Consider the following 144,179-nt stretch of genomic DNA (forward strand, 5'->3'; position numbering starts at 1 on the left):
GGAGCTGAGGAGCTCCATAGCTGCAGACACTCCAGGTAAACAAAACGACAATGTATTAGCTATTCAAGTCAATGATTTCATAGAATTTTGGTGTAGACCCATTTATAAGCCGACCTCCGCTCTTTGATGCGTCACTTTTTCACCAAAAACATTCGGCTTATGAATGAGTATATATGGTAACTTCTCACTGTACTGAACCTATGTGCTGACTTGGAGCCAGAGAACTGCATAAAGGGGCTGTGTGGTTTATTTTTTGCTTCTTGCTAACCAGTGTGAGGGATCTGAAGCAGAGTTTGTGACTGATTGGGGAGTTTAACTTCAGTGTTACCCACCAGCCTTGGCATTTCCAGTGTGGGCTGCCCTAGGCACCATGGGTCACAGTGAAGACTTTGAGATAGGTCTGAGTCAAGGATGGCTCCCACAGTACAGGCTTGAGTGACAGTAAGGATAGTGCTGTTATCAACAGTGATTGAGAAAGAGGGTAGTGGGAATGATGTGTGCAAGGTGGAGGAATTTGTTCTGTTTTACCCACATTGAGCTTGTGCTGATGGCTGGACATCCACAAATATATTCAGATACCATGGATTCTTAGACCAGTTGAGTTGCTCCTAAAACATCATTATTTCTACTGTATGATCAAAGATCTGTATCCCTGTCTCAGAATGTTCTTATTCACATTCTCTTCTAAGATTCATAAAGCCCTAGGTTCTAATTTATGAGAGACTGCCTTTCTGCACATTTCCTCCCATGACAGCTGAGGTTTCTCATGTGCTTACAGTCCTAAGATCTGAATGACTAGTTTGGCAGGATGCTTCGCACGAAGGGCTCTCGACTTTGGAATTCGTCTCCTTTATTCATCTAACCCAACGTTTCTCAAACTGGGTCCATGGGCCCAGTTGATCAACTCCTCCCACTCCCTCTCGGTGCCTCCTACATGCCGGGGAACAGCTGTTCAGCAGTGTGCAGGAGGCAGTGGGAGGGAGGGGAAGGAGCAGGGAAAAGGAGGGGCTGGGGTGGGAAGAGGTGGGGCAGGAGTGGGGTCTTGGCAGGGCCTGGCTCTGAGTGAGGAGCTTGGGGGTCCATGAAAAAATGTAAATCAAAATGTGGGTCCTCATGTTGCTACAGTTTGAGAACCGCTGATCTAACTGAACCTATTGACCTTCAGGGCACGGTGCAAAGCTTCTTTTCTCAGGCCTTTGAATGAGGAGTTGGGAAGAAAGAGTAGCTTATTCTGTGTATTTGATTCTGGGCTGAGTTTGTATGTACGTCATAACTGGCACTTGGAGTTTGTCCATTTTAAGAAATTTGCTTTGTTTTAACCAGTTCCACTACTATTTAATTAAAATATATTTATTGTAATAGGCCCTGACCCTGCAAGCACTTACCAACATGCTTAACTTTACTACCATGAGTAATTCCACTGGAATCAACATTAAGCATATATATACATGTCTGCTGGATTTGGACCTTACATTGCAGTGTGATGCATAAATTATCCTTTTAAAGTGATTTTCCTGTAGAGGTTTTTATTTAAATCATGACTGTATGGGGCACTTTACAATAGTAAAAATATACATAACATAAAGTATCTGCTCTGAAGTGTTTACATTCTAAGCATTCTTGCTCATTCCTATATGTTGCAATTAGTTGCTTACCTACTATGGAGATGGGCAGTATGGAAAATATCGCAAGAGAAATAAGTCCGTTTTTGTGTGCGAAACATTCGATCAAGGCCGTCCTTAGGCATACGCAGCATACGCGGCTGCATAGGGCACGAGAAAATTTGGGGCATCACCAGGACCAGACACAGCCCTTTTGGGGTGGGCGTCCGGGGTGGGTGCCCAGGGGAGCCTGCCAAAGAGGGCACTGTGCGCTGGCCAGGCCTGATGCTCCATACGCTTCACAGCCAAGCAGGTGAGGTGCTGGTTCCTCTCCGGCCCAGCCCCATCCCCCAGCTGCTCTTGGCCGGTGGGCCGAGGGCTGCCTTCTCCCTTATACACCTCTCCCCTCTCGGCCAGCTGGTTGCCAGCGGAGGGCTCCTGCCAATGACGGGGGCAGAGAGAAACTCTCAGCCTCTGTAACTCTGTTCCTCAGGCCCCACCTCCTCACCCGAGGCTTGTACAACTTGGTGGTGCAAGGAGGAGGCTCGACAGCAGGCCCAGGGGTTTCTGGTTGCTGAACAACTGTGGACAGCTGGGCTCCCCCGTGGCACAGCCCCCACACCTCCTCCCTGCGCACTTGGGCCCCTGCCAGGCATGGGGCAGCGCTGTGCAGGCAACTCTCCCCCTGCCCCGTGCACCCGCCTCAGCTATTATTTGAATGCAGAGGCCAGGGAGCATGGGGTTCCTCAACCATGCTGGGCAGGAGGCAGCACCAGCACCCTGGGGATGGACATCCTGACCAGTGGGTGCTCCTTGTTCCAGGTAAGCCCTCTCAGCCCAGGTCCCATGGAGCAACTGGAGACCCAGTTCCCCCTACCCCATTTCCCCCCGCCAACCAGCAGGGCAGCTCTATATCCTTTGCTGCCTCGTCCCTCCCCCTCCAGGCTGCAAGCCCAGGCTGCCGCATCTGCTCTCTACGAAGCTGTGTGTGTGTCTGCAATGATGGTGGTGGTGGGGGAAACGGACAAATAGTCCATCAGCATTATAGAATGCTTAACTTGTTTAAACTGGTTTTAATAAAGTGCATGTGGCAAGTTTTTCAATATTGTAAGCTTACATTTGTGTTGCTAAGAGCAAGTCGGGCACAGGGGCACTAGTTTAATAACACTGCATAGGGCCCCATAAATCCTAATTTACCATAGTATTCTCTACTCATATTACACCTGTACTGGATGTAAACTGGTTTCCATACACAAAACTGATTTCTATTTCTTGAGCATATACACCTCTACCCCGATATAACGCGACCTGATATAACACAACACAGCAAAGCAACGCTCCGGGGGGAGCGGGGCTGCATGCTCTGGCGGATCAAAGCTAGTTTGATATAACACGGTTTCACCTATAACGTGGTAAGGTTTTTTGGCTCCCGAGGGCAGCCTTATATCAGGGTAGAGGTGTACAAGATTTTTGGGGTGTTTTGCATTTAAAAATATTTAAGCTGGATACAAATATATACACAGGTATACAGTATCTGAATTTTCTGTGCCGAGATACAGACTTTGGTTAACAACTTGCACAAACTGCTTTTAGTCACACTGTAAAGTTACAGTGTTTGCAAGTATTTTTCCACAATTATGTTAAAAAGGTCGAGTCCAAAACTTCAGTGTAATTTTGATCACCAAAATTCAACAATTATTTCTGACTTCAAACTTTCTCCCAAAATTTTATACTAAAACCCACATAAAAAAGGCAAACCAACCCCTTCCTCCTCGACAATCCTTTACCCCCCCCAAAAAAGCTAAGTTTTAAAGTTAATATAGTACCCTAGCAGAAGCTATGTTGAACATTTTCTGAAATGCATATGTGATAAAGTTATCAAAATGAGTATGCTACTTGAGGCCCTGATCCAGCAAAGCACTTAAGTCTATGCATAGCTTTATGCATGTGAGTAGTCACATCAATTACTCATGTTTTAAAATGATGCATGTTCTTAATGGTCAAGCCCATTGAAATCAATGTGAGTTAGGTGCCTAACTTGCTTAAACACTTTTGAAAATCCCATTAGGCACCAATCTGCATCTTCAGGCATCTGAATACCTTTCAAAATCTAGCCCTAAGTGATTGCTGTTTTGGGGTCTATGTCAGTACTAGTAGATGTCCTCATTCTTAACAGATTTAGTTTAGCTTTAAAATAAAAAGGGGGCAAAATAATCTTTTTGTCTTATTGAACTTGAAGAAACACATTACTTTCAGTAAACCTGTTCTAAGCCAGACTGTGTGTCCTCTTATATAGAATGAAATTGTTAAAAACTGACAACTCCTTGTTTTTTGTTTTCTTCTCCTCGTCCTCTTTTCAAGTTTCCAGACAGAGCCGCATCAAGTGTCTGTGGGGAAATTCACCTCACCTCAGTTCATTAACCAGTTTTGCATTTGGAATGATGTTAACTTCAAATTCTACTGCATTTAAGGTTCTTTAGCAAATTTAGTGCACAGTCCTAATTGCTGCCCTTTCAGAGGCACATAACGCACCAAAAGTGCCATGATTCAAATACAGAGAAAGCTGGGCTACAGGAAGGATGACAGGTGGACGTCATACTCCTCATGCACCTTTTAGCATTATTCCACGGTGACTCTCCCCATAGCACTGAGAAGAGATCTGGGCATGCTGGAGGTATAGTTTGTCTCTGCCACTTACATGAATCAAATGACTAAATTCCCCTTTGTAGCCCAAAGTCTGCAGTAGTTAGTAGAGCAGCTATCCCTTGGCTGTCTTTGCAGCTCCAGGTTCACTGAGAAGGAGTCTTTTCCTCACAAAACCTCCATTGAAATCTTCCAGGCAAGCATGTGGACTCAGGCTTTCCACCACAAATAAAAATGTAGCCCCAAGTTACTTATATATATAGAAAGCTGAAGCCAGCAAAAACTGTCTGAATTCAGGATGTAATTATTTTAGGTTTGTCAGCAAGTAGGCTTTTAGGTTACATTTATTGTTCTATCACTTCATAAATCCATTCCTATTATAACCAACACAATCGTCACTTTCCATTTAATTCTCTGAGGGATGCTCTTATGTTAAAAACACTTATTTCATTTTTTTTATAATTTGAAAAACATTTTTTATTGTTCTTGTATGTATTTCCCTCACTCTAAAACTTAAAATTTCCTTCATAATGGTACACGAAAAGGTTATCTAAAGGAAAAGTAATCAACATAAGTAAGGCTTGATAATCCCATGGGGGGAAAAAAAATGCAGGAATACTTTTGTTATTTACATTTTACTTCATTTGGAAATCACATTTGGCTCAGGTAGTAGTCATTAATTTATACAACTATATTATTTTTCTTAAATTTATTGCTATTTATCTTTAAGTGACCTTTTAACAGAGAAGGCTTAAAACCATGTGCTGCTTCAATTATACTTAGCATTCTAAAGTGTATTTTGAGAGTTTCCCGGAGCTGAACAAAGCTAATACTCCAATTTTTAAAAAATACCTACTTTATTGATTTGGCACCTATTCTCTTTGAATGTGCACATATCCACACTTTGGGGAAAAAGAAGCCACTGTGCTTTTGTATTAACTGATTTTTAACAAAGAAAACATCCAGCTTCTATCCACTTAAGAGTATGCAAACTATTGTAGCATTATGGTGATATCCAACTTCCTCAATTCTAAAACTGTCATTTTTACTTATTGAAGATTGTGTATTGGCATGTGCGTTATTCTGTTAAGTATTGCAGTCTGTTATTTATTATGCTCCAACATTGTTGTCTTGGACATGTCCCTGATGCTGAAGGGCCCAGCCCTTATAAGGCAATCTGTGTGGGTGGACTCTTGGGCCTGCACGAGCTTCACTGATTTTGGTTCAGCTCCACAAAGGTGCAGAGAACTGTCCCCACTGATCAGCTTGCAAGATCAGCACCTAAAAAGAGAAATAGAGTACAGGATGCTTGGAAACAGGAAGGGATCCTTATTTTTTCCCCATTACATTTATTTATAACTTAGAGAACTGCTCTATGAATTCTCTTGTATGTCTAAGTTCAGACATAGCAGTTTTGTTTGTAACAGCCGATCCCATGAGAATTTTATACACTTCTAGAAAAACTATTTTTCATTTTCCTTATCTCACATTAAAAGAACAGATTGTGAAAATTTATTAATTTGATTAAGGGTGAATTATAGCCATTTACAACACTAAACACATTTTGTTGCAAATGGCAGATTTCTTACTTATGAAGTCATAGTATGGCAAACAACCAGTACCTCTTTTCACAAAATCCTATTTTTTCCACTGGTGGGGCAAGAGATCAAGCATTTTTACACAGCTATACTTGATCTCTCAATAGTCAGTCTTATTGTATAGCGGATCAAGGAAATTATCTACAGCTAAATCACTGTACATGTTTACCACAACCTAAATACACTTGTGATACAAACTTGGGCCCACATCCCTCAAAAGCTTATGCACATGCTTAATTTTACTCATATGAGTAGTCTCATTGGCATTAAGGGGACTACTCAAGTGATTAAAGTTAAGCTTATATATGTGTGTAAACTCGGGATCTTAGTATTAGTCTTCTTATGCAGATTAATATTCAGACTTTAATGTTAATATGTTCTTTGGAAGTCTGTATCAGGTCATCTTTTCAGTCATACTGCATTCGTCTCTGGCCCAATGACTAGGTTTTTAGCCATAGTGGAACAGTCATTGGGTGACAGAATATGACAGCAGCACTGTGATTAGAGCACCCACCTAGGAAGTGGAAAATCCTGCACCCAGTCACCCTGCTCCAATCAATCATCATGGATCCACAGTGGAACATTTTATGAGACTGAGAGAGACCCACATCACAATATCCCATAGCTAATGGATTATAGCACCTTCTTGAGGTGTGGGAAACCACCTGTTCAAATCTTTTCCCCCTCTGGCAGAGAGGGGAATTGAATCTGGCTCTCCCCTATCCCAGGTGAATGCTTTCTCCACTGTGCTAAAAATTATCTAGTGGGCAGCGCCACATTTTGTATGGAGCAAGAGAGGCCTCTAACTCATTTTTGCAAGCAGTGCCTTAGGCTCCTAAGCCACAATTCCAGAGGGGTTTCCAGTCACAGCTTGCTAAGCAAAGATAGGCACTATCTCCGACAGACAGATGGGTCTTGGGACATACCACTCTGGTCAGCATTTGCCATTGCTAGCTTAGGCGACCCCCTGCCTAGTGTGTTGGCTTTGAAGATCACATTCTCAAGTGCCTAGCTCTTCCCATGCATCATATAGGAAGCTTAAGTGCCTATCTCAGGCACTTTTTGTGGGTCCCGTTGCTCCTGTTGTGTAGCAGTTAGGCATTGTGATGCTGTGTTGCAAATGTCTAAGTCCCTTTTGGGTATCCCACCTAAAGAGCTCAGTCATTATAAAGCATGTTTTCTAATCCTTTAAATCATTGTTGTGGCTCTCCTGTGAACCCTTTCCAATATATCAATAGTCTTCTTGAACTGTGGACACCGGAACTGGACACAGTATGCCAGCAGTGGTTGCACCAGTGCCAGATACAGAGGTAAAGCAGCCTTCCTACTCTTACTTGAGAGTCTCCAGGATTGCAAAAGTCCTTTTGGCCAGTGTTGCAGTGGGCACTCATGTTCGGCTGATTATCCACCATGACTGCCAAATATTTTTCAGAACCCATCTTGACCATCATGTCTCAGCTGAAATTTACAGGACTAGGAGTTAGAAAAAAAAATCTTTTTATTTGCAAACTGATTCTGTAAGAGTTGCTTATTAACATACACCTGGTGGGATGCACGAGATCCACAATACTTTTTTTTTTTTATACAGTTTTTTTTTTTAATGTATCAACACTTAAATTTCATAATAAAACACTATAAGCAAAGATGGGGTATAATCCACCACCCACTGAAATCCATACCAAAGTTTCAATTAACTTTACGTGGATTTCAAATCAGTCCCTTAATGAGCACCCTCTGAAATAAATATGTAATTTATGGACAACTGATTACTGAGCAGAAGATATGAAAGTTTAATCTAGCTGAGGCTACAACATTGGTGCAGCACAAAACAAACTGTATGGTAAAGACTGTATGGTAAAGAGCATGAAGTTTTTTTAAAATCAGCTTTTTTCTGTTTGCATGGCCATATTCATATCACATGTAAACAAGGACCATTTGTAGCTGAAGAAGGTACCAGAAAAAAAAAAAAAGATAAGATGGAAGGAATGCTTACATAAAGTGTTATTAAAAATAAATCAATTAATATTCACTTTTTCTTTTCTTTTTCTGCTCTTCTTTTTTGCTGTAGTGTCTTCAATTCAGTCATTACATTCAATGTTTTATAAACCCAAGTAATCTGAAAAGTAAGTATATTTATATATGATGTGGACACATTATATTTATAATAAAGCAGATTATAAATTTAAACTTAAATTAAACACATACCACTATTATTATAGCGTTCAACAGCAATGGAGCTGAAAATACTAGGGAAATAAACATCCCTCTTGAATCGAAATATTGGTATTTAGAAAATAACCTGAAATAAAAAAACAAGTGTTACTCAGCATACTTCAGACATTACATTTCAATAAGAAATAATCCCTGTGCATGTATGTTCTGCTGTGTATGCATACTGTAACCAATTCTACCCTTTCATTTCTGCACAATATTTTTGTTAATGTGGTAAAATTGTACACTGCAATTAAAAACCTGCAGCTGGCCTGTGCCAGCTGACTCAGGCTCAGGGGCTGTTTCATTGCTGTGTAGATGTTTGGGCTCGGCTGCAGCCTGGGCTCAAGGACCCTCCTGCCTTGGATCCTAATGACTAGGCTGCAGCCTAAGTCCCAACATCTACACTGCAACTGAAGGTATGTCTCTGCAATTAAAAACCTGTGACAGCTGACTTGGGCTACCACATTAACTCCTTAGCCCAAGCCTTGCAAGCCCAAATCAGCTTGCATGGGCCAGCTCCGGGTATGCAACTGCAGTGTAGACATACCCAAAGTAACTGACAGATACAACATCCTCTTTGAAAATTGTGCGTGCACATTCACATTAGGAAGCTATGCTTATGCATCAGAAAGAAAACATACTCTTACATTTATGAAATAGCTCTTCTTTTGTAGACACCGATTTCAATTATTCCTGATATTTGAATACACAAAGTATTTATGCATTAGGGCCAGAATTTTCAAGCATTCATGTCTCAAGTTTGGCGCACACATAAATAGTTAGATGTCTAAATAAAAACACCACTTTTCAGGGTGATGCACACCTATAGCTCTCATTTAAGTCATGGGAAGATATGGATGCTCAGTACCTCTGAAAAATCAGGCCAATTTTTTTTTAGGTGTCTAAATACAGATTAAGTGCCAGATTTTTAAAGGCATTTAGGCACCTAAAGATGCAGATAAGCATCTAATGGGATTTTAAAAAGCAATTAGGTGTCTAACTCCATTGATTTCAGTGACAATTAGGTACTTAGGCAGCTAATGGGATTTTCAAAAGTGCACATGTGCAACTTTGTGCCCAAATGCCCTTAAAAATTTGGCCCTAAGTTCATAGCTTTAGGTACCCAAGTTTGACCTCAGTAAGTCATATCTCCCACTTCATACAATTAGCAGCCCAGGCTTGACCCAGACATATAAACAGACAAGTATTATCACACCTTGCTGTTTTAGCATTATGTCTCTTGAGCAGAGACCAATCATGCAAAAATGTCAATGCTCTTGTACAAATAAAAATATGGATGAATTTCATGACCAAAAGCAAAAATACCTTCCACCTCTTCTTAAAAAAAAAGAACAAAACACGTAGCCCTGTTTTCACTTGTGACTTAAAAGGGTTTTCAAAAGTTTTCTGGGTTTCACTTGAACTAAAACAAAAACAAATAACCTGAAACTGTAATGTTTCTAAAAATGGTCAAACAAGAAAAGCATAAACACAATCCATATGAAAAACAATGTAAATGATTTTCCCCTTTAAGGATAAGAGTTAGGTATACAGTACTAAACAATATGCAATACTTAGCACATATTGTATTATAATTTTAACGTTCATTTTTTTTGTTAACTAATGAAACCATCCATTATACTACTTTCCACTGCTGAGGGATGTGATACTTCATTTAGAAATTGCTTTTGAGGATTATACAGAAAAAGCCAGCATTACCAATAAAAGCAAAATTTAAATATGAAAACAGAAGTTAATGTAATTACCTCCAATTCATAGCAGCTAGTTCATTGATATATTCAGCACAATACACCAAGGCCACTGGATCACAGAAGGAAACTAATATTAGGTTGAGTATTTCTTAACAAAATGGACAGCTGGTGATCAGTTCTGAGCCTGTACACATTATATACATCAGGGGTCGGCAACCTTTCAGAAGTGGTGTGCCGAGTCTTCATTTATTCACTCTAATTTAAGGTTTCGTGTGCCAGTAATACATTTTAACGTTTTTAGAAGGTCTCTTTCTATAAGTCTATAATATATAACTAAACTATTGTTATATGTAAAGTAAATAAGGTTTTTTAAATTTCAAGAAGCCTCATTTAAAATTAAATTAAAATGCAGAGCCCCCTGGACTGATGGCCAGGACCCTGGCAGTGTTAGTGCCACTGAAAATCAGCTCACGTGCCGCCTTTGGCGCTCGTGCCATAGGTTGCCTACCCGATATAACTTTAGATAATGTTTTCACCCCTCAGTCATATTACTCCCCACCCAAAAAGGGGAGTTATTACACATTTGAGACTTTAATTGCACAAACATAAGTCTGAATGTTTGTGTCCCACATGAGATCTTATGTGAGCACACAAAACAAATGTAGTATTACAAAATGATAAATGCACAGGTATAAGTTCGTAGAAAAAGGTCAATATAATCAAATCTACAGTATAAAATACAACTTTTTAGTCAATCTTACTGATGGCTCAATTGTAAAATTAAATGTAAAAGCAAAAACCTCACCAAAAAATAAGTAATTATCTTAGAATTAAGGTTGTAAATATCTAACAAATGACTTAGAAGCTAAAAACATGAAGAGAACCTTTTAGCTCTCAGAAAACACAATTGCCTGAAAGCCTGGATAGGTTAAAATAAAAACAAATATACCAGACATTAGGAAATATCTAATTAGGAGTCATCAAAATAATCATCTCTCTCCTGTCCTCTACCAACCCTCCTCCCTGTGTACGTGCCACATGAGACATCCTGATGAATGTTTGATAGTGTTGTCGTTTTCTTAATTGAGGAATTTAAAGCAACATCTTAAATCCATTTTACTTGCAAAATTTGTCAAACTTTTATACCTGGCTTTAGTTTTATACATAAGTGTCCTGCACCCCTGGCTGTTCCTGATTGAGATACTGCCCCTATGAAGTTCGCAGCCTCCCACATTATTATAGTTGCACGTCTATACAAAGAAATTAGAAACTTTGTATGCTTTCAGATAATTGTCCTGAACTCACTTCTTGTGAAGAGATATAATTTCTGTTGACCATTTATGGCTCTGAAAAAAGCAACAGTGACTTGCAGTGAGGTGAAGCCTGGCACACTTTGGACTAATACATACCCAGACTATCAACAGTTCTGTGGTCCAGTTAAATCACTTATTTTCAGAGACACTGGTGCAATGAGGAAGCGTATTGTCTACATACATGCTCACCTCGTGGTTCACTGTTTTGTGGAAAATGCAGGCACAAAGTTAAGGCAGCTTGAGTGACCTTAAAGGTGACCTACAGAAGGTTCCAGATGTACGCTATTTTTGGTTGTACATGGAATATAAAGAAGGCCTAAAAATTCTTCTCACCTCCCCTCTTTTCCCTCAAACACTTCTTTTTTTCCTGCTTGCCTTTTACCTGAGAAATACCAGGAATGCCAAAGGACTGGTCTTCCCTGATTTTGCAGGAAGGCTTTGTGATGGTCTCAGATGGGTATTGTCAGATCTCACCTTAATTGAAGGTTGCTGTATTAAAACTTGATCAAACACATCTACTCTAACAACTACTATTAATAACAGAAACCATACAACAAAGTTTAAGAATCTCTTCCTACTGAGTCACCAATATAGACACAAAGTACACCTCTACCCCGATATAACGTGACCCGATATAACACAAATTCGGATATAATGCGGTAAAGTAGCGCTCCGGGGAGGGGGGGGGGGCTGCACGCTCCGGCAGATCAAAGCAAGTTCAATATAACGCGGTTTCACCTATAACACAGTAAGATTTTTTGGCTTCCGAGGGCAGCATTATATCGGGGTACATGGAAACCACTTAACTGCTAAATAATTCTCAACCACAAAACCACCCTAAATTAAGTCTTCAACAAGACCAAAAAATGTAAAATATTTTTGAGTTGCTGGTTCAAACTGTTTGGGAGACAGAACACAAAAAAATAAATAAATCAGGCTTATTATAATAAAAAGGGGGATGTTATTGTATATATATTCTGTTGAACGGTATATTACAATACTAAGTGGTGTGTATATGATATAACTAAGTGGACTGTATATAATAACAACTGAGCACAAACAGAATTATAATCACTAGTGTGCCATAGAGGAGATGTATAATAATATGCATAACTTTAAAGATATGGATACCTATTTCAAACTCAGGCAAGCTATTAATTCTCTACTCACCCATGCAGAGAAAATGCCCTATCTGCAGGTGGTAGCGCTGGAATGAAAAGCAAGTGATCAGGAAGCAGAGGATGTGGAAAACTGCAAGTCCCAATAGCCATGGTTCAGACCAGTCTGTTTGCTGCAGATGAAACATGAAATCAATTAGGAAACTTTTAGGAAACAACATAAACTTTCATCTTACCTGTACCAAAGCTAACCCCTTGTTACTCTAGGCTTACATATTAACAGTTATCAATTGCAAAACTGGAATTTTACTTTACTCTTCTAAATTACTGACATCAGAAAAGCACAGACTTGGAATGCAGATTAAGAAAAGGATTTAACATTAAAGCAGACAGCCCCAAGGTAAAGCTTCATTTAAACAAGGAAACAAAACAAAATGAAGTAAAACAGATTGGCCTGGACTTTACAGACACTTGCACATGTGAGTAACTTCACTTACACTCAGTGGGACTCCTCACACCACCAGTGTTTGCAAAGTAGGGGCTCTGACACGTTCGGGGGCCAGTGACACACATGACTGGGCCTGTCCAAGGAGGGGATTGACAGCTTCACTCTCTCATGCCCACAGAGCCCTTCCTGCCGCCAGAATAACGGAGAAAGCCCAGTAACTCCCGGTACGTCACGTACCAAAGCCGCCTCATTACTTCCCCAAAGGCCGCCGAATTCTCACCTACTCCACACACTGCGGTACCAGAGACCAACATCCCCCCGGCCCCGACCCTCTCCTCTCCCCGGGGCCCGCACCCATCGCCCCGCCATGGGGCCCCCGCGCGCGGCTCGCCAGGGTGGGCGGAGGAAGTTACCGCCAGGATCGCCGGGAGACCGGTAGGCACGCGCTGCGGCGGCTCCATCTCCGAGGTGGCCGCCTCCCTTCATTCTCGCGAGAAGCCAGTGGGGAAATCCCGCGAGATAGGACGAGGAAGTGACGTTAGCGCTCGCGGCATTTCACAATGTATATAGGAGGGCGGGATGTGGGGGTGTCGGGTGGTTTTTGCGCGGTCGGCAGGTGTTTGTCGGGGTCACCCTTCTGCTGGACGTACACGGCGCAGCCGAGCTTCCCTGGGCGGGGTTCCGGCGATCGTTGGTCGCTGCCTGCCCGCCTGGAGCGGGGCGGTGTGCGCCATTATCATTGGCTCCTATGCGGCTGGGGCGCTCAGTTCCCTTCCCCAGCCCAGGGTAGCACGCCTATGGGTGGGGAAGGGTGTCTGTTGTGGGAAGCAGCTGTGTGTGATAGTCTGGGCTTGGGAAGAGGGTGATGCAGGAGAAGCAACATCGTCCTATCAACACTACAGTCATTCAGTGCCTCTGGCTGTGTCTACAGTGCAGTGTAAAAGCCCACGGTTAGTAGGACTCCAGTTAGCTGACCCATGTCAGGGAACCCTGGGCTTGAACATCTATATTGCACTTTAATCCTAGGTTACAAATTTTCCGTTCTGTGGTGGCACCTAGGGTTCTAGCCAGCTACGCTGCCGTGCACATGGACCTGAGTCGAAGTGCACTGCAAATTCTTGAACTGCATTGCAGACAACTTTTTATTTCAGAAGGTTGAAAAAGCTACTGGGGGGAAGCTGTTCTAGATTTGATTTTAACAAATAGGAACTCATTGAGAATTTGAAAGTGGAAGGTAGCTTGGATGAAAGTGATCATGAAATCCTAGAGTTTGCAATTCTAAAGAAGGGAGTACAGCAAAATAGAGGCAATGGATTTTAGGAAGGCAGATTTTAGTAAACTCAGAGAGCTGATAGGTAAGGTCCTATGGGAATCAAGACTGAGGGGAAAAACAACTGAGGAGAGTTGGCAGTTTTTCAAAGGGACACTGCTAAGGGACCAAAAGCAAGCTGTTCCACTGGGTAGGAAAGATAGAAAATGTGGCAAAAGACCACCTTGGCTTAACCATGAGATCTTGCATGATCTAAAAAATAAGAGTCATATAAAAAATGGAAACTAGGACAAATTACAAAGGAAGAATATAGACAAACAGCACAAGAATGCCAGGGCAAGATTAGAAAGGCAAAGGCACAAAATGAGCTCAAACTAGCTATGGGAATAAAGGGAAACAAGAACTTTTTATCCATACATTAGAAGCAAGAGGAAGATCAAAGACAGGGTAGGCCCACTGCTCAGTGAGGAGGGAGAAACAGTAACAGGAAACTTGGAAATGGCAGAGATGCTTAATGACTTCTTTGTTTTGGTCTTCACCGAGAAGTCTGAAGGAATGCCTAACATAGTGAATGCTAATGGAAAGGGGGTAGGTTTAGAAGAGAGGAAAAAAAAAAAAACAAGTTAAAAATTTCTTAGAAAAGTTAGATGCCTGCAAGTCACCAGGGCCTGATGAAATGCATCCTAGAATACTCAAAGAGCTAACAGAGGAGGTATCTGAGCCTCTAGCTATTATCTTTGGAAAATCATGGGAGATAGGAGAGATTCCAGAAGACTGGAAGAGGGCAAATATAGTTCCCATCTACAAAAAGGGAAATAAAAAAACCCAGGAAACTACAGAGCAGTTAGTTTAAATTCCGTGCCAGGGAAGATAATGGAGCAAGTAATTAAGGAAATAATCTGCAAACTCTTGGAAGGTGGTAAAGTGATAGGGAATAGCCAGCATGGATTTGTAAAGAACAAATCATGTCAAACTAATCTGATAGCTTTCTTTGATAGGATAACGAGTCTTGTGCATAAGGGAGAAGCGCTGGATGTGGTATACCTAGATTTTAGTAAGGCATTTGATACAGTCTTGCATGATATTCTTATCGATAAACTAGGCAAATACAATTTAGATGGGGATACTATAAGGTGGGTGCATAACTGGCTGGATAACCGTACTCAGTAGTTATTAATGGTTCCCAATCCTGCTGGAAAGGTATAACAAGTGGGGCTCCGCAGGGGTCTGTTTTGGGACCGGCTCTGTTCAGTATCTTCATCAATGACTTAGATATTGGCATAGAAAGTATGCTTATTAAGTTTGCAGATGATACCAAACTGGGAGGGATTGCAACTACTTTGGAGGATAGGGTCAAAATGATCTGGACAAATTGGAGAAATGGTCTGAGGTAAACAGGATGAAGTTTAATAAAGACAAATGCAAAGTGCCTCACTTAGGAAGGAACAATCAGTTTCACATACAGAATGGGAAGAGACTGTCTAGGAAGGAGTATGGCAGAAAGGGATCTAGGGGTTATAGTGGACCACAAGCTAAATATAGTCAACAGTGTGATGCTGTTGCAAAAAAATGTTGCAAACATGATTCTGGGATGCATTAACAGGTGTGTTGTGAGCAAGACACGAGAAGTCATTCTTCCGCTCTACTCTGCGCTGGTCAGGCCTCAGCTGGAGTATTGTGTCCAGTTCTGGGCACCTTATTTCAAGAAAGATGTGGAGAAATTGGAGAGGGTCCAGAGAAGAGCAATAAGAACATAAGAATGGCCGTACCGGGTCAGACCAAAGGTCCATCTAGCCCAGTATCTGTCTACCGACAGTGGCCAATGCCAGGTGCCCCAGAGGGAGTGAACCTAACAGGCAATGATCAAGTGATCTCTCTCCTGCCATCCATCTCCATCCTCTGACGAACAGAGGCTAGGGACACCATTCTTACCCATCCTGGCTAATAGCCATTTATGGACTTAGCCACCATGAATTTATCCAGTTCCCTTTTAAACATTGTTATAGTCCTAGCCTTCATAACCTCCTCCGGTAAGGAGTTCCACAAGTTGACTGTGCGCTGCGTGAAGAACTTCCTTTTATTTGTTTTAAACCTGCTGCCTATTAATTTCATTTGGTGACCCCTAGTTCTTGTATTATGGGAATAAGTAAATAACTTTTCCTTATCCACTTTCTCAACATCACTCATGATTTTATATACCTCTATCATATCCCCCCTTAGACTCCTCTTTTCCAAGTTGAAGAGTCCTAGCCTCTTTAATCTTTCCTCATATGGGACCCTCTCCAACCCCTAATCATTTTAGTTGCCCTTTTCTGAACCTTTTCTAGTGCCAGAATGTCTTTTTTTGAGGTGAGGAGATCACATCTGTACACAGTATTCGAGGTGTGGGCGTACTATGGATTTATATAAGGGCAATAATATATTCTCAGTCTTATTCTCTATCCCATTTTTAATGATTCCTAACATCCTGTTTGCTTTTTTGACCACCTCTGCACACTGCATAGACATCTTCAGAGAACTATCCACGATGACTCCAAGATCTTTTTCCTGACTCGTTGTAGCTAAATTAGCCCCCATCATATTGTATGTATACAAGAATGATTAAAGGTCTAGAGGACATGACCTATGAAGGAAGGCTGAAAGAATTGGGTTTGTTTAGTTTGGAAAAGAGAAGACTGAGAGGGGACATGATAGCAGTTTTCAGGTATCTAAAAGGATGTCATAAGGAGGTGGGAGAAAACTTGTTCATCTTAGCCTCTAAGGATAGAACAAGAAGCAATGGGGTTAAACTGCAGCAAGGGAGATTTAGGTTGGACATTAAGAAAAAGTTCCTAACTGTCAGGGTGGTTAAACATTGGATTTAACTGCCTAGGGAGGTTGTGGAATCTCCATCTCTGGAGATGTTTAAGAGTAGGTTAGATAAATGTCTATCAGGGATGGTCTAGACAGTATTTGGTCCTGCCATGAGGGCAGGGGACTGGACTCGATGACCTCTCAGGGTATGTCTACACTACCAGAGTAGTTCGATTCTACTTAAATCGAATTTGTGGAACCGATATTACAAAGTCGAACATGTGTATCCACACTAAGGATAGTAATTCGACTTTGTGAGTCCACACTAACGGGGCAAGCGTCGACATTGGAAGCAGTGCACTGTGGGCAGCTATCCCACAGTTCCCGCAGTCCCTGCTGCCCATTGGAATTCTGGGTCAAGCCCCCAATGCCTGCTGGGGGAAAAAAATGTGTCAAGGGTGGTTTTGGGTAACTGTCGTCATTCAACCGTCACTCCCGCCCTCCCTCCCTGAAAGCGCCGGCGGGCAATCAGTTCGCGCACTTTTCTGGTGAGTGACAGTGTGGACGCCACAGCACTGCGAGCATGGAGCCCGCTGCGATCATCGCTGCAGTTATGGCCGTTGTCAACTCCTCGCACCTTATCGTCCACCTTTTTCACAGTCAGATGCTGAGAAATCGGGTGAGGAGGCTACGGCAGCGCGGTGAGGACATGAAGTGTGAGAGTGGCACAGACCTCTCACACAGCACGGGACCCCGCGCCGTGGACATCATGGTGGCAATGGGTCATGTTCATGCTCTGGAACAGCGATTCTGGGCCCGGGAAACAAGCACGGACTGGTGGGACTGCATAGTGCTGCAGGTCTGGGATGAATCACAGTGGCTGTGAAACTTTAGGATGTGTAAGGGAACTTTCCTTGAACTGTGTGAGTTGCTGTCCCCTGCACTGAAGCGCAAGGACACCCGGATGCGAGCAGCCCTGACTGTGCAGAAGTGAGTGGCCATAGCCCTCTGGAAACTTGCCACGCCAGACAGCTACTGGTCAGTAGCGAACCACTTTGGCGTGGGCAAATCTACCGTGGGAGTTGCTGTGATGCAAGTAGCCAACGCAATCGTTGAGCTACTGCTCTCAAGGTAGTGACCCTGGGAAACGTTCAGGTCATCATAGATGGCTCCGCTGCGATGGGATTCCCAAACTGCGGTGGGGCTATAGATGGAACTCACATCCCTATCCTGGGACCGGACCACCAGGCCAGCCAGTATATTAACCGAAAGGGCTACTTTTCAATGGTGCTGCAAGCACTGGTGGATCATAGGGGACGTTTTACCAACATCAACGTTTGATGGCCGGGCAAAGTTCATGACGCGCGTGTTTTCAGGAACTCTGGTCTGTTTAGACGACTGCAGGAAGTTATTTTCTTCCCGGACCACAAAATAACTGTTGGAGATGTGAAGATGCCTATAGTGATCCTCGGGGACCCAGCCTACCCACTAATGCCCTGGCTCATGAAGCCCTATACAGGCGCCATGGACAGTGACAAAGAACTCTTCAACTACTGGCTGAGCAAGTGCAAAATGGTGGTGGAGTGTGCTTTTGGACGTCTCAAGGGGAGATGGAGAAGCTTACTGACTCGCTCAGATCTCAGTGAAACCAATATCCCCATTGTTATTGCAGCTTGCTCTGTGCTCCACAATCTCTGTGAGAGCAAGGGGGAGACCTTTATGGCGGGATGGGAGGTTGAGGCAAATAGCCTGGCTGCTGATTACGCCCAGCCAGACAGCCGTGCGATTAGAAGAGCCCAGCGGGAAGCGCTGTGCATCCGGGAGGCTTTGAAAGCTAGGTTCCTCAGTGAGTAGGGTAACCTGTGACTATTAAGTTTGTTTACAGAGAAGCTGAACCTGCCCCCGTTTCTTTACCCAGTTAATGTTGACTATCCTCTGCAGTTACATACCCCGTTCCCCCCGTTCCCCCTCTTCCAACGCACGCTTAAAAATAAAATACATGGAACTTTGTTAATTAACACCATTTTCTTTATTACTGATTTTGCGGTAAAGGGTTGAAACTGGGACGCAGACTGTGGTGGGTAGGGTGTGTAGTGATGTAAAGACCGCTTCTAAACTCGAGGAATGACAGGCTCCTGCTCCTAGAGCGGTCTGCAGTGGCGGACTGGTTGTTTCAACGGAGCCTGCCACCCCTCCTTTTCGGGACTCTGTGTGTGGGGGCTATGTGACTTTGTGGCGGGGGAGGACGGTTACAGATCCCCTGCTGCGTGGCTCTGTGATCCAGGATAAGGACCGCTGCATAAGATCTGTAACCGCCCTCCCCCGCCACAAAGTCACATAGCCCCTCCCCCCCGCCACAGAACATGAAAACCACCTCCCAGACTGACCAGGGTGCCTAATGACTGCACTGTGTGTGTGACCTGCTGCTGAACCTGCACCCGTGTCTGTACCCTGGTAAAGGTGACTGTCCTGTCCAATTACGAACCCCCTTCCCCCCTCTTCAAACACAGTCTCCTCTAAAAGAACATGACGGAAACAGTAATTAAGAGAAAAGTATTTTTTATTATCAACTAGACAGTTAGGGGATGAAACTGGGACGGGGGCTTGGGTGAGGCGGGAAGGAAAGGACTTATCAAAATATTGGGAATGAGAGCCTTCTTGTATTTGAGCACTCTGCAAGGGTGGAGTGACAGTTTTCACGGCCCCTGCTGCCCCTCCTTCTTGGTACTTTGGGTGAGGGGGGTATGGGACTTTGTGGTGGGGGAGGGCGGTTAGAGATAGACTGCAGTGGGGCTCTGTCCTCCTGCCTCCGGTCCTGCAGAACATCCACAAGGCGCCGGAGCGTGTCCGTTTGCTCCCTCATTAGTCCAAGCAGCGTTTGAGTCACCTGCTGGTCTTCCTGCCACCACCTGTCCTCCTGTTCACTGTGTGAGCGCTGGTACTGTGACATGTTCTCCCTCCATTGGGTCTGCTGGGCCGCCTCGGCTCGGGAGCAGCCCATAAGTTCTGAGAACATCTCGTCCTGTGTCCTTTTCTTTCGCCGCCTAATCTGCGCCAGCCTCTGTGAGGGGGATGCTGGGGTAGGTCGGGAGACAGTCGCAGCTGTGTGATGGGAAAAAGGGAGTGAATTCCTTACAAAGATACATTTTTGCGAACAATGAACATAGTCTAGTCTGTCTCTGTGAACAAGACCATGCACAGCACCTATCTCATGCGCACTCAGGACAAGGTCGACTTTTTGGCCTTCGCATTCAGTGCCTGGGGTCTTGCAGTGGAGATCAGACAAGCGGGGCAGGACAGCAGAATTCATGTAGCAGGCAGACATGGTAAGCCGTAGACTTTTGGGTGCTTAAAACTTAATTTATAGCAGTGCCCTCCTTTCATGATCAAAGCAATGCTCCTAGCATTGGCCAGTTCCTGCTGCTGGAAAGCATGAACTCTGCCCCTGTCCCACCCCCTCACGGCTGTCCCTGGGAAAGATCCCTGTATGCTGCCCCTGTCCCGCCTCCACCGCGTGGCTGTAAGCCGCCGGTTACAGTTATGTAAAGGAACAGGCAAGCAGTCCCAATACTAACATTCCCCTAATTCAAAGCAGGTCACCATGAGCGAGATCACCCTGATGAGGATCAGTGACATAGATAAAGACCGCATGCTGCGTGAAAGCCAGCAAAAACCAGGGCCCTATGCCGCCATGCTCGTCGAGGCAATGATACCCGAGTACCTGATGATAGCCTGGCGCGGAAAAGTGTGCTACCACGGAGGATGCAATAAGGCTGCTCTCCCCAGGAACCTCATGCAGAGGCTTTTCAATTACCTCCAGGAGAGCTTCATGGAGATCTCCCATGAGGATTTCTGTTCTATCCCTGTACATATTGACCTTCTTTTCACATAGTTAATATTCCTGTTCTGTTAAAAATAAATGTTTACATGTTTAAAGCACTTACCGACTGATCCTTCCCTGGAAATCAGCATTGTAAGCGCTGTCGACTGCCTCGTCCTCCTCATCTCCCCCATCCGTGAACGTCTCCGAGGAACTGGCCGTCGACACTATCCCATCCTCAGAGTCCACGGTCAGTGGTGGGGTAGTGGTGGCAGCCGCACCTAGAATGGAATGCAGTGCCTCGTAGAAACAGCATGTCTGGGGCTGGGATCTGGAGCGTCCGTTTGCCGCTTTGGTCTTCTGGTAGCCTTGTCTCAGGTCCTTGATTTTCACGCGGCACTGCGTTGCATCCCGGCTGTATCCTCTCTCTGTCATGGCTTTGGAGATCTTCTCGTAGATCTTCGCATTCCGTTTTCGCAGCTCCTAAAGCACAGACTCATAGCCCCACACAGCGATCAGATCCAAGACTTCCCGGTCAGTCCATGCTGGGGCCCTCTTTCTATTCTGAGATTGCATGGACACCTCTGCTGGAGAGCTCTGCATCGTTGCCAGTGCTGCTGAGCTCGCCACGATGTCCAAACAGGAAATGAGATTCAAACTGGCCAGACAGGAAAAGGAATTCAAATTTTCACGGGGCTTTTCCTGTGTGGCTGGTCAGAGCATGCAAGCTCGGACTGCTGTCCAGAGCGTCAACAGAGTGGTGCACTGTGGGATAGCTCCCAGAGCTATTAGCGTCGAATTCCATCCACACCTACCCTAATTCGACATGGCCATGTCGAATTTAGCGCTACTCCCCTCGTCGGGGAGGAGTACAGAAATCGAACTAAAGAGTCCTGTATGTCGAACTAAATAGCTTCGTTGTGTGGACGGGTGCAGGGTTAATTCGATTTAACGCTGCTAAATTCGACATAACCTCCTAATGTAGACCAGGACCTCAAGGTCCCTTCCAGTCCTAGAGTCTATGAATCTATGAAAAACCTGGTCAAGAGGTGATAGCAGCTGCCTTCTGCTCACCATGGCAACTCTGTAGCTCTAGTAGTGTGGTGCACTGAGGGAAAATGCTACTACCTGCCCGGTTTCCTGATTGTAGTGGAGTTATTGATAGGACATTATGAGCACATGAGTACGTAAACTGTATACTTGGCTCCTTGGGTGGCTGTCTCAGTAGATTGACTGTGGTTTGAGACAGCTTTACACTGAAGTGCCTCTAATCTGAGAATTGGGCTCTCCAGCTCTAAACTGAGTCACATTGGCAGGAAAATTCTCATATACACCTCTTCTGAGGATAATTGGGACATGAGTTTCCAGGGCTGCCAAAGTATTAACATGAAACTTTGGAATTTGTAGTTTTTAATATGGGGTGTTCAGTAAAGATGCTTTTGATTATTTTTGTCTCTTTGTTTTGAAGTTTGACATAAAATGAAGGTATCAGGAAAAATGCATTGTGCCCCCCACAGCCTGGCTGCTGCCAGCTATGGAGCAGTGAGGTACATCCCCAGTGTGCTCCAGCATCCCTCAGGGATCTCTTATCCCCTATCCCTGCCACTCTCTGGGTGGCAGGGATAAGGGATCACTGAGGGGCTGTGGGAAATTTTTGAGGCTGGCTCTTGCTCACCACCCTCACAGTGCACAGTGCCCACATGCCCCTGCATGAGTCCCAGGGGTGGAGGAGGCAGGGGCAAGGGACAGAGTGGAATGGGACCAAATGGCTGCCCTGCAGGGCAGGGAGACAATAGAGCTCCTGACGCAACATGGCTGGGGGATGGATGACCCCCAACATTCTGTCTGCTAGGAGCTACCTCCCACCTGTCAGCTTTGCTCCCTACTCCAGGCAAGCTCTGCACAGCAACAAGGAGGAGCCATAGCAGGAATGTGACTTGTGCTTGGCCAGGCAGTAATGGTGCTTGTTACCTGGGGTTTTCTGAACCCAAAGCTGTTGGTAACTTTTCTCTTTGTGAGGAGGTGTCAGGAAATAACTCAGTGGGGATACAGCACATCCATCTGATAGATGATTGGTAGAAATAGTACAAAGGAGTGCTTTTACTGAAAGCTTCCACTTCGTTGAGTCTTCAGCATATACATAAGCAACAGGCTAGAGCATCCTAAATCTATAGTTACCACACACGTCTGGAATTGTCTCTGAGTGCGTCAGCAACAGGTTTCCAGTGGCCAACCTTCTGTCTACCGCTGGGGATCTTAAGATGGATTCACTGAGGAGTCCACTCAACCCAGACCTTTTACCCTTTGTTATGCTTGTAAATGTTACAATAACATGTCAATCCAAAAGAACAACAAAAACAAAACAACTGTTAAGTAAGCAGTTTCAAGCCATTAGTTGTGCCACTGTATTTTTACATAACAGTCCAATATAGGTAGACGTCCTGTTTTTCAAAGCCGCACGTTTCAGGGATTTTAAAAACAAGCTTAACAGGATGGCAGCAGAGTCATGCTCACTTTTTGTGATAGCTCAACCCACTCCCTTTTCCTCCGGCTTTCCTAGTTATCCTAAGGTTGCTACAAAGATCCTAGAGCTTCTTTTGGCAATAAGCATGATAATCAGTACTCCAGTTACTGACAGTGGCCTAGGAATTTTGCTGGGCTGACAATCTCCCCTAACACTGGCTGCCTGCAGTGCTGCCAGGAACTCTGGGATGCATCCAAGGACTTCCAGGATCGGAGTAAAGCTGGGCCTGCATTCACATAGGAAAGCAATAGGTCTCAGTCCCTAGGTCCCAGCTTAACACGGGTTCAGACCCTCCAACCCTGCTGGGTCATGGGTCTGAGCCCCAGTGTGGATGCATTTGCTTGAGTCTGAGCTCAGACCTGGACATAAATTGCTGGGTAGACATACCCTCTATGTCAGTCAGTTGAAGTTGGTAGGGATTTTCTGAGTAATTGAAGAAACAAGAACTGGCACAGGGGAAAGAGAGAAGTCGTTTTAGCCTCCTGCTAATGAGGCTAAACGAGGTAGTTGTAGCACAGTGGGTGAAACCTATCTGAAAACCCTTCCAATCCAAATAAGAAAAGCATAAGAGGCACATGCTACAACTTCTGCACAGAACAAAATGAATATTCATTCTACTTACCCAATATGCATGTACAGTAGGATGGCAATAAGAAATTGAAGAATAAATCATTCACTCAGCAGTGACCTTTTTGCAACATGAATTTAGGTATGAGTAAAAAATTATGACAGAAAACTGCATTCATATAGGCAAGAACCTCAAACTCCAAATCTTTGCTTTCATCCTCACAATGTCACAATTCTGTACTCTCTCTGTTAAAAAGAGCCATGGACTCTGAGGCCTGGTCTACACTAAAAAGGGGGTTCGAATTAGGGTACGCAAATTCAGCTACGGGAATAGCGTAGCTGAATTCGAAATACCCTAATTCGAACTACTCACCCGTCCAGATGCGGCGGGGTCGAACTTCGCGGCTCCCCCGTCGACTCCACCACCGCCGTTTGCAGTGGAGTACCGGAGTCGACCGCGGCACTTCCGGAGTTCGAACTATCGCGTCTAGATGAGGCGCGATAGTTCGAACTCCGAGAAGTCGAACTCACCGCGTCGATCCGGATGGTAAGTGTGGATTAGCCCTGAGAATCCAAGCTTTCAGTTATGTTTTTTAGTCAGGCCACTTTTTCTTATGCCATAGAAATACCTTAAAATTATATATGAAAGAAGATAAAAGTAAAAAAAAAACCATAAGTAATTTTCATTGCTTTAATATAAAATATTCATGCTTGTCTGCTCCATAGCAAAATGCATGCCCAGCCACGTCTTCATCTGTGTCATTTGTATTACTAAATCCTTGTGCCCTACTATGAAAGAGATCTTGAATATTTGAGGCCTCTTATCTTTCAGTTATGTTTTTTAGTCAGGCCACTTTTTCTTATGCCATAGAAATACCTTAAAATTATATTACCTTAAAAAGCTGGGCCTGCATTCACATAGGAAAGCAATAGGTCTCAGTCCCTAGGTCCCAGCTTAACACGGGTTCAGACCCTCCAACCCTGCTGGGTCATGGGTCTGAGCCCCAGTGTGGATGCATTTGCTTGAGTCTGAGCTCAGACCTGGACATAAATTGCTGGGTAGAGATACCCTCTACGTCAGTCAGTTGAAGTTGGTATGGATTTTCTGAGTAATTGAAGAGACAAGAACTGGTACAGGGGAAAGAGAGAAGTCGTTTTAGCCTCCTGCTAATGAGGCTAAATGATGTAGTTGTAGCGCAGTGGGTGAAACCTATCAGAAAACCCTTCCAATCCAAATAAGAAAAGCATAAGAGGCACATGCTACAACTTCTGCACAGAACAAAATGAATATTCATTCTACTTACCCAATATGCATGTACAGTAGGATGGCAATAAGAAATTGAAGAATAAATCATTCACTCAGCAGTGACCTTTTTGCAACATGAATTTAGGTATGAGTAAAAAATTATGACAGAAAACTGCATTCATATAGGCAAGAACCTCAAACTCCAAATCTTTGCTTTCATCCTCACAATGTCACAATTCTGTACTCTCTCTGTTAAAAAGAGCCATGGACTCTGAGGCCTGGTCTACACTAAAAAGGGGGTTCAATTAGGTACGCAAATTCAGCTACGGAATAGCGTGGCTGAATTGAAATACCCTAATTCGAACTACTCACCCGCCCAGATGCGGCGGGTCGAACTTCGGCTCCCCGTCGACTCCACCACCGCCGTTTGCAGTGGAGTACGAGTCGACCGCGGCACTTCGGAGTTCGAACTATCGCGTCTAGATGAGCGCGATAGTTCAACTCATAAGTCGAACTCACCGCGTCGATCCGGATGGTAAGTGTGGATTAGCCCTGAGAATCCAAGCTTTCAGTTATGTTTTTTAGTCAGGCCACTTTTTCTTATGCCATAGAAATACCTTAAAAATACCTTGTGCTCTACTATGAAAGAGATCTTGAATATTTGAGGCCTCTTATCTTTAGAGCCTAACATTGGTGGTGGTTTTAGTAGTCTTACAGTAGAGTCTTCAATTGAGATCAGGGCCCCATTGTACTAAACATTGTACAAACAGTAAGAGGCAATGTACATCAGAAAACTTACAATCTGAATAGATAATACTGACTAAGGTTGCAAGAAAGGAATTATCTCCAATTTACAGATGGGGAAATGAGGCACAGAGAAATTAACTGACTTGCCCAAGGTCACATAGTGTGCCATCTTAACTATAACCACTAACTGTTCCAAATTACAAAGTATGTCTTTAGTTATTAAGTCATCCCCATCTTTACATTTGGACTAGACTGCAGCATTGTATATACCTGGAACTAACTGCAAGGCCACACAAACATCAGCAAGTCCAGGATGTAGAGTCTCATTTTATGAGTGGAACTCTCTGGTGAATTTGGCCCAGTTCAGATTTAGTGGATTGCCAAAGACAAAGGTCCCTATGTTTCTGACGAACTCCAGGTGCAATGAAAGTCATTGCCTGCTATAGCTGGGCACAGGCTATTTAGAATTTTGTATGTGGTGCTTAGTGGTAGTCACTGCAGAGGTCATGTGTAAACTTTGTAGGAAAATAGGCATTGCCATACTGGATCATACATATTTGTCAAAGGCAAAATTCATGGAACAGTTGTTACCGGAAGATTTTAATTCAATTATATTAAGCCAACTACACTGCCTAAAATAGTATTTATAATTTACAACCTTAATTTCCAATTTACCTAAACAGGTAACCAATGTTCAATTAAAACAAGAAAGGAAAAGGGAAAAAATGCCATGTAAAATAGGTAATAAAGCACAATTGGATGACTCTTTAAGAGCATACATTTAACTGGTACAACCTTTCAAAGAAGAGCCATCTTTGACCAAAATATTTCAAGAGTCACATCAGATGCAAAGCTACTTGTAGAGTTAGAATTTATCAACTAATAATAATTGAACATATTTAAGTTATTACTATTCACCAATACTTTTAATGTGACTTCTGCTGTTGGACATCTTTAGAGAGTTGCTCAGTATTCGGTGTTTATGCTGTGATTTTCATTTTCAACCAGTTCTCAAGACTAACATCTTGCAGTTGGCTCCTCAGTTTATTTTTGATGAAATTCATGTTGGAAAACACTTGTTCACAGAATTATGTTGAACTGAAGATTGAGAGAAGATTGAGAGAAGCCCAAATGTGTATTTCTTCAGTTGACTGTATGTATCTGGCAGACAATTCCAAACGTTGAATATAATCTGGTCTTGCCTTTTAAGGTCATCCATTTCAGACCATTTGCGTCGTAGCCCCAGGGTGGATTTCTGTCTTTTCAGATTTCAAGTTCAGTGACAAGATCTTTCAGTTTTGAATTCCATAAATCCTTGTATTGCAAGTCCGCTACTTCAATCGATCAATTCCTGCAAATGCTGAAAAATTCAATGCAGAAGTGTCAACTTCAAGTGGTTTCAACAGAAATGACGAAGTGGCCTTTTCCCTTCTGAACTTGTGAAATCGGTCAGCAAATGCATTTATACACGTTATACATGAGAAGATCAGAATATTGGCTGTTAACTGCTCAAAGACGCTCACAAAATTGACGATGATTGAAAGCACTTGTCCTTATTTTGTTAACAATCTGCACAACCATTTCCATTACTTCTGAGATTTCCTCTGGAAAGGTTTGTGCACACAGCGCCTTCTGGTGGATTATGCAGTGAAATTACATCATGCTTCATACTTTTTTTAAGTAAAGAAACGAAACCTTTGTGTGCCCCCTTCATGCTCAGTGTTCCATCTGTAGCAATAGAAATTATTCTGTTGATGACAATATATTTTTGCTTCAGACATTCAGTGACAGCAGATGCAATGTCTTTGCTCTGAGTTTGTCCTTGGCAATAACGCAATCAACTCTTCTTGAGGACCTTGATCATTAACGTATCTGCCGAGTAAGGCAACCTGAGCAATGTCATCCACATCACATGTCTCATCCTCAATGGTTTGAAGTAACCCAAAAGGACCTGCTACGGACCAGATTCCAGAATCTTTAAATGTCATGTTTGCATTAAGGACACCAATGCATTCAACCATAAATATTATTCCTGGCTCTTCACTTAGACAAAAACCGTTTTTGACACTGGGAGATCTGCAAACTTGAGAAGGATTGCTGGCGCAAAAAACAATAATTCCATAAGATTGCATAGCAGTGTGTAACCTAATGTACATTGAACACTGATGGAACTGAGCACAAATAGAGAATTTGAATGAGGAAGGCCCCTCTCTTCTGAAAGATTCTATATTGGAGGACAAGCACATGCACCATTGGCAATAGCTAGAGGTAACTAGTCCCACAAAGCATTGTTGTTTTGGTAATGTGGTATTTCATGTACAGCTTTCTCTGGGTAACAGTGGACCATTTTCACTACTCTATGTTACGAGAAGTAAGTTTGTGTAACGGGGCGACGACTCAGCACTGCGGCGCCTCCTGCTGGTTGTCCAGGGAATTAGCTTGCCAGTCTCTGGCGCGCCCTCTGCATGTTGGTGTCTTGCTTGCCGCTGGCCCTGGTGTCCCTCCTGGGCCCCGGTGCCCTTTCTCTCGGGGTTCTGCCCCCTGCAGTACCTCCCAGTCTCACTGGGTCTCCCCTCCCGGGGGATCCCCTATCCCCACCTAGCCTCAGTCTTGGGCTACTGCCAGTCACCATCTAGCCCTCTGCTCACTGGGGCGGACTGCAGTATAATTTCCACTCATCATTGGCAAGGAGGGTTTGGACCTGCTGCCTCAGCCTACTCTTAGGATGCCCCTCTCAACCTCTGTACCTTCTTGGCCTTTAACAAGGCCTGCAGCTTGGGGCTTTTCCAGGCCAGAGCTCCCCAGCTCCTCTGGCCTTTCCCCAGCTCTGCTCCACTTTAGGTACCCTGCTCAGCTCCCAGCAGCCAGGCCCATCCCTCTCAACAGCCAGAGAGAGAGTGTCTTTTGGCTTCTAGCCCCAGCCCTATTATAAGGGCCAACTGGGCCCTCATTCAGCCAGCAACAGCTGTAGTCAGCTACCCACTCAGTTTCCCCAGCTGTTCTTAATCTCTCTTACCCTGCTGCAGCCCTCTCTAGGGCTGCTTTTACCCTTCCAGGGGCAGAGTGGAGTGATCACCCCGCTACAGTTTGGTACCTATGACTCTGCCCACATTATTTTCAGTTTCCAAGATCCAAATCAGGTCACATCCTGAACACTATAGACCATTACAGGGACCGTATTGTTCGCTCAATTTATATTGTGGGTAGCTTCCTAGGATGTTAAAGACTTTGGAGTAGCCCACCCGATTGTTGCATTTCCTATCAGCTCAATGTTACAAAAATAATGTTAATTAGGTTTTACATAAACTGTAGTATTTACATATATTACAAAGACAAACATCCAGAGCATTCGATCGATGAAGTTTTCCTGCAGGTAAACAGAAATAAAAAGAGAAATAGCATTTGTTAAGTACCTGAGACATATGGCTCAGCTCCCTTCTATGATTTCAGCTGGCTAGAGTGAAACTATTTCACGTCTTTTCTTTTTGTCAGGGGTTTCTATTTGATATACATTGGCTACGTCTATACTACCTGCCCGGGTCGGTGGGTGGAGTTCGATATATCGCGTCTCATCTAGATGCGATATATCGAACTCCGAACACGCTCCCATCGACTCCGGAACTCCACCACCATGAACGGCGGTGGCGGAGTTGACGGGGGAGCCGCGGACTTCGATCCCGCGGCGTCTGGACGGGTGAGTAGTTCGAACTAAGGTAGTTCGAGTTCAGCTACGTGAATAGCTTACCTTAGTTCGACCTCCCCTCCCCCCAGTGTAGACCAGGCCATTGGGGCTGGCCTTGTTAACAATTGTAGCTGGGCCTACCTACCTAGGACTCAAAGCATGACCCTTGTCAGAGTAGTATTTGTAGAGGCCCTCATCACCTACGTCCCACTCAGCAACCTTTACATGCTCGAGTTTCCTATCCATCACTTCAATGTTAGATTTCAGTTGGGCAGCTACTTGTTGTATACCACTGATATTATATAGTATTTGAGTCATATAGGTGTCTGTTTTAAGCCTAGGTTGATAGTTATCTGGGGGCTGTCCCCGTGCCCACCAGTGTTCAGGGGTTCTCATGGGTCGTCCCATCATGGCTTCAAATGGGGTAAAGCCGTGAGACGCTATCATTGACCTGATAGCCATGAGCATGAGGGGAAGCCTCACATCTCAGTCTTTTCCCTGGAGTGAGATGACCTTCCTTAATGCAGATTCGAGAGTTCTGTTAGTTCTTTCGACTGAACCAGATCTTTGAGGATGGCCTGCTTGATTCCTAAAGCCTGGTACAGTGCTTGAATAATTTCGCTGATGAAATGCGGACCTCGGTCCGAGTCCATTTCGAGAGGCAGTTCGAACCTGAAGACGGTCTCTTCCAGGAGAACCTTAGTGGTTGTTTTTGCTGTGCAATTTTTAGTTGGGTAAGCTTCCACCCATTTAGTGAAAATATCAATGATCACTAGGCAATATTTGTGGCCTCTGCCAGTGCAGGGGAGAGGGCCAATATAGTCAATTTGGATTCTACACCAGGGGTAGGCAACTTATGGCACACGTGCCGAAGGCGGCACGCGAGCTGATTTTCAGTGGCACTCACACTGCCCGGGTCCTGGCCACCGGTCTGTGGGGCTCTGCATTTTAATTTAATTTTAAATGAAGTTTCTTAAACATTTTAAAAACCTTATTTACTTTACATACAACAATAGTTTAGTTGTATATTACAGACTTATAGAAAGAGATCTTCTAAAAACATTAAAATGTATTACCGGCACACAAAAGCTTAAATTAGAGTGAATAAATGAGGACTCGGCACACCACTTCTGAAAGGTTGCCGACCCCTGTTCTACACCAAGGACCTTCTGCGAGATGGTGCTGCAGGGGTCATTTAGCAATTCTTGGTGTTGTGTTGTTTTCCACACATTTTAAACAGGATTGAATGTGCAAGGTTATGTCCTTCCACATTTCTGTCCACCAAGCCACAGGTGTTATGCGTGCCATAGTCTTTTCGGGACAAAAATGGCCTTGCTGGTGGGCCAAATTGACTAACTCCTTTCTTAAACAACTGGGCATTACCAGCACTGGAAGAGCATTGCTATTATTTTTCCTGAGAGCTAGGATAAGCCCATGCTTATCTAGGTAGACAGAAGAACCTTTACAGTCCTTCTTTTCCAGCAGGCTTTTGATTTGCTGGTCTTGCTGCTGAAGTTGCTTGTAGTCAAACTGACTGTTCACATCAGGATTTGATGGCTGGATCTTGGAAATAGGTGGCGATGCGTGTATCCAGAGATGATCTTCGTTGAGAAGTGCAGCTTCCTTTGCTAGAAGGTCCACTTGATGATTCAGCTTTGACACTTCTATGTGGTCCTTGCTGTGTGCTTTTACTTTACACAGGTAAGTTTCTCCTGACTTGCTGGATGCCAGATCCCAGGCATGCTGAAGGTAATTAGCATACTGTATGGGTTTTCCATCCACCGAGTGAATCTGATGCTGAATCCACACAGGCATCCAGTCACTTAGGGCTTGGATCACCCAATCTGAATCAGAGCAGATGCAAATGTCTTCTTCCTGATTTTCTTCATATAAGATGGCCACAACTGCCACTATCTTGGCAGTCTGAGCTGAATATGGCCTGACCGTGCCTTGTAGTATCCTTTTCGAGATTGGCTGTAGAGCAGCATAGCCGGCGTGGGTTTGGCCATCCTGGTGTAACAACTACCTTCTTCTTTAAGTGCTGTCTGTGGGTGCTCCACTTTAGGTGTTCGTGCGCCCCTGCACTCGTAGTTGGAGACTTTTAGTAGCCGTGCCCGGTTGGGTCGCACTGCTGCAGGCAGTTAACCGACACTGTGTGACCAGCCCCCACTCAGTTCCTTCTCTACCATCCTTGGCTACGAGTCGGAGCAATCAGCAGCGCCTCTCTACTTTATAGTTAATTAGTTACAGTCAGTTACTCAGTTTCCTTATTAGCATCTACTTAGCTTGTTCCCCTTTCCTTTTCTCCTTGGTTTAAAAAAACAAAAACCAAAAACCCCCTCACGGCCAGGAACTTCAGAAAAAGAGTCGTTTTGAGGGCAAAAGCCCCCCCACTCCCCAACAGGAATGCCTGGTTTCCCCGGTTCTCAGTGCCTTGCCTCCAGGCTCAGAGTGCCTGTCCCTGATAGCCACACTCCGTGTGTTTGCTGCCAGTATGTTAGTGCCTCCGACACAGGCAATAACAAAGTGTTGCATTGCCTCAGGCTCACAGAAAGGCAGGAAGAACTTCTTGGGCTATACTGGGGGTTCTCTGCCTTATGCTGGGAACTTCTCGGGTTAGCGCGAGAACTTTTGGGGTACTCCTTTTCTTTGTCGGTGATTACAGACACCTGTTTCTTAAGGGCAACAAGGAAGGCTTCCCTCTGGAGCTCATACGCCATCCTTACTTTTTCCTCCAGCTCTCCTAGGGGAATGTTAGCTGGGTCTAGGGATCCCAGGGCAATTTGCATGGTCAATGTTAGACCTTGAAATGCTGCCTCCACAAACTAAGGGGTGTTGCATGTCTCTGCACCTGCCAGCCAGCGTAGCAGATTTTTGCGACTTAGATACTTTTTGAGGTGTTCTCTGGCCCATTGACATTCAGAGTAATAATGTCCTATTTTATTTTGGCTGGGATAGTAGAATTTTAACAGACTCTCGTCTAGTTTCAGGCAAGAGGAGACATCAGCTACCTGCAAGTGCGTTGGTAGGGCCCCAAAGTCTTCCCCAGTCATACAGAGATGCTGCATCTTCCTTGATAACATGAGGGTGGGCACAGACTTAGCTAACCAGTCCAGCGCTGTCTCTCTGGTTAAAGGGCCCAGGGCTTTACCCATTGCGTGGGCCTGATCGGGGCTGTACACCTTCAGTTCCTGCCTGGTTTCTACTGGTCAGGCGAAACTGGGACCAAAGCTGACCACAGTAGTGGTCACTGGGGCCTTAGGAAGACTCTTCCCTTCCTTGCATGCTTCTTGTGGGGGAGCAGTTGGCAGTAGCATTGGTTTGGCTGTCTTGAGGGGAGCGCTAATATACTCCTCCTCTGATGCTGAAGAGCTGCTGTTGTGATTACTGCAAGAGGATTCCCCTCTGCAGTCGGGGACCTTGCTGACAGTTCTCAGGATGCCCCCAGTTTTTTTTTTTGAGCTTCTTTTTCAGCCTCCTCATCTCATGCTGACACTCTGTGTGGTCAGTGGGTTTACTTTCCTGGAGCTCAGTTCTTTAAGAAGCTCCCTAATAGCTGCCTGGGATTCTACTTGTTGGGTCTGATGGGAGAGAGCATCCTTCTCCCTTTTTACTAGTGAGGTGGTTAGATCTTGGATCTGGAGCTCCAGACGCCCCAGCTGGGACACGTTGGTGGTGTTCTGTGCCTCCAGCCGTTCTAATTTGTACCCCAATTTTTCTATCTCCTGATCCTGTGCTCGCAGTTGGGATTGGAGGTCACTGATCTTGGCAGCCTGTGTCTCTCCGCTCTTATGGAGCTCAACACTGGCTAAGTACAATTCATAGATCAGGGCTCTTTTATTTACTTTTTGGGAAGGCTTTGGTTTGTCATTGGCCATAGCCTCCCACCTATAACATGCTGAATGCTTCCCGCTCCTTAATAAACCCTTCAGACCATGGGTTTTTGCCCTTTCCAAAATAATGGACACTGAAAAAGAAAGATTTTTTATTCTGTTCCTCTTCCCATTTGGTTGTCCCTAAGGTTTGCATACTACTCATAGTTAACCTGAGTTGTTCAAGTTACCAGGATCTTAAAGCTTATGACAGCTTATTGCTGTTACTGCTGCTCGGTACCGCAGTTCAGCACTCCACAGCCCCTCGTTGGTGTGTTAGGGGTACATGGTCCCCTGGGACAGTGTCCGATGCTCTCCCTCTCCCAATGTGGGAGAGTCAGATCTCTCCGGAGCCTCAATGGGAGATGTCCCGCTCTCCGTAGGCCTACTTCCTTTCCTGACCGCGGTGTGTTGCCGGGGCCTTGCTGGATGGTGATCCAGCTGCTCAATTCAAAATGACCGTAGCCAAGCAGGACACAACCATGCTCCTTGTGGCCGGCACAGAGACCGTCCGCTGTGGGAATCAACAGCCCATGCCGCTGGCGTTTCCACCCACTCGCTGGTCTCTGCTCCGAATATGCTGCGGAGCCAGCAACCTCACCCCACAACCAATGGGTGTCACACTTACAGCCGTGCCTAAATAATAATGAAATTAAAAAAAGGAGGGGGGATTACAAACCAATTGGGAGTCCTGCTGCGATCGCCAGAACTGTTGACTGAAACAGGAGGCCAGGATTCTCGGTCTCAGGTTTGCCTCCCGTCCCGTATCTATGACCGGGGGTTTGTGCTTTCAGATAGGACTCAGACAGGATAAAGGTACAACAAGATTTATTGATGGGGTGGAAAGTACTCCTCAGGTAACAAGGTGAGACGGCAGGCTGTATCAATAGGGATCTATATATGAGGATCAAAATGACAATGACACTACCATTTCCAGCAGCTTGATTTGGTGGTGTCTTCTCCCCTTCAGGGACTCTGGGAAAAACTCACACCTGGTTAATCAATAATCAGAAGGAAGCCTCTTGTTTGACCATTGGAACTGCTTGCTTAACAAGTTTTCTTTAAGGGAGATGTCTTATTATAAATAAGGGGGAAAAGTTTGAGGTAGAGAGACTCTTCAGGACTGGACTTTCCCTCTGAATGCTCTTGTGTTCCCCACCACTTGAGAGCCACACTCAGCTTCGGTAATTATTGAGGGTTGGGGTTCTTTTACTAACCTGTTGCAGACATGTGTAAGTGCTTGAGACTAAGTAAAGTTTAGCTTTAAGTGAAAGCACTCTTGTGTTGTCCTGTTTGTGCCAGTCATCTATCGGTCGGATGGCCGTGTCTACCCTGATTTATTTCCTGACACCACCTTGCATAGAGTAAAGGTTACCAAGAGCTTTGGGTTGAAAGAACCCTGGGTAACACTCTGTCTTTCTGTATCTTACTATATTTTTACTCTTTTCTATCAAATATACATTATTAGAATTACTATAAATATTATTTCTTCAACTTATTCTATAAAGTCTCCTTTCCACCTTTTTATTTCAGATGACTGGAACCATTTTAATACTCTTCCCTTTCCTTGGTGAATGTCTAATGGATATACTATAGGGCTACCTTTTTTATAATTCTTACTAGTACCGTCCATATTGGGCTAAGCACATGAACCTTTCTTTAATATACCTGTATGTGATGATATCACCTATTTGTCATTCCTGTGGATGTAAGTTTGGTCCCATTTTCTTATCCATCTGTTTAATGTTTGCTTTGAGTGCTACTGCTACCTGTTTGTGTGTGTCCGTAATAGATTTTAACAATTGTTGTATCCATTGGTCTGTTAGTATTCTGGGTTTAATTCATCCAGGGGTATTCCAACTACCCACCATTGTTCAGGCAGTTGCATGTCCCTTCCAGTCATAGCCTTAAATGGGGTTTCTTCGTGGGCAGCTACTATTCCTCTAATGGCCATTAATATTAATGGAAGCTTTGGATCTCAATCTTTACCCAGCTGGTTTACTGCCTTTCTTAGGGCTATTTTTATTGTTCTATTTGTTCTTTCCACTTGTACTGAGTTTTGGGGATGTTCTGCTATACATGTAGTCATTGTTTAATACCAAAGGCTTGGCAAAGTCCCTTCATAATTTCTCTTATAAGGTGTGGTCCTTGATCTGAATTAGATACCCCATCTAATGATTACCTGATCTACCAAGACTCGAGCTGTGGTTAAGGCTGTGTTATTCCTTGTGGAAATTGCTTCCACCCATTTTGTAAAAGGATCCACCATTACCAGGCAATATTGGTTTTCTCTGGCAGTTTTTGCAATTGGACCAATATAGTCAATCTGTAACCTGGCCCATGGTCCTTCTGTTCTTTGATATCCCAATGATCCTTTCACTATTTTCATATCTGCATTGTTAGCAGCACAAGGTAAGTAATTGTTTACATATTGTTCTACATCTATTCTTATGCTTGGCCACCATCCTGGTACTTGTAGCCTGCTAAGAGTTTTATATATGCCGAAATGCCCAGCAGTATTATGAGTTAAGACTATCATCTCTGTTCTTATTTCAGTTAGAATGACGCATACAGATATATTATCTTCTGCCTTTGTAGCTAACACTAATCCTGTTCCATTTTGTCAAATTTTCCATCTCTGATATTTTTATTTTGATATTAATTTCCTTATTTCAGGATCCCTTCTTTGCAGACCTACCAAGTCAATTTATTCGATCGTTTCCCCTTCTGATTTTGCTATTGGGTCAAATCAGTGGCGGATTAATGATTTTGCCGCCCCTGGCCCTGAAATAATTGATGCCCCCGGCGGCTGGCCCCATATGAACTTCTTTTAGCATTTTTAGTTTTAGTCTGTATAGCGCGATTTCGGTTATAGTGCGGGACCGCGCATGGATCCAAAACGCCGCGTTCAAGCGGGAGTCCGGTTTTATATCAAATATTTATTTTTTATTTTATGTAGATACAATGAAAGAAATAAAAGTATTTGAGTAGTAAGCAATTACATTTGTTTACGCCTACACCTTTGAGCAACAAACATTAATTAATACTGTATAATCCAGAGAAGTTGTTAGATCCTTTTCAATTGTCAGGAGAGAAAGGGAGTTTAATTTTTCTTCACTGAGATTAGCCCTCAAATAGTTTTTCACCCTTTTTAATGCCGAAAATGATCGTTCCGCTGAACAGTTTGTAGCAGGTGTGCAAACGAACATTGAGAAGGCAATATCAAGATTTGGATATACTGAATGAATATTTCGATTTTGAAGAAGGCTGCAATATTTTAGAATTGACTTCTTTTCATTTTCAGGAATTTCAACACCTTCCAAATATGATCGAAAATGTAGACACTCATTCACGAATGATTCTTCTAAATCTCCTTGGTAGCATAGCTGTAATTTTTTAGCATGAACTGTTATATCTGCTGTAACAAAGTATTGGTAATGTTAGAGAGAAACTGAAATCTGCCATAAATTTCTTGATATGCATTACTTCTGCATTTCAATTCAGAACATACAAGGTGTAGTATTGTTAAAAAGGTATCTACTTTAAATTTATCTCTACCACACATTTCCACTTCAACTTTGCGTGTCTCCTCAGCTTGCAGTTTACGCTTTGTTTTTTGCTTTGTGTCAAATTCATAGTCTTCAATTTCAGATTTTTCTTTGGCTTTCTCTTCGTACATATCAAACAAGTCCTGTATAGAGTTAATGTATCCTATTAGTGAGTTGTAGAGTTCTACAACTGTCTGTATATCAATATAAATATTTTGCAGTTTTTGGCTAGTTATATGAAATCTTTCCAAGAGTGAGCTCCAAAATACAGCCATAAAAGCTGCCTCAAGTCGATCAAGTTTTCGCTGCAGGCCTGCAGCTTCATTACGTGTAACAGGTTTCTCAGTAGTATCTTCCTTTATTGTATTTAAGGCTTTAATTATAGCATTCCAGTTTTCACTCAAATTATGACAAGCTTCCTCTCGAGATGACCAGCGAGTCTCAGGAAGTCTTTTTATTACTTTACTGCCTGGCTTCAAATTAGATAGTAAAATCTCCCACCGGTCAGTAGAGGCAGAAAAAAATGAATAAAGATGTTGGACAGTTGAGAAAAATGAACATGCTTCTTGACAACTTTCTGCTGCACATACTCCAACCAGATTTAAAGAATGCACAGAGCAAAGCACATACACAGCATAAGGATTTATATTCTTAATTCTTGCTTGCAACCCGCTATATACACCAGACATGTTAGTGGCATTGTCGTACGACTGGCCACGGCAGTTTGTGATATCTAATCCATAACGATTCAAAGTTGAAAGTACAGCATCAGCTAACTGTTCTGATTTGTGGCCAGTATTTGGTAAAAAACAAACAAACTTCTCTACTGGTATGCCATCATCGTTTACATATCTCAGTATAAAAGCCAATTGATCAACATGAGATATGTCGGGAGTTGAGTCAACACTTACTGAGAAATATTTGGCTTCTTTTACTTCTTTAATAATATTTGAGATCACATTTGAAGCCATCAATGTTATAAATTCATTACATGTATAGGATGAAAGATAAGATATGTTACCTCAACCTTCATTTCCATACCGTGCAATGTGACTTGCTAAAAATGGGTTGAATTCTGCGACAAGCTCAAGGGCCATCATGTAATTGCCATTATAAGGTGATCCAAATTTTTCCACTGTGACAAAGTTCCTCCTCTACCTTGGTGGGTCCTGCGCTTATTGGCAGATTTGCTTACCTCAGTGCTCTTCCCCACAGTCTGGGTCAACTTCTCCTGTGTCTCAGGAGTTGGGAGGTTTGGGGGGAACCCAGGCCCACCCTCTACTCCGGGTTCCAGCCCAGGGCTCTGTGGATTGCAGCTGTCTATAGTGCCTCCTGTAACAGATGCATGACAGGTACAACTCCCTGGGCTACTTCCCCATGGCCTCCTCCAAACACCTTCTTTATCCTCACCACAGGACCTTCCTCCTGGTGTCTGATAACACTTGTACTCCTCAGTCCTCCAGCAGCACACCCTCTCACTCTCAGCTTCTTGCGCCTCTTGCTCCCAGCTCCTCACACGCACTTCCTCTCCTCTGGCTCCCTCTGGCCTGACTGGAGTGAGCTCCTTTTTAAACCCAGGTGCCCTTATTAGCCTGCCTTGATTGGCTGCAGGTGTCCTAATCAGCCTGTCTGCCTTAATTGGTTCTAGCAGGTTCTTGATTACTCTAGTGCAGCCCCTGCCCTGGTCACTCAGGGAACAGAAAACTACTCATCCAGTGACCAGTATATTTGCCCTCTACCAGACGCCTGTACCCCACTGGTTTGGGTCTGTCACACCACCTTACCTCTAAATGCAAGTCCTCTGCTTGAAAGTTTCTTTTACCACTGCTACAATCCTCTTCAACACATTTCTCCAATACATAATGTCGTCTTCCATTTGAAATTTTAAATTCATATCAATTCTTCTGGATATCTCGCCTCTCCTCACCATTGTCAGTACACACGTTTTATGTTCAGTCAAATTTTCATGTTCACATAGTCGAACTGATATGTTTTTCCAGTCATGGTATCTACTCGTTGCCAGACTAGAGATCCCTCCGAATAATCGACATGAGGCACAAAACACGTCTCCTTTGCTCTCCGAATATACAAGATATTGCCGTGGCTTTACTTCACCATTTAAAAGATGTCGTTCAAACACATTTTGTGTTAGAACAAGCATTTTATCAGTATATTGTCTTTTTGAGTTAGTAAAATCACTATTGATATTTTGTTTAATACCATGTGTTGATAAATACTCAATTGTAGCATCATTCAATATCCATTGGGCCGGGTCGTCACTTATGGTAGATATTCCAATGTCAGATTGAATTTCTGATTGATGTGATTTGCAAATCTCTGCAGTATTGTCAAAGATATCCAGAGCAACATGATTCCTGGTAGTCTCTGATACGCTAGTATTTGGAACATTTTCGTCAACACTAACCACAGCCGGAATTTCTTCATTACTTTTAATATGTACTTTATACACATCAATATTTTCAATATCAACACCAATATTTTCACTTTTTACTTCAATACTTCTTTCAACTTTTTTTTCTGTCTCACTGGCAGCACTAACTGATACAACAAAGGAATCAATTTTGTGCATTTTTGCTATCATTTCATTTTCCCTTTCTTTCTTCTGTATAGCATTTTTTTTTAACTGAGCACCACTTAATTTCTTCCTTCCGGTCATATTGTTAATTAACACTTAGGATTGTTGCAACTCCAGTCCCGAATATGTTGTTTACTAAATGGTGTCTCCATCGCGCCGTCATTGGCGGTTTCAATACGCACTATCATGATTGGTAGAATCGCGGCGCGCGATGCCGCGATTACAAAAATGCTGGGCTGCTATTTTAAATTTGCCGCCCCTGCAAATTTGCCACCCTAGGCCTAGGCCTTGTTGGCCTAGGCGATAATACGCCGCTGGGTCAAATTAGGATTGTGGCTGTCATGAGACATTTTAATTGTAGCATATCAGTTGTAAAGTTTACCCTCTTCATAATAACTGGATCTAGCCACAAACCAAATTACATCTACTTTTTTTATTGTTTTCCCTAATATTGCTCCACTTCAGAACAATATAGGTCCTTCTAAAGGGATTTTTGCTAGAGGACACTCATGTTCTTCAGTTATAAGGCCACTGAGATTGGAGACTCAACTGGAACTTTTTTCATGCTTATATTTTTGTTTAATAATGCTAACATCCATTTGGCTAGTCGAGGGCTAGATATATGGCCATCATTGATTTTTCCTGTTAGCATGGACTTCGCTGGTGAGTGAGATGTTTTAAGGAGCATTGGGGATAATCCCACCAGATATTCCTAGTGTTGCAGAGCCCAGACCAATGCCAACACCTCTTGTTCACAGGGAGTGAATCTTTGTTCTACTTCATTTAGAATTTTGGAAGCATATGCCATTGGCCAAAGACCTGTGCTATGATCTTGACTAAGTACTGCACTCATTCCAATACTAGTAGTGGCCAATTGGAGCACAAAAGCTTGTTCTATTTTTGGATAAACTAGGGCTGGAAACTGTGCTAAGGCTTGCTTTAACTGTGTTAAATCTTTCTGCTGTTTCAATCCCCATTCCCAATTATTACCTTTCTTTAGTAATTTTATACATTAGAGCATCTTTTTCTGCATAATCTTCAATAAAATCTCTAGAAAAGTTGGTTATTCCTAGAAAAGACCTTAAAGTAGATATATCCATCGAGACTGGTACGAAAGCTTATGCCCAAATAAATGTGTTAGTCTCTAAGGTGCCACAAGGACTCCTCGTTGTTTTTGCTGATACAGACTAACACGGCTACCACTCTGAAAGTAGTGTCTATGTAATTCTACCCTTTGCCTATCTGGTGACCTTTCTTCTTTTCCTAATATTACTCCTAAATAATTTACTTGCTTTTGGCATATTTGAGCTTTTCCTGGACTAACTTTTATCTTTTGCAAAACCTGATCTAATATTTCTATATTTTCTTCCCTAGTTTTTGTACTAATGAGAATGTCTTCCACATATGAAATAATATTATCCTTGCTGGGTATTCCATCCCACATTTTGATCACAGGAATATGACAAATAGATGGGCTATTATGGAAACCTCGTAGAGTTCTACTGAATACATACTGCTGTCCCTGGAACATGAATGCAAATGTGTACCAAGAATTTTGGTGCAAAGATATGGCAAAGAAAAGCATTTGCCAAGTCCAGGGCTGGGAACCACTGAGATCCTCCTGCTATAGAGGCTATTACCTCTAGATATTTAGCTACTACTAGAGCAGTCATTGGGATTACTTTGTTGAGTGGCCTGAAATCAATGGTTAACCCCCAGGTCTTACCATCTGCTTTCAGCATAGACCAGATAGTTGCATTATTTACACTTTGTTGCTCCATGATAACTCCTTGATCTAAAAGTCCCCAAATAGTTTTTATTAGACTAGATTCTGCTTCTTTGGGGTATTTATATTTTTGGGGGGGATTAGGTCCAGTGATCAGAACTTCTTCCCCTATTTTCCCACATTCTGTCTTGTTCATAGCCCAGACTTCCTTACACTTTCATGCAATCTTTAACATTTCTGTTGGCCAATTGGACCACTTGATTTTTCCGGCAGCCAATGTCTACCTTATTTCAGTGGTGATTGGCTGTTCTAAGGGGTCTGCTTTATCTGGGGGCATTTACCAGAACACCATTTACTAAATGTTCCATAATTTGGACTTTTCTCAGTGTCTACTCCTATTATATCATTGCCATCTAGGTTCATTAAGTCGGATTGTCCTATTGCTTCTTTTGTTCCTAACTCAAACTGAATTGGAGTGCTAAATGGCACTTTGCTCTCTGCATCATTAAATCCTTGCAATCTTTTTATTTCTACTGGGGGTCCAAATAAACTTTTTTCCTAGTGCTAATTAAAGAAAAATTGGCACCTGTGTCTACTAGCATATCTTGTCCAAATGCTTTCTTGTTAAATAGGGCCCCCCGCACTTGACTGTCAGTATCTCTATCCAGGGTGCTGCAATCTTTATACAGGATCAAAGCAGGTAAAAATCTCTTGTAACACTTCTGGATGAAATTCTGGTAAAAGATGTTTGTGGTGTTCTTCATGAGTTATAAGGCCATAAGGGACAGAGGAAAATTAGGACCTTTTCCACGGTCACATTTTTATTTAACAGGGCTAACGTCCATTTGGATAATTTAGGACTTGATACGTGTCCGTCATTGATTTTACCTATTAATACATATTTTACTGCTGAATGGGATGATTTTAGGAGCACTGGAAATACTACTAGATATTCTCAATGTTGCAGAGCGCAAACTAATGCCAAAATCTCCTTTTCACAAGGAGTAAATCCTTGTTCTATTAATCCAGGGGTCCCCAACACGGTGCCCGCGGGCGCCATGGCGCCTGCGGGGGCATCTAAATGCGCCCACGTCCTGGCCAGCAGTGGAGCATATGCCGAAATGCTGCCGAATTTCTGCGGCATTTCGGCAGTGACACCTCTCGATGACGTCACTTGCTGCCAACAGGCAGGCGACGTCATCGAGAGGCATTGCCGCCGAAATGCCGCAAAAATTCGGGGGCGACACGTCTCGATGACGCCGCTTTTCAACAGCAAGCGTCATCATCGAGAGGCATCACCCCCGAATTTCTGTGGCATTTCGGTGGCGACACCTCTCGATGACGTCGCCTGTTGGCGGCAAGTGACGTCATCGAGAGGCGTTGCCGCCGAAATGCTGTAGAAATTCGGCGGCATTTCGGCAGATGCTCCACCGCCGCCAAAGTCCTTCGTCTGGCACCCGCCAGATGGAAAGGTTGGGGACCACTGTACTACTCTTTAGGATTTTGGAAGCATATGCTAGTGGTCAAAGACTTGGGCCATAGTCTTGACTGAGAACTGCACTCGTTCCAGTATTGACAGTAGCTAACTGAAGCACAAAAGTTCCATCCTACTTTTGGATAGGCTAAGTGTGGGGCCTGTGCTAATGCTTGCTTAAGTTAAGTTAGAACTTTCTCCTGTTCTGGTCCCGATACCCACATGTTACCTTTTTTCAGTAGTTTATATAGTATAGCAGCTTTTTTTCTGCATGATTCTCTATAAAGTGCCTCAAGAAATTAGTGATTCCTAGAAAAGACCTTTAAGTCGATATATCTACGGTGGCTGGCAGTGTTTGGACTAATTCCACTCTGCTTGTCTGGTGACCATCCTTCTTGTCCTAATATTACTCCCAAATAATTTAATTGTTGTTGGTATATTTGAGCCTCAAGGCATGGCACCTCACAAGAACCAGCCTCAGTTTCCCTACTTTGCATGTTGGGGAAGGGGGAAAGGTAGGCGGGAAGGATATGAAAGGGATGTAACCTGACTGAACTATTTCCAGGACCCAGCGGTCCTGGGTGACCTGTTGCCAGACATGGTGGAAAACCTGGGGGCAGTGGCCAAATGGCAAATAGGCGGCGGAGTCAAGGGGTGGTTGTGAAGACCTCAACCAGCACTTAAGAATTGGTGTTTGTTTCCCGATGGGTGGGAGGTAGCTGGTTGCACATGGTTTTGTCTGCGCCTAGGAGGTCTGTTGCAGTTTCTCCCAATATCATACAATGTGGGCTGGGACCAGTGATATTGTTGTGCGTGGGGCCTCTGATAAGGTTGATACCGTTGTCTCCTGGGGAGGGACGGGTATATGCTCAGTGTGCACAGGGTGGCCCTAGAGTCTTTCATAGTGTAAAGGACTTTGTCAGATTTTTTAGAAAAAAGTTTATCTTTGTCAAAGGGAAGGTCTTCGACTTTGGTCTTCAGATCTTTGGGGATACCGGATGCAGACAGCCAGGAAGACCGGCGCATCACCACTGCAGTTGCAATAGTGTGGGCTGCCATGTTCACCGATGCTTGTAGTGCCATCCTGGACACCAATTGACCTTCAACAAAGACTGACTTAAAGTCTGTTTTCCTGTTGTCCGGGATATGGGAGGCAAAATCAAAGAGCCTGTTGTAGTTATCGTAGTCATAGCTTGTGAGGAGGGCAGAATAATTTGTAGAATGGAGAAGGTATAAACCTTATGGCCCAGGAGGTCAAGGCGTTTGAGGTCTTTGTCCTGCGGAGTGGGACGGTATTGTGGCTATATTGTTCTCTGTGTTGCTGCATCCACCACAAGAGAGTTGGGTTGTGGGTGGGAATATAAGAAATCTACGTCCTTAGCGGAAACATAATATTTACGTTCAGACCTCTTGCATGTTGGTGGGATGGAGGCAGGGGTCTGCCAGAGGATATCAGCTGGTTCTAGGAGGGCTTCGTTTATGGGTAGCGTGATCTTTGAGGGCGCAGAGGGTTGGAGGATTTTAAGGAGTCTGTTGTGTCTCCTGGACTTCCTCCAAAGGAATGTCCTGGCTAAGAGCCACCCTCTTGAAAAGTTCCTGGAATTGCTTAAAGTCGTCCACATTTTGTGGTGGTGGAGGCATGAGGGCTTCATCTGTGGCTGATGGAGAGGCAGGAGCTGATAAATCCAGGGAGGGTTCATAGCCCACATCTTCAAGAGGGGGTTCAGGAGCTTTTCAGAGACCCCTCTCATGAGCACCTACTTCTCATAGAAGTGTCTTGTCTTCTACGGCTAGGTGCAGTGGAACCCGTACCAATGCAACATCAGGGAAAAGGGTTCTACTCCTACTACTTTCTTACCCAAAAGAAAGGCAGGGGATGGAGACCTATACTAGACCTACGCCGACTAAACAAATTTTTACATGTACAGAAATTCAAGATGGTCCCATTGGGCACAATAAATACCTGTGCTGGAACAAGGGGACTGGTTCACAGCCCTCGAACAGTAAGATGCCTATTTCCACATATCCATTCATCCAGCACACAGACACTTCCTGCGATTCACACTCGGGCATGACCACTTTCAATACAGAGTACTTCCATTCGGACTCTCCACAGCACCAAGAGTATTCTCCAAGAGTCTATCTGTAGTCATGGCCCACCTCTGCAAACATAGGATTATACTTTTCCCCTACTTAGACGACTGTCTTATCAATGGCGGATCATATGACAAAACATTCAAAGTGACACCTTTTACCATCTCCCTCTTCCACAGTCTAGGCCTGCAAATAAACTTCCAAAAATCTACCTTGATACCTGCACAGCAGATAGAGTTCATCGGAACTCACCTGGACTCAATTCGGACGAAAGCCTTGCTCCCATACCACCGATTCCTCATTATTACCCATGTCATACGCGCATGCTCCATTTGCCCTAGAACACAGGCACGGACCTGTCTACAGCTTCTTGGCCACATGGCAGCCACCACCTTCATGGTCAAATATGCCAGGCTGCACATGAGATGCAGGGTTGGCTCCAACTACAAACCCAGCAGACACAGATTCTGCATGACGCTAACTCCTCCAGTGAATGTATTGGCCTCCCTACAATGGTGGACAAAACCAGAGAACCTATGCACAGGTGTCCCCTTCCATCCATACTCCCCAGTTCTCATGCTCACCACAGACGCTTCCCTGATAGGTTGGGTAGCGCACCTAGGGGACCACATGGCACAGGGCCACCGGTCCCTATCAGAGACGCATCTGCACATAAATCTTCTAGATCTCAGAACAGTCAGGTACGCCTGCCTTCACTTTCTCCCCATCATAAAGAACAAATCCATTTGGATCCTGATGGACAATATAGCATGTATGTTCTACATCAACAGGCAGGGGGAGCACAATCACACTCCCTATTCACAGAAGCCATCCAGTTATGGAATTGGTGCATACAACATCACATAGAAATCACTGCTTCCTACCTGCCTGGATGCCACAACACTACTGTCGACACACTCAGCAAACACTTCTCCAAGGAACACGAATGGGAATTGCATCCCACGATACTCCGACAGCTCTTCTCCCACTGGGATACCCCATCGATAGACCTGTTTGCCACATCTCAGAACCACAAATGCCATCTATTTTGCTCCAGAGCGGGACTAGGGACCACTTCCCTAGGGGATGCATTCCTCAATCCCTCATGTACGCTTTTCCGCCAATCCCACTGATACATAGGGTTCTACGCAAGTTCAGAGATGACAAGGCCAGAGTCATACTTATTGCCCCAGCTTGGCCCAGACAGACATGGCATCCTTACAGGCTGCGCTCGTCCATCCGTCTTCCAAGGACTCTCCCCAACAGACCAGATCTGCTCTCCCAGGACAATGACCAGCTTCTCAATCCGCAGCTCCAGAAACTTCATCTGACAGCATGGTTCCTTCATGGTTTCAAACCCACAAATTAGCCTGTTCGGATCAGGTCCAGTATGTCCTCCTGCACAGTAGAAGAGACTCCACTCATAAGACTTACCTGCAAAAGTGGAAACACTTCTCTGTATGGTGTTTCCACAGACGCTTGACACCCCAGACTGTAACCCTCCCTGACGTCTTAGACTACCTTTTGAAACTAAAACAGGATGGGCTCTTGCTCAGTTCTATCAGAGTACACCCCACGGCCCTCACCACCTTCCATGACCAGCTGGACAGATATTCACTTTTTGCCCACCCTACCATAAAACGCTTCCTCATGGGCTCGCAAAATCTCTACCCTGAGATTCATCCACCAGCACCCTCCTGGAATCTCAACCTAGTTCTCCGAGGTCTCATGAAACCTCCCTTCAAGCCCCTGCCTACTTCATCCCTGCTCCATACATGGCTATGAAAGTAGCTTTCTTGGTTGCCATAACGTCAGTGAGAAGGGTCGGTGAAATAAGCGCCCTGATTGCCTACCATCCCTGCATGATTTTCTCTAAAGACAAGGTTACAATGCAACCCCACCCCAAATTCCTCCCCAAGGTGGTGTCTACCTTCCACCTTAACCACCCAATACACTTACCTGCATTCTATCCCAAACCTCAGGAAGTGGCATTACATACCCTCGATGTCCGAAGGGCAATTGCATTCTATCTTGACAGAACTAAGCCATTTCGTAAATCCCCTAGGCTATTTGTCTCCACTACCAGGAGATCAAAGAGTGATGCTATCTCTAAGCAATGACTCTCCAAGTGGATCTCTGACTGCATCAGATCCTGCTACCAGACTTGGAATGCTCAACCACCCAAGGGTATCAGAACTCATTCTACCTGGGCGATGTCGACATCCGTTGCCTTCCTCCACAACGTACCTATTGCTGACATATGCAAGGCGGCCATGTGGATATCTGACCACACATTCGCCAAAGATTATCCTATCACACAAGCTACCACGGCAGACGCCATAGTAGGCCACACAGTTCTGTCTACCATTATTATTGCTGCAACTCCAAAATCCCACCAACCATAGTGGGTACTGTTTCACATTTACCTGGAGTGGAGCACCCACAGGGACAGCACTCAAAGAAGAGAAGATTACTCACCTTGCAGTAACTGAGGTTCTTCGAGATGTGTGTATGGTAGAGAAGGAACTGATGGGGGGGGAGGAAGGGAGGGGGGTAGGATGCGCGAGCTCAGGCAGACTCTAATGATGTTGCGGGAAAGCAGCTGAGCGTGTGCATCCCAACCAGGCACTCAGGAGCGGCTCCAGGGTTTTTGGCGCCCTAGGCGCAGGGCTGGCTCTACCCATTTCGCCGCCGGTCCCGCGGCTCCGGTGGACCTCCCGCAGGCGTCACTATGGAGGGTCCGCTGGTCCCGGGGCTCCGGTGGACCTGCCGCAGGCGTGCCTGTGGATGCTCCACTGGAGCCACGGGACCAGCGGACCCTCCGCAGGCACACCTGCGGGAGGTCCACCGGAGCCGCCTGCCGCCCTCCCGGAAAAATGCTGCCCCCCCCAAATCCTGGCGCCCTAGGCAACTGCCTAGGTCGCCTAAATGGAAGCGCCGGCCCTGCAGGCACTGCTACTGAAGATCTCCGATCAACAGCACCGTCACCTGGAGTGGAGCACCCACAGGGAAACACATCTCAAAGAACTTCAGTTACTGCAAGGTGAGTAACCTTCTCTTCCACAACGATACATGCATACAAATAGGACAATCATATTCAGTAAATCATAACCTTTCCAATATCTCACAAGATCCACTTTGCAGAAAATACAAATTATTTATGTGTATTCATATCATAAGCATATTTGTCTGAAGAATATGGACGTGATGTGATACTTGCTTCTTGTATTTCTTTGATAAGGTTATCTACTTCTGAATCTAAAATATTTGTTACTATTCATAAACCTTGTAAGGCTGCTTGTTTCTTTTCCTTTTTGCTGGGTTTTCCTGTGAGAACCCCTTTCTTCTTGGCTGAACCCATTGCATCTATTGTTTACACAGTTGGCAAGCACCAGGCCCAATGAATGCTTTCAATTTCCAAGTGCCGCACCCCATCTTTTTAACAAAGTCTTATAATTTAATCTCCCAACATCATTTCTAAGTGCTATCATGACTTAGTTTCCCTTTCATTGTCATATTATATTTTATTTCAACCACTTAGCCCTGCAGAAATTTAGGTTGCGATCCTCAAATTCCACCCTTTAAACTGCGCTATTATTCTCAGAATAATACTTCTATTCAGAGGTTCCCATACTTTAAAAATTCTCAGAATAAAGTCTGCCTCCTGGGGTTCTTTACACTCAGTACCTGATCCCAGAATCTGCCTTTTTGGGTCTTCTAACCATTGGTGGCCAATTCTGTTTCCTCTGGGTCATCTTGTCTTGAGCACAGAGCATCAGTTTTTAAAACAAATTATTTTAAAAAATCTTCCTGGTGTGAATTGTCCTCCTATCTATTAGGGGGTGCTATATCTTCCTTGAGGCTTCAAATAGTGCTATGGGCCCACACAGGGATGCCAGATTTGTTATCCCCCCCCATCAGACTCCAGGCAGCCCTACAATGGCCTGCCTATATCCGTAACTTAATTCTAAATTTGTCTGGTTTTGGTAGGTGAAAACGGGTGGCCCACCCTAGAGGAATTGCCAGAGTTTTACCAGGGGCTTTCCCTTCAGCCTATGGAGAATTCCCTAGAACAGACTAATTCTGTTAACCTCTGGGAGGTCATGGATACAGCCTTCCACTCAAAGGATTGACACTCAGGCAGTAATTCTTCAAAAAGAAAAATAACCTTTATTTAACACAACCCTAATACAATAAATCTAAAATGCATATTTAGAGAAACAATACATTAGTTCTTACAGTTTATAAGACATAATACAAGATAAAATGTATTAGCACAGATGCATATTAAGGTATAATACAGTTAGAACGGGCTTTTCAGTGGTTACATTCTATATGCAATGGCGGGTCACGTATAGGATGCTGGCAATAAACTACTTATTTAAACATTAAAACTACATAATAATAACAAACATAATAAACATACCTACACAGACATCCAGCTTTATTATTTCAGACATACCCACTCACACAGTTTATTTCTTATTGAAATCACCAAACTTACTTTTCCTGTAGTCTTCCTTCCCTCTGAGTAGTCCTTCTGCTCTGTCTATATTTTTCTCCTTTGCTGCTCACTGTTCTGCTTTCCTTTTTCCTGTAATGTCACTCATTTAGATGTTTTCTTCTTTCCTGCTTCTGCTTTCTTTCTCTTAGGCTTTCCACACATGCACTCACTGACTCAAACCTGTCAGCTCTCTGTCTTATATACAGATTTTGGCCTATTCTGATTGGGTATTTTTACAATCCTAAGCATTCCAACCAATCAGGGTTAAGCGCTCAGTCAATCAAAGCTTGACCTGATTGAAGACCTGTGTTATGCTTAATTGACCCCTCCCTTCAGATTTGAAGTGACCTTTGTTTCACCTCAGCCTGCTTGCTTAATATTGGCCGATTCTTCCCCAGGTCTCCATTTTGGATTTCTCTGACTGTGTCTCTTGCAAATGTAGTAAGAGGAGGCCCTGAGATATAAACCTTGGTATCAGAGGCCCGGTATGAGGCCTAAGACCTGAACTAAAGTAATGGTCAAGACTTTGCTAACATAAAGCAAAGTTAAGCTGTGAGCCAGAGGCAGGCCCTGCTCACAGAAGCTGGCAAGGAAAGGGCTAATGTTGCATAAACATATATTCACCTAGTGTAGTAAAGTATAAACACGGTACCAGAACACACTATACTGGAACATTCCACAGATAACAAGGAACAGGCCGACCCACCCCAATGACAAGGCCAAAAGGGTAATATGATGGATAGACTTGTTTTGATCGAACCAACATGTACAAGGTGAGAGGTGGCTCCTTACTACGTAGAGGGGTTGTACCTTGCTACGTAGAAGGGTTGCACCTCAATACGTCAGGAGTGATGTGTAACTTGTTTGTACCTGTGTATAAGAATGCATCCCTTGGGCGGTGTCTTGGTCCGGCCGAGGGGGCAGTGGAAAGTCCCTCCACTGACTGAGCCGAGTCCATTGCCAAGCGGCATCTCTCATAGCATGCCCTGTAGAGTAACAATCTGGAGGGAATGGCAATTGTGTCCATACAGCAATAAACCTGGCCTACGTGCCTTTGTATCTTACTAGACTCTGTGGTCATTGGGGGTTCTCGTCGGGTCTGCTGTGTCAGCTAACTTCAAAGAGCTGGGACAGCACACAGAGGGAACACAGGCACGCAGCTGAGTGATAACAAGGAGAAAGCAGAGCACCACACCGGTAGCACTCTGACAACAGCAAACACCATCTTGTTATTGCTAGCTGTAACCACATAAAACTATATTAATTATTAAACCTCCATATTTATAAACAACTATACATATCTAAGTATACTGTAACACTGTGATTCATTGTCACCGCTCCATTTTTATTATTTTAAACAAGTTTAATTTCGATCTCTCCCAGCTTCAGCTAGTGGTGGCAGCATAGCACTCTTAGTGCTGTATTCTTTCCACAGTACAGAGCAGCTGGAAAATCTCTTGTATCATATGGAGGAACTGGAAACTACTTCTGCCTGAATCTCTCTCTCTCTCTCTCTCCCTCTGACTCAGATTCTGACTCCAAAAAGAGTCCGCTGGCAGCTGGCCTTTTATGCTGCATTGTGGCTCTCTTCTAAAATACCTTTGTATTCTTAGAAATAATTACCTCACTCGCACATGGCCAGTATCAACCATTATTTCAGTTTTGACTGACAGTTCTGACCTTTAGAACAAGTTGTGTCTAGTATGAGTGGGCTATTACCAGCTAGCTGTTCAGCTAACCGACCTGTCTGTCAGGCCTTACAGTGCATGCTCAATAGCCACCAATCTTGCACATGCTCACTGTTGTTATTTACCTGAGAGCTGTGATTCTGCCAATCAATACACACACATTCCTGGCTCTTTGCCAGGGCATCATTTTAGAAATTCTTGGCTTTCAACTCAGCATATTCTGGGTTTGCAGCATTCATCTCAGTGTGGAGTGACTTTTGTTTATTCAGAATAAAGAGCAAGCAAACAATGTGTGACTGGAGAATTTCTCTAGAAACAAGTAGGAAAGGTTTTGAACACATTTATAAATTAAAGAGTAAGAAATCACGATACCTAGATGGTATTCATGCAAGAGTTCTGAATATAAATATAAAATTGCATAGCTACTCAAATATAAAATTGCATAGCTACTAACTGTGGTATGTAACCTATCACTTAAATCAGCCACTGCACCAGATGACTGAAGGATAGCTAATGTAACACTGATTTTTAAAAAAAGGTCCTAGAGGTGTAATCTTGAGAGTTACAGGCTAGTAGGCCTAATTTCAGTGCCAGGTGAATTGGTTGAAACTATAATAAAGAACAGAATTTCCAGACACATAGATTAACACAATTTCTTGGGGAATAGTCAACATGCTTTTTATAAAGGGAAATCATGTCTTGCTAATCCATTACAATTCTTTGAGGGTGTCAACAAACACATGCACAAGGGTGATCCAGTTGATATAATGTACTTGGACTTTCAGAAAGCCTTTGACAATGTCCCACATCAAGAGCTCTTAAGCAAAGTAAGCAATCCTGGGATAAGATGGAAGGTCCTCTCATGGAGTCATCGTGGACAATTCTCTGAAGATGTCCACGCAGTGTGCAGAGGTGGTCAAAAAAGCAAACAGGATGTTAGGAATCATTAAAAAGGGGATAGAGAATAAGACTGAGAATATATTATTGCTCTTATATAAATCCATGGTACGCCCACATCTCGAATACTGTGTACAGATGTGGTCTCCTCACCTCAAAAAAGATATACTGGCACTAGAAAAGGTTAAAAAAAGGGCAACTAAAATGATTAGGGGTTTGGAGAGGGTCCCATATGAGGAAAGATTAAAGTGGCTAGGACTCTTCAGCTTGGAAAAGAGGAGACTAAGGGAGGATATGATAGAGGTATATAAAATCATGAGTGATGTTGAGAAAGTGGATAAGGAAAACTTATTTATTTATTCCCATAATACAAGAACTAGGGGTCACCAAATGAAATTAATAGGCAGCAGGTTTAAAACAAATAAAAGGAAGTTCTTCTTCACGCAGCGCACAGTCAACTCGTGGAACTCCTTACCTGAGGAGGTTGTGAAGGCTAGGACTATAACAGCGTTTAAAAGAGAACTGGATAAATTCATGGTAGTTAAGTCCATAAATGGCTATTAGCCAGGATGGGTAAGGAATGGTGCCCCTAGCCTTTGTTTGTCAGAGGATGGAGATGGATGGCAGGAGAGTGATCACTTGATCATTGCCTGTTTGGTTCACTCCCTCTGGGGCACCGGGCATTGGCCACTGTCAGTAGACAGATACTGGGCTAGATGGACCTTTGGTCTGACCCGGTACAGCTGTTCTTACGTTCTTATGTTCTTATATGGATCACTAACTGTTTAAAAGATAGGAAACAAAGGGTACGAATAAATGGTCAGTTTTCATATTGGAGAGAGGTGGATAGCAGGCTTCCCCAAGGATCTTTACTGAGACCTGTTCTGTTGAATATATTCATAAATGACCTTGATAAGGAGGTGAACACTGAGTTGGCAACATTTGCAGATGATATATATATGTATGCAGGGTCTCTGCGTGCCTTATTTTAGAGTGGTAGCCGTGTTAGTCTGTAACAGCAAAAAGAACGAGAAGTACTTGTGGCACCTTAGAGACTAACAAATTTATTTGAGCATAAGCTTTCGTGGGCTAAATCCCACTTCATCGGATGCATGCAGTGGAAAATACAGTAGGAAGATATATATACACAGCCCTATAATGCTGATATATTATACTGCACTTATTACAATGTAGCAGATAGAGTGTGTGTGTCTCTCTCTCTATGAAAACTGATACTACTTCAGTCTGGGGGCTATGTCTAGGGGTATATGATTTGTGGGGGTTATTTTGTTCAGATTTGGTTGATAAAAATATGGTAATGTTTTTTGATGCTGAATTGAGGCTTAATCAGATATTTCATTTGCAGGTCCATTAAAGTTGACTGCAGTAGTCCAAAAATTGAAGGTTCCTTATTAATACTTGTGCACATAACTTGATGTCGCTCTTTTATCCAATAGTTTCTTTTTAAGATTTTTTCACAGCACAAGATCTACAACAAGTACCTTTCCCACAATCTCCAAATCACGTAGAAACACTCTGAAATAGAAATACTCTCTAGCGAGTTCATGTGGGTGAGGTAATATCTTTTATTGGAACAACTTCCGTTGGTGAAATGAAAGATATTTATTACCTAACTCACCTTGTCTCTAACATCCTGAGACCAGCATGGCTACAACACTACAAACAAATATTCTTTAGTTCAGTCACCAGGACACTTTTACCTATGTTTTCAACTAAATCTAATTAAATCTGTAGGGAAATTGAATGGCTTCCAGAAAACTTATGGCTGTAACTTTCAACATCAGTACAGGAAGCTATAAAATGACACCTGTAGGCTTTGGCAGCTTGTGTTGATGAATTCTGCACCTCCAGTTAACAGAAACCATTCACAAACTCCACCAGTCTCACTGAAAGAACGTTTTAGCCCTTCCTCGCTGACCCGATGTGTTACGGCAAGGCAACTGTTTTATACCTCTCCTGGGCTGCTTGTCAAAGGTGGAAGAGGCCAGACTAGACAGCAGGTGGAAAAGCAGCTTTGGCTCTCTCACAGCCCTAGGTACTGCCCCATAATTATTCATTTGAAATAGTTGGCTAACCTATAACCAACCAGTTTTATTTCCTGAGAATTGTTACAATGATTGTCAGCTCTGGAGTGCCATCCGGTGTCATTTTGTAGAATGGCAGAGAAATTGAATGCATTTTTTTAAACATGTACAGTTGCCTTATTTTCAGCCCACAGTTCACAGCACTTTTTATAGTTTGAATCACTAGCCATAGTAATAAAAAGGCATAAGGGATTTTAGTGTTCTGATTAACTTTTGTAGTATCCCTTCTCCACCTGGTTACCTCCTTTAATGCCAATCTGCTTACAGGTTTCAATGGACAGGCCTGGGTTGTTCTGGATCCCGCTACCCACTCAGCAGGGTTTAACTGCTTTATTTTCTTCCCATAAAAATTTATTCGGCAATGCCTCTACCCTACTCACTCCTTCCTGGCAGAGTCACCGGGCAGCTTGGGAGAAAAATTCTAAACACAGGGTAATCCCCACTTACTTGCCAAATAATTGGAGACTCCCAAGAAATGACACAAAAACATACAATATATTCAACACAGTAATTATATTAAACAGGAGATAAATATAATAGGGTAAAACATTATTCTCAAGGTCACTGGTGCCCATGTTGATAATACTTGTGAAGTTCCCTAGTCACGTGACCTGATATAGCAAATATAAAGTTAATGTTCCATTGCTACACATATTTTGTTGCGGCCCTTGATGACCTGTGACCACAATATCTTCTGTGCAGCAGTTAGCAATGTGGTTGATTGGATTCAATGCAGTCCAGAGGACTTACAAGTGGGATAAGGTGGTAACTCCTTCCTCAGATTTAATAGGCAGCAGGTGATAAAATCCCCAAACCCTTATCCCCTGGCTTGAGGACATAGTTCAGGGAGTAAGGGATATGAAGCAAAGAGATTATTTTCCCCAAGAATCAGGCAGGCACAGACAATACCGAAGGAGTTTATTTACGGTACTGGGAAGACTGACAAGCGGCTTCAAAGATGTGGGAATACAGTGACCAATTATATACCTTTCTCTTATCACTTCATTTGCATTTATTGTCCATGTCCTGGGGCTTCTGGTGTTTCTGCTTGTTAGTTACATGGGATTTTGTTTCAGCTGCTAATTGAATTTTTAACTCTTGCCTAACAGTTCCCTCCTATTGACAAATCGAACGCCTAGATGATATGTAGTCAATACACCTCTACCCCGATATAACACAGTCCTCAGGAGCCAAAAAATCTCACTGCGTTATAGGTGAGACCGCATTATATCAAACTTGCTTTGGCCTCCCTGTTCCTTGTTCTCTGACCGCCCCCTCCAAAGACACCCATCCCTACTCACCCCCAGGACCCCACTCCCTGCCAAACCCCCCTGTCCCCTGACTGCTCCGACCCCTATCCACCCCCGGCTCCTGACAGGCACTCACCGGCAGCAGCGGGAAGCAGAGCAGCCCGGCCCCAGCCCGCTCCACTCCACCACCTCCCAGCCGCAGCGCTCCACTTCCCGCTGTCAGTGAGTGTGGGGAGGTTGGGGAAAGGATACCGAGGGATACATAAGGAGGAAATTAAAGGAGAAGGGTGAGTCTGGAGGAAGTAAAGAGGCCCCACTATCAACTGAGTGGAAACGCTCGCAACATGGGCAAGGGTAGGGGAAGAAAGGGTATGGGAAGAGGGAAAACCCAGGCATACATCTAGCATGTCTTCTTTTACAATATTAAATAGGTCACGAGCTTGTGACTTGGCCAGGTTGACTATAGTGTCTGAGATCTTTTCGATGATTTGGTAAAAATTCTCTATTGCTACATCAATTGCAGTAAGAGCATAGGATAAACCTGTGTTAGTATGTCTAAGAGCTTAGGTGGTTTGGCTTTTGACCCAAGAATTGTATAACCTTTCAGAGTTTAGGTTAAGCATATTTGGTATAGAATTTGTGCTTCCAAAGAACCCTCCAATATCACCTAAGATGCTATGTTTTTGTCTTTTGCTGTGTGGGCCCGAATAACATACTGGTGCACTAGAAACTGTAGCTGGTTCTGCAGCCATTGCAGGGACCTGGGGTGGCCTGAGCATACATTTCACAAGGGTGCTGAAAAATTGGACAAATTGTATTTAACCTGAACAGAGACCATAAGGGCATCATGCAAAAGTATTTTGTGGGGGCCTTCTTGTATAATGCCGTCCAGTGGGGTAGGGTACAGTGTCAGACAGGTAGTAGGCAGGGATTATCCACAAGTGGTCAGGTTATAACATATATCAGTACAATGTAAACGTTTAACCGGGTGTACACAGTGTTCCTGACAATAATGTCCCTCCATCCCAGGTTACCACAGCAGAGGAGGAATATCTGTCCATCCAGCATTTACAAACACTGTTAGGTTAATGAAAAGTGCCTAGCCCTCCCACAAACATTTACTTCGATATTCTCCCAACCCATTAGCGGCCTCATAAATGTTGTGAATCTCAACTGATCCATCCGAGGCCCTAGAAATAGAATGGTTCATTTGTTCTAGGGGGTATCCTTAAATTGACACTCTGTCCTTTGGTCCTTTTCCCAACATTCTGTGATCTTGCATCCCAAAATTGGGGGTTCTATATGTGTGTGCCCACATCCCCTGAAGCTAAATACCCAGTTACAGTCCAGATCTGGTGAGATGCAGGGAGGGAGCCGAAGACTGCTCCTGGGCTGTGGTAGTCGGATCAGGACCTTGGAGCCTGGATGTTTTTGGAGGTGATCTGTAACCACGATAGGTCCCAGGTGATCCGGTCTGGGGGGTAAGCCAAGTGTCTGGTTTCTTTACCCATTCGTCGCTGGCTCCTGTAGGGAGTTGCACATACTGGCCAGCTTTGAAGCAGGTATCTCCTGTGACATTTACCAAAGGTGGGTCCCAGGAGGCTGCATCAGGTATATTTACCAAGAGGATTAATGTGGGGGGCCACATTGTCACCTAGAAGGATACAATATAAACAAAATGAATTTATTTATACATTTTAATTCTGGTTTTATGACCCCACATTGGGATTCCTTGCACCTTCACGGAGGTGTCTGTATGGGCCAATACCATGTGTGGGCCCAAGTACTTTGGCTGAAGTACCCCAGGGTTGTACGTTCTTATCATGACCTGATCTCCCTCATCTGTCCAGGAGGGTGTCTCTGGAGGGTCCTGGGCTTCTTGTCAGTCTTGGACAGTTAGTCTTAGGGGGTGCAAGACTTCATTCAGGCATTTGATATATTCCTGTGGGAGGGGGAGGGGAGCCGGGACTTCACATCCTTTCCCCAATGACATAGTCATTCCAGTAATGAGTTCGAAGGGTGAAACTCCTGTACTAGCGTTAGGGGTTGCCCTCATGGAAAGAAGGGCAGGAGGTAGTTGTGCTACCCAATTGGTTTCTTAACAATAGTATCCTCAGAAAGAGGACACTGATGAGGTTCCCCTGTAGTTGGCATCAAAGTAGCAAGCTTAAGAAGATTAAAGTGTGTAATTGTAATATGTGGGCTTAAGAGGGTGCACTTCCACAAGGAACCAGTATGTCTTGCTGAAGTAAAGAGCGAATAATGTCACCTACCGCGTCCACAGCCTGAGGTTTCAGAGGGTATTGCTTGGTAGATGGAGGGAGTTGACTGGTAATTTGGATGGGTGAGCACAGATGAGCAGGCACCAAACCACAAAACAGCTTATTCTCTGCCCAAACAGAGGGGAACCTGGAACATAATTCTTGAAAAGGGTTAGAGGTGTCCCAGGTGAGAGCCACAGACTTGGCAGTTGCAACAGCAGAGAGAAATGTATCATTACGGAGAGGAATGATATGAGCATGCATACATTTATCAGTAAAGGTAACTGTACTCTGAGCAAGGTTAAGAGTCAATGCAACATTGCAGAGGGCGTCCATGCCCAAAATAGTCCTTTCTGCATTTGGAGCTACATAAAAAGACTGAGTCCAGAAGAATAGATTAGATTCTACAAGAACAGGGTAGCTTTTATAAGCCGTGAGTTGTGCGCCTCCTACCCCTGAAACAGTAATATACTGTTTAGTAGTGTGGAGGGAGAGGTCAGTAATGGAAACAGAGGCTCCCGTGTTCACGAGAACTGTGCATGGCCAGCCCCTTATCCATGCTTGTAAGTGTGGCCTTGAGAGATGTATATCTGCATCAGCAGTACTGATGAGTAAGGGGGGGCGCTTTATCCTAGCGGGTCATAGAATTTAAAGCCTGGCCATTTCCTTTTTACTTAAATGTGAGTAAGGGTTGGCAGTGGTTGAGATACTGGTTGGGGCCGGTTGCCCAGGGTTACTCTGCTTGAGCATCCAGCTGCCCAATGTCCGGTCTCCCCACATACAAAACTCGGTAAGATGTGTGTGTTGGGGGGAGTGGGGGGCGGTGCGGGACCAGGACCAGAACCAGATTGAAAGGGCAGTAGGGTACTGCGGGGATTCAACTGGCCATGATTCTGTCCCTGACTAGACTTTTGGGCGTTGCGCCTGCAGTTCTTTTGGGTATGCCTGAGACACCCACAATTATAACAGGTTGCATTACTTTTTGCTGTTACCACAGAAATGTGAGTAGCCTTGCTCTTTATATCTTTAGCTTGTCTGGCTCCGCATTCAGAGGCCCACATACAGAGGGATTCATAATCAGAGCCTGGATTCACTCTCAAGTTAAGGGCTGTTTGCAGGTGGGAGTTAAAATCTTCCTTTAACATTTTTAGAAACGCCTGATCAGTTTGGGCTTTAGATCAGGGAGCTTTTTTAGTAAGCCTTTCATTTCCTCTGTGCTGAGAGGAGTGTACTTATAAGTCTTATGAGCCACTCTGTCATCTGCTGGCCCTGACCACTGTGTGTTTACTTGGAGAGGGGTTAGGGGAGCGCTGGCACTTAAGTCTGGGTTGAAAGGAGGAGGAGGGGGAGGAGGCCAATTATCCCAGTTTTCCCCCGTGTGTGCCACGTTCCAATCTTGGATTTGTTTTTTAAGGTGTTTCCAATTGATTTCGTTTTGGTCTTTATCAGTATCGCTGCTTGAATCAGGGTTAGTAATATTACCCTTCTGTTGTATGCTAGCAGCAATACGGCATGCAGAGGAGCTGCTTTATTTTATTTTTGCTTTCAGAATATTGTTTTCTGCTTGAAGATTACTTAATACGTGGTTTAAATCTGTCTTTTGGTTCAGCTCTGATATAAGAGTCTTTTGGAGCGTTTCCAATTCCCGTAACTTCCTTTCATATTCACAGTACAGTATTACGATTCCTTTCTCTAACTTTCCTTTCATCTGACCAGACCACCAAAACATGCTATCCTTCACCCACTCATACCCTCATTCCATCCATCCTTTGCCATAGTCTTTTGAACCTTCCCATGTTTTCCTTTCATAAAATCAATGAGTCTCCCTCCTGTAGAGGGTATCATTGATATACCCTGGGGCAAGTCATATCACATTGTTAACCAGCTTCCTGATTTCAAGGGAACCGACTGAGCACACCCTTGTACTCAGCACTACTGAAGCACACTCTGGTGCTCAGTAGTTGGTATTGCAACCTTCACTTACAGCGATCCCTGCAACCCCAAAACCCTGGCCACAAACACAATCCCGTTCAGTCCTCTTGTCTATGCGTCCTATATATGGTTCATATTAAAAAAGGGGTATGAAGGGGTGTCTAGTGGAATCCCAAACCAAGGTGTGCACTAGAGGTGGTAAGTAAAAGGGTACTCACCTCTATCCCTGGTTGTGAGAAACTCTCCGAGGATTCCCAATCACACCCTGCTCACTGTGCCAAACTGTGAAGCAAAGAGAATCTTTTCCCCAAGAATCAGGCAGGCACAGACAATACTGAAGGGGTTTATTTACGGTACTGGGAAGACTGACAAGCAGCTTCAAAGGTGTGGGGATACAGTGACCAATTATATACCTTTCTTTTATCACTTCATTTGCATTTATCTTGTTCTTACAGAGACAAACATTGTTAGAGACAGAGAACACAATTCACATGACAGTGACAGGAACAGAACATACGCATCAAACTGTTTTGATTACATCAATTATTCATGACTACCATAAGGCGAAGGGTGGAGTAGGGGTGAGTGTTTACAAATATCCGGACGGCTGTGAAGGGAGGGTTTGTTCTGTTCTAAGAGCCGAGCAACTGGGCAGACATTTGACCATATAAGTTTATCAAGTGTTTACAGTTGTCAGTATCCTGGGGCTTCCGGTGTTTCTGCTTGTTAGTTAGGTGGGTTTTTGTTTCAGCTGCTAACTGAATTTTTAACTCTTGCCTAACAGGGGTCTACCAAACAATTTCCCTGACTAGCTAACTAAAAGATGGTGCTCTCACAGACTCTGTGAATGATCCTCACATTCAGAGATGATTCTGGACTCCTCAGTCACTGGAGAGGGGCTGATGATCACTGCTGGCAGGCGTTCTTCATGCAGGCGTTAGGCTACTTCTAGTCCCAGGATTTCCCCTCATCACCAAGGGATGCAGGGCTAAAGGTGCACATTACAAAACTATACTAAAATCCAAACTTTAGTCTCCCATTCCGGCTCTCAGACACACTCACAGGAGGTAGCAACCCTGGACTAGCAGCCAGAGTAGTGGTGCCATATGGTGACTGATCTCACCTAGAGAGCTGGAATGTTAACTCAGCCTGCCTGGGAGAAATTTTCCCAGCAAACTCTACAAACTGAGAGTCACCTTGGAGAGGGAAAGGCTCAAGCTGAGGGATCTTGCTTTTAGGTCCCCAGAGGAGATGTTCTCACAGGGAACCCTGCATGCAGGCTTGGGACTCACCAGCTCCCCACACAGTCAGTCCCCCTTTCCCTGGCTAGCTTCAGACTGCTCCAAAATGGCTTCTCCCCCCTCCTCAGCTCCTTGGGAGGGACATCTCTCACCCTATTGTTTGCTAAGCAGACTCTGTCTCTGCCCTTGACTCTCCCTCCCTATCAGGGACAATGGGCCTCTCCCTGAGCTACCAGCACACAGAGCCCCAAGAACCTAGGTGAGCTCCTTGGGGGTTACACTTTGATTCACAAACCATGAGTTTTACTGAATAAGGAGTGAATAAAACTAAGGACTTCAGAATTTTGTCCTTAGGTCTTTCAGGCTATGGTCTTTGTTATCTTCCAAAATCTGACTTGATGATGAATGAATATAAATATATATATATATTTGCAAGATTTTTCCTCCTATTAAACAGCCTTAGCTCCTTTTTAGTTGGCTTTGTGTGGAAAGAAATAGGCATTAACTCTGTAAGCCTCTTGAATGCCTGGCCTTATGCATCAAGAATTTGTACATTTGTGTACCTGTTTATCTCAAAAACTGCTCAATTCCTCTAAATTCTATGAGAATAAATCTTTAGTCTTCTTTGAGCATCTAATTTATGCCACTCATTTTGTTGGTTGTCTTTAGTAATGGACAAAACAATGGAAATACTGTGTCCTGAGGTCCGTCAAATGGTGATTGATATATACTTAGGGATAATATTTGCAGTAATTCTGAGAACTTATCTTGTCTTCTGTTTACATCTCTCTAGTGATGGTGAGAGGAGAAGACTTGGGGGGGGAGGGGTAAGAATGTTGCTTTTGCAAATAACTATGTTGCTTTGAGATGATTTGCTTCTCTCCCATCCCTAAAACTCTCCTAACCATGACTCAGAACGTAACAATGATAGAGTACTGAATGCATTAAGTTGATAAAGTCAAATTTCAATACAGAGGGGTAGCTGTGTTAGTCTGGTTCTGTAAAAGCAGCAAAGAATCCTGTGGCACCTTATAGACTAACAGACGTTTTGCAGCATGAGCTTTCGTGGGTGAATACCCTCTTGCATCCGAAGAAGTGGGTATTCACCCACGAAAGCTCATGCTGCAAAACGTCTGTTAGTCTATAAGGTGCCACAGGATTCTTTGCTAAATTTCAATACAGAACATTGCTTTGTGTATGTGTATATAAGTAGCCATTTTTGTTCTGTTTCCAAAAGGTGCAATATATAATGTCCTTCACTGAAAAATGTATTTTTTTTGTTTTAGCTAGAACTGTAAAAAAATTATTACAAGCGAGATTTTGAGAGGTTTTTTTAAAGAGTTTTTTCATAGTTTTGTTGCATAAGAGAGATTGTGCCCTATCTGCTAGATCATCCTTATGTCCAAAATCTACCTGATGTTTGTTTTAGTGTTTCATTTTGAGTTGACATTAACCATGCTACAGTACTTTATTAATGGCATACCATGCCATTCTAGTCTTGGTTAATGCTACTGTCAATATGTGTACATAACTAGAAAGAAAATAACTGCAAGGATTAACACTTATTTTTTTTTACAACAGAAAGCAAAGTAAAATGAAGTAACATCCTGACTTTTCTTATTACACAAAATAAGAACAGTAGATGGCACTATTACTTTGTATTTGTTGAGTAGATTATTTTTTCAGGAACATAATCTTTTAGTGAGCACTGTTGACTACATAATATGTTTTCAGGGATATAGTGAGTTCAGAGAAGCTTGTGATCATAGAACCTAGTGTGAATAACAAAAAAAAAATCTTTGGGGTTTATGGAATGGTATCTACACTTCTTCTTTACCTTACTCACTAGTAGCCACTTAGGTCCCAATGCTGATTGGTTTGGGCATAGCCCCACTAACTTCAGTTTGACTGTGCATCATGATATAAAGATTCAAGGTCTTACCAATAAGACCAATAGCTGGGAGAATTCCACCGTGCCTGCTCACTCTAACAGTGGATAGAGAGGGTTTTTTTTTTAGGTTTTTTTAGTTTTAGTTTTTTTTCTTCAGTCTATGTGCAATTTCATATATTTATCTGAAGTCTGACACCAAGTAACCAACTGTTTATATCTGCAAACAAAACTGTACACGTAGCAATAATTCATCTGACACAAACATTAAAAAGATAGGAAAGACACACCTAAGGTAAATATTCCAAAATATAGTAGTGATCGCTTTTAAACTACAGTTGCAAAGTTGGTATTCAAATAGATGTGTAATCTTGATTTCTGTTTACATATGCTTTCTTTTAGGGTATAATTGTTTTTTTTTACAAAGCTTTTTGTCTTTGGGTTTCTTGGAGTTTTAGACAGTAGTATAAAATAAAAAAGACAATGTATGCACAAGGGCACAATGTGGGAGTGGGAGTGCAAATAAGGCAGGTGAGGTTGTTTGCTTGACATGCTGAAAACCCAAATAAGGAATACAGCAAGCACTAACATGTGGTGGATGTGAGTGTGAAAGGCAGAAGTTGTATGGACTTGGGATGAATCATTTTATCATCTTCCAGGGATGTGCTGGTTCTATGCATTGTTGTGGCCAAAAGTAGTGATTTCTTTGGCCAATATAATCATTCTGATGGGAAGCTAACGTTGGAAAACCTTCCAGGCAATGATCTCTCTTTTTGTAGGTCTAATGTCTCATGTAAATGCAAGTCTGAAATCTCTATCTAATGAAATAAACTTCTGTTGGTTTTCTCCTACTGTAGGATTGGAGGGTGAAAGGTAGGCACAAAAATATTGGTAAGTGTATGTAAGTGATGTGGCTCATCAGATATATAGTGACAGCTATACCACAGACTAGCATATGCCTGCACCCCTAAAAAGACAGAACTTGTCACTGACACTTTACACATTGGAGATGCTCCCCATTACCTATGCCAGGGTAGGAAATAAAGCTAGGGACAGAGTGCTTAGGCAGCTTACATCTCAAGGGCAGGGGTTAAATTTTAAAAATTCCAGTGACATCTACTCAGCTTTGAAAATTGCTGTAAATTCCAGAAAAGAGTGTTCAGATTCCCTGTTGTATACTCACATCATCCGCTTTGAAGATCCCCCTGCTAATGATTCCATATTCTACATTACAGATGCTATATTAGTTTACAGAAAACAAATACTGAGGAAATAGAGGGAAAATACTACTGTGAAGAAATTGTAGAGACAGAAAACATAATGGAAGACACCTGAATACTGTGTGGTGACTAAGGAGATAATGGAAAAAACTAATGGGATTACATCTAATAAAATCTAGTTTGTAAACTGCAAAAAACCCACTGAGAGGTATAAATCATTTAGAAAGTAGTATGCAAAAATTAAGCAGTAAGATAGACTGCCGTTTCACCACATTAATGTCAGCTGTAAGCAATCTTAATGATAATTGTGTATCCTAATTAGTGAAATTAGAGAGTGTAAAAAGAATGTTTAATTTATCATTAATGACAGATGTAATGTTAAAATGTGGTTCATTTTCTTAAGTACTTCACAGCCTATTTCAAATTGTAATAATTTTAAAAATTAACATATTTAACATTAAATAACTCTAAGATATCATTTACATGTGTGATGAATACATGAAAGTAAAGTCACTTCCAGTAACATTAATGCTAAAGGGGAAATACTTTTAATACAGAAGGAAAATGTTAGAAATGAGACCTTGAACTGAAATGTTGGAAAAACAAGAAATACTGACTTTTTGGATTGATATTTTTTTAAAAAAATCATATGTGCCTGAAAATCTGTATATCCTCTGTGCTGTAACCACAAAAGATGGAGAGAAATATTAAGTGTTAATTGTAGGAAATTCAAGTTTCTTATAGAGGTTTGTTGAAAATACATAATTTCTTTTCTGTTTAGGATCTACCATATTTTTGTGGTGCAGCCAATCATATCTCATAGACTTTAAGGTCAGAAGGGACCATTATGATCATCTAGTCTGACCTCCTGCACAATGCAGGCAAGTTTGAATACTTTTGGGTAGAATAAAGCCCATATCCCCTTGTCTTAACAAACAGGCTGACTATTCTCAATATACCAACATCTCTCCAGTGCTGTTAGGTTTTTCTTCATATCACCAGTGTTGACATTCTAATTCTCAGAGTATAGGACATGATCATCTAGAAACATATTAACCTGTAGCATATTGTCAAGGGCAGTGGTGGACAACCTGTGGCCCACGGGCCGCATGCAGCCCATCAGTAATCCGTTGGTGGAACGGGTGACAGTTTCTTTATATTGACTGCTCCCAGTGGCCTTGTTTTCCAGGACATTGTTCTGTGCATAAACTGGAAATTAACAATTCTTGTGTTTTCTGTTAACTTTTTATTAATTTTTAAAATATATATATACAGGATTTGAGACATTAACATGGAAGCAAAGACTTTTTCTGGGACCAACAATGGCATAGTATCTCTCTAGTTACTACATTTGACCTTGTTGTCCTTTTTGAACAGAGGCAGAACAACACCTTCTTCTAGTCATCTGGGATATTAGTGTGATGGATGGTCTGGAAGAGCCAATGCACCTGTCTTCAACTCAGGGGTGATGTTACAAACTTCTGGTGCCTTCCCAGACTTCAATGTATGGACTGTGATCTGTATCTCATATTGGTTGAACAAAAGTGGGTCTATCAAAACTTCCCATTCCATTTTAAAAGGAAGAGTGACAATAGATGGTAGACAGTTGACAATGTCTTAAAATTATCTTTCACATTGATGCTACTGATCTTACAGTCTCTGGTTAATGCAGCCACCCCAATTCTTTACTGGACATGCTGGTGCCCCCTTCTCCCCAAACTGAGCAAATTTGCATACGAGGTGGTGAAAACCATGTCTGGTGGCAATCTGTTCTAAATTGGCTCCCTAAGTTGATGCCCAGGATTCCTTATTTTGCTTACACAATGACTTGACAAAATTCTGAAGTCAAACTCTTTTAGCCTTTGCTTTTCCTCTCAATGCTTGTCTTTAAAGACTTGAATTATAGCCTCATTTTTTTCTTAGCTCTGACTGCAGTAAGCATCTTCTCACTGATCCATGGATGATGTTTGAAGGGCTGAGGCTCCATCACTGAGCTGACAGTAGTAAGCACTAATGACTTGAAACAATGCCATTCGTCCTCGTATGACAGAATGAGTTAGATTTCAGGCCTTAATGCTATGTAGTGGGGTACACACCTGCTCCTGCCCTGAGGGGCTTAAAGCCACCCCTGGGAGAGGGCTGAGAGAAAAGCTGGGCTGATTGGGAGGCAGCCTCAGCTGGAGGACACACCCCAAACAGACCCAGCTGGCTCTATAAAGGTGAGGGCAGCCAGGAGTTCAGAATGTTCTTTCTCCAGGCTGGGAGACAGTAGGGCTTGGCTGCCTGCAGAAAGGGTACTGGAAGTGAAGCAGGGCTAGGGAAAGGCCAGAGGAGCTGGGGAGCTCCAGGCTGGTAACTCCCCAGGCTGCAGGGCCTGCTCCAAGGCCCATAGAGGTACTGGGAGGCAGGCAAAGGCAGCAGGTCCAAACCCCCTTGCCTATGATGAGTGGCTTTTACACTGCAGTCTGCCCCAGGGAGTGGGGGCTTAGTGATGACTGGCAGTAGCCCAGACTGAGGCAAGGTGGGGATTAGAGGGTTGGGGGTTCCCCAGAGAGGGGAGACCCAGAGGCAGAGTGTGGGGGTATTGCCAGGGGACAGCACCCCAGATAAAAGGGCCCTGGGGTCCGGGAGGGACACGGGGCCGGAAACAAGCGGGACACTGGCCTGCAGAGGGCACTCCTGGGTCAAAGAGCTAATTCCCTGAGACCAGCAGGAGACGCCGCAGGAGTGAATCCTGTGAGTTTACATGCTCCAATGGCATAAGCAGTTAAGAGCAGAAAGCCATCTGATAGCTTGGTTGTAATAAGAACTTTTGCTTGAATCGGGCTAATTTTGGCCCATTAACAAGCTGTAATGGAAGTCAGAGGTGCATTTTTGGCAGCAGAAGTCTGGTCAGTGTGAGGTTCAGCACCTCTGAACTTGTACATCCATGGCTGTTAACTGCAAATGATTGTTAATGAGGACATAGTGAAACCATCTGGGCTGTGCAAGGTCAGCTTGTGAATGTTCAGGTAATGAAAGAACAAGTCGGTGATAAACATGTAATTGGCTGCTGCAAATTCAAGCAGTCCCTTCCCCTTTATGTTCTGCTTCCAGCTACCAAAAGACCCAAGCATACTTCCCCAGGTGTTGTTATCCTTTCCTACCTCACATTAAAGTCACTCAGGATAATGATGACAGGGCCATACCAAATTTACAGTCCATTTTGGTCAATTTCATGGTCTGTGCAGCAGTCATGAAAGCAGTACCATAACTTCCCCTCTGCCCCCACAATACCCTTGTGACCTCCCTACAACTGCAGCGCAGAAAGATGGCAGCAGCGCAGCAGTAAGGATGACAATACTATACCATGCCATCCTTCCTACAACTCCTTTTTGGGTCAGGAACCCTACAATTACAGTGCCACACCATGAAATTTCAGATTTAAATAGCTGAAATTATGAAATGACCATTACGGACTACCTACAATTGCTTATTAAAAAATTACCTTTAGCAGCATTCTTGACCATGGTGTTGATGGGGTCATACACTACAATGATGGGGTAATGCCCACAACTGTTATGGAACTGGATGCCGATAAGTCTCTCGTTAATCAGTTGCCAACCCTGTAATGGCTGTTGGGCATTGAGTAAAAGTACAGCATCTATCTCTTGCTGGAGCAGCCTGTTGGGGTGGCCTAAGAACAAAATATATGGTTCTCAATTTTCTTTTCACTGCTTCCTGGCCAGCACACATGAAGCTCAGGGATGGGCCCAATGTGCCAAAATTGTTTCCTACCTCTTAAGTTCCTTGAGCTAAACAAAATAAATCTTGTAATCCCTGAATGTCCTCGAGGCAATAGAGTTTTCTTCCAATCCTAAAGCCATCATTAGCCAGGGTTCCACAACTGGTGAGGCATCACCTGCAGGTCCCAGCTAGAAGATTATGAGAACTCCTGGAATCTGTCATCCTGAAATTGAGATATAACATCAGCACTGCCCTTACAGTGCAATACAAATGTCCTCAGTAGACTCATTACCAGACCCAACTTAGCTGTCTGTCAGTTAATATGAACTACTGCCTGATTGTCATACCAAAAGCAAACCTTTTTATTTCTAAATTCCTCACACCAAAGAGTGACTGCCATCAACACTGGGGAAAAAAATCAAAAAAGTAATAATACTTATTATATCATATGCTGCCCATTCCTGAGGCCATCTCCATGCACACCAATGCCCTCGTAATAACAGTAAACCCTTGCTATAATGAACCTATTAGGATCCAAAACTTTTGTTTGTTATAGCCAGGAGGTTGTTAGAGCAAAAGGACAATCAAAACAAATGATAAACTGCTGGAGTAAGTTAATGAAGTCACCAGGATAAAGGCATTAGCTAAATCATTAATAATATAATAATAATAATTAATAATAATAAATATTTGTGACATATATCCAGTATTCTGTGTTAATTAATTGAAGAATAGAGTACAAAAACCACAAATCCCAAATTGAAACAGAACATTCAGAACCAGTTAAACGTGAAAAATTTAAAAGTGCATCAGCAAATTTTCAGTTTTGTTTCAATTCAAAAAATAAAAATTCTAAACATTGATTCAAGTCTCAGTTCTAAAATAATTCATCAACTTTGCTTTGCCATGACAGTTACATGAAAGCTGTACTAGCCCACATCAGCATTTGACTGATTTGCACAGGGAGTAACTGAAATGTAAACCTACTGTCACATTCCTCCACCCATTCTGAAAACCCTTTAGTCGGCCACCAATTCAATGTATATGACCACAGCAGGGATCCTGGATAAGTTCTGCCTATATTTTTCTCCCTAGGCCAGTGTGGGGGTTCCTCCCCTCCTGTTCTTTGCTCACTGCTGCTCTTGAAGAAGCTTCTTTGTTGTATCTATGGCCTGGTCTTCCCACAGTCACCACTCTGTTGGCGCTCTGGACAGCATTCCGAGCTTATTCATTTTCCTGTCTGGGCGGTTTGAATCTGACGTTCTGGTTGCACATCGCAATCCCAGAATAGAAAGAGGTCCCCAGCATGGGAAGTCCAGGATCTGATCGCTGTGTAAGTGAAGGACCTAAGACAAGGGTATCAAAAAGTCAGCTGACAGCCAGGATCTCTTCATCAGAAACATTTATTTTTTAAGAAACAGGGATTTATATAAAAATAGAAATACTATATAAACATTTTTAAATATGAAACTAAACAAACAGCAGGTCTACACAAACAGCAATGGAGCAATAGTCCTCTGGGGATATTTCAAAAAGCTCTCAGAGAGCAGCTGGAAAAGCCTCAGCAAGAGGTTTCTTGGGAGAGGTGCTTTATTCATGCCATCCTCAGGTGCATGGCAGCGTAGGGTCCTGGTCTGTGCAGGGCTCTATTAACATCCGCGCCTCAGGGTGATGTCGTTGTGGAAGTGCTGCATCTAATTAGTGGAATTAGTGTACTGTTACTATTGTGCATGGTAGACTTTTACTTTGCATAAGAATGACTTTGCATAAGAATGACCCTCGCTAACAGAGTTTTACTTTGCATAAGAATGAACAGCCACGTGTTGCAGGCCTCAGAGGAAAAGCATACAGGGTCTTTCGCGGTCACTCGGAAAAGCATACAGGGTCTTTTCGCGGTCACGGAGATGCATCTTTTCTGCTTTGCACATTGCCTCCAGCAGGAGAGCACAGCTAGCACTATCTGATAAGCAGTCTGTACTGTAAGGCTTACCAGGACTTTGTGCAAGAGGATGCAGCTGTCTCTCCTGTTTGGTCTTCTTAACTGAAAATGACTAGACTGTGTTTACTGTTGGCAAACATGTATTTGTTCAAGGAAATCACCTACAAAAGACAAGGGACGACATGTTCCAGGAACTGATGGCCAGCTCCAGAGCGGAGGCGGCAGAGCAGAGACAGTCGAGGAGAGCCTGTGTCAGCAGCATCGCACACACCTGGAACGGGAGGATAGGTGGCGGCAGGAAGACCAGCAGGCGACTCCGCCTTGTAGATGTTCTGCAAGACCACAGGCAGGAGGAGCCTGCAGTGCATCTGCAACCGCCCTCCACGCCCAAAGTCCTGTCCCCCTCACCCAAAGTGACAAGAAGGAGAACTGTCACTGCAGCGCTAATGTACAAGACACCTCTCGCTGTAAATTTGTAGAAGTTCTTCCCTTACAGGATCACCCAGTCCCAAATCCAAGTTTCAACCCCCACTGTGTATAACATTATTAAAAGCGTTTGCTGTTATCGTGTCAGAAGACTTTGTGGGGAGGGATTTTTAATTACAGTGCATAGCCCACATTACCAGGGTACAGACTTGGGGCAGGGTCAACTGCAGGGCACACACAGACTGCAGTCACTAGGCACCAGGGACAGTCTGTGTGGTGTATGCTGCCCGGGTCTTTCCCTTGATGTGTAGGGTCCTGTGCCTGACATCCCCCGAATAAAGGCAGGCTTCCCTTCACATGCATTTGGACCGTAGTCACGATCCTCCCGGTGGCACCCCTTCCTGCAAACCCACCCATCAGTGCACACCTTAACCAGCACAGAATGCTTCCATGTTTCAACGAAGAAACAGAAATGCAAAGTCAACGAAAGATTTATTATTAATTACTAAAACATGTCCTTAGTTTTAAAACGTCCTTGGGAAGTGGGAAAACTTGGTTTATGATCAGGCTCTCTTAAAATCAAGTGGACAGTCACAGGCTGGGATATTCTCTCAGCACGGGTGTCTGGCTGATCATAAACAGCAGCCAGGCGATTTGCCTCAACCTCTCACAGAGATTGTGGAGCACACAGCAAGCAGCAATAAACGGGATATTCTTTTCGCTGATGTCACTCCACCACCATTCTGCACTTGCTCAGCCGGTAGTTGAAGAGTTCCTTTTCAGTGTCCAAGGCGCCTGTATAGGGCTTCATGAGCCAGGGCATTAGCGGGGCGGGGGGGTCCCGAGGATCACTGTAGGCATCTGCACATCCCCAACCGTTATTTTGTGGTCCGGGAAGAAAGTGCCTGCCTGGGCGTCTAAACAGACCAGAGTTCCTGAACACCCTATGGTCCACCACAGCTTGCAGCACCATTGAAAAGTAGCCCTTTCGGTTAATGTACTCTGGCCTGGTGGGCTGGTGCCAGGATAGGGATGTGAGTCCCATCTATAGCCCCACCGCAGTTTGGAATCCCATGCCATCTATGATGACCTGGACATTTCCGACAGTCACTACCTTTGAGAGCAGTTGCTCAACGATTGCGTGGGGCTACTTGAATGACAGCAATCCCCACGGAGATTTGCCCACGCGCAAAAGTGGTTGCTACTGACCGTAGCTGTCTGGCGTGGCAAGTTTCAGAGGGGCTGGCCACTCGCTTTCTGCACAGTCAGGGCTGCTCGCATCCTTGTGTCCTGGCACTTCAGGGCAGGGGACAGCAAGTCACACAGTTCAAGGAAAGTGTCCATCCTGAAGTTTCGCAGCCACTCTGTGTCATCCCAGACCTGCAGCACTATGCGGTCCCACCAGTCTGTGCTTGTTTCCCGGGCCCAGAATCGCACCATGAACTTGACCCATTGCCACCATGATCTCCACTGTCAGCATCTGACTGTGGAAGAGGTGGACGATAACGTGGCTCCATGCTGCGAACAGATTTCCGCGGCGCTTTCAAGGAAGAGAGGGAGGGGGGATTGGGGTTCAAATGACGACACATTTTCCCCAGCATGCATTAAGCTGGCCCGTGAAATGTGACTCAGAGTTTTTGTGTATTTAGTATGGATACACAAATTAATAGTCCTGTAGTGTAGACAAGCCCTAAGTACCATCACACTCTGCACTGGGGGAAAGGTCCCAATCCCCTTACCTTGGCTGTGGCTACTGACAGCCTGTCTCTTTGTGTGGTGGTGGTGTTTAGAGCTGTGATTCCTTCACTGAGTTCTGGGTGGAATTCACTGCCCTCCTACATTGCTATGACTCTCAAGCCTCCAGGAGGGCTCAGTTGGAACCCTCCACTGTTCAGAGGGACTAAACTCTGCCCTGGGTGCTTCTGTATTTCCCTTTTCTTTGATCTGTCCCTAGAGTTCACCCATATTGCTGCCACCCAGGTTCTATTTCTCCCACAAAGGGTAGGGCATGGACCAGACCCAGACCTGACTACTGCAGCATGGTTTGCAGCTCCTGCATTCAATTTGTGAATACTTGGGGAATGAAGGGGTAATCACTAGCATCCATCATGGATTTACCAAGAACGAATAATGTCAAAATAGCTTGATTTCCTTCTTTGATGGGGAAACTGATTTGATGGATGGGGGAATGCGGTGGACGTAATATACCTGGACTTCAGCAAGGCTTTTGACATAGTCCCATATAACATTCTGATAAGCGAACTGAAGAAAGGTGGGCTTGGCAGAACTACCATTAAGCACTCACAAACAAAGAGTAATTATTAATGGAATGATGTTGGATTGGAAGGAAATCTCAAATGGGGTTGCACAGTGATCTGTTCTGGGACCGATGTTGTTTTACATCTTTATTAATGATCTGGCTAGACAGCATACTGATCAAGATTGCAGATGACACAAAGATTGGGGTGGGGGGTTGCCAATACTTTGAAGGATTGAGCTAAAATTCAGAGGGATCTTGATAAATTGGAGGACAGAGCTATAAAAAACAAAATGAAGTTCAACAAAGACAAATGTAAGGTGCTACACTTAGGGAAGAAAACACAAATGCACAAATACAGAATGGAGGAAAACTGGCTTGGCAGCTGCACTGCTGAGAAGGATCTGGAAGTTGTGGTGGATCACAACCTCAACATGCATCAGCAATGTGATGCTGCTGCAAAAAAAAGGAAATGCAATCTTAGGTTGCAGTAACTGAGGCATAGCATGAATGTCATCTTTATTAATGACCTGGCTAGACAGCATACTGATCAAGATTGCAGATGACACAAAGATTGGGGTGGGGGGTTGCCAATACTTTGAAGGATTGAGCTAAAATTCAGAGGGATCTTGATAAATTGGAGGACAGAGCTATAAAAAACAAAATGAAGTTCAACAAAGACAAATGTAAGGTGCTACACTTAGGGAAGAAAACACAAATGCACAAATACAGAATGGAGGAAAACTGGCTTGGCAGCTGCACTGCTGAGAAGGATCTGGAAGTTGTGGTGGATCACAACCTCAACATGCATCAGCAATGTGATGCTGCTGCAAAAAAAAGGAAATGCAATCTTAGGTTGCAGTAACTGAGGCATAGCATGAATGTCACAGGAGGTGATTGATAGTACCACTCTACTTGGCACTGGTTAAGCCTCAGCTGGATTACTGTTTCCAGCTTTGGTCACCAATGCATAGAAGGGGTGTGGGGAAACTGGAAAGGATCTAGAAGCGAGCAACAAAGATGATCAAAGGGATGGAACACAAGCCATATAGGCAAAGGCTGAAGGAAATCGGTATGTTTAGTTTGGAAAGGAGGAGCTAGAGGGGGGACATGATAGTGCTCTTCCAATACTTAAAAGGCTGTCATAAAAAAAATTGAGAAAAATTGTTCTTTCTTGCCACAGAGGGCAAGACAAGAGGCAATGGATTCAAAGCACAGCACAGATCTCAGAAAAAAACTTCCTAACTGTAAGAACAGTGGGACAATGGAACAGACTGCCTTGGGAGATTGTGGAAGCTTCTTCACTTGCGATTTTCAAAAGGAGGCTGGATAGCGACCTGTCTTGGATGGTTTAGACACAACAAATCCTACATCTTGGCAGAGGGTTCGACTAGATGACCCTTGTGGTTCTATGACCTCTGCCCCTTGGCACTGCTGGCTGCCAATTCTCCCACACGTGGACAGGATTGGCTAAGCTCCAGCCCGGCTGTTTCAGTGAGGCTCGGTGCTACCACCTCTCTTCTCACTCCCAGCTTTGTTGGCAACTAAAGGGATAAGAAACTTCAGCTAACCGGGGCAAGACACCTTGAAAGCCCAGTAAGAGTGTTAAATTGATAGGGGTAGGGACAGAGAATGAAGGCCAATCAGCTCATCACCTCCCTCCCCAGCTGGCCAGTGGAAGAGGGAGAACCTGAGGAGGTAGAGGAACCCAGCCAACCTATATGTTCTCTCCCTCCACGGTGGTCTGCCAACCTGCCAATCCAACCATCATCCCCCTTACTCCTACCTCAGTGAGACTGGGAACATTATTCCCTTTGTCTTCCAGAACAAGCAAGTGAACAAGCACTTCAGAACAAGCCCTTCTGAATCAAAACTGACAGGCCCTTGAGTTAGTTACTGCTCTTCAGTATTATATATGTAAATATCATGTAAATGTTGATTAGATATATGATAGCCATTCATCAGTTGTGCAAAGGATGTCACTGTTTCCCTACGTTTAAGATACCCACTCAAATTTGTAGGTGAATGCTATGAATTCTTGAATGGTGATGACACCTTTGAATATTGCAATATTTAAATATTTGTTTTAAAGAAGGAAAGACAAACCAAATCTTGAGACAAGAAAAATATTAGCACAAGGAATCTATAACAGACATTCCTTTTCCAGAACAGGTAGAACTATCACCACAAATTTGCTTCCTAAAAGTTCTTCAGAGTTTGATGTGGAATGTAAATATAAAGGGGTGTGTGTGTGCGTGTGTGTGTGTGTGTCAGAGAGAAAAATTACTTGATTCAACTCTCTCTCTTAGGCCATAAAGTGAGCCTTTAATCACTTCAGTGTGGCTAAACGGGATTCATATGAGTGCACAATTCCTTATGAAAGTCTCTACATGTGTGGTTGGAGAGGGATACTTTGACACCATCAGAATTAGGGAAAAATGGGCAGAAGAAAATAAAATAAAGCTGACTTAGAGTGCCTGTGGCCCTGTGGAAGAGTACTCCTGTTGCTCCTCTCTGGCCAACCTGGGTGCGCCATTCTCTGTGTCGGGGTTGCCTCTGACTAGTGGGTGGATCAGGTCCAGGAACTCCTAGCTCCTGTCTGGCTGACCTGGGTATTCCATTCCCAATTTGTGGGACTGACTGATTAGGGGGTGGATTGGATCCAGGAATCCCCAGCCTCACTCTCTGGAGGATGACTATTGACCCTCCCCCCTACCTTTGAGTGCTGACTCTTAAGCTTCCCCACCATCTGCTGTAGCTTGACTATGACTAGGTAGCTGATCAGCTAACTGACCTTTCTGTCATCCCTTACTGCACATACTTAGTGGCCACCAAAGCACATGTTCACTGCTGTTGTTAACCTTGGAGCTGAGATTCTGCTGACACACCCACATATTTGGCTTTCTGCCAAGTCACCATTTTAGAAATTCTGAATTTTCTGCCAATTAATTAAACTTTTCACCCTATCTCAGTACTGAGCATGTTTAAGATTGGCAGCTTAGAGTGGAGTAACTTTTGTCTGTTCAGAATAGAGATCAGACACTGAAAATGGAGGCTGGAGAACTTGTTTTATAACAGTAGGTAGGGACAGTGAGAATCTCATTCATCTAGTCATATGCATTACCAATTAGGTAATGAGGTAGAAAACCACATCAGGGGACAGTAAGTAACTATGTTAGGGGGGAAATGCATAACTTGCTTGTATTGGTGTATAAATAGGTATTTCTGAGGGAGTGTCTTTGGCCAGCCTAAGGGCAAATGGAAAGTCCCACCAGTCACTGATCTGCGTCCATTGTCATGGGCAGAGATGTATTAAGTGTACTTGTAGCATGTATAAGGCAGTAACACCATGCTTCATCGACAAGAAACCTGGCTGGGTGCAGGGCTGGCTCAGGCTTTTTTGCCACCCCAAGCAGCGAAGCAGAAAGAAAAAAGAAAAAATGAGAAAGCCATGATCGGTGGCACTTTGGCAGCAGCTTTACCGCGCCACTTCATTCTTCGGCGGCAATTCAGCGGCGGGTCCTGCGCTCCGAGAGGGACTGAGGGACCCACCGCCGAAAACCCGGACGTGCCGCCCCTTTCCATTGGCCGCCTCAAGCACCTGCTTCCTTTGCTGGTGCCTGGCGCCGGCTCTGACTGGGTGCCTTCGCTACTGAATCGAATCCTATGGGTATATTGGGCAGTTCAATTAGAGGCTACTGTACAGGCTGTCTGGCCAGAGCCAGTGCAGCGGGCAGAGAGAACACACATGCAGCCAACATGTGACAACAGTCCCTACAATATGATCTAAAAATCCTAAACAAGGCACAAAAATCCCTGAGAAACAAATCTCTTATTGCAAGTTAAAGATCACTTAAACTACAACAGCATATAGTTTAAATGAGTTAAGCAAAGCAATTTCTTGCACATGGCCAGTTTGCAACAAATTGCTGACAGCAGCTCTTAAATTGCTTTAAAGGTTACATTGATATGTTGCAATTAATAACAGAATTTTATGCGTTCTTATCAATACATGCACACACATACTAATCCTATATCCTATCCTATAGTTGTACTAAATTATAATTAAAAGAATATTAAGCTTACTCTATAAATCTGTTGATGTTTCATTTTAAAAATCACTTTTGCTGCTGTACAATGTCTGATCAGTCAGCTCTGCTCCATTCAAGTTTTCTTTTCTGTCTCTACAGCAGTTTTTCTTTCTCTTCCCTTTCTTACTTCCCAGCTCTTTCCAAATCTCTCTCTCTCTCTCTCTCTCAGACTCAGTCTCTGGACTCCAAAATTATTGCCGGCAGCTGGGCTTTTATGCTACATTTTAGCTCTCTCTTTTATATCTTTTTATTCTTAGAAGCAATCTCACTCTCAAATGTCCAGTCTTGACCATTACCTCAGAATTCTGATTGACAGCTCTGACCTTTAAAACAAGTTCTGAGCAGTATGAGTGGGCTCTGACCAGCTAGCTGCTCAGCTAACTGACCTCTCTGTCACCCCTTACTGCACATATTCAGTAGCCACCAGTATTGCATATGCTCACTGTTGTCATTCACTTCGGAATTGTGATTCTCCTGATCCATCCTAGCCCCCCCCTACACACACACACCTGGCTCTTTGCCAAGGCACCATTTTAGAAATCCTAAATTCTTACTGAGCACACTCAGGGTCTGCAGCATTCATGTCAGGGTGCTTATTCAGAATAAAAATTTAGGAAAGCAAAGTGGAGACTGGAGAATTTCTCTGATAATAGTAGCTGATCTGTGACTGCTAGGAGCAAATATCACTAATGGCCAGTGATGGGACACTAGATGGAGGGCTCTGAGTTACTAAAGAAAATTCTTTCCCAGGTGTCTTGCTGCTGGGTCTTGCCCACATGCTCAGTGTCTAACTGATTGCCATATTTGGGGTCAGGAAGAAATTTTCCCTTGGATCAGATTGGCAGACACTGGGGGGGTTTCACTTTCCTCTGCAGTAAGGAAGCATGGAGCAGTGGTCACTTGGAGGTTTAAACTAGTATTAATGGTGGATTCTCTTTAACTTGAAGTCTTTAAATTATGATTTGAGGACTTCAGTAACTCAGCCAGAGATTTTATAGGGGTCTATTACAGGTGTAGGTGGGTGAGGTTCTGTGGACTGCAATGTACAGGAGGTCAGACTAGATGATCAAGATGGTCCCTTCTGACCTGAAAATCTCTGGGTATATGAGAGCTGGAGCAAGTGTAGAGTCCCCTCCAATTCCCTCCTCAGGGGACCCTGACCCCCCAAACTTCTTGGGAGAACTTGTCTGGGATCTTTGGGATCCCCTCTTCCCTGTGTGGGGCATCCTCTTAGCTGAACAGTGTACAACCAACTCAGTTAGAGAGGAGGAGGAGGAGGAGGGGATGGTGAATGGATTCCCTAGATACACCATTGTCTCGTATAAGCACTACAGAGTCAGGATGTATGTGAGAAATGAGAAGGGTTTATTTACAAGGAATATTCAATGGAAGTACGGTAACATTCAAAGCAGGCACCCAACCAAAGGCCTGGTTTTCCTGGGCATTTTGAGCAATGAAAAAGTGTGTTTTGCCTTTGGTTCTGCCTGGTGCAGACTGCATCTCTTCTGTGGCCTCGGGTCAGCAGTAATTTTCAGATGAAGTGGCCTTTGCTGAATTGGTCAAAGACAACAACACTTAAATCTATGTTGCCTCAAGCGCCTGGCAGGCTTGATATGAGTGATATCTGGAAACTCAGAGAGGTGCAGTGAAAATTTCCTGATGTCTGGTGGAAGATAACACAGGAATTGTGCACAGCAAGCTGCATTATATGGAGACCCTAGTTTCTTGTATCATGCTACCATTTTCCTGGCTGCATGATATAGCTATAACAATTGGTCTAATTTATTGACCTCTCCCATTCATTGATTAAAGTGCAACAGGCTTCTTCTGGGGCTCCTTTCTTCCCAGGACCGGGACTTTGATGTTTCTTTCATTGTACATGGTGGTCAAGAAATAGACGGGCTTTTTGGCATCATGTTTAACAGCCAGAAGGGCATAGCTTCATAGGGCAGTCATCTCGCCAGTACTTAAGGGTTGCCTGACCACGCTCTGGGGGCATCCTCTACTGTTTTTCCTGATTGTAAATTAGGCTCCTGTTTCTCTTTGGGAAAGGGCTTTGAATAGAGGTATGCCAGTGAAATACTGGTCAACATAGATGTGGTAGCCAGATGTGTGCAGGGGCCTAATAAGCTCCCAGACAATGTTACCAGATCCCCCTAAGCTGCTGGGGAAGGAACCTCTAAATGTTTCTTGTCCCTTCCCAGTGTATATTGTGATGTTATAGAGATAACCCATATGACTTTCATAGAGTTTGTACAGTTTCATACTATATCATGCCCGTCTATTGGAGATACACTGGAGAAGTCCTTTTCAGTGACCTGTGAACCTCATCATGGACTCATCTATGCTTACACTCCACCCAGAACTGTACACTTGCATAAACCTCTCCTGGAGATGTCTGGCCCATTAAAGTTTGTCTGAGCACCTGCCTGTGTCTTTAGGGTTTCACTGTAGTGGAGAAAGCATGCAGGAGGAGAAACCTATCCCAAGATATTACTCTTTGAGAAACTGGAGTTGAGAGGGTGGATTTGTGGACCACTAGCTGGAAATACCGGACTTATTATCCTCATCAAAATTGGAGACCCCAGAACCTCTGCATTTCAGGCACACTTGTTGGGATCCACTGCTGCACCTGGGAGTGGGCTGATAAATTGTGGGCATACTGATTTAGGTGTGAATCAGCATATGAATTGGTCTGTGCAATCAAAAAAGGACCAAAAGTCCTCAGTACCAAACAGACTGAAATAACCCAGTGGGTGAAATTAGTCATATCAACCCTTCACACAGGCACAACAGTGAAGGGTATCAAGGGAGGGCTGGAGTTGTGGGATTCAGTCTACTGAGGAGCTAGTAAATCACCCACCTGCTCACTTTGATGGATTTCATCCATGGGGGAACTTTCTCAAAGGTCCATGTAATGATTTTGTGGTTCATTAAATAACAAATCAGTGAGTAAGAAAACAAAACTTTAAGAAAACAAACTGGAGAGCATCTCTGATAAACTGCTGCACATAGCATTGTGGTGTTCCCAACTCCCATCTTCAGGGCACATCTCCAAATTCCTGTGTTCTTAATACTGTCCCTTATGAAGGAGTGTCTCTAAATTATAATCTTCTACAAACATATCTCTACATCTTCCTTCTTAAAGAAAAACAAATTAACTCATATATATATGAGTTAATTTGTTTTTTCTATATATATATATATATATACACACACACACACACAGAGCTAACAACTATATAATACAGAGATCCTCAAAGTGTGGGGCATGTCTCCCTAGGGGTGCATGGAGGACCATCCAGGGGGGTGCGGCAGGGCCCAGGCCAGCCAGCCCCCAGCTCTGCCCTGGTCTTGTCCCCAACTACATACCTGGCTCCTCCCAGCCCAAGGCCTGGCCTGTCCCCAGCTAGGGTGCAGCTCCGCACCCCGCTGGGAGACCAGCTGCCAGTCCCCACCATGGTCCAGCTGTGGTTTCATTCCCGGCCCGGGGCCAAAGCTAGGAGTGGAACCGCACCTGGCTGCTGGCCCCCACTGCAGCCTGGCTACGGCTCCACTCCTGCCCCCAGCCACGGCCCATGGCATTGGCCCTGCTCCTGGCCCCAGACTCACCTCCAGTTGTTGCCCTCTTACCTCTCTCCATGTTCCCCTCCCTGCCATGTCCCCACTCCCAGCAATGGCTGCGGGGGGCACGCGGACATAGGTAAGGGGGGGTGCAATCCTCAAAAGTTTGAGAACCGCTGATCTAATAACACATCACGCGGACATAGGTAAGGGGGGGTGCAACCCTCAAAAGTTTGAGAACCGCTGATCTAATAACACATGCATTAAATTCTCAATCCATGTAATACATTTCTATAAACCTAATGTGTCAACTACCTAGAGAGAGGCGAGATTACCCGCACATCACTCTTGAGTGAGTCTTTACCACTCACTTTCCTCAAATACCCCTTCTCCAAGTAGGTTAGCAAGTCTCTCAGGATGTTTAATCTCCTGCTCTGATCTTCTCAGTATCAGCCTTTCATTAGCATCTGAGTTGTTCTCTTGTTCCTTGACAGTTTCTCCTTTGTGTGTTGATGATAAAGGATCAATCAGATGGGAAATGCCAGAGTCCACCTCTATTGTCAATGTGTTGTAAATTTCTGGGATTACTCTTAATTCCTTTGATTACATTGAAATGTGTCCCCCTGTTCTGAATGGACTACATAAGACCTTGAATGCAACTGTTCTTTAATGGTCCCACTTTGGCTCCAGGTATTAGAGGTGTGATTCCTCATGCACACTTTATCATCTTGGGTCCTTTTACAAAAATAATCTGTCTTCTTTCACTTCTGATTTTCTTTCATCTTCCATTTAATTTAATTGTTATGAGATTTCAGCATGTTATCAGTTATTGGTAAAATAGATCTGATCCTTCTTCCATTAACAGCTGAGCCAGAGAAAAGCCATTCTCCAGGGGTGTACTTTGGTAAACCAGTAACACTTTATACAAATCACCCCCACTGTCAAAAGTCTTTTTCATTAGGTTATTTACTGTGTGTATAGACCTTTCCACATGTCCATTTGATTGTAATTTGGACTTGATTTTTTGTGATGAAAATCCCAATCTACGGCAAATTGCCTACAATCTGCAAAGGGAAATTGCAACCCATCATCGCTAAGATAATTCCGGAATTCCATGTCTGGAGAAGATATTCTTTATGCCGGCTATCACTGATTTACTATTAGTACCATGCAGTGTGCAAATTTCTGATACAGAGAATAATAATCTGTGACTATTAAATAATCCTTTGATTGCCAGGTAAATAAATCAGTGCCTACTTTCTCATAAAGCCTTTGTGGAACTGGATGAAGTCTCAGTGGCTCTGCCTGTTGGCAAGGATTGTATTTTAAGCATGAAAAGCAGTTTCCTGCCACATTAGTAATGCCATGACTGATCTGTGGCTAATACAGCACCTCTCATGCTCGTTGTTTGCACTTTTCAATTCCTAAATGACCCTCGTTGCTCTCTTGTAGCATTTCTTTTTGGAGGCTCATTGGAATTACAACCTTACTGCCCTTGAAAATCACCCCATCCATCACAGTAAGTTCATATCTGCTGTTCCAGTAGTCTCTTATATTTGGACAGCAATTACTTATTTCTGCAGGCCACCCTTTAATTATCACTTTTTTAGAGATTCCCAACAATTCATCTGTGATGGGATTCCGGGGGTACAGCCTGGGCTGTCTCTCACAATGCTATCCTAGTGACAAGCATCAAACCCTTCTAGGTACTGTTAACACTCAGCACAACCACATGTGGATCCTCACACCCAGCTAGATTGCATGAATGCTCCCAGAGCCACTCATGAATCATACAGAGAAAGGAACCAGCCAGCTCCCTGCCTTGTACCTCAAAAATATACAGTCTTGCACTGCTCAAGATGAGCAGTGCAAGTTTATTAATTGGTTCACCACTTCATCAATGGAAAGTGGATATACACCAGCCTTTGCAGAGCTGAGCAGATTTACCAAACACTTCAGGCAAAATCACTGGTAAAGATAAACAGTAAAATAAGTTTATCGACTACAAAAGATAGGCAAAAAGTCAGAGTGATTACCAAAATAAAATAAAATATAAGCACACAGTCTAAACTCCCAACCCTATTAGACTGGGCAACATCTAGATTAAGCAGTTTTTCTCACCCCACTTTGTTTACCGATCTAGAGATTTGCAGTAATTACTCTCCAGTGGCGTTAGTTCCTGATAGCTCATTCATGCTAGGTACCTTCCTCTTAGTTACACATTATTTGTTCTGTTTCAAGAAAGAAGTTAACTTTGTTGCTCCTGGCGGATAACAATACAAGGGGGAGGGGAAATTGAGTTACAAATTCCTACATAAAAAAAAATCAGAAATTTCCCAGTTCTCTACGGTTAGCTTTTATAATTATGTCCTTTTTGAAGTGATGTAAGCTTTCAAATTGCAGAGGAGTAAATCAACTGCAAGGGGCTATCCACAAATCACTGAGCCTGTGTGGCAGTGTTTTTGCAGATTCAGAGTGACTTTGTGGCATAGGCCACACGCAGGCCACAGTGCCCACAATAATCCATGCTTTCCTCATGTCAGTTTCTGTTGGGGTTACAACTGACAGCAACCTACTGCTGGACACAGGGCAAATCCACCTCCACAATGTTATTTCTCTTCCCCGCAGTTTTCTGTTGCCAACCACTGCTGCCCATTACCCCAGGGAATAGTTGGGCAGTCTCTCTCCACTCCCCTATGGCTCCCAGTCATAGCCCTGCTGCAGCTGCCCAATAAACTCTGACAACAGTGCATTGACTCCCCCTATCAGCACCATATCAGGGTCACTTGGGCACTGTGCCCAGCTGTCCAAAGGAAACGATCATTCAGTCAGTGGATTACTAGACCACAAATTAAAAATATCATTGACTGCAAAACCACCAGATAGGGGACTTCCACCCTTTCTTGCACGAATGAGCATAGACTGACAGGTGCTGGTGCTTCTCTTCCTCAAGCAGGTAGTGGGGGAGAGGGCATCAAACAAGCAGTGTATGAATATTTAACAATCTCATTCCCCACTTTATTATTTCTCTGCAGCCTACACGTGTCTGCTGCTAAATGTGAGTGTCAGAGGCCCAGAGACACAAATGCAGTCTGAGGGCATATCGCACCTACCTCGTGGGTAGTCATACCAGTGGCCAGGCAGAGAGAGATGCCTAAAATGGGGAAGCATCAAAAATAAAGGTGTCATGGCACAAGCCAGGATACTTTCTAAAACAGCGTTTCTCAAATGTGGTCACTGTGGCCACATGTGGCAACCAGGGTCTTTTTGTGAGGCCACAACCACCTCGTGGGGGTGATAGGAGCCAATGTTTTGCCCCTACCACTGCCTCTTCCTCCTGATGTGCCACCCTTTACCACCTCTGGAGACAAATGGGGCAAAGTGCTGCAGGAGCCAGGTGAGTTCTCAACCCACCTTGCAGGGAGGCAGTGGAGCTTGGGATTCAGCTCTGGGTGATTGGGCAGTGGGTTCCACCATCACCACTGACCCTTGCTGCCTTCCCCTCTCATCCCTCCATAATTTGTCCTGGGGGCTTGCTTAGAAAAGTGATATTAATAAATATTCAAATATCACTTTTCACAGCAGACTTACTAGCTAGCTGGGAGGTTGTGAAAAGAGGTACTTGTATATTTGTTAACACAACTGTTCACTGCATTCTTTTTATTATTGAGTCCAGAAAGAAAACCCTACATAAATAAATTACAATGATGGATGTGTATATGTGCATATTTGTTTGTTTTTTCCTAAATCTAATTAAGTATTTTAGGAAAAAGTGTCAGTGCAGCCACCAGCAAGAGTTGTTGTGAGAACACCTGCTCCAAAAAAAAGAATGGGCATCACATGCTACTTACACAGCACACATTGCTGTTGATTAGACTGAGAAGCTGGAATATCTTTTGCCAGGCATGATCAGTGCAGTTTCCTCATTGTTTTGTGAGTATGTTGTTTGCTTCCTGACCCACACACCTATCCCAAAAGCCAGCTGCAGCCTCAATTATTTTCATGTCCCTGCTCTCCTTTCCTATGCTATATTTGCTCTATTCCCCGCAGGCCCTCCTGTGGGCAGTATCTGTGACCCATAGGAGAGTCCCTACTCTAGTAATCATCTCTAGTGCTGTATGGTGTCTCTGAGCCACAGACACTGAGTCAGGCCTTTGAGGATATGTGCAGGGCATATGGAGCAGGACTGAGCAGCAGGATTTAGGATTCCCTGTGCCACCGTTATGGCCTCAGGGATGTGCAATTCCCTTATGCCACTCCACTGGGTCTCAGCTCTTTTATCCTCCAATATGTGTAGTGGCCATGAATCCCCACTTCTATGGGCTTCCTACCCTTTTCCTGGGCAGGGGCACCCTGTCCACTAGGTCAGCGGCTCATGCACTAGAAAAATTCTCACTCTCTCGCATCCCTGGGAAAGGGTCCGCTGGGTCATGGATTTCACCGAGTAGCGGCTTAAGTCCAGACCTGTCAGTGGCTCATGAATAAGGAAAAATTCCTATCTGCTGGGTCACAAGGTTCGGCTGACCCCCCTTTCTTTCAGAACTCCTGCATGGGGTAGCCCTGGGGAGGCTGGAGTCAGCTTAAGTCTTAGACCTGGTCAGCGGCTCATAGCCCCCTCTTCAAACACTCTGGAACAGAGAACTCAATGTATTCACTAAAAGACAAACCCTTCTTAGCTATGTAATAAGCTGTTATAAAGATATATGAAGTGGCTAAGTCACTCTCTGCTTCTTGTTCAGTCATGGCAGATTTAAGGATATCCAAGGAGCTCAACTCCTTTATGCTGCTAACATCCTTTTGTACAGCAGTGGCACAGTGTTTTCATGTTCTTTCTAAAAGGCTTTCACACCTTAGATTTTCCATCTCCATTTACATCCTTTCACTCTTTTTATCTCTATTCATGCCTCAGACTATATACATGCCTTTGCCTCTCTACAATTCAAGCTGCCTGACATCTCTCTTCTTTAATTAGCCATTTTCAGTTCACTGCTGAATGAAGGACTTCTTCATTAAGCACCATTTTCTTCAGTCACGCACCACTGAAATCCAAGCAACTCCCACCTGCTTTGTCAGCTTGTCTCTGCACTTACTTTGTAGCTGCCCTCTACTTTGTTTGCAATTCTCTGGACACCATTCTAAAACCTTGGACCACCTTTCATCTATCTTATGATATGGCCAGTGAACTGCCAACTCTCTTTTCTTTGCATAGATGACATTGCAAAGAATTGCATTTTCTGATGATGAAACTCCATGTTGGTCCTCCTGTCCTTCAGTGTGTTAATCAGCATTGTTCACTCCACCCTTTTGCTGTTCTTCAAGTGATTTTCCATTTGCTTTGTCATTGTCCAAGTTTCAGTGCCAAAACTGAAAACAGGAAACATGTCAATTTTGTACAACATCCACTTCTGGCAAAGTAGCATCCTTCCTGTAAAAAACTGCAGTAATCTACTGTATGTTAGTCAACCTGAGATAATTTTTGTTCTACTTTGCCTTCTTGGTCAGTTCCTTTTAAACCATTTGACTTAGATAAGCATGATTTTCCAATTCTTTGAATGCATCCCCTTGAATTGTATGGTGAGAGTTCATGAATCAGGTACATTTGACATGACCTATATCATCTTGTGATTCTTATGCACACTTGTCTTTCTGTTTGCCTCATTGAGTCCATGGAGGACCTCTCGCTATGCACAGTACTTATTAAGAAATTATCCTGGGCCTTCTTAGCTGAAATATCACCACTGGTCAGCAAACCATCATGAAAAAATTGGGGCAAGAACAGACTTCTGAGTGAATCTGTTCTGGATCCTCTATGTGCTCAGGTTATTTCATAGCATCACTTGGAATTGTCTGTTTCAAAGCATGTTGTAGCAATAGCACCCATCAAGGTAACATCTTTGACATCTTGGCCAGCAGGCCAGTAGACCAGATGGTATCATTTACTGCTGCAAGTCAAGAAACACAGCACCTGTCTTTGTCTTCTGTTGAAAATCATATGCTATATAGGTGATAAGAACAAGAACTTGATCAGAAGTGCTCCTATTAGGTTTAAATGTGGCTGGTCATCACTCAGAGCCTGGTGTACTGTGGGCATAATGCTTTGCAGAATTAGTTGTGCCAAAAGTTTGTAATCACCACTCAGACACGGTATCAGATAGTACTTTGCTGTACGGGAATGATACTTTCCAGGTTTTAATACAGCTATAACCAGGGATCCTACTTTTCCATGACAACCCCTCCCCCCCACACACACATAAAAAATCTGTGTTTTTCCAAGATTAAAATGAAATGCTGAACTTTAGTTTCCCTAGCCATAAAATACAGAAGCATCAGTTGAACACAATGTTTTATTGATATATTTACAGTTATTAAGCAAGTTCAAAGCCTATCAGTGCCATCAATCATTATAATATAATAAAATTAATAGAATTGAAATTTGTATTTCTTACATATATCAAATACTTCTGTGTGTGTATTCTATATTTTCAGAAAATTGTTTCACTTTTAATACACAAAAAATAAAGTGAAAATTGCTTTTATATTCACATTACTCACATTCTGAGTTAGTCCTGGTTGTTAAAATAGAATTGCAGCATTCCAGCCACATTTGTCTTTCAGACATTGGTGCAGAGCACAGGAAAGAAACCTGAGCTTGCTCAAACTTCTTTCCACGTCAGCTGAATTTACAGTTAGTTGGAGGAGAACCACTGAGTGTTTTGCCAGGTGGGGAATGCAATCTTCAGCAGCCATCCAGAAGTAAATGGGATCCTCAGCATCTCCAAACACATCTTTGGCAATCCCTAAATACACTGCCCATTCCATGTTGCATTCATTAGATAGCTTTAATTGCGGTTTCACAGTTTCATAATCTGTACAAGCAGCAGCTATTTGTTTGGGATCCAGCACATGAACAGCATGGAGAAAATCAATAGCTCTTTGTTTATTTTTTAGGTTGTACTGTCTGTTTATCAGCAGTGCTTTGAGCAGCTGTGGATCCATTTGCATTATCAGTTGATGATACAAGATGCTTCAGCCATGAAATTAAATGCAGGACAATGTGGTACACTTTGTGTATTTGGTGGTTTTGGGACTGTAAACCGTCCAGTACTGTCACCGGGCATCCGAAGTTCTCTACAATGTATTTCAGGTCAGTGTATATGTCTTCTACCACTAACAGGCTGGCTAGTTGCTGCAGAATGGATGTATCCCCATGTTCTGTTTGTCCATGCTCATGCTTCAGTAAAATTTAGTTAATAGTTTAGTTTTTTTATTTTATCAACAAATAAAGTATATTAAGACCGCATTTAGACCGCAACCTGCATCAGTGTGGCAGGACCCAGTGCCGAGTTCTTTGGTGCGCAGTGCCCCGGCGGCAGTAGCGGAGGCAACACCGAGAAAGGACTTGGGTAGAGACCTGCGGCACTGTCACTCCCTGGCACTGAAGATGGCAGGACTGGCCTGGCACCGATCCCATTCACTGGTGCAGAAGTGGCATCAGAAGCAATGGAAGAGTGGTTCCCCCACTTCAAGACCCACCCCATCGGAGCCAGCCAATGGGGCACGTCCCAGGGAGGAGCCCTCGGTGCCAAAACTTTTAGAGCCTGCGCCATTGACTTCAGCCCCATAAGTAGGACTGTTGAGTCTGGTGCAGTTGGACTCCCTGGGTCCAGTGGTAGAGGAAGTAGGACTTCCTTCCACCCTGGACACCTTTGAGGCCACCAGGGACCTCATTGCGATGATGACACTGAGGTCCCCGGCCCCTTGCATTAAGCCTCCAATAACGACACGGGCAGCACCGTCCTGGGGAAAGCCAGCGATGCTCTGCCCTTTGACTCAGCCTGCAGTGGGGAGGTACCGCTCGGAGTCCTGGCACTGCTCAGAGTCCCGGCGCTGGTCGCACCAATCTAGATCCTGCCAGCGCTCCCACTCACAGTGCAGATCGCCTTCGCTCAGTAGGTCCCGATCTCTGCACTGTTCATATAGGCACCAGTCCGGCTTTCTGCACAGACCCACTCATGGGACCGCTCCAGATTGTGGTACCATTCCAGGTCACAACACTGCCCCTCAGCCTCGCAGCACCACTCCCCAGCCTCATGGCACTGCTCCCTGGCTCAGCTGCGCTTGGCACTGCCATGGCCATAATGGTCCCGGTCCCCATCTTCAGACTCAGAGACGGGGTCCAAATATTTGCAGTGGCCCTGGCACAAGTCGGTGCAGGACAAACCTGACATTGGTTGCGGGGACCATGGCCAGCGCAGTGGCCATTTTGGACCTCATGGACCAGGGTGCCTAGTCCAAGGCCTCACGCTCAGTGGCATCTGAGCCTAGAGTGCCTGAGGCAGCGGCCAGTTGCCCCACCCCTAGGGGTGCAGAGAAGTTGGCAATCACGCCACCTCCTCCAGAACCCACCCCAGTTCCTGAGCCAGACCCTGGAGTGGCTGGCATGGAGCTAGAGGCGGGACAAGGAGTCCCCGACGACCAAGAGAGTTACCCCATTAGCTTCCTTGTCATCCTCCCTGGCACCATCACAGAATATGAACCTGCAGGTTGAGGAGGGAATAGAGTCGGAGGATACTATAGTGGACAGCGTGGTACCAGAAGGGCCATCCAGGGTCGCTCAACCCCTCATCAAAACTATACAAGCCAATGCAAAGACCATTTGGCAGACCCTGGCCTCCATCCCTCCCACCACTAAGGGTATGGAAAGGAAATACTTTGTACCCTCTAAGGGATTTGACTACCTGTTTACACACCCACAGCCTTGCTCATTGGTAGTGTCGGCAGTGAATGAGAGGGAGAGGCAGGGTCAACAAGCCCCAGCATTTAAATCTAATGATGCCAAGTGCCTGAATTTATTCAGACGCAAAGTTTACTCTATGGAGGGCTTACAACTCAGGATTGCCAACCAGCAGGCAATCCTGAGCAGGTACTGTTTTAACTCTTGGAACTCAATGCTGAAGTTTGGGGAGCTGGTACCAGCAGAATCCAGGGAAGAGTCTGGGGCAGTTGTTGAGGAAGGGAAGGCAGTGGCATGGATCTCTTTACAGGCCTCACTGGATGCTGCAGATTCTGCAGCACGCACCTTGTCCTCAGGGATAGCTATTTGGCATAGTTCATGGCTGCAAGCCTTGGGGCTCCTGCCCGAAGTTCAGCAAACTATGCAAGACCTACCCTTTGATGGGGTGGGTCTGTTTGCTGAACAGACTGACTCCAGACTGCATAGCCTCAGAGACTCCAGGGCAACAATGAAATCTGTGGGTATGCATGCCCTGGCAACCCAATGAAAGCCCTTTAAGCCCCAGCCGCCACAACAGTGCTCATATCCTCCTGGGCTGAGGCAGGATTTTTACAGGCGCAGGGGTAGGAATAGCAGGTGTAAACCTTCCCATCCCCCCATCCGGACAGGGCCGGGACCCAACTAAGTCTTTGTCAGGCTCAAAACAGACATTTTGAAGATGTGCCCGAGGACGGAGCACCTGCCTCAATGCTGGATCCTCCCCGTGTTTTTTGAACCATCTATCCCATTTCTACCGTGCATGGTCCCAAATAACATCGGACCGCTGGGTTCTTCACACAGTGGAAATGGGATATTTTCTCCATTTCTGCTCCTACCCTCCCTCCCAGCCCCCTTCCCCGTCCCTGTTTAGGGACCCTTCTCATGAGCAACTCCTTATCCAGGAGGTGCAGGTGCTCCTCACCATAGAAGCAGTAGAGGTTCCTCAGGGGCAAGCAAATCTATTCCCACTACTTCCTAATCCCCAAAGCCAAAGGGGGTCTCAGAGCCATTCTAGACCTGCGAGGACTCAACACATTTATGGTAAAGTTGAAGTTCTGCATGGTTTCCCTCAATACAGTTATTCCTTCTCTGGATCTGGGAGACTGGTTTGCTGCCCTTGACATGAAAGACGTGTACTTTCACTTAGTGATTCGCTCTGCACACAGATGCTTTTTACGGTTCATGATCGACCAAAAACATTATCAGTTCATGGTCCTTCCCTTCGGCTTGTTGATAGCCCCATGAGTATTCACCAAGTGCATGTCGGTGGTAGCAGCCTTCCTCCGAAGGAGGCAGATGCAGGTATACCTTACCTTGACTATTGGCTGCTCGGGGTACACCAGAGAACAAGTAGAGTCACAGGTCCATCTGGCTACATCCACGTTTGAGAGACTGGGTCTTCTCCTCAACATGAACAAGTCCACCTTGTCTTCAACCCAGAGGATAGAGTTTATCAGAGCAGTGTTGGACTTGGTCCATGCAAGAGGAAGCCTACTGGAGTTCTGATTCCATGTCATGGCAAGCATCATTTGATGCATGAGAGAGTACCCAGCCACTACAGCAAGGAATTGCCTCAGTCTCCTCAGTTACATGGTGGCCTGCACATACATGGTACGACACACCAGGCTGAGACTCAGGCATTTACAGACTTGGCTCGCTTCGACATACCGCCTATGACACAACAGCTTGGTACTAGTGGTCATGGTGCCACAGCAGGTGCTAGAGTCACTCAAGTGATAGCTTGATGCTTGAATAGTCTGCAAAGGAGTCCCCTTCAGCAGCCCTCAGCTGTCCTTGTCTCAAGTTACTGATGCATCAGCTCCAGGTTGGGGCACACATCTGGGAGATCTCAAGGAGCTCAGAGAAGTACAACTCACATGCCAGGCCTTTCAGTCTCGTCTGCAAGGCCAGCACATAGCAGTCATGACGGACAACACCACTGCAATATTTTACATCAACAAGCAGGGTGGTACCCAGTCCTCACCCCTCTTTCAGGAGGCTCTTAGGCTTTGGGAATTCTGTATAACCCACTCCATTCACCTGGAAGCATCATATCTGCCAGGAGTCCAGAATGTACTTGCAGACCACCTCAGCAGGTTCTTCCACAGCCACGAGTGGTCCATCCAGCCGGACATCATTTACTCCATCTTCCAGAGGTGGGGGTTTCGACCTGTTCACCACTCAGAGCAACAGGAAGTGCCCAATGTTTTGCTCCTTCCAGAAAAGTAGCCCGGGCTCAATCGCAGATGCATTCCTGCTACCCCGGGGAGGCCATCTGCTCTACGCCTTTTCCCTGATCCCGCTCGTGCACAAGGTCCTACTTAATATTCGCAGAGACAGGGCAGCCATCATGGCCTTGACAACACTAGTATACCGTGCTTCTGGATCTGTTGGTTGACTCTCTGATCACATTACCACTCCTCCCCGACTTGATCACTCAGGACCACGGTTGTCTTCATCACTCAGACCTCTGGTCTCTCCACTTCACTGCCTGGGAGCTTCATGGCTGAACCCTATCGAGCTCCTGTGCGTGGAGCAGGTAAAGGAGGTCTTACTCGGCAACAGAAAGCCCTCCATGAGAGCCACATATCTGGCGAAGTGGAAGAGGTTCACTTGCTGGTGTGACCAGCATCATATGCCCCCACTTCAGGTGTCATTACCTCTTATTCTGGAGTACATTCTGCACATGAAACAGCAAGGCCTGGCAGTGTCATCTGTAAAGGTACACCTAGCGGCTATCTCAGCTTTCCACTCTGGAGTCTCTGGATGCTCCGTCTTTGCCAACCCCATGGTTGGATGGTTCCTCAAGGCTCTGGACCAGCTATATCCCCAGATTAGACAGCCTGTTCCTGCGTGGGACCTTAATTTGGTCCTCTCCAAATTAATGGGCCCCCCATTTGAGCCACTGGTGACTTGCTGCCTTCTCTACCTATTGTGGAAGATAGGCTTCCTAACTGCCATCACATCAACAAGAAAGATGTCTGAGTTAAAGGCCCTTACCTCCAACTCACCTTATACAGTTTTCCACAAGGACAAGGTGCAGCTCAGACCTCACCCAGCCTTTCTGCCTAAGGTGGTATTGCATTTCCATACCAGCCAAGACAGATTCCTGCCTGTTTTTTATCTGAAGCCTCATACCAGTAGCCGTGAGCAGAGGCTGCACTCCTTGGATGTTCGGCAAGCAGTAGCTTTCTATATCGAATGCACCAAGCCATTAAGGAAGTCGAACCAGCTGTTCATAGTGGTGGCTGACCGCATGAAAGGTCTACTGGTCTTATATCAAAGAATATCTTCCTGGATCATCCGCACGTGCTACAAGTTGGCCAAGATCCCAGCCCTGGCACTTACAGCACACTCCACAAGGGCACAGGTCTCATTGGCAGCATTCCTGGCCCAGGTCCCAGTGCAAGAAATTGGCAGGGCAGCAACTTGGTCCTCGGTACATACATTCACCTCTCATTACACCTTTGTCCAGCATAGCAGAGATGATGCAGCTTTTGGCAGAGCGGTGCTTCAATGTGTGATTCCATAACTCCGACCCCACTGCCTAGGTAAGGCTTGGGAGTCACCTAATTAGAATTGATATGAGCAATCACTCGAAGAAGGAAGAATGGTTACTCACCTTCTTGTAACTGTTGTTCATAAAGATGCATTGCTTATATCCATTCCAAACCACCTGCCTTCCCTTCTGTCAGAGTAACCGGCAAGAAGGAACTGAGGAGGCGCCGGGTCGGCAGGGTCAAATACTGAGCGCCATGAAGGCACCACATCAGGGGGCTCCACAGCCGACCAGACGGGTGCTGCTAGGGGAAAAAGATTCTGACGACTGTGCATGCACCACACACACACCTAATTGGAATGAATATGATCAACACATCTCAAAGAACACCAGTTACGAGAAGGTGAGTAACCATTTTTTCTCCGTGGGTTGCTAATAAATAGATGTTTAGAGCACAGCTGTTTAAGGCTCTTTCACTGGGAAAAGGTTACACAGACCTGTAGAGCACTGAGCCCCGAGGGAAAGTGCGGGTACTTAAATTGACCAGGTTTCTTCCTGAGCCTTGTAGGTAAGGATAGGTGCGTTACACCCCGAGCCCTCGGAAGTGAAAGGGTGGGAGTGCCTAAATTGATTGGGTCATGTCTTGAGCCCTCAGTAGGGTATAGGCGGGGTTCCCTAAATTGACTGGGTAACAACCCTAGTTTTCTGCCCTTTCTTAGGCATCTTTTTCTCTTGACAAGGGATATGAAAATTGACAACTATTTTATGCTCTTCTTAACAAGGTGTAAGAGCATTTCTCGTGAATTCTTGTCAAGGTCACATGCTTTTCCTGCTTTCATATAATTCAATGCTCTCGCTGCTTCCTCAGTGGGGAAAGGCTGGAAGATATCTTCCTCACTCCAAAGTGGGGCCAGTCTGTATCAGAACCATTCCCTCTTTATTGATTCCTCAAAGGGCCAGTCCCTGTTGACTTTTACCATGTTAGTTAGGTGTGGCGATGCTGGTTAGCGACACTTTATCCTGATGTATGGGTTGTGGTTTCTGTGCTGCTCCAAGTTTCCTTATCAGAGTGGTGTTTTCCTCCTAGACCTTGTCATATCCATATTTGATGTAACTTCCCAACATTCCCTACAAGAGGCACAGAGGTTGTTGGTGGTTTGCTACCTCCAAGTCACCAAATTTTTCCTGCTGCATCACAAGTTTTGCACGTTCTTCATCTAAACAGGATATGTAAGTTTTTTGATAGCCATGTGGGATGGATTTAGTGGCTGCTTTGAAGATTGCTTTTGAGAAGCAAGTATAAGCATTTTCTACGGAAGTATTAAATGTGGTATGAACACTATTTTCTCATCGGTCAACTGAATATTTTTTCCATTTTGCTTTTCTATAATTCCACTGCAATTGGAGGATAGTGGTTATTATGGGGATCATCACTCCTATCTGAGTAAGAATGGGGCAGTGCTGGCTGTAAAGGAAGTTACCAAGAACTCCACAGGAAAGTTGTAATGGATGATCCCCTGCTGAGGTTACCCAACTGAGGTCAGGAGAGTAGCCCTGCTTCCATTGTGTAGAGAAAAAGGTAGGTGGCTGCATAGGGTCATGCAAGAGATATAGATCATGTATAGAAGTCCAGTCTGAGATCCAGTTCATTTGTCAAATTAATTGTAGCCCTATGAAGGTGGTGGCTATTGAAGTCTCCAACACGGATGGATGGTTGTGGAAGTGTGGGTAGAGGTGGGGTGTTCCAGACTTTATAAGGAGGTTTATAAACATTCATAACATTACACTGGTGGTGCCCAGACTGTGTGGTGTGCCCCCGTAGGGTTATGTGGAGGAACATTTTGTGTAGGGTGGTGGTGGAGGGGATGCAGCAGGGGCCAGGCCAGCCTCCATGGGGAGCAGAAAAGAAGCACCAGGCTTCCAGACCCACTCGACCCCCAGACCAGCTCTGCCCCCAACTCTGTTCAGCCTCCATTCCTACTTTGCCTCCAAGCCCCAGTCTGTCTCTAGGCCAGATCCATCCCTAGCCCCACTCTGCCCCCAGCTCCACTCCTCCCCTTGCTCTGCCCCCCAGGCCAGTGCTCCCAGACCAGCTCTGCCTCTAGCTCCAGCTCCTCCTCTATTCGCAGCTCTGCCCCCAGCTTGGCCTTCAGCCCAAGCTCCACAGCTGAAAAAGCCTTGGCTGCAGTAATGAAGGGGGGCACTGACAGATTCCACTAATGGTAAGGGGAGGGAGGCACGACTCTAAAAGTTTGTGCATCACTGCTTTAAACTGACTGACTCTTACAGTGTCACAGAGAGGTGAAGTAGTTGGTAGAACCTCAACATAATCAATATCAGATTTCACATAAATGGGGAACAATGCTACTATGTTCTTATCATGAACCCTGTGAATACCCTTCAGGGGAAAATAAAGCCACAATCAGCAGACTGTATCTAGACAATCTGTAGACTGGCTATAGTGGTACTGGAGTTGTACTCGCTGGTTCTTCATGAAACCGATAAAATGAAACTATTGAATAAATGAAAAATGACCTGTTTAACAAACAGTAAGACCAATTTGCTTTCGGATTGCAACCTTGCATGACAGTTTTTAAGGTGCAGAAATATTCTCATATTAAACTCTTAACCTTTTTAAGAAACAGTAAAATGGCATACAGTATTTTCAGAAATAAAATCAGTTTTCAAAAACTAGGGGACAGTTTTCAGATAACATAGTATATTACTACAAGCTGTGGTGAATTAATCTTGCCCATTTGCTGTTCTTAATGAAAACAGAACAATCAGCTTCCCCAACTTCACTAAGTACAAATATTTCATTCAGTGCAGAATATCAGTCAAGCTGATATTCATAAATAAATAAAATGTCATTATCTCTTTCAGAATAAATGAAGAACTGTGTGTTGTTCAATGTAAGTAGGCGCTAAAAACTGGCATGAATGAAAAATGACAATCTCATACAAATTATTTACATAACCATTATAAAGGTAATTACTTAAATTAATTTTAAAATGAAAAAAATAATGTTTTCCTCACATAACTTCATGCTTACCAGGCATTGAAGACAATCAGGTGCTAGGATGGATGGAACAAAAATATTTCCAAAGTGTATCAGCAACTGTTATTAAAACTTGTTGGAAGGTGTTGGCAATCACAGGCAGCACATCTCAACACTTAAAACCTAGTAGAATCAAGGCTTTGTGGCTTCTAAAAGGTCCTTGAGAAACTTTTTGTTTTGTCTTGTCTAAGAGTATTTATAGATATTAGTGAGATGGGTGTGCCTGCTTCTTACCGCAGAATCTATCTATTGTTGGTGTGATGGTTGACAAACAAACCTGTAGATCATTCTCCATTTCCAGTCGGGACCTGAACTTTGCCTTCATAGAGACTGATGCTTCACATATATATGTTGTTGGGAAAAGTAGCAACACTTTCATTGCTTCTGTAACTAAAACTGTACTCTGCAGCAACAGTTGGCCAACACTGGCAAGGTGTCTCTTCCTGAAACTTAATTTTTAGTGTGTGGTCACAGGATAGTTCGAGAAGCTCCTGTTTTGCTTTTCCACTCAAATGGCAAGATGACATAGCAAAAATTGAGAATGGATCCTGAACCCCGTCATATTCCTACATATTTATATTTTTAAAATAAACACTGAAATACCAAAGTTGAAAGATGAGCAATGATGATATCTCTCACACAGTCAATTGTTATGCTATTAGTATCCAGGAATTCTGTCAGTAGCAGAAACATATCTGAGATTCCACTGCTCAGTCTAGTTTTCCAAATCTCTACTTTCTTCTAAAATGCTGCAGTCTTGTCACTCTCCTCAAAGTATGGTTGTATCACCCCGCTGTGTGGACAGGTTCAGCGCATTCATCAAGTTTAAAATATCTGCAAATTATGCAAGCTTTGTGATCCATATCGTGTCAGAAAAGTTTGCAGTGATCTTGGGATTGTGCACAGAAAGAAAACCCAGCAGTTCTTTGTGAAGCTCAAAAACTCTTTCCAACACTCTGTTTCAAGATAACCAATGCACTTCCATATAATTTGTCATGTCCTGCACCCATTTCTCAACACAGCTTTGCAAAAAGGTGGGAATTCAAAGGCCAGAACTTTACAAAATTCACAATGGTCACAGCTGCATATAGTGCATCATGTAATTTGAGTTCCATTTTCTTGGCTGCAAGGGCCTAGCAATGCAACATACAGTGTGTTATGTTTACCTGTAGGCTTATGGCTTGTATTCTTGCTACAACACCCATTGCCTGTCACAGTGGCAACACTGGCTATGCAAACAGCAATACACTTCTCCCAAATCAACAATTCAGTTTTCATGAAATCGTCCAATAATTTGAATATTTCCTGACGTGTTGTCCATTCTGGTAACTTCTGACAAAAAAGACAATCTTCCAAAATTTTCCCCAGGCAAACATAATGAACAAGAACTAATAATTGTGCTGAGTTACCAACATCAGTTGTCTGATCAAGCTGAATTGCAAACTGTTCACATGTACATAGCCTTTCAGTTAGTTGGCATTTTACATCATTTGAAAGCTCTTCAATTCTCCTACCAACTATGGTGTTAGAAAGTGGCATAGCCTTAAATTTCTTTGCTTACCATCACTTCATACATTTTTACAGAAGCTGAAAGAATCATATTGGATTTTTTATTCTTTGCAATCCAAAGCGCAGTTAAGAGAGATGCTTTTAGAGCCTTATCTGGAACCAATGTTATGTTTATCATTTGAATTTTCTGTCAATTGTATTTTTCTTTCTTTTGTTGAAAAAAGTCTCTGGATTTATCTTTATACTGAAGGTGCCTTGTTGTGAGGTGTCATTTCAACTTTGCAGGTTTCATTGCTTCATTTGATAGGATTTGTAAGCATACAATGCATTGCGGTCATCTATCACTAAATTCTATAAAACCAAAATCAATATAACTTTTGTCAAACTTTCCGTTCTTCATCTGTTTCTTACTATTTGACTCTGCATTGTACCTAGCTTCAGCACATCTAGCAGTATTAGTATGAAGACATTTTACAAACTTATCCATTTTCAGAGTAATTTGCTCACACACTGTAAAAATATATTCCATTTCCACCCACCAAAGACATCTCAGACATCAGAAAACAAAGAAACAAAAACGGACTCCACTTCTCATTTGCTGTTGCAAAGCAGTGAGATTTTTTATGTTGACGGTTATACAATGTATTACAGTGTTGTTCATGCATGATGGAATATATTGTGTAAACAGAAATAGTAGATCTGTTGGTTTTAATAGTTAGGCAATGCAGACGTGTGGTGAGGTTATTTTTTCATTTTTTGTTTCATTTAATGTTTTATGGACCCCCCTGTGCAGTATCTAAGGACCCTTTGGGGTCCAGAGACCCCAGTTTGAGAACCACTGTTTTAGAATGCCCAAAACACAGAGACTTGATGTAGAGGAAACCTCTATTCCAGTTGCCTTAGATAGAGCACCATACGCTTCCTTCCAAAATGTGGATATACTTTAACATTTAACGACTATATGTGATAGATTTGCATTGGAACTGTCACATCTCCAACATTTGGTGCGAGTCCAGATTTAATCACTCAGGAGTCCAATAATATCTATTTAGAATTTTGTTCTGAAAAATAGAAAAACAAAGAACTGGATTGTTTGCATATATTGTGCCAGATATTATCCTACCTATCAGAAGAAATGGAGATGTTTAGCTCTTTCTTCCATTTTTCTTTTATGGCATAGTCAGTAGGATAAAACAAGGAGTTCAGACATTTGTATGTGTTACCCATAAAATCACAGAACATCAGGGTTGGAAGGGACCTCAGGAGATCATCTAGTCCAATCCCCTGCTCAAAACAGGACCAATCCCCAGACAGATTTCTGCCCTAGATCCCTAAATGGCTCTCTCAAGGATTGAGTTTACAACCCTGGGTTTAGCAGGCCAATGCTTGAACCACTGAGCTATCCCTCCTGCAATGTTTTTGTCTAGCATGCTTTTTAAGGTGCACTTCAAGTGGAGTCTTATTTGTGGCCTGCCAAAAATTCCTCAGCTCCTTTATAATTTTGAGTTCGAGATTATTGTAGAAAGGACCTTGTTCTATTGGTAGGTGGTATTTATCACGGAGATATGTGAAGGGGGCTAAAGTGGTCCATTTGGTAATACATTTTATGGTTACTATGCCCTTGTTTAGCCAGGTGGATTTGAGTTTTGAGCTATTAGCAAAAGTCAATCAGAGATTGTTCCAGATTGGCATGGAAGAATAGTTTGTGAAATTAGAAGTAGAAAAGGACTTGATTTTCTGAAAAACACTCCAAGAAGAGATTAATACTGTGCTTTATCCTATAGTTGCAGGCAACAATTTTAAAAATCATAGTTCAGAGAGAGAGCCAAAGGGGTTACCTAATTTGTCTTCAATCTCGAACCACATTAGGATTTGTGAAGATTTGGTGGGACAGAACCATTTTATTAAAACTCTTACTTGAAAAACCAGGTGATATAAATACAAATCAGGTAATCCCAGTCCCTCCCCCGCCACCATTGGGACATGATTTCCTAAGTATCTTGTGGGATAGCTATGGTGTCTTTGTATTCCATAATTGTTGTACAACTCTATTTATTCTTGTGAAAGTTGAAGCGGGAAGTTTAAGTGGAATTCAGCTAAACATAAACATTAATTTTGGATTGACATTCATTTTAATAGCTTTTGCCTTTCCCAACAAAGATAACGGTAGTGAATGCTATTCCTCTGTCTGTTGTCACTTCTGAGTCTGATATCCATGTTTGCAGATACTGTTTTTGATAAATCAGAGCACATCCTGATGCCTAAGTAGGTTATCTCTTTACATGAATGAAAGGAGAATGATTGTATTTGAGATGGATTTGCTCTACCAGAAGTACACCACTTAAGACTTGTTGGAGCTTATCTGAAATCTTGATATCTTACTGAAATAGTTTACTGCAGATAGTAGTGATGAAATTGAAGAGGAGGGATTTTTGAGAGTGAGCAGAATATCATCTGTATATAGCAGTAGTGGGCAACACGCAGCCCATCAGGGTAATCCGCTGGCGGCCATAGATTCAGAGATTCATAGAATCTATGGCCCGCCAGCGGATTACCCTGATGGGCTTCCATGAGACTGTTTGTTTACATTTGCACAATGGGAGCTGTGGGCGGCTGTGCAAGTGTAAACAAACTATCTGGCGGCCCGCCAGTGTATTACCCTGATGGGCTGCATGTGGCCCACAACCACTGATCTATAGACTAATCTTGTACTCTTTATCCCAGGTGGTAGTTCCTTTAATGGAGGATCTCTGTTGATATATGCTGCTAGTGGCTCCATGGGTATATAACTGTAGAAGCAACAGAGGGCATCCCTGACATTTTCTTTAATTTAACTGAAAATTGGAGGAGTGCAGTGCAGTGCACTCTCCCTGCACTGGACAGGGGAGGGTTAACTCCTCACTGTGGGCTGAGGAAGCCACACCCACACATCCCTACTGAGCATGCTCGAAGTGTAGCACCAGTATAAGAGGTTGCAGCTCAACTCAGTCTGGGCTAGCTGCTGGAGAGGAAGTATACAAGCTGCAGGCTCCGGGCCGGGAGCTTCTGGAGCCCCAGACTGCGGGAGCCAGAGACATTGACACTCAGGCAGATGCCCAGGTATCTGAGGATGCCACTTGGAGTTCAGAGCACCCAGGATCAGCACAACCCGAGGAGACCAGAGACCCCAAAAATGCCTAGGCCAGGACTGCAGAATCATGGTAGGAAGTAGCCCAGGGAGGAATTAGCCATTGTCCCTATAGCAGTCAGCATGTTTTGGGCGGATCCCTCGCACAAGTGGTGAGCCTACTTGTCACTACCAGGGCCCTGTGGAGAAATGTGTGGTCACACTTCGTAGGATGCGTCAAACCAGATTTCCACTAGTCCAATACCTTTCAGCAGGGATAATTGATGGTTTGCAAAGGCCTGAGATTTTCACCTTAAGCAATGAGATTTGTCTGTGATATATCATCCATGACAGCATTCCAGTCTCCTCCTAGTACCACTGGATATCAGCTCTGTTGCAGACTTATTCCCAAAAAAGGGTGCATTCCAACTAGTAGGATTATATACACTCAGAATTAATCTCTTAGTATTGAAAATCCCTTCAATTATTATGTATCTGCTCTCTGGATCCAACCAAAACTGAATAAATTGAAAAGGTAGGCTCTGCAGATCAGTATCTCTATTCCCCTGCTTCTGGAATTGAAAGAGGAGTGATATTCATGTCCCACCCATAGTTTTTTAATTCTGTCTATATCTTCATCCCTTAAATGGGTCTCCTGAAGGAAAGCTATATGACATCCATTTGATATTAAGTGCCTCAAAGTTTTGATTTCTTTTGGAGGATTCATTGAGCCCCTGTACATTCCAGGAACAAACTTTATAAACATCGTAAAAATCAGTGAATGTTCAGCTTCTAATTGACACCAAGTAGATTGACAGCTTCTGAGTTCCTATCCGTAAAACAAAACACCCCTTCCCAAAATCCATGTACCACCCACCTTAACGTTAACATCTTGGACTTCCAATACAGAGACATTCAGATTCCAGATGGTATATGCTTGCACCCACCTTCCCTCCCCTGTCCTCACACAATATGAATTAATTAGGAATTTGCCAGAAATATACCTATATTTACCAAAATACCTACATGTGCCAAAGTATATAAATGAATGAAACCCATTGCTTCATAGATATTAATGCATAAGTAATAGTATATACCAGTGTGTAGTTAATACAGTGACCCTGGAACCTGGGGGGCCAGAGGGACATGGCCCTCTCATTTTTGAAAGTGGACAGGCCTGGCCCATCCACTTATCACCAGGGCAGATCCCACCTCCTTCTCCCGAGGCCCCACCCTCTGGCCAGGCCAGCAATGGAGCCCGGCCGTGGAGCCCGGGCAGTTATGGTTGGGAGCTGCAGTGGACCCTCCACCTGCCCATGGTCCAGGGGGGATGAGAGCAGCAACCAGCATGGGTCCCTGTCCCAGGTGGCAGGGACATGGGCAAGGGGCTACTTTGGCCCACCCCTACCCAGGGCAGGGGGACAGGCTTCCCGGCCCCACTCCGGCTTCTGGCTTCTGCTCCCCGCACTTTGGGGAAGACTCAAACACCCTTGAATTAATATGCACAGGGTACATAAATATTTATACCAAGAGATTAATGAAAAACGTAGACACAAAGTGACCTAAATGATAATATGTGTGCAAATAAATAAATATGAATATTACCCTATGCATTATACATATATAAAATTTATGTATGGGTAGAAATGTAAAAATAAATATACAAATAGAAGGATACAGGAAGTCACAAGTAACACACAAGTAAATAGTTATAAATAAGTTAGCATCATGTATATATTATAAACCTATAACTAGACAAATATAGATATAAATATGACTAGAAATAAGGATTTAGGAGTAATACAGTTATTATGAATATATACATATATTTACACATGTTGGCTTCTCAATAAATTGAAAGTATTGATTATCAATCTATACTAAATATCTCGTCTAATAGTACTAATTATAATCTATAACACCATTAAATATATCAAATAAGTTAAAAAATGTGATTTGCCTGGTTTTCCCCAAACACAGTTCCTGTTCTTCAGGGCTTATACTCTCCATTGTTGGATCCTTTATGAGAGGATTATTCTATTACCCTTATTGAGATCTGGTCTCAATTCCTGTAGTGCTTGCCAAGCATCCTGTAGTGCTTGCCAAGCATCTTGAAGTATTGCACAGGGTCCATCAACTTCAGTCTGTCAACTTCAGGATGACTGAAGTAATATCTGATCCACTGAGATCTCATTTGATGCCATTAAATGCTCCCTCATCTAACTAGCAAATTTCTGACAGAAAATTATGGCTTAGATACTTGGGAACCCTTAATTGATGGGGATTAGTGTGTGGGAATTGAGGGCACAAGGAATCAGGCGGCCATCTTCTCTACAGCTCACATAACACCTCTCTACCCCAAATTTTCAAATTATCATAATTTACACACATACAAATTTGTATTTACAATTTAATCCCATGTAGATGAGCAAAACACAGAAGACAAGTTTAAATGGTGGGTTGAATCTTTATTGGACTGAATGAACCCTGGCTTGAACAGTACCCCAAAGCCCATCTGGTAAAAACAATAGTCTAGTGCAACAGGATGTGGCTTCACATTATAAGCACAAGGGTCAGGTACTCTTAACCTGCTGCTGAAATTCCCCCCGCCCACACATACCCACCATGCAACTGAGTGAGAGTAGGGACAAGAGATTCTTCAGTGTGCTAGAGCTAAGAGGTGTCCCCTGGACCTTTCTCTTTGTCCCAAGACTTAGCAAAAATCAACATTGCAAGCTCTTTTTAAACTCTTGGATGCAAGTTATCCAGTCTTGTTGATAGCTGATGTTGAACAGCCACCTAAAGTTACTATAGGAATGGAAAGTATTTAATCATTATCATGATATAAATATATAATCTATTTCATCCCAGATACAGAACAGAAAGATTTATTGAACACTTCAGTCTTTTCTGCATTCTTACTGATAATTTTACCATTTCCAGCTAGTAATTGTATAGAATTGCTTTTGTTTCTATTCTATATAATAAGATTTGAGGATTACCACTCCGTGTGTCACTCTGAAGCCTTGTTCATAGAATCACAGAATCAGAGAATACCAGGGTTGGAAGGGACCTCAGGAGGTCATCTAGTCCAACCCCCTGCTCAAAGCAGGACCAGTCCCCAACTAAATCATCTCAGCTAGGGCTTTGTCAAGCCTGACTTAAAAACCTCTAAGGAAGGAGATTCCACCACCTCCCTAGGTAACCCATTCCAGTGCTTCACCGCCCTCCTAGTGAAAAAGTGTTTCCCAATATCCAACCTAAACCTCCCCCACTGCAACTTGAGACCATTACTCCTTGTTCTGTCATCTGCTACCACTGAGAACAGTCTAGATCCATCCTCTTTGGAACCCCTTTTCAGGTAGTTGAAAGCAGCTATCAAATCCCCCCTCATTCTCTTCTACAGACTAAATAATCCCAGTTCCCTCCACCTCTCCACACAAGTCATGTGCTCCAGCCCCAGGGTTTTTGTTGCCCTCCGCTGGACTCTTTCCAATTTTTCCACATCCTTCTTGTAGTGTGGGGCCCAAAACTGGATGCAGTACTCCAGATGGGGCCTCACCAATGCTGAATAGAGGGGGATGATCATGTCCTTCGATCTGCTGGCAATGCCCCTACTTATACAGCCCAAAATGCCATTAACCTTCTTGTAAAAGCCTATTGAGTAAAAGTGAACCAGTGGAAACACATATAAGCATGGCTGAGAACTCTTTTTGTTTAGAATATTACCAGGTTCAATTGTCACTGGGATTCGTTGTCTATTACCATCACATTTTTAAGTTCTGATCCATTTTGACTTTGAGTTACACCTGTGTATCCCAGCTACATTAAGGCATTTATCTATGCCATGCCAAGAGTTCTAGATCATTGTGATATCGGCATTCTTACTTTATAGCTAATTTGCATGCAACAATTTAATTGGTTATATGAGGGAGACTGCACAGTTGGTGGATTACTTGGCCCAACTGCCCATTAAGAAATGAGGCAAGTTACTTATGCCAAGTTACTCATGTCAAGCCAGGCCTACAACAGAGTTTAAAATTTTGTATAAAGCATTGTTACGGGGTGCACCACTCACCGCTGGTGTGGCACCTTCTCCTCTTCACTCTGGGGATTAGCTTTTGAGGTCAATGACCCCTTCCGCAGCTTGCACGGGTGGCCCTGGGGTCAGCTGCACTGGCTGCTGCAGCTGTGGAAATCACGGAGGTCCCAGAACCTGTGACTTGCATGATCTCCGTGACAGTCTCGCAGCCTAAGTCATAAAGCCTATTAATGTAAATAAACCAACACTATAGTACAAATAATAAAAGTAGAAATAGTTCAGTTCAAGGTGTCATTGCACAAAAACACCACAGAGGCCTTGATCCTGCAAGTTCATGCATAGTGCACCTTAGATAGAATGCAGTTGAATATAGAGACTGGTCTTGGATGCAAGTAAGATTATACCCTGCACTAAATGAGAAGGACTGAAGACCCTTGCATGCCCTCTCCCTTCTTCTGATTTCAGGGTGAAGAAGGGGTGAATGTAGTGTAAGTGGATAGCTATGTCTGGAGACATAATTGCTTTTAAGCACTATTTTTATTATACTATTCAGGTGCTCGTCTGTACATCCCTCTCAGGAAATCAGATTAATATTTAACTTGAGCCAGCTGCCCTTGAATACCATTCATCCTTTCGTCCAGTAAACTGTTTTCTGTTTAGAATTTGTACTACTAGAAGTAGGTGCCCTCATGTTACCAAATCACCCAGGGTTTTCCTAAGGGGTTAACTTTTAGTGGTGGTGGTGTGGGCTGACTACACAAAGTCTCAGTCTTCTTTCAAACCTCAATTTAAAAGCAGAGGGCAATCATACAGTAATTTCCGTGACTATAAACTAGCTATCCATAACAGCCAATGCAAGTCTTACCCTGCAATCTCTGGGGCAACTCAGTGGTCTGAGATGGATTCACTGTCCAGACCTTCCTTTCTCAGGCTGATCTTTCTTCCTTTACTTCACTCAGTTCCCCCTTGACTATTTATAACTTTCCTCTGACAGTTGCAGTGAGAGATTTCCCACCTGCTCAAACTTTAGTATTACATTAAAACTAGCAACAATCAATTGGAGCAACTGCTAAAACATTTGTATCTTAGATGCTACAGGTAAACAGACAGTTCCTGTCTGTCACTATAACTATTGATTCAGATATCAAAAGGGAATAATAACATTTGGATGAATCTTGGGTAAAATAATGTCATTGTCTATATGTCTTTTTGAAGTTTGTAATAGACTGCCTAATGGATAAATCACCCTATGTTAATTTGTGTAACTAATTACTGCTGGTCTTTGGAAACCAGAAGGTTACATCAAAAGCCTATTGTTAAACAGGACTCAGTGGTCAAGTGGATGCTAGAACACTGTCTAAAAAGACAATTGGGTCCTGATTCTGTCATCTCAGATCTGCTTAGACTTCATCAGGGGAAGTTTGAGTCGCAAGACTGAGGTCCGCGTTATGCTGGTACACCCTGAATATTAGATTTGGACATTGGACTATAACCTATGAGCTGAATTCTAAAGGAACTCTTTGCAACTACAAAGCTGAATATCTCTGCTGTGAATCTGAACCTCAATGAATTGAACTCATGTCTGTAGGTATATTGATTTTTTTAGCCATATTCTCTCTCTCTTGTTTTTTTAATAAATTTTAGTTTAGTTAATAAGAATTGTCTGTAGCATGTATTTGGGTCAGATCTGAAACATTCATTAATCTGGGAGGTAAATGTGTCCGATCCTTTGGGATTGGTAGAACCTTTTCTTTTATATGATGAAATAAGATTTACAGAAATTTTCATCATATTTGACATAGATACCTGGATGGAGGCCTGAGGCTGGATCACTTTAAGGGAACTGTGTTGTTTAGACTTCTGAGTAACCAGTAAGGTAATAAAGAAGCTGTTTTATGCTGGCTTGGTGAATCCAAGTAGTGTATTGGAATATCCACCAGTTTTTGGGGGCTTGGCTGCCCCATTCTTTGCAGTTCACCCTAACTGAGTGACCACAGCTGGCTCCCCACTAGGACCCCAGTCACACATTTCCTTTACATGCTAATTTAAAGCCCTCCTCACTACTCTAACAAGTCTGCTGTTTTAAAAAATGGTTCTACCTGCCCAATGTTTTGTGAAACCAAAATCCTCCAATAAGTCCACTAGGAAGGGGAGAGTTGTCACACTTCCCATACATTCTTCATGCAGTGTTTGGATTTCTTTTGATGCACTTCCTGCTAACTCCAGAAACAAGTAATTCAGTCACAGGTTGCAATTATAGAACAGTAGAAAATTTGTTAGCTCATTTCTGCACATAGTTCCTGGTCATAATAAAGGATTTATCTTGACCCCAATCTACTCATCAGTAACATACAAGTGGTAACTAGATGTACCACATTAGCACTGTGGTACTATAATTACAATGTAACTGGACTAATATTCCTATATTATGAAGCATTCTGTTTTAAATCTTTGTTTAATGAGAAATCAACTTACTAATGCAATGACTTTTATGGAAAAATGTGCTTCAGATTATATGAAGCATAGAATGCTTTTGTTCCCTTACAAAATCAGCATGTGGCTTTTCAATAATAGTTCAGTAGGAAGCTAATTTTATTGCTTTCTCAGTTTATTTTAGGCTTGAATAATTGTTTTATACAAAAATAAAGTAGGGCAGGGAAGATATAAATGGTTTCCAATATATAGTTATCACAAATTCTTACTGCCAGAATCACAGTGCGGCTTCCGCAAGGGGAGTGGGACTATTGACATGATCTTCGCTGCGCGTCAGCTACAGGAGAAATGTCAAGAGCAGAACCGTAACTCTACACAACTTTTGTGGACCTCACGAAAGCGATCGACTCTGTCAGTCGCCAGGGCCTGTGGAGGATCATGTCGAAATTCGGCTGTCCAGACCGATTCATACAAATGTTACGTCAATTTCATCACGGTATGATGGCTCGTGTCCTGGATAACGGTGAAACATCTGAGGCCTTCCCAGTCACCAATGGCGTCAAGCAAGGGTGTGTTTTAGCACCCACTTTGTTTAGCATGATATTCTCTGCCACTCTGACTGATGCCTTTCAACACTGCACTGAAGGAGTAGGCCTGAAGTACAGAACCGATGGGAAACTATTCAATCTGAGGCGACTGCGTGTCATCACCAAGGTGAAGGAAACTGTACTTCGAGACTTTCTTTTTGCCGATGATTGGGCTCTGAATGCTAGTACAGAGCCAGAAATGCAAGCCAGTATGGACAAGTTTTCATCTGCATGCAACAGCTTCGGCCTCACCATTAACATCAAGAAGACTGAGGTCATGCACCAGCCAGCTCCCCACACTCTGTACTCAGAACCATCCATCACTGTAAATGGACAGAGACTTCAGGCAGTGGACCACTTCACGTACCTGGGTAGTACCCTTTCTCGAGCAGTGTCAATCGATGAAGAAGCAAAGTGCAGAATTGCTAAAGCCAGCTCTGCATTTGGCCGATTGCGCTCCAACGTCTGGGAACGTCGAGGGATCAGCCTACCAACGAGGCTGAAGGTCTACCGAGCAGTGGTGCTTCCAACTCTGCTGTACGCCTGCGAGACGTGGACTGTCTATCGGAGTCATGCACAAAGGCTCAATCACTTCCACACTTCCTGTCTGCGAAAGCTTCTGAAAATCAGATGGCAGGACAAAGTGCCCGATACTGAAGTCCTTATCAGAGCCAGTCTGCCGTCAGTTCACACACTGCTGATGAGAGCCCAGACCAGATGGGCTGGACATGTCGTGAGAATGTCAGACGAGCGCATTCCTAAACAGCTCTTCTACGGAGAACTCGCCCAGGGAAAGCGCTCCCATGGAGGACAAAAGAAGCGGTTCAAGGACACGCTGAAGACCTCTCTGAAGTCCTTTGAGATTAACACCGCCACATGGGAAACCCTCGCACTGAACCGTCCAGCATGGCGCAGCCTCATTCACACAGGCAGTAATACCGCTGAGGCGAGGCGTACTGCTGAGGCTGAAAGAAAGCGTGAGCTGCGCAAGTCCAGAGCTGCCTGCACATCATCGACAGTGCCATCGCATGTCTGCCCAACGTGTGACAGGACGTTCCATGCCCGAATCGGACTGATCAGTCATCTTTGGACGCACAGAGTCCGGTCATCGAAAGAATGAGTTGTTGAGGTCTTCATCTACAACGATGGACGAACATCATCACAAATTGTCTCCTGCTTTTGAAAATAATTGTCTTTGTCTCGAGGTTTTGGTAAATACCTTGTCATTTATTTAGCACTGGACAGAACATTACCGTGTGACAAGCTTCTGTACCTTTGACATAATCTCTTAATTCTGTTTCAGCAGGAACGGAAGGAAGGTGGACCAAACATCACATGTAAGTGAATCCTATATACTGTAAATTTATTTTAATATATGGAAATTACCTGATAGTTTTAGGAACAATTATGTGTCAAGGGCAGGAGGTGTTTGTTTGTGGTTATGATTTTGTGTCCCTATTGAATCAATAAAAATATGTAAGTACTATCTGTGTGATATGACACTAGTGGGTGAGTTCTGGGCAGCAGTGATTGAAGCCAGGACCTCTGGACCTAAAGGCATGAGTGTCTATTGCTTGAGCTAATACAATTAGCTCTAGTAGCTCAAAACATGAAGCACACTCATAAATATCTGTGGTACAGTGCTTGTCCAGGGAAGCTCTTCCTGAGCTTCAGAAGTCCAGTGCAACTCGGACGTCCACATGGGCACCATTTGTAATATGATCCTCCTGGTTGTCTCACCAAGTTTTAATTCCCCCTCCCTTCTCGCCCCATATAACCCTGCTGTCCACTACAAAGGGCTATAGTCTCTGTTTGTCACTCCTGGGTTTGAAGGAAATAGCTACCTTTTCCTGGATATGCAGTCCTCAGCCTCAAGTTAAAAGTTAATTCAATGATTGAGGTGAGACATTAAACATTTTCAATTGGCCAGACTGAAAATATTTAAAATTAACATTGACACATAAAACATGAACATAAAAATCCAAGTTCCATGTCATATTTAATCTATATCACAATCCTCCAAACCACACAAGTCTTAACCTTACAGTCAGCCCTCTGACCATAGTCTTTCTATCAGACCCCTTCTCCTAGTCTCTTAGGCCCCTTTTGGACTCAACCAAAATCTCCCTCAGACTCTTTCTGGGCTTTGTTCAACTTTCTCCCTCAAATCCCACTGGAGTCAAAATCACTAAGACTCTCTCTCAGAATCTGTCAAATCACATACCCCAAATGGTGGCTTTGCGTGATCTATTCTAATTCATCTTCTGAAATTGAATTAGGCATAATCCTCAAAGTTCAAGGCAAACCCTGTTGAGGGATTGTCTTGAAAGAGAATTGCACCAGCAAACTATTAATTGTTTCTATCAATAATTCCATCATTCAAGAATTTTCAGTTCTCTGTGATCAAAAAAATCAGTTCAGCTGGTGAAATGTATTTTAAACTCTTTCAGTGCAACAGCTGAGAGGAATGTCTGTAGATTTTGTTTGTTTGTTTTTGTTTCTACTCTCCAGTCATGGAACTACTAATATGGTTAAAAATACTTTTAGCTTAGCCCACAAAGCAGAGTTGCATTTTAAAAACAGGCAGTGAATTCCCCATCCAGTTTTTTTCTCGTGCTGGTTTCTTACACTATGTCAGAGTCAGAAATTACTTCAGGCACCAGCCAGTTTAAATGCCAACAGGGAAATATTAGCCTGGCTGTGCAAAACAATAGAATTCACAGACACAACTGCTTGCTCAAAGAGGAGAGGAAAAGGGAAGAGAGGATTAATGTTTAAAAGGCTTTTATATGGACATACTACATGTTCACTTTATCATAATTAAGGAAAACTTTCTAGTAGTTTTTTTGACTAACAACTAAGGCCCAGGTCCACAGGCCCCTGCCTCTCCTGAGTTAGTGAGTTGGGTGGCTACCAGGTGACTTTATGGATGGTTATGAAGATGGAATCTTATTGCTCATGCATTCACAATTGTTGCTGAGTACAATCAAATGATTAACAAAGGTTAGGAAAGCAATTTAGTGTCTAATGCAACTCCATTTCCACTTCCACTTGAAAAAATCATTTCAGAGAGGAGTGAGTCCAGAGGACTGCAAAATATAGTGCCCATCTATAAAAAGGGAAATAAGGACAACCTGGTGAATTATAGATGTGTCAGCTTAATTTCAGTACCCAGAAAGATAATGGAGCAAACAATTTAAGCAATCAATTTGCAAACACTTAGACGATAATAAGGTGATAAGTAACAGTCAACATGTATTTGTCAGGAACAAATCATGTCAAACCAACCTAATAGCTTTCTTGGACATGTGGATGTGGGGGAAGTGGTAGATGTGGTATATCTTGACTTTAGAAATGCTTTTGATACTGTCTCGCATGATCTTCTCATAAACAAACTAGGGTAATACAATCTAGATGGACCTGCTATAAGGTGGGTACCTAACTGGTTGGAAAACAGTTCTGAGAGAGTAGTTATCAGTGCTTCACAGTCATGCTGGAAGGGCATAATGAGTGGGGTCCTTCAGGGATCGGTTCTGGGTCTGGTTCTGTTCAATATCTTCATCAATGATTTAGATAATGGCATAGAGAGTACACTTATAAAGTTTGTGGATAGTACCTAGCTGGGAGGGGTTGCAAGTGCTTTAGAGAATAGTATTAAAATTCAAAATGATCTTGACAAACTGCAGAAATGTTCTGAAGTAAATGAGATGGAATTCAATAAGGACAAATGCAAAGTACTCTACTTAGGAAAGAAAACTCAGTTGCACACATACAAAAAGGGAAATAACTGCATAGACAGGATTATTGCAAAAAGGAATGTATGGGTCATAGTGGATCACAAGCTCGATATGAGTCAACAGTGTAACACTGTTGTAAAAAAGGCTAACATCATTCTGGGATGTATTAGCAGGAGTGTTGTAAGCAAGACACAAGAAGTAATTCTTCCGCCCTACTCTGCGCTGATACAGCCTCAATTGGAGTATTGTGTCCAGTTGAGGGCACCACATTTCTGGAAAGATGCGGACAAATTGGAAACAGTTCAGAGAAGAGCAACAAAAACGACTAAAGGTCTAGAAAACATGACCTATCAGGGAAGATTGGAAAAATTGGGTTTGTTTAGTATGGAAAACAAAAGACCGAGAGGGGACATGTTAACAGTTTTCAAGTACATAAAAGGCTGTTACAAAGAGGAGGGAGAATTTTTTTTTCCTTAACCTCTGAGGCTAGGACAAGAAGCAATCTGCCTAAATTGCAATAAGGACAGTTTAGGTTGGACATTAGGAAAAACTGTCAAGGTAGTTAAGCACTGGAACAAATTGTCTAGGGAGGTTGTGGAATCCCCATCATTGGAGATTTTTAAGAACGGGTTAGACAAACACCTGTCAGGGATGTTCTACATCAGCAGTTCTCAAAGGTTAGCAACATGAGGACCCCGTTTTGGTTTAAAGTTTTTCCATGGACCACCAAGTCCCCTGCTCAGCTCCAGGCCCCACCCCCACTCCATCCCTTCCCCCAAGGCCCCACCCCTGCCCCACCTCTTCCCATCCCCACTATATCCCTACCCCTCATTTTCCCACCTCTTTATTCCCCCTTCCCTGAATGCACCCGATCCCTGTTCCTCCTGCTCCCTCCTAGCGCCTCATGCACACCACTGAAGAGCTGTTCCCCAGTGTGCAGGAGGTACTGGGAGGGAGGGGGAGAAGTTGACCAGCGTGGCCACTGGCCCTGGACATGATTCTGCTCCCTTCCCCCGAGCGCTCCTGGTTCCCACTCCCTCCCAGCGCCTGAGCCTCTTGCATGCTGCTGAACAGCTGTTCCCTGGCATGCAGGAGGCTCTGGGATGGACGGGGAGGAGTGGAGTTGATCAGTGGGGCCCATGGACCCCCTGGAGTACCCTCGCAGACCCCAGTTTGAGAAACGCTGGTCTAGATGATAGTGCTGCCAGGAGTGCAGGGGACTGGACCAGATGACCTCTCTAGGTCCCTTCCAGTCCTATGAATCTCTTTAGCATTGATATTAGAGTATCAAGCCCTAGATTAATAGGGCATAGCATAGGATTTTTTTTTACTCCACCTTGATTTCAATTGCAAGGTATTAGCACTCTTCCTATTCATGTATGGATAAAAATGTTTGTAAAAGGAATTTTTTTATGTTAATGGCATGGTGAGCGAGGCACCTGTCCTGCACTACCCACATGTGATTGTGGGACATTCAAGTCAAATGCCCTGGCAATATCTGCATATATGACTTCAATTAGGCAGGTGTCAGTGTGAATCTCTTCTGTATACTATTGAGCAGACATACCTGCTCATGAATAACTCGAAGTGAAGTTTTATGACAATAGATGCTTCTATGTAATGGAGCACACTTTCCTGGCGTCCTGACATCCATTGGGATCCATGGACTTTGAGGATAAGATGAGTCAGCCCTATTTGATGCCATCAAGATTTGTGCCTATAACCAGACATATATTAAAGTTGAACTCCATTTGGGTCACCCTTTCCCTCCCCTGAGCCTGCCATGCCCTCGCTCCTGCCCCTCCCCCTCCAAGCCTCCTGCATGCCAGAAAACAGCTGATTGGGAGAATCCCAGAATGATGTTAGCTTCTTTTTACAACAGTGTTACACTGTTGACTCATATCGAGCTTGTGATCCACTATGATCCATACATTCCTTTCTGCAGTAATCTTTCCTATGCAGTCATTTCCCATTTTGTATTTGTGCAACTGATTTTTTCCCTCCTAAGTGGAGTTCTTTGCATTTGTCCTTATTGAATTTCATCCTATTTACTTCAGAACATTTCTGCAGTTTGTCACGATCATTTTGAATTTTAATACTATTCTCTAAAGCAACCCCTCCCACCTTGGTATCATCCACAAACTTTAAGTGTACTCTCTATTCCATTATCTAAATCGTTGATGAAGATATTGGACAGAACCAGACCCAGAACCAATCCCTGCAGTACCCCACTCATTATGCCCTTCCAGCAAGACTGTGAAGCACTGATAACTACTCTCTCAGAACTGTTTTCCAACCAGTTAGGTACCCACCTTATAGTAGCTCCATCTAGATTGTATTACCTTAGTTTGTTTATGAGACGATCACGTGAAACAGTATCAAAAGCATCACTAAAGTCAAGATATACCACATCTACTGCTTCCCTCATCCACAAGGCTTGTTACTGTGTCAAAGAAAGCTATCAGATTGGTTTGACACAATTTGTTTTTGAAAATCCATGCTGACTGTTACTTATCACCTTATTATCTTCTAAGTGTTTGCAAATTGATTTCTTAATTTTTTGTTAAGCTGACACATCTGTAATTCCCCAGGTTGTCCTTATTTCCCTTTGTACAGAAGGGCACTATATTTTCCAGTCTTCTGGAACGTCTCCTGTCTTCCATGACTTTTCAAAGATAATTGCTAATGGCTTAGATATCTCCTCAGTCAGCTCCTTGAGTATTCTAGGATGCATTTCATCAGGCCCTGGTGATTTGAAGACATCTAACTTGTCTAAGTATTTTTGACTTGTTCTTTTCCTATTTTAAACTGTGATCCTACCTCATTTTCACTGGCATTCACTATGTTAGACATCCAATTGCCACCAACCTTTTTGGTGAAATCCGAAACAAAGAAGTCATTAAGCACCTCTGCCATATCCACATTTTCTGTTATCGTCTTCCCCACCATGTTGAGTAACAGGCCTACTTTGTCCTTGGTCTTCCTCTTGCTTCTAATGTATCTGTACAATTTTTTTCTTATTACCCTTTATGTCCCTAGCTAATTTTGTGCTTTGGCCTTTCTAATTTTGTATGGATCATGTAAGTAAAGACAATATAATTAAAGACTATACTCATAATGGGGACAGACTGAAGTCTGGACAAGCATTCCAGAATGTTCTTTTAACATAACTTTTAAACATAATAAGTAATTGTTTAAAAAGAAAAACAGTGTGCATCTACAACAACCCCATCCTTCACTAGCAGAGTATGGGTCTCTGTCGTTTTAGCCAAAGGTGTAATACCATTAGTTAGCAGCAGTTGTAGCTTTTAGTCTCTGACCCACTCAGAGCAGACATATAATGGGTTACATAAGCAAGAGCAGTAAATTGGGATTTTACATACTACATAACCAAGTGTACAGATTAAGCAGATTGTTTCTGGGTGGATGAGACTGGCTTCTGCCACATTAGAGATGCAGTTGTCGTCCCAGCTCTGTTAGAAGTGACCTTGTGCAAGCTGTTATTTAGTTATAACTGTATAATAGGGAGGCTTCCCTCCTAGCATGGGGTGTGAGACCTAGCTCAATAAGAAGAGTTATGAATAGAATTCTTAACACTAGTCATTGAAAGAGGGGGGCTATAACATATGGTCTCCTGTCAGTGAATCTTCCCAGGAGCAAATGGTATTTTGGTGGGCTGAGCAGGACATGGATCTTTTCTGTTTGTCTCCTGTCCAAAGGTTCAGTTCCATGTGGCTGCTTCACTATGATCCTGAGAGCTCAGTGGCCCTGGGAGCACACACTTTGCATTTGAGACATTTGAGAATTTAGGAGCAAGCCTCGACAAGCTACACTGTAAAAGCCATTTCTCTGACCCCACGACTATTCGTCTGCCATAATTTAAGTACCTACTGTAGGGATAATAAGGTTATATTTTAAGTGAATGATATAGTGAATGGGCTCAGGAATGACTGTTAAGGATTTTACCTTCTTATCCTATGTAGGTTACTTTGTCTGCATTGATGATTTGGGAAATAAAACAATTCAGTGTGTCTTACAAATTTATTAAAAGATTAAACAGACAGTTATAAAACAAATACAAGTTTAACCAAAATATGCTGCTAGCTAGGTTAATTTAGTTTTCCTGACTTTTTCAAGGAATACGTTACAAAGTCAAACTGATAGGAGAGTTGGAATAGAATCAATAAGTTTATGGCTCAATTTATCTGGCTTGCCAATTACCACACTTAGTAATTAAATCATACCGAGTAAGTTAAAAAAACAACAACAATCCTTCTCAAGGTTTTGCAGAAGGGTTGATGGGAGAATCTCTTTTCCTTTAACCTGATTTAATTTAACTCAAAATCTGCTGAGAGCACTTCTGTTACTTTTATCTTGATTTTTAAGGAAGTACAACCTTCAAAATGATTTCCTTCTTCTCTTTTGTCTATTTGGTTACACCTTAGGCATGGCTTAGTCAGAGTCAGCTCTCTTCTGTTCTCCTCTGGGTGGCTCATCCAGGGAATGGAGCAGGATGCAGCTCTGGGTATCTTGTTTGTGCAAGGGAATCTCCCTAAGCCCCTGCTCTTTCTCTGCATGCTTTGCATCTTTTGTAGGGATCCGTGATTCCCCTGTTCCTCCCCAAGGAACGTTCATGTCCAATTAGAGGTTCCTGCATATTGGTATAGGTCATCAAGGACCAATGATTTGACACCTTTGTCTTTAATTACATCAAAGGTGGATATGTTGTAACACAATTTACAAACAGTCTCTAACTGCAAACAGATGTCTCTTGAAAACAGGACACAAGAAGTTGCTACGTGATAAGGAAGTGGTAGGCAAGTTCTACTTTAGGCCCCCAACTCAGAAGATTTGATTGTGTAAATGTAATTCATGATTTATTCAAGGTTATGCATTTTCTCATTTCCACAAATTCTCATGACAGTGAGTTAATTATGATATTGGGAAAATAACCTATAAAGTGGTGTAGTAGCCACGTGTATAGCCCTTTTCCTAATGACCATTTGCTGACATAAAAGAAGCTGCTTTACACATTTATTGGCAATGCTAACTTTTGTTATATGTTTATATATTTGTTATATATGTATATATATATATTTGTTGTTATATGTTTGTTATATATTTTGTTATATGTTTATATGTTATATGTTTGTCCATCCAAAGTCACTGAGCCCTGAATCCAGATACAGCCTGTATTCCTACTCCAAACTATGATGACATTAGAGCTGTCAAAAAATTTTCTTCCCCAGCCATTTATTTTGAACACCGGCAAAAAATCCCTATTTTTCACTTCCATTATTCTAAAAAAAGATTTTTATTCCAATTAAAAAATAAAATAACCTGAGGCAGAAACCAAGCATTTACAATCTGAGTTTGGATAGTTAGTTTATCTAATTCATAAGCAATTGAAAAGAGGGAGAGGATTATAATGAGGCAACCATAATATAGATGTGGCTGCCATGCATGCGTATATATATGCACACAAACACATATATATGTGCATATGAGAAATGAATACAGTTACAATGTATTCTTCTTGCCAAAGAGATTAATATCGTATGTCTTGTGGAATTATTACATTAAAAAAATCTCATATTAATTGTCCATGGTCTATGTCAATATTTTGGGCTTGAGGTCCCTCTCTAGTGTTGACTTCTGCTTAAGGGTTTTCTTTCATGGTTCACAGGGCTCTACCCTTCTCTTGGTCTGATTCTCTACCCAATAGACTTAAACATTCAAGGTGATATAATCTGAGAAAAATGGATACAAGTGTTCTGAGTTATCTAGGCTGCCTAAGGTTATGCAGTTAGCTACATATTGTGCTTATAATCTGATGGTTTTGTGTTCAATCCGTCATGAAAGCATGTACTTTTCTATTCTTTTCTCCCTGATTTGTGTTTGAGAAAACAGCGTATTTATCCAAGTACTGAACCAATCTAATTCTGAGCACCTACATTAAAGTTAATTCATATTTTAAAAAGAGAAGCACAAACATTGGAATTGTCTCTTACAATTACAGTTTCCAAAAGGTATTAGATAAGTAAACACATTTAGACAAAGCACATAACATTAAATCCTCTGTCTATTTATTAGAACAAGAATATTCTTGTGCCTGGAAAATTTCACTGACTCACAAAGTGTCACATTTAGTCACTTTCAGAGAGAGTATTTTAAGCATTGATTTACTCCTTCCCCCACTCCAAAAATGAATGTGTATTAACAAATTCATGCATTCATATATCTTCTCCTTGACTTCGGTGACATAGCCTCTTATAAGAATGGCCTCATTTTACCCTCAACTGGTGCTAGGGGAGAGTCTCAGATCTCTGAATCAGACTTGATGGTGAACAGAGAGGGAAAGAGTGCAAGCTCTGTGGCAAGTTCCCTTTACCACTTTGGCAGGGCCAGCTCTACTGTTTTCGTCACCCCAAGCAGCGCGCTGAATTGCCGCCACGGGCGGCGGGGGCAGTCCGTGTGCCATTAGGGTGGCAAGTGCGTTTCCACGGCGGCGGCAATTTGGCGGCAGCTTCTGGCTGAAGACAGAAGCTGCGCCGCTGTGGACAGCTAAACATAGAAGCTGCCGCGCGTGCCGCCCTGACGGTACACAGACTGCCCCCGCCGTCTGCGGTGGCAATTCAGCGCACTGCTTGGGGGCAAAAACTGCTGCTCCAAGCACCTGCTTGGAATGCTGGTGCCAGCCCTGCACTTTGGAAGTCACTTGGCAGGTGCAGTGTGAAGGTCAAGCTCTGAAGGAATTAATGGGGTCAGGGGAGTGGCTGTTCTCCCCGACAGTCATAGAATATCAGGGCTGGAAGGGACCTCAGAGGGTCATCTAGTCCAACCCCCTGCTCAAAGCAGGACCAATCCCGAGACAGATTTTTGCCCCAGATCCCTAAATAGCACCCTCCAGGATTGAGCTCACAACCCTGGGCTTAGCAGGCCAATGCTCAAACCACTGCCCTCTAGGTAATCCCAGTGATATTAATCCTCATTGATTCTGCTTTACCTCTTCTGGATTCCCTGACTGCACAAGGAAACCCTCCCTGATGTAAGGTGGGGCAGCAGCTGGTTGTGCCTCTAGTAACCGCCACCCCTGAGCCAGAGAACTCAGAAGAGTGTAAGGGCTTGGAGATTAGCTTCTTAGTGACCCTCTGAGGTCCATGTAGGGAGTCAATGGATTCTTTGAGTCAAGACTCCCCATAAAAAAATATGAGGCGTAAACTCTGGAAGTACGGATGTGTCCCTACTGGTGTCTGGGACCAGTTCATATAAATGAAGCATTTATCTGAAAGAGAGAGGCATAAAAATGAGACTGCTGTGATTATGGTGCTGGCAAAATAATAATTTATTCAGTCTCCATAATTTTGGGTAGGAACATAGTTATTTTCTCACTTAATAAAAGCACTGCTGTCTGCTCCAAGGAGGATTCATCTCTGCTAACATTCCTCAACTCACTGCTCAGTCTTTTGTTAAGCCAAAGGTTAGCTGAGCATCTTCTTATTTAATGCTTCAAGGAATCAGAAAGTGTGAAGAAAGTGCAGAACTAACTGGCAGAGAGAGTAAACAGGTATACAACAAAGTCAGTTAAGGACTTTGAAAGGAAACATCATGCATTAATGCTTAGCATCACTGAACTGCTAACTCCTGGGCACCAAAGGATTACCAGCTTTTGTTCTCACAGGAGGAATGTAGATTAAAGTTTTTATATGACGCATTTTAAAGCACAGTTTATTGCCAGCACCAGCTAAATTGCACAAAGAATTCTTGCACCAGAAATGATATCTGTAGCCTGTGCAAAGAAAGCCTCCTTGCAGCATGCATTTTAAAATGTGTGTTCATGAAATGTATTCATGGACACGGATATCCGCTATCACAGGTACTCAGGTACACTAAAGAAGTAGCAGTATGAGCTTACAGAGTTTACATGTAATTTATTCAAATGATCTCACACATCTGATCTAAAATAACATATTAACGTGATAAAATGCATGTATAATTAGAACTTACCCATACAGGCACACAAACATTTTAATGTTTTATCCTTCTCTTTCAACCCATTCCACCTCCTATCATTTATTGCTCTCATTAATTATGTCATGTGTGTAAATTTCAATTGTGGGCAGCAGTTATGTCTTTTCACTTGTTTGAAAAGCAACTAACAAATTTGCGGGTGCTATATAATATATAAAAATAATGTTGTCACGGATATTCTCCTCCGAGTGTACTGCAGGAATTTCAGTAAGAAAGCTGCTATATAGGGTACTTAATGTGAAGTGGATCACTGTCTGAATCACATCCATTATGTCTTTTGTATATTTTTCTCAGCACTGGTTGTGTAATAGAAAAATAGATAAATAGAGTATAAGGGCTAAAGGGACCATTGGGATAATCTAATCTAATCTGCATAACACAGGCCATCTGCTGTTTAGATTAGAGCATATTTTTTAGAAAAAAACATCCTCTTTTAATTTAAAATTTCCAATGATGGAGAATCTACCACAACCCTTGATAAGTTTACATTTGTTTTACTCTGCTCTTGGCACTTAATCATCATTTGTGGGTTTTAATTGGTTTATAACTTTATTTATATATGGTTCAGTATGATATAAGGTGGCAGCTATTGGCTGAAGGTTTTCAAGTGGCTGAGTGAATACATTGCTAGTGCTTCTTATCTTTGAGATATTTCTTTGCTGATGATTTTTGAGTAGCCATTTTGGTTTTGTAAATTATGACCATTGATTTGAATATTATGGGCTGGTGATACAGGAGTAGCATAGAGCTTTCCTGTAAGGTGCCTTCTGTCTGGCACTATGATTAGTAATGTTTTAGTTTGGGTAAAGGCATTTCATGTTGGTCTTTTTCCAGCCATTATTGTGCCCACTGTTCGCATAAAAAATGGTTATTTACCTTATAGGAACCAGTTATTTGTGATGTTCTCAGTGTGGATCCCACTGTAGGTGCACATAGAATCATAGGACTGGAAGGGACCTCAAGAGGTCATCTAGTCCAGTCCCCTGCACTCATGGCAGGACTAAGTATTATCTAGACCATCCCTGACAAGTGTTTGTGGAATCTCCATCATTGGAGATTTTTAAGAGTAGGTTAGACAATCTCCCTAGGCAATTTATTCCAGTGCTTAACCACCCTATCATTTTACATTTTAATCCTGTTCTCCAAAGCACTTGCAACCGCTCCTAGCCTGGTATCATCTGCAAACTTTATAAGTGTACTCTCTATTCCATTATCTAAATCATTGATGAAGATATTGAACAGAACCGGACAAAACTGATCCCTGTGGGACCCCAATCGTTATGCCCTTCCAGCATGACTGTGAACCACTGATAACTACACCCTGGGAATGGTTTTCCAGCCAGTTTTGCACCCACCTTATAGTAGCTCCATCTAGATTGTATTTCCCTAGTTTGTTTATGAGAAGGTCATGTGAGATAGAATCAAAAGCTTTACTAGAGTCAAGATATACCACATCTACCACTTCCTCCTTATCCACAAGGCTTGTTACCATGTCAAAGCTATCAGGTTGGTTTGACACAATTTGTTTTTGACAAATGCATGCATGAAATCAGAGTCTTTGAATAGCCAAGTCCAGGCCCTGTGCCACTCTGTTCTTTCATGCAAAGACATAAAGGGCAGGGTGGATGCAACCCTCCCTCAGTTCCCCTGAAGTTCAAACTGTGGCAGCTGAAGAATCTGAAAATAGGGAGGGAGGGCATGTTGTGAGAACCACTCTGATTACAATGGCTCACAAAGCCACAGTTACTATATGGTACATAATCATTCTTTCTTCTTTGATTATGTTTCAGTGTGGATCCTACTGCAGGTGACTGGCAAGCAGTATCCTCTCTGGCTGAGGGGAGTGAGGAGTTTCAGTTGCACTGGTCACCATAATGACTGAAACTCTGCTCTCCCAGTCATGGCATGTGACCTGACCAACAAGTCAGGGCTGTAATGTTTTACAAAGGTCAGTGGATCGCTTCATGTTGCTGCCTTGCAGATCTCAGATATCTGAAGCAGGCCAACATTCCATGCATGCTCACCACTATTTCCTACAGCCATTGTTTACCTCAGAGTTTACCTGGCACTGGCCACTGTCAGAAGATAGGATACTGGGCTAGATGGACCTTTGGTCTGACCCAGTAGGGCTGTTCTTATGGTCTTATACCATAAAAGGGTTCAAAAAAGAACTAGATGAATTCATGGAGGATAAGTCCATCAATGGCTATTAGCCAGGATGGGCAGAAATGGTGTCCCTAGCCTCTGTTTGCCAGAAACTGGGAACGAGCGACAGGGATGGATCACTTCATGATTACCTGTTCTGTTCATTCCCTCTGGGGCACCTGGCACTGGCCACTGTCGGAAGACAGGATACTGGCCTAGATGGACCTTTGGTCTGACCCAGCAGGGCCATTCTTATGTTATGGTCTGCTGAGCTTTCCCCCTTACTTTTGAAGTACCATGTGACCTGCAGCTTCCAATGGTGGAGTGACTCTTGCTCATTCAAAATGGAAACCAGGGATACAAAATGGAGTCTGGGAATTTTTTTCTGTTATCTCACATTGCTACTGACCTTTGCACTAACTGAAACATTGTCTTGAGACAAAGGGCCTGTGGCATCTATTCAGGCTCCTTGTTGGCTCCTGGTGCCAGATCTTGATATCTGACAATCTGAAATGGAGACAAAGTGTCAGCGATGCCCAGGGACATGCTTGGTAGTGAAACAGATGTTGAAAGTTAAACAATAAAGGACAAATGCCCTTCCCAGTCATGTAAACTGAGTGAGCTGAAGGACTGGTTTTTAATAACATGGTGTGTCAAAGTGGAAATTTTCTGTAAAATTTTTATGAAATCTATGTGTTCCTCAATTTTGATTGGTACTTTTTATTGCTACCCAGTGGAGGCAAAATCTGCTGTTGGGGCAATGTAAGAGACATGAGTTGCACATGATAGCTAGCTGTCTGTGGCAGACTGAATGGGTCATTAAAGGACTGGCCAAGGCAGACCCACGTCAATAAAAAGTCCAAGAAGACAATGGAAAACCCCAATGGCTAGAACCCTAACACCTAGCAATCAGTAAACAAGAGGAAGGAGATTTTCCTCCCACCTCTCAGCAGGGGAGCTGAATAGAGGCCAGCTCAAGAAAAAAGATCTGAGAGGTGATAGGAAGGGGATCCAGAATTGGCTTTTGGGAGTGTCTGAAGTGCTGGGACAGTGAAAGGACAGAAACAGAACCTGAAATGGAGCTCATAGCAGTTTGACTAGCTGATGGTACTGGCTTGGCTAGATGGATTATGTCTTAACTTTTATTTCGCTTTGCTAACCTAAGGACTTCTGGTGGTGTGTTCTACTTGACTGATAGATGCTACTCTGTTTTGAAAATTCTGCGTGAAGTCACTACAAATACATGCTGAGAAGCATTGATCCTTGAAGGGTGTAAAAGTCTCTGACTAGGAGTCTGGGTCAGTTGAAGTTGCTGAGCAGAATTCATGGTTTGAAACAGGAGTGCTGGAGCTCAGGAGCTCAGTCTCAGAAGCACTGAAGCTGACAGGCTTGCCTACCCTGAAGGAAGAGTGGGACCTCTGTGGGGCCTGCCACGCTGATGGGGTTTCCCCAAGATACTGTTTAAAAAGCTGAGGCATAGCACAGATCCTGTGGATCCATGACACATGGGCACTGCTAGGTTATCACTCCATAGCTGCACTCTCTTTTGTTTCTAAACAACCCTCCTTGCCTCAAACCACACATACATACATGCATGCCTCCGGATTAATTACCAGGTTAATGGGAAATAAACTTTAGGAACTGTTATATCTTTACCTTTCCTGAATCCAAGCTGTCAGCCAATGTTTCCAAATTGTTTTGGTTGAAAAAACAACCCTAAAAATAAAAAAAAATGTTTTGAAATTTTCTAAATGAAATGTTAAGATTTTTTAATTTGAAATGACTTTTCATTTCAAAATTTACTTTAGTTTTATTTTTTTTAAATAAACCATTAAATGCTCAATTCCAAAATGAAATATTTCATTTTGGGTCAAACATTATTTTAAATTTTAATTTTCAGAATTGTCAGCAAACAAATCACTCAGACACAGTCTCCCTTTTTTGTCTTTATTTTCTTTAAGCATGTTTGTGTGCAAATGGGTCATGTTTTATTGTAGTATGCAGAAATTTCTCAGATAGTACAGTACATTTCTTCCTTTGATTTACAGTTGATTTGTTGAGAAAAGAAGTGGTGAGATAAACGTATAAAGATTAAAATCTAGGAGGACAAATTCTGCTATCAGATGAATGGATCGGACTCCTAAATAAAGTGAGTACAGGCAAGTCGCATCTTAGGCGCATTTAACATACATTTAACATATGCGAATTCAGCTTTGGTCGGCAAAAACAGTGGGAAAAAAAAGAAAAATAATATAAAAACTGCATCTGTCGTGCGGGTGATTCCGCCCGCCATTCAACTCAATGAGTGTTTCACTATACGCAGTTTTCGCTTTACGCGCAACTGTGGAACGGAACCCCCGCGTAAGATGAGACTTGCCTGTAACAGCATCCAGTGGCAGGATTTGGCCTTAATACTTACAGTCCATGACAGTTTTGTTACCTGGATAAAGATTGACTGAGCATTAAATATGATTATACAGATGAAAGAAAAAGGTGTAGCTGTTGACAGAAATTTAAATGGCAGCAGTGTGCTGTACAGTATATACATTCTGCTCCGCTTTGTAGTTCAGGCACATAAGAGATACTGAATGGGTGGGTGAAAAAATGTAATACTTATAATGGTGAAGTTTCATTTTCTTTTTCAAACTGTTGCAACTGATCCCTTGCCCTTCTGTTGTTCAGTTGTCATATGTGTCTAAAAGTGCTTGATGTTGTCAAACACTGGTGTGAAACAAGAATAAGATTTTAGTCTTAAAGTTATTGCTAGCTCCCAGATTTTCTAAAATTTAAGACAGTTTTGTGGAAGTGAATTAAATTTGGTGAAATAGAAGCAAAATTAGTAAAACCGTATATTTCTCACTCTTTTTGTTTTTCTTTTTGCCTGCATACCAGTGTAGCTGATAACAGACAATTAAATGTGCTTCAGGTCCCTCATGTTCAATTTTTGTACCAGTGATAGGCATCCAAATTATATAAATAGGAATGCACATATTTAATTAATTAATTAAAAAAACGAATTAAGATCCTCAAATATTAACAAAATGAAGTCATACTTAATATTTGTAAATAAATATATAGGCAGCCATGGTAAATGATAGATGCACAAATTATTCCTGCTTAGAGGAACAGCAAAATAAGTTTGCATTGTATGGTGCCCAGACCCTCTGTGTGGATGCCTGTGAAACACAAAACAAAAGAGTACCTCTCTGCACCCATTTGCTGTACCATCTAGGGCAAGATTTGGACCTGAATTATTTATCAGCCAGCACCATACTTGTTCGTTTTCATCAGCAGACAGACTTTCATAATGTTCAAAGGTGTTTAACTAATAGCAAACTATCAAACCCTTTGTTTGCAGACACTTTTGTTCTAAATGTTTTGCTTGACAGATTACAGATTGTGACAATTGCACTGGTTTAGATCAGAAGAAAGTCATGTAATGCCATAGTTCTTAATGTAATATGCTCTGATTTGACTGATGCATTTTGATTTAACATGTCACAATAAATTTCATACAGTGCTGTGACCACTGCTTATCACCAATATTGTGTCATTGTTTCCTTGTACACATCTCTATATCCACGTGTTGTATTTTTTTTTATATTGGATTTTAAACTCTTCGGAGGCAGAGACCATCTTTTTGTTTCATGTTTGGACAACACCTAGCACAGTGGTCTCCCAGGTGCTCTGATAATACAAATAATAAATAACACAATACATTTCATATGAAAAATTGAAAAATAAAAACCAGCTTGCTGCAAAATAGCATTTTATTGCAATTTTGAGACAAATGCTTTAAAGTTGTTTCTCACCCCTACATCCTATGAAGTAAAAAAATAATAGCAAGCAAAGTTTGCTACCTGAACCATAGCAAGCAAGTAATGATGGAGGGAATAAGAATTTAACTGTTAAATATTAAACAACTCTCTGTGCAGTGACAAAGGGAAATCCACTTTTCTATTCCAATAGCTGGAGTTAAAATGTCGGTATTCTCATAGAGCCTGATCTAAAGCCCACCAAAATCAATGGAAATACTCCCTTTGACTTCAATGAGATTTGGATCAGGTTCATAATTTATGTCAGCAAGTGATTTTTTTTTCTTTTTAGGCAAAAACACTCTCCTTAATTGGACAAATATACTGAGTAGAGACAAACCATTGTAAAATTGATAAACAGTATAACTCTGTTAATTACATTTTGGAATTATTTGAAGGGAAGGAAGGTACAGAAGGGATTTAGTTGGAAGAAAGTAATTTATCTTGCCCCTCCCACCAGCAATGTAAGAAAGTTTTAATTTCAACTTTTTTGTTTTCTCCCCAGTGCTGAAATAGTCATGGACATTTTGCAGGAGTGCTGTGAATAAAGCCTTTGTTTTGAATGAATTCTTTGATTAAATATATGCCTATAGTAGATGAAAGAATCAAATTTATTCTGTCAGTTTATTTATTCTTGAATTGTCAACTGGCCAGTATTTAGTTATGAGGAGTCTGAGAAAAGAATGATACTATAGTTAGGGTTAATGCATTCATGAAATTTGACTCACTGAATGGGGCATTAGATGTTTATCACTGGGCTCATATGAGATACCTGGTTGCATGAATGATGTGTTCTACTATAGCATAGCAATGTGTGATATTAAGATTCTGCATGCTTTCTGTAACAGTCTTGGCCTGTTAAAGCATAGTTCAGCTCTGTTAGTCACTGTGGTGATAGTTATTCAGTGGCAGATTTTTCCATCTTCAGGGCATCACTCCTTTTCTATCTGTAGTAACAGTGAACTCCAGTCCACCTTTACTTTATTGTCTGATATTGTGGAGATGCCCTTTTTTTCAAACAAATGACCCAAGATTAAGCACTTAGGGACCAACAGTAATTATGCAGTTTTCCTGTCATGCTGCCTATAATAATGTGTTTAAGTTTGTATATTTCCCGCAGGTTCAGTAGCAAGTAACTGATCTGGTTACTTCATTAACTGTGGGCCAGATCATGGCTTGTCCTACATATCTGGGCAGGAACATATGGGAAAGTAAGATCCCAATGCTCCTGGCCAGCCTGTAAAGATCTTGAGTTTTGGTGCAGGATGCTATGCAGGTGATGTGCATCCACTATGACTCTCCCTATAAACAAGGGAGTGGGGAATAGGCAGGGAGTGGCTTTGCTTCTCCCAATGTACAGATCAGCACGGGAAACAGTAGTAATCTGTTAGTGGTAAGGGTAAGTAGCAAAGTACTACTTCCCTGTAGCATGAGAGGACCAGGAAATTAAAGTTAGCTTGTGACTATTCCCCATATGGAATGAGAGCAGTAATTTCACATGTAATAGAATATTATCATACTGCAAGGCCTATTGTCTTTGTTTCTATATCTTTTATCTTTGCAGAATGTGACTATGCCCAAATTGATATAAGAACTCTGAGTTTAATCTAAGGAGTTAAACAGTTTCATCACTCTCTCTGTGGGAAACAATCTACTGTGGTTACAGATAAGCAACCTTTAGTTTAAACTTTTAACCCAAAGAAAGTAGCACTATCAATGGCTGTGGCACAATTATAGAGATGGGCAATATTCTGGGGTGCTTGCTATTCCAATACTGAGTTCAAGTACCAACCAACATGCAAATACAGATTGCTTGTCACACTTGCCCTTGAAAGTGGCAGTATGGATAATGAACTACAACTAGAGGCACTCACTCAGTAAATTCCATATGGCACAAATAGAATCTGTGCCTGTGACAAATGCCATGGTACAATACAAAACTAAAAATGATGCAGATACTGTTGTAATACCTACAACATGTTATCCAGGGAGAAGTTATAATTCTCCTCTGAATTTGTAGCATGTTGCATATTTAATGATGGTAGTTTTGATAGAAATATTTATATTTTTTAAAATAAATTGGACTAAAGGGGGAGGAGCATATAGTGAATGGGAATTGGAGAGTATCCTTTTAGTTTGGGCACCGTCTAATGGGCCTCTCTGTCTTCTATTGCAAATGCCACCAGAACTTAACAGACCAGCTGTGTATATATGTATGTTTAATAACTTCTTGTGACTCCATGCACAGAGGGCATAAAAGCTACAAAACTTGCTTAGATTCAATGTGATTGTGACACAATACACACCTTAAATAGGTAAATAGATAGGATTGATGGAAGATGGACTGTGGTGGGTGAATCTCTCAAATTGTATATAGTAAAGTGTATTGCCAGCTTCCTCAGGAGATTTGTGTCAAACTATCCCAAAACTATTTTGGGTTCCATCCTGATACCCTCCTTTGATGGATTTTATCTGCTGGTTAAGCATGGGAGTGGACAAGTAGCACTACTGGAGCAAGAGACCTTTACAGAGTGTTGAGGCATTGGTGACAAAGGAAAAGGGTAAGAAAAAAGCTATGCCAAGCTCAACAAAACTACCACCTCGCATAGGGTGACAGCACATTATAAGACATCCACTTTTCTTTTAGCATCAGGTGCCCAGATCAGATTCTGTTCACATACTAAGTATAGAGGCCTGTTCCCAGTGACGTCAAAGGAAATTGTACCATTGCCTACAATGGGAGCAGGATCAAACCCTACAGTATATTAGTGAGTCATATTACAATTACTTATCTCATTTTTTCCCCTTTGGCTAATTGAACTATACATCGTATTAGACTCAGCAATAATTGAGCTTTCTCACAAAGAAGATTCCTGCTTTTTTTAGGCAATGTTTCATTTTCCTGTGTCATGTTCACTTGAAAGCCTGTCAGCTAAAATCTCTGTGCCGCAGGTTGTTAGGAATCAGATGAAAGTGTAGAATGCTTTTATCCCCATAAAGTTTAATCCTTTACCTGTCCGGCTCTGTTATTCCAAATAACGTCTTATAATTTTTCTGTTACATAAACTGAACAGAAATTATATAAAAAAGCACAAAGAAAGTTCTCAGTGTAAAGTTTTATTTAATTTTCATTAACACAATCCATGCTACATGACTCTTCGCAAGCATTAAGCTGAAAAGATATTTCTTGAAAAGATTATTTTCCTCGATTGAAAGGAAAAGCATTTCAAAGTACACTTTTTCCTCAAGCACAATTTTCGGAACAGAGAGCACATCAAGGAGAATCATATTGTTGACTGACTAAATTAAAAAGGATGCTTGTTGAATCTCCTGAAAGCACATTGTAGCAAGAACAAGACATTCTGTTTTCATTGCACATTTATTCAGGGAAAAGATGGAGGAAAGAGGAGATCATATAAATGAACTTGCCTGTTTCCACCACACTGCCAGATTTCTGGAAGTGAGAGTTTTATAACAGAGTTCTCACCTGTAGTAGTGCAGTGAATAGAATTAATTTACCTGTACAAGAGTATACAGGGGATGAACAGGGTTTGGGAGAGAGGGGGACTTATACTTTGGAGTTGGGGCAGGAGGAGCAGTAAGACATTTATGTATCAGAGGGGTAGCCGTGTTAGTCTGGATCTGTAAAAGCAGCAAAGAGTCCTGTGGCACCTTATAGACTAACAGATGTATTGGAGCATGAGCTTTTGTGGGTGAATACCCACTTTGTCGGATGCATGTCATTTATGTAAACTATTAATAAAGTTTCTCATAATTTCTTTTTTGCATTGGTTGGGTTTTCATGAGGCCTTTTCATAAGGGTTTTTCATTATTGCTCCATTCTCAAAGGCCCTATGTCATGCGTCACCATTCAGTTGAGGCAATCTAGGAAAGGTGAAAACTAGTTCACTACAGAGCTTGCCACCAATGTTCCAGAGTTTGCTAGAAGGACAGCTAGCTTCAGATTACCTCCCTATAAGTTACAGTGGGAAATGAATAGCAAGCATAAATTGTTCTTATTGGTAACTGACCTATCAGGAAAGAGCCACTCGACTTCCTCCTTATCTGACATCTGGGCCGGCAGGGACATACCTGCAATGACCGTAGGACATCTAGAGTGTTAAAGTAACAAAGCTATTGACCTTATTTTTAACATTGACCTTATTTTTAACATGACAGGCCAATAAGACTGGGCAGAGTCAAGGACTCCTCTCTGGAGAAGGGGATGTGTGGAATGGCTAATATGGCCACTTTCCCGTTCTGAGCAGTCGGATATTCATGAGTTACTAACCAAGCACGTCAGAGAGTATCAATGACTGGATGGAAGATATGCAAATGACCTGAGAGGGAGAAGGCAACCTCTCCCCTCTTACAAATATTGTATGATATTTTATCTCACATCTAATTAGATTTGTAGTCAGGCCTCTCACCATTTAATGTACCTTCTACTCACCAGCATTAGTAACAGCAGCCTTGTCTCTATTTCCCTTTGGTATCAGTTCAGAAATATGACCTGCAGTGCTCAGCTTCTTTATGACTCCAGCCCTCCATGGGTTGTCTGAGCCCCTCCCATTTCGAGGAAGCTGGGAACTCACCCCCAAGGTCCTAATGGTCCTACAATGGGCCTCCAGGTGCTAGTCCTGGCCTGATATCTCCCTCTCCCTTCTTCTTCTGGGGTGGACCAAGGGAAGTTAAAAGCAGAAGCAAAAATAAAGTCCAACAGTCTTATGTGGGGATTGCTAGTTCCAATCTGGAGCCTCAGCAGTCTCTCCCCCACCTTCCCTGTGGAGGGCGCTAGAGGAACTCAGTCCTGCCTTCTCCTCTTGCTCCCAGCCCAGGGACCATATGTTAGGCAGTCAGGGATTTTTTGCTTATGTCCCCTGCTGCCTTCCTGTGGCCTTTGCAGGAGTCTTCTATATGACAACTTCCCCTGGGTCCTTCAGCCATGGAGTTGGTCTCTTTTGGCAGGTTATCCCCATCTGATGTGGTGGAGAACCTCGGCAGTGACTCTCAGTCTGTCTGGCAGCACCCTGCTCCCCCTGGGTGGCAGCTTTTTATCCCAGCTGTGGCTAACCAACAATTTACCCACAACTGGGGTCATGATTGCTCTCTTCATTAACTTTTTTAGTGTCAGCTGCCAGATGTGGTCTTTACATCCCATCTAATACAAAAAAGTAACCCTATTTTTTTGTGAAAAATAATGCAAACTAACTCAACTGTAAGTTCTTCTAAATATAACTTTTGAAAGTTTGTCTTGATTATTGTAAGCCACATTGCTTAAAACAAAATGCCTTCCCCCTCAAACTATTTTGCCTAAAATGACCTTTCTGAAAGTTACACTGTTTTAAATATTGGAGAGAGGTATAAAGAATGAAACTTTCCAGAGAAAGACAGCTGAGAAGTGTAACATCAGTTTGTCTTTCAAAGTACAAAATAGTAAGTTTGAAATGGATTCTATTATGGCAACCAGAGAAACTGTATTGGCCTCCATGATAGAGCTGCCTCTGATATTGAACCTGACTTAATGAGAAACAGGACTTGCATTGGAAAAGACTGTCTATGAAGCCAGTAACATATTGATAGGTAAGTGATAAAGAGGTTCCTGATTGGAATGCATTACATGAAGACACAAACTGAAAATACTTTGGTTTTGTAAGTTACAAAGTGACTAGCTGAATATTAAAGGTAGCCTAAGCAGAAGATGAAAATGTAGACAAGATGATTAATTTATAACTTACCTTTCCTGCACATGGTGTACCTTCTTGGGAGGTCTCGAAGATAGTTTGAGATATAGCTAAAACCTTAAAATGAAAGGGGTTGGGTTTACACCATTTCACCATCTCAGTATGATGATTTCATGGAAAGAAACTCATTTCAACTGCAAATGCTGAGTATAGTGAAAATTCCCCAAATGGATGGAGCTTGACAGTGTTTCATGAGTGCCACTGAAAATGGCTAAATACTCCTGGAAACCAGATAGTTTATATTATTATGAAAGTGGTAGCAACTAGAGGTCTCAACTAGATCAGACACCATTTGGGTATGTTTACACAGCTAGCAGGAGCAAGCAGCCCAGTCCGGGCTGACGGACTCCAGCTAGTGGGGTTCATGCTTGTGTATAAGCATATAGGGCCAGATTTTAGTTAGCACTTTATTTCACAAATGTTCTTATTGTCCTCGGTGTGATATGAGTCAATGTGCCATAATCTGGTCCATTGTCCCTGTCCCAAAAGCTCACAATCTTAAAAGACAAGATGCGATATTGGTGAAATAAGCAAGTGGGAGGGATAAAGGAGGGGAGATTGGAATAACAGTTATAATAGGATATTCTAGCATAGACTCGCTATGAACTAATAGGTAGCAATAGTCATGGTAATGACAGCTTGTCACCTGCCTTATCATTATTGGGCTGCATTAAGAAGCCAGTTATATGGCATGGTACATCTTTTATTTGAAACAAGTGTGGGCCATTAAAAGGCAACAAAGAGAATGGGTGTATGGGGCAGGAGATTTAAAATGAGGAGAGACTAAAGAGACTTGTGATAGTTTGGAAAAGTGAAGAGCAACAATGGAAACCTAGAATAATGAATAATACATCAAGACCATTCAAGTGCTCTGAGTCATCTTGCTCACAAGATGATTTGCCCAAGAAAACAATGACACTCATGGATTAAAAATTGATACTGTAAACTGAAAATGGATTCATGTTTTTAAGTATTATATAGATAACTATGGAATTCACTGCCACAAGGTATTCTTGAGGTAACTAAAACAAAATTAGCAAAATTTAAGAAAAAAGGAGACAGATTAACAGCGTATTCATTTTCATCATCAAGCCTTATTCTCCAGGTCATAAAATAATCACCAGTCATCAGGATGTAACGTTTCTATCTATCAAGTTTCATGATTTTCCAGTATAAAATATATGTCAACTTGACAAATGGTGGCAGAGGAGGAGGAGCACCCATTAGTGAATTTTCAATACTATAACTTTCTCTTGTTGACATATCTAGTACCATCCATTATTCCATTATCTCATTTCTCTATAGTAGTCAATTATTCACCAAGGCATATCCCCCAATCCTCAATGCAAAATACCATGTCCAGGGAAACAAGGTAATAGATAACTTAAAATAACTTGAACACTCTTATCTTGAATTTTCCAGGCTGAGACCTTACTCACTGAACTTGGGTCACTTGTAAGAACATATGTAGATATAGTCTAAAACATGCATTGGTTAAATAAGATTATTTAATCAACTGTTTCAGTTTTAGATTGCTTAAGCTAAAGTACAGAAAAAGGCTTCTTATAAATATGTCTTAATCAAAATAGTCTTTTAGAGGTGGTTATATGAATGTTTACAATGTACCAATTATCAGAGGGGTAGCCGTGTTAGTCTGGATCTGTAAAAGCAGCAAAGAGTCTTGTGGCACCTTATAGACTAACAGACATTTTGGAGCATGAGCTTTCGTGGGTGAATACCCACTTCGTCGGATGAATGTAGTGGAAATTTCCAGGGGGAGGTGTATATATATGCAAGCAAGAAGCAGGCTAGAGATAACGAGGTTAGTTCAATCAGGGAGGCCCTCTTCTAGCAGTTGAGGTGTGAAAACCAAGGGAGGAGAAACTGGTTTTGTAGTTGGCAAGCCATTCACAGTCTTTGTTTAATCCTGAGCTGATGGTGTCAAATTTGCAGATGAACTGAAGCTCAGCAGTTTCTCTTTGAAGTCTGGTCCTGAAGTTTTTTTGCTGCAGGATGGCTACCTTAAGATCTACTATTGTGTGGCCAGGGAGGTTGAAGTGTTCTCCTACAGGTTTTTGTATATTGCCATTCCTAATATCTGATTTGTGTCCATTTATCCTTTTCCATAGAGACTGTCCAGCTTGGCTGATGTACATAGCAGAGGGGCATTGCTGGCATATGACGGCGTATATTACATTGGTGGACGTGCAGGTGAATGAACCGGTGATGGTATGGCTGATCTGGTTAGGTCCTGTGATGGTGTCGCTGGTGTAGATATGTGGGCAGAGTTGGCATTGAGGTTTGTTGCATGGATTGGTTCCTCAGTTAGAGTTACTATGGTGCGGTGTGCAGTTACTGGTGAGAATATGCTTCAGGTTGGCAGGTTGGCTGTGGGTGAGGACTGGCCTGCCACCCAAGGCCTGTGAAAGTGTGGGATCATTGTCCAGGATGGGTTGTAGATCCCTGATGATGCGTTGGAGGGGTTTTAGCTGGGGACTGTATGTGATGGCCAGTGGAGTCCTGTTGGTTTCTTTCTTTGGTTTGTCTTGCAGTAGGGGATCCATGCTGGCTGCAGAGCCTGGCTCCAGCACACAGGCCGCTTGGCCAGAGTCTCTCTGGGCCATGGGGGGGAATCAACAGGGACCAAAGGCCAGTCCCTGGGGTTCCCCGGCCCTACCAGCTGTGGGCAGCACATGCTGCTTTTACTGCAAGACAAACCCAAGAAAGAAACCAACAGGACTCCACTGGCCATCATATTTACACCAGCGACACCATCACAGGACCTAGCCAGATCAGCCACACCATCACCGGTTCATTCACCTGCATGTCCACCAATGTAATATACGCCATCATATGCCAGAAATGCCCCTCTGCTATGTACATCAGCCAAACTGGACAGTCTCTACAGAAAAGGATAAATGGACACAAATCAGAGTCATGCTGTCAGCTTCTGTACTGTACAGGTAGCATACCTCCTGACTATTTAGACCCTATAGTATCACGAACAATGAAAATCAGCAAAGAAAACAGTTCTCCTCTTATACAGTAAATTACTGCACATATGACCCTGGGGGAGTGCAGCTAGCTGGTGGGGGTTTGGAAGCAGGGTGGACCGGCACCCCCCATCAGCTCCCTGCTCCCCTAAGTTCCCTGTGCTGCAGCTGCCCTGCCCGCTAGCAATTGCCAGCAGTTCAACTGTCCCTCCCCCAGCTGCCATGTGCTGCTCCTGCCCTCTGCCTTGGAGCTGTTCCCCGGAGCCTCCTGATTGCTGTTGGGGGGGTGGGGGTAGAGGGTGGCTAATGTCAGGGTGTCACCCTCTCCCCTGCTCCTGCACCCCACTTACCCCATCTTCCATAGAGCGCGGGCGGGGGACATGACAGGGCTCAGAATGGCAGAAGCTCCCTGGCAGCAGCTGCTGTCTTAGCTTGCTGATCTACTTAACAAGGCAGTGTACTTATGGGGGCATCCACCACCACAAGAGAAAGAGTCCTTTCTAGCCCTGGAACAGTGGGGTCTGGGGAACACTCAGTGGATTATTCCGTAGCCCACACTCTCCGTGAATTTACATACTGCCCCGGTGTGTGTGCCTACAGATTCCACCCAATGAAATAGACAATAAGCTCAGACTCATTGTGATCTGTGGTCTGAATCATCTGGACACATTTTGTGCTAAAGCAGCTGGATGTGCTATCAGTATAAAGAAAGACACTTGGGCATATTTGTTTTCTTGGTTTGTTCTCCTGAGCATTTATGCAGGTGAGTGACTGAGAAAGCGGAATTCCCCACAGCCTGCCCCAGGCATGCCCTGGTTCATCCTCTCCCCTCAAGCCTGACTCTGAGTCTCTCTCGCTGCTTTGTTGTATGCAAATGGAAGGGACAGGTATAGGAACCAGACATCAACTGAAAAAGCAGAGGCATGCAAATGCCATAGGCGATTAAGCGGCACCAAATCAAAACAAGGTGAAAGTGAAATAGGGACGCTAGAATAAGCAATGTTGTGTCTCGGTCTTTCTCACAAAACTTTATTTCCTACTTACACAGGTAGGTGACACTACACTTCAGCAATCACTGAAGCAGCAAGTCCCTATTTGGAAATAAATCTATTACTTCTTCATACATGTGTTTATTTTCCTAACTCTCTCCCACCCTTCCCTTCTACGTTCTCTTTCTCTAAGTGTCCATTTTCCCAAGAAACACACACATGCTGTTGAAAATATGCATTCAAATCACTGAAGGAGGCGGAAAAAACCTCCAGCACAGAAGAACAGATCAGCGAAAGCCTGAGATCTCTAGCTCAGTTCCCCTTTCCTCCCTGGAGTTTTATTCTGTTACAGTCACTGCAGTTCATCTGTCTCTCAGAAGCACCAGCTAGCAGAAAAGGTATGAATCTATGCAAAATGAGTTGTTTGACTAAATGCTGTCACCTGTGCACTCACTGGCTCTAAAATAAAAGGAAGAACAACAATTTGCTTAACAATAATTGATCAGTGAAGAGTCAGAAGGTGATGGTGGCTTAAAGGAGGAGGCAATCACTGGAGATCATTTGTTAGGGACAGCAAAAGTGTGGTGTGTATCAAGGATGAGAGGAAGATACTTCTCCCCACACACTACTACTCTTTTTCTAGGGAGGCTGTAAGTCAGAATGATGGACAAAAATAAATGCTGTAAACTGGATTCATTCCCTGCATCTTTTTTAAATGTTGTATTGTATAATGTATAGCACAAAAGGCTCCAATGTCACTTAACAATACAACATGTTTATCTCTGTTGGGCAATATGGTTTAACAGCACTATTAATGTGTAAGCCGACTCTTAAACGCCAAGTTTACACCAATTAAAATTCATTATCTGTATTGTTTCAGATGTAAACATGTAGGCACAGATACACCATGACATTATATTTGTATAATTATAATAAGCAGCGTTCATTGTATTTAATAAGGCAGCAAAGTGCAAATAATATCTTAGTAATAATAATAAAAATAAAATCAACTGGAGTCTTACCTTAAACATCAGTGAAGTAAAATCCAGCGACTGGACTTCAGTGATGCCATAGGCATCAATGTTGTGCTCAGAATTAATGGGTCTGGTAAGGTCTCTTTCAATGTGTAGTAAACACCAAGCTGACAGTCCCTCTTGACCCATTGTGGATCTCACCCAGTTTCTTACCCGTCACATGGCAGAAAATGACCTCTCACGGGTAGCTGTGCTGACAGGTAAGGTAAGAGCCAATTTCAAAAGTTTTGTAAAATTTGGCTAAAATATTGTTGAAGCAACCGCCTTCAGCCTCTCCAAAGTGATACCTGGCAAACCCATTTTAATCAAATGTATCTCTGTGTGAGCAAGTGTCGAATTGATTGAAAGGGCACTTGCATATTGACTGAGCAGTCCATCAATGCCCTCATATCACATTGTAGCACTGCATCTACACTTTTAGCTATTTTGATTGACTGGGATGAAGCCCTGCAATTACATGCACCTAACAGTATGTCCAATACAGGAAAATACAGCTGTGTGCCCTATTTTGCTTTAGTGCTCTCATTTTTACCTGGCTGATATGTTCATTGTCTTGTAACAACTGAACAGTGAAGAGACCCTGTGCTCTCCTACCCACCCCCAAGTTGTGAGCATACTTTTCATCTGCGGCAGGGTTAATAGGGACATCATGCAGCTCACAGAACTTTTGGGCTTCCTCCAGACATCTTCCCACTTACCACTGGGGTTTACCTATTCTCTAGTGCTGTGACAGTTCTCTGCAATACACTTGAGGCCTGAAAAAGTGTCATGTTTTGTGTCTGCAGTACTTTGCATGCTACATGAATTATAGTAAGAACATGTTAAAAAATGATCAAGCACACACATCTATTTTCTGCACATTCTTCAACAAACCTGATGCTTCAATACATCTTCATTAGGGAGGCTCCAACAGTCCAAACAAACTGCTAAGTGCTCTCATGAAGGTTTTTTTTACAGCAGATACATTTTTCCATCTGCATGCCCATCTTGTGTCACTTAAACTAGACAATTCCAGTTTCACTCCAAGCGTCTTGTGGGCCTCTAAGTAAGCATAGTGTGTGCCAGACTGTGGGGGAAAAAAAGGTTTACAAGCCCTCTAGAGCATGTTAAAAAAATCCTGTTGGTCTCTGATTTTCTTTGCAGGCCTCAACTAAAACCAATTTCAATTTATGAGGCATACTCTATGTCTGTGTGTGTGTGTGTGTGTGTGTGTATGTGTATGTATAATATAAATATATAGCAGTGGGGTGATCTTGTGGCATTTTTTTGCTGTATTCCACTTACTTGACCTGCCATAACAGTGGCCCCATCATAACACTGTGCTATGGCCAGCATGTTTGCAATCCCCAATGCTTATAAGAACCACTTATGGATGGCGTCAGCATCCTCTTGCCCAGAGCAGTCAAAAAATCCTAGAATTCATTCTTTTATTTCCAGATTTTCTGTGTATCTCACACAGTTATTTCTTCTTGTTTAAAACTGCGTGTTTTGTCAACAAGAACAGTAAAAAAAACCATTCTCCTGAACTTTCTGAATATTTCTTTTCACAATATCAGCAGCAATTTGTAAAAGCTTGTTTTGAGTTGCGTGGCTTGTGAGATTGAAAGAACCCCTCTTTTTTTGGCGAATACTTCATCCTTCAAAAACAACTTGCATAATTCTAGAAAGCTTCCACGGTTTGCTGATTCTTCTCTCTCATCATATCCCCACAATGCAATTCCTTGTTTAGCAGGTAAAGCAATAAGTCGGTGACTTATGCAGAATAGTCTCTGTTTTCATGTAACACCATCTTGTGAAAATTTGATAGCTATGCCACTATGTAGTCCACTTCTTTCAATTGTTTGAAAAAATGCCACCTTTCAGAACACTCCTTGTGTATGGTAGATTCTACATGTTTCTGAAGCTTTTTTCCTATATTTTTTCCAGTCCCTTACTTCATTTTCGGTGAACGCAGGATCTTTTGAATCACTGGAAAACTGTGCAAGAAAAACAGAAAACTATAGCTGCCTGCTTACCGTACTGTAAATGAATGATTCTGCTAACCAAAAGCAGCTTTTGGATACTCAGGTAAACAAGGTTGTGACAGCCTGGTTGCAGTTGTACCATGGTCTGAAACAGGAGATTTAGTGAGGTTGTTGCTGTCAGAAACCACAGTACTCTTAGGCTGATTTAACAAGCATTCTTCCTGCCGATCAGGGCCTAGTATTTCCCTGCAGAAGGCAGTCAATGAAGGCTCTGAATCTCAGTTGCCTATTTCCTTGTCTGGAATATCATTGCAATCTCTACATTTATTCCTGATATACCTATGGTTTCCATGTGCAATTTTTTCTGAACTGGGCTTTCTAGAGCCCACGCCAATTTTTTTTCATATAACCATGTTCTCGACTCAGAGATGATACTTCCATGTACATTTGACGTATCAGGCATGGTACAAGCTCAGTAAGGTTGGTATTCCAGCTACCGTATGTGCACAGTAGGGTAAGCCTGATGAAATTTACAAAGTATGCCCCAAAGCAGCAAAGTGTGTTTGCTGTTGAAAGACAGGGTCTGGACACAAGTGCATTGTCTTTGCCCCCGATGGCTCAAGATTTGGGATCTGACGGCAGGCACGAGTTTGAAGGAGGAAGAGATGGTTTTATATGGTCTGTTTAAACACTGTGTGAGAATCCCGAGGGTAGGGCAGGGAGAGTATGCAGAGCCCACAAAGCCTAAATGTCAGGACTGGAGAGACAAAACCAACAGTGTTTTCAGTTTCTCTATTTTGGAGGAGGAGGAGGAAGGACGCTGGGAAGATTGTAGGGTGCAGGTGAGAGAGAACGAAGGATGGGGAAGGGATGGGGATAGCTGCTGGAGTCTGAAGAATGATGGTTTGTGAGCTAAGGGAAAAGAGAAGAAACCTGGAAAATAGTTATTTGCACCAAGGAAAAGGAAAAAGGAGTCAGTTTTGGGGGCTGTGAAGTAACTTGAGCTGCATCAAGCCAATCCAGGGAGAGCAGGAGGCGAAGGAGGAAAGGACAAGGCTGCCACTCTGGGAGTTGCCTTCATTTTACTGAAACCAATCAGTGCTTAATAGAGACAGGAGAGGGTGGGGACTAGGGTGTGGCAGTGGGGGGTGGGGGTTCAAAGAAGAAAAGTGTGAGGCCAGTGGGTGGGGAGAAGCATAAGTGATGGGAAAGCAAAGGGCAAGGCTGGGGGAAGCTTCTAATGCTGCTGCTGCTGCTGTGCCTGTGGGTGGATGGGATTAAAGAGCCTCAAGTGCCTGGCAACCTCACGGGGGTGGCTGCTGCTGCTTCTTCTGCCTGGACCATGGAGACTTTATATGGCACTAGCCCAAGTGATACCTGATGCAGCAGCAGCAGAGTACCCACCCACCACCCCTGTGCTGAGAAAAAGAGACTGAACTTAGCCCCTACCTCTGCTAAACCCTTTCTCAAGGACTTCCATGCCAGGGCATCCTCCACCAAGCCCCTGCCTGTGCCTGCCAAATCTCCCCAGCCTGTCAGGCAAGCCACAGCAGCTGGGCCCCCTCTTGTAATTGGCCGGGTATGGCTCTCGATCACCCAGAGCAGCCTCTCCCAGTGCAGCGGCTCCCAGGGCACAAAGGTGTCAGGCTGGCAGCAGCCAGAGTGGGCGGCCATGTGGGCAGCACCAAAGCCTCCCTCTGGAGCAAAAAGGCAACCCGAACCCACGTGCAGGGGGTGGCAAGGCAGGGAGCAGGCATCAGGCCAGGGTAGAGCCAGGCCACCTGGCCGGCAAAGACAGGAAGGGGAAGAGAGGTTCCCTTCCAGCAGCAGGGAGGGTAGCAGAAAAGCGGAAAACAATGCAAATGATGAGCCTCCAAAGGAAGGTGACTCGTATCAGGCATTTGCCCCCTGCATGCCCAGCCTTTTTTTCCCACCTGATAATTCAGACAAATTATTTTGGGGAGAATTAGCCTCCCAATCCTCTTATACATGCTGCCTATGATCAGAAAGAAGCTGCTTTCTGGCTATGGTGATGTCTTACCTGGGCTTCTGGCAAGAAGAATGGCTTGTGTACAATTTTACTTTGGTTTTTTGCCATCTCTTTTCAAACTAAGGAGGATTTGTGAATAAAACTGAATTAGGAGAAAACACTATGAGTCTATTATCAGTTTATCTTTCAGAGGGAAACTGACCCAAATCTGCTACCTTTCAGCAAAGGTTAACGTTATTTATTAAAAATGATGATGTAAATGGTGCAATCCTTACATTATGTGATTAACAGACAAATATCAAAACAGGGTCCCTCACCTGCAGAGCTTACAAGTTACATATTAAACTGGGGGGGGGGGAGGGAGAATTCTCATTTTTAGGACATATTCCAGGTGGCTAAACTTACTGATCCTCCGAGCTGCATACAACAATCAGAAGTTCGGGAGCCAGGGTGCACCTGCTGAGGCTCAGGGCTTCAGCTCCGCTCCTGCTGAAGCCCCAAGCCCTGGAGCGCATGCTATGGGGCTGAAGCCCTGGGACCCACCTCCCCGCTGGGCAGAAGTCAGAAGTGATGCATGGGGGGGGCAGTGGGGTCATATATCCTCCAGATTTTTGCCAGGGTTTGCTGGCCTCACTTGGTCACATGATGCAGCAGAGGGAAGAGCTGAGAGATGAAGGGAGAGCCACTGCTTTTGCTGCTGCCTCTCCTCATGGAGCTAAAGCAGCAACCCCTCCCTGCAGCTCCCAGCTGTCTGCTGTGCCCTTTCCACCCAGAGCTAACACTTGGGAGCTGCAGGGAGGGGCCACTGAGGGTAAGAGAGGGGGCATGCGTAGGGGGCTGTGACTCAAGCTGTTGTGGGGACGGGGCTGAGCCTTTAAATTGTGTCCTCACTCTCTCAGCAGGCACCAGTCGTCTCTGGCAGAAGCCCCTAGCCCTTCCACCCTGCCACAGGGCAGAAGACCTGAGCATCCCTCCTGTCCCCCACTCTGGTAGGCAAAGAACAGAGGAAGGGTCTGGCAGCTGATCTTTAACTGTAAAAGAGCCATATGCGGCTTCTTGGCACAGTTTGGCCACCCCTGACATATTCCAACAAACCATCTGTGCTTGGCCCTTTTGAAACAAACTATCTTTCTCCTGCAGATCTAGTGTTTAGAATGAGGCTCCAGCACCTAACTCAGCTATATTGATTTCAGCTTTATTGGGTGGAGGTCCTTCACTGGAGTTTACGCAACTGTGTTGCTGTTGCCCTTTGCAGCTTCAGTAAAGAGCTGCCTCTGCACCATCTCTCACTGCAGAGTTACCTGTGTATCATCTCTTCACAAAGCCATCAGTGGAGGGGGATTGATGGCAGTTCAGTCCCACTACGCCACCAATTCAGAGTTTGTGTACAGCTCTGGTGAGTCCCCAAAGTGTCACTTGGAAGATTTCTGGCTAGAAAGCTTATGCAAATAAACTCTTTCTGTAGTTGAACTTTCTCCTGTTCACCATCTATAGATGGTGGCAGAGTGCTCCTCCCTCTGGGGAGCTTCTATCTGCTTTTTCCCCGGTTCACCAACAGATGGTAGTAGTGAGTTCCCTACTCTATAGAGCAGGGGTGGCCAACCTGAGCCAGAGAATGAGCCAGAATTTACCAATGTACATTGCCAAAGAGCCACAGTAATATGTCAGCAGTCCCACTTCGGTCCCGTCCCCCCCCACCCGCTCCCAGCGCCTCCTGCCCACCAGCAGCCCCGCCGATCAGCGCCTCCTTCTCCCTCCCCGCACCTCGCAATCAGGCATGCAGGAGGCTCAGGGGGAGAAGTGAGGGCATGGCAGGAGAGGGGGCAGGAAGGGGTGCAGTGGGGGCAGGGCTTGTGGCAGAGCCAGGGGTTGAGCAGTGAGCACCCCCCGGTGCCTGTAGCTCCAGCTCTGGAGTCGGTGTCTATACAAGGAGCCGCATATTAACTTCTGAAGAGCCGCATGTGGCCACCCCTGCTATAGAGCTTCAGGCCACGTGGCTTACAATTATGTGACTAAGAATTATCTAGAGTAGCACTGCTGGCTGATACGTGGTCCTGCCTCCCCATCCCTGACAGGTGTCTCTTGGCCCAGGGCATTTGGAGGATGAAGTCCCTGTGTTCTGGGGAGTTCAGGGAACATAGCTGTGTCCAGCAACCAGTCAGGGAGGCAATGGGGCTCCTTAAGCTTTCCCCTCATTATTTGCCCACCTAAGGAGCAACTGAACACAGTCTGGCCCCAGAATTAACTCATAGCAGCATTCTGTATACCTGCTGTACAAGAAACTTTGACAGGGTTAGTACATCCAGACAGGTACAAATGATGAGACAAGGCATTTCTTTCCCAGGTTGCTCTAAATCACTTGTCAGAGAACAAGGAGTGATCATCATAGCACCAGTTTTAATCATTATGCTGACCTTGTTTTACTTCACTGATTATGGTTGACCAAGAAATGCAAGAACTGGACTCACATTGCTAACACTGACATGTCCCTATGGGAAAAAAAGAACTTGCAGTGAACCTAAATGAGGCAGACTGCATGTGGACTGGAGACTCCACAGCATGAGAGTGAGAGAACAAAAGCACATCAGTGTGGGAATCAATGCTCTCTTTAGAAATCTGACAGGAAACATCATGCACTCCCCCAGGGTCATATGTGCAGTAATTTACTGTATAAGAGGAGAACTGTTTTCTTTGCTGATTTTCATTGTTCGTGATACTATAGGGTCTAAATAGTCCTGTAGCTTGCCACTACTATGCTTTCCCCTGCGCCTCTCTGTATTTATTTTTTCACTTGCTTACTTCTGCCAGTTCACCACATTTTATATTTTTATTAATCTTGCTATGAGCACAAGGGCTGCATTACTAATATGTGGCAAGCACTACCTAGAATTTATATACTACTTCAAAGTAGGATATGCTTGCATTTATACCACCTCCTATTGTCTTAGTGTCAGCTCTCATAAATTTAGCTTATACTTATTTTGGGATAACCTTTCCTCTAATTGGATGGTAGAAAATGATGGCATATTTAGGTGCTAAAATAATATCTCAGTATGGTGATAAAGGGTCAGTTTACCATATGATATGTCATCTTTTGGATGAGATATATAAACAAGGTGTATAACTACTTGGTGTAAGGAAAGGGTTGTAGCTCATGTAACCTACCAAAATTCCAGTTAGAAAAATGCATTTTTTCTATCTAAAACTTTCTGTGTGCGATATCTTAAATTGGGTACAAGTATTATTTTCTTTCTATCCTGAAATACTGTCTAGGATTGCTCTGTGCTTTTTTTAAGATGGCCAGCTTTAATTGCAGTAAAGTCTGCATTTCTATAGGAATTGCCATAGTGGATCAGACCTGTGGTCCATCTAGTCCAGTATCCTTGACTCGAGTAATGATCTGCACCAGATACTTCAGAGAAAGGTGGAAGAAAGCCTACAGTCAGCAGACATGTGATAATCTGCCCCCCAGTGAAGGTCATAATCGCTACTAGTTGTTGAGACTGAAACATGAGGATTATATCTATTCCAATACTATTATTTTAAGCATAGTAAACTGACTTTTTTATATTGTCTCAACCCTAGATACATAGACTAATAGATTCCAAGGGCCTAATGGACCATTATGATCATCTAATCTGACCTCCTGTATAACACAGGCCATAGAACTTCCCCAAAATATTTCCTAAAGCATAGTCTTTACAAAAACATCCAAATTTGATACTGGAATTGTCGGTGATGAAGAATTCACTACAACCTGGGTAAATTGTTGCAATGGTCAGTGCATAGTGATGAACTTAAGTGAACTGCTGTGTCTGTGTTATTCAAATCAGTGGAGTTCAGCCTGGGGACTGAACTCCACTTGTGCAGATCACAATGCAGGATTGGGCCATAGTTTGTAATCAGCCATTTCAGTCAGAATAGCAGCTGCTCTAAAAATCAGGCCACTTAAGTGCTTAAATATGGAATATAGGCACCCACACTTGAAAATCTTGGCCTTAATTATGCATGATCAATAGCATTGTATAGAAATAAATATAGGCAAAGCATGGTTTTAAACCTGAAGAGAATAGAGCTTGGCATCACTGGAAGAGCAGAGGTGTGCATGGGTGCTTCATAAGAGATAAGTGCAGACAGGTAGGAAGATTCACAGTTTGTGAAGAGCCTTGAAGCATCAAAAACTTTCAGATGGACCTGTGTTCCCTTGGAAAATGCTGATATGATTAAATTAAAACAGTTTGCAAGAAACATATCAATTTGGTCAAAATTTTTGCAGAAAATCACTGATTTTTTTTTTATTGGAACAATACATTTTCTTTCAATGTGGCAAAAAAATCTCATTTTAATAAGGTGAAAAACTTGTTTTGACTCTATCATCTTGACTGATGTTATAAATTAAACTCAATATGATAAAGCTGAAAAAAATAGTCAAAAATATTGTATTTAGTGTACAATTTGGAAATTTTGCCTCTTCATCATCATTTGGGATGAAACCAGATTTTGAAATCTTGCTATTTCCTGCAGGATGGAAATTCCAAATTTCAACCAGCTCTGGTGAGGACAATACCTCTTCCCCCGAAGGACCTGCCTTCTTAAGGTTGTGTCTTATGTGTATTCTGTCTAAGTTTTGGTGTCTGGAGTTTCTGTTGTTTCTTAATGGGTGATGTGTTTAATAAACAATAGATCTCAGAGGACTTTGGGTCTGTTTGCTTTTTCCACTCATGACAGTTCACTCCGTCACATTTTCTCCTGCCTCTCCTTTAAGGTTAGGCATAAGAGTTAACAGAGAGAAGCAGCCTACCAATACATTTTTATGCTGGGTTTGTGGTGAATGGGGAAGTCATATGGTTGCAGTGCAAGGTATCACCTAGTTATCCTGGAATTATGATCCTTCATGCCCTGCAGCCACTATAGACCTTCATGATCAGTTTCAAGAAAAAGCATCTTCCATACACATTGTACTTAAAGCTCGCCATTGTTCATTTAATGGCCAGCCATTCCTCTTCTACAGAGCATATTTAGTGCCTCATGTAAACAACTTCATGCTTAAAGCCCAAAAAGTCAGAAGGATTGTGAGGCCAAGGCCCTGCTTCCCTATCAAGATCAAGCCAAGCTTTGCTCTTCTGATTCTCAGG

The 144,179-nt window shown here is 43.3% G+C and overlaps 1 protein-coding gene and 1 pseudogene across 4 annotated transcripts; both read right to left on the reverse strand.

Moving 5' to 3' along the window:
- Window positions 1–3,583: 3,583 nt before the first annotated feature.
- Window positions 3,584–13,196, reverse strand: TMEM18 (transmembrane protein 18). 4 transcript variants are annotated; one of them, XR_005597035.1, is made up of 7 exons: window positions 13,061–13,196; window positions 12,252–12,372; window positions 9,823–9,877; window positions 8,048–8,141; window positions 7,873–7,958; window positions 7,177–7,315; window positions 3,586–5,525 (listed from the first exon to the last, which is right to left on the reverse strand). XR_005597035.1 is itself a non-coding variant. In XM_039532610.1 (6 exons), exons 1-6 carry the CDS (start codon window positions 13,106–13,108, stop codon window positions 5,519–5,521), a joined length of 411 nt encoding a protein of 136 aa, XP_039388544.1. In that variant the 5' UTR covers window positions 13,109–13,196; the 3' UTR covers window positions 3,584–5,518. The 4 variants fall into 4 exon arrangements, 2 of the variants coding, with proteins under 2 accessions (XP_039388544.1, XP_039388545.1); XR_005597036.1 differs by having other exon boundaries at window positions 3,587–5,525; window positions 7,177–7,300; XM_039532610.1 differs by lacking the exon at window positions 7,177–7,315 and having other exon boundaries at window positions 3,584–5,525.
- A 22,986-nt stretch (window positions 13,197–36,182) lies between these two features.
- On the reverse strand, window positions 36,183–86,597 carry LOC120401177 (annotated as a pseudogene).
- Window positions 86,598–144,179: the final 57,582 nt, after the last annotated feature.

Source organism: Mauremys reevesii, linkage group 3, assembly GCF_016161935.1.
Source record: "Mauremys reevesii isolate NIE-2019 linkage group 3, ASM1616193v1, whole genome shotgun sequence".
Taxonomy (NCBI): Eukaryota; Metazoa; Chordata; order Testudines; family Geoemydidae; genus Mauremys; species Mauremys reevesii.

Excerpts from the sequence above, each read along its gene's own strand:
- TMEM18 (XM_039532610.1), bottom strand. The coding sequence starts at position 13,108 with ATGGAGCCGCCGCAGCGCGTGCCTACCGGTCTCCCGGCGATCCTGGCG. Across the intron at positions 12,373-13,060 it reads GTCTCCCGGCGATCCTGGCG|CAAACAGACTGGTCTGAACC; the intron begins GTAACTTCCTCC and ends TTTCATCTGCAG. Across the intron at positions 9,878-12,251 it reads AGGGCATTTTCTCTGCATGG|TGGCCTTGGTGTATTGTGCT; the intron begins GTGAGTAGAGAA and ends TCTGTGATCCAG.